A 114896-nucleotide genomic window follows, 5' to 3' on the forward strand; every position below is an offset into this window, starting at 1 on the left:
CAATATTATTGTCATCATCTGGCTAAAAAACGTCGCATGATAACGCACACTTGTGCCATCATAAGCGCGGCGCGTAACAATAGTGTGCTATCAATCTGTAAAAGTCGCAGTGATACGGTACGCCGCGCGCAAGCTATGCCTTAAACCTTGTGTACAGTGCTACCAACTGAGAAATAGCCAGTAATACAATTTACCTATGCCCAACTTATACCTACTTTCCTAAACTTAAGGTTGCGCCGTTTTTTGAAAGACCCGTTAGTTCGTGCCAGTAACAAACACGTAAAAAAATCCTGTGATACAAGTGGGGCAGCTGCAAGCCACTGGTTAGGCATTTTAGGTTTCGTCGGTGACGATACCATAACTGTGTAGAAACATACCGTCTGCAACTCGGATCTACATACTTTTTGCATAGACTAAAAACACCTTACTCAATTTATTGTCTAAACATTTATTAACTTCCAACTAAAGTACAATCTTTCAAACTACCATGTATTTGTGAAATGAAACCTATGTATCCCTTCAATGCAAATGTGTCTAAGCATACTTATGTTTCGTCAATATATAATATGTTATTGTTTACTTAGATTGTGGCACATAAGAAATCACAATGGCAGATTCTGGAGACAAAGGAACTTTTGTTGGATCGGTGGCTTTCCTACAATTATTATAATAAATAAAAATAGTAACACAAAATAAAGTACTTACTTTTTTACTACATTAGTTTCATTATAATTGTTGCTATAATACTGAACTGTAACATCATCGAATTTTAATGATGTTTCTGTAGGCAAATCAACCAGTACTCTCTCTGATGAAGGATTGAACATGACTATGTAACCCGGATTTCCTGGTGCGAATCTGGAAAAATTCTCATGAGCCCTTGTATTTTCGGATGCTATATTAATGTTAATGACTGTTTGACTTACCTAAGTCTATTCCACATACAGAAAGCATAAGTTAAGAACAATTATTCATAAATATTAAACAACACAAGATAATTAAATAACTTACCTTATGTATGCAAATACAGTATTATTTGCAACTAAATATCTATCAGTGTTGCCATGCATAACCGAATCTGATTTTCGTATAGTTAACAGATCCTTGGAAATGGTGGAATTTTTGCTTAACAAAGTTGCACCAGGGAGTAACATTGTTACAATGTTTAATACATTTTCTGGTACGGCAGAAGAAGTGTGCTACAAATTCGTATGTATGAACTGCCATGACAAACAAAGCGCCGGAGACTTACCTGCCAAAGTGGCCAATATTTGTTTTCTAAAATTAAGAATACGCTATTGAGATCATTATTAATTTGTGGAGCTAATAACTGCTTATTGGAACTAAACACCCTCGCCTGTAGGGGAAGATCAATAACCAGAGAATTATTAACTTTAAATGCATCCAAATCCTTCAGACTTTCAGACAGCATAAATGGGCCTCCCTCTGCTTTGTCTTTAACGATCTCCCTCCATTGATTTAGAAGACGCCCCAAGTCCGGTAAATATTCGGTATTGGTATGTGTATAAAAACCATAATCAGTGAGGCCAAAACCAATCAACTGAGAAATTCCATCGTCTTTGAAACCAGGGTCTACTAACAAATACGGAGCTCCAGTTAATCGAATCCCTTTCACACCGGCTTCAATAAAACTGTGCAGCACATTTGAAAACTCGTTCACCACCTTTGGATTAGTGAAATTCAGCTGCGGCGAGTCATCGGGCGATAAGTAATATTTTCCGAGTTTCTGAGAGAACTTCCACGATGACGTATTCTGCCTGGATTTCTGCACGGAGCGTGTTATTAGAAATAAATGGCGAATAATACCTACCCAGTTGTTTGGTGCCATGTCTTCTCCTGAAGTAGATTTCTTCGGCTGAGCCCAAATGTAATAGTCTGTAAACTCGCCGTCATTTTCTTTGTCTTCCGCTTTAGAAAACCATTTGGAAGATGTTCCCGGCTTCAAATCGACAATTACGTTTATTTTTGTTTCATTGGATCGTTTTAGGAATGAGATAAACTTATGCGAAATGTTGATCGGTATGTATACATCATCCGGCCATGTAACAATAACACCTTGAATTCCGCTATCCTTTAACTGTTTCAATTCGTCCTCGGTGACGTCTGCATCTACTTCTGTTAAGGGTCCTTCTTCCCACCTACAATAACAAATTCACAATATTACAATATACTACAAGGTTTTTAATGTATGTGTATGTGATTAAAGTGTTAAAATATAGTGTAGAGCAGCCTTGGCTGAAACTCCGCCCACTTAAAAATAAAGACCAAATATAAAAAATAAAATACATAGTTTTATACAAATCTGAGTGAAAAACTTAGTAAACAGAAGGAGTGTAGTAGCTCCTTTTCTTTAAAATCTTTAATAAAAATTGACCAAAACGTTCTTGAACAGTTGCAGTAGGATCAATAAGCTCATTTTAATCTTTCACATAGTAGTAGGTAATTTTTCAATGTAAAGCTATTTTCGAAAATGCGCCGGCGTTCATTTATTTTCAGCCTTCTGTTGATGTGATTTACTTGAAACCCACAAGTCATAAAAAAATTAGTTTAGTACTTACCAACCAGAAAGCTGAGAAAAAATCACTAACGGTTTGTTAAAAGTATTTTTTTGGTATCTTGGACAATTACCGAGATCCCTGTAGTGGAAATGAAAAAAAAAACACCCTGCATAATATCTATATGTCAATGATCAAAATTAATATTATGCCAAATGGCGCTTTCACCCTGGGGACGGTTGCCACCCTATCTCGCGAATGGAAATGATTTATTATAATTTGACCACAGCAATAGATTCTAACCAAAAACTGTTCTAGACATTTTTTTGTGAAAATTAATACTCAAGTTATCATAAAATATGTACTGCATTTATTCATCTCATCTATCATCCTTGCGTTTTATAGATCAACACGTCTCCAGTCACTGTTACACATCGATCATTCAGAGGGTTAGGTGGAAGAGCAGGATGCGGATATCCGCCAAATGAACCTTGCCCAATGCTGACGAATCGTGCTGTCTCTACTCTTAATAAGCACTATCAATAAAGGCTATTATTTACATCATTGTCATTGTCTCTTGTTAGAGCTCAGGTCTGGCCTTAGTATTTAAAAAACCTTTCTTAAAAAAAAAATGTATTTAGCATAGAAATTGAGCGAGTTATGATGAAAATAATATCGATCCCCACTTTCTTCAGCGAAAAAAGTAACGTAAACAACCCCCTAATTCAGTTTTCTTTATTTATGTATTATTAATACATTCTAGAAGTTTGACCAGTTTGGAATACTTAATTTTAAAACAATTGCTAAATTTTAAAAATGGATTATCGCAGTTTTGTCAAAAAGATCCTTCCCTTCAACATAACTTCAAAGGAGGTAAGTAAAATGGTAGCTTTTTTAATTGCAAACATTTTGCTCATCGGACGACACTGTACGACAAAAATTAAATGAGATATAGACGTTTAAAACGTGTATTTATATGCGAGCACTACTGTTTTAAGCCCTTGAAGCCACAAAAAACAAAGGAGTTATGATTATAAACCAATTCTCAAATTGTTTTTGAAAAATTCTAAAAGCACAAATCGCAGTATGATGATGGTCCATTGCATCCGGTTAAAATGAAAGAATTGCCTGCACCTGAAGGCCTTTTAAAAATAATTTTTTGCAATTGTAAAAAAGGTTGCAGTGCGTTATATAGATTTTGACATTGGAAAGAATGATACTCTAATATCCCGTGTAAAGTGAAATTGCAATAAAGAAAACTGTTAGCAAAGTCAGATAATACTTACGTTTATTTTTGTGCCGCCACAGTGAAGGGTAAATCAGGCCAAAGGTTTACTAAAGGGATTTCCCACGCATTAATAAAATTCAAAAACAAACCCTTAAAAGCGAGTTTATGCTAGTGCTCGTTTCACTTGGCAACTCAAAATTTGTACTGATCAGAAGGATCAACCACCGAAATCTACAATTCAATCGATCATCATCAAAGACGCTGTTGTTAGAGTTATTCAGATCGTCGGCTTTAAGAATGCATCCCAGAAATCACCTATTAACCATCCCAATGTGTTAACCCCGTTAGCCTAGAAACGCTTCATTATAAAAATGTATGACTTTTCTAAATTTGAATTGATCAATTAGAAAAGAACATTCTGACCTATTATTATTGTTTTTATATTTTTATATACAGAAACCCCTGAGTTTGTGACCAGCCTTCTCGGAATTTTTAATCTTGCAGAATCTAAATCGACTTCAATTTAAATTTTAGAATAAGGGAACCAAATTCAAAGGTATTTCACAATTGATTTTGTCAACATAAAACAAACTAGGGTGCAGTTAGAGTGTAAATTGGTACTTAACAATCCTAAGTCAAATTATTGAACGAATTAATATTATATTTTTTCTGCCCGCGAGCTCTTTCAGCTCCTGAGCGTTTTTTGTCGCTCACCGCCCTCAAGCGCTGAAGGATTAAGCGCCGTTTGCGAGAGTTTTTTCCGCTGACAGCACATTTCCCCGAGCGCTCGCGATACACCACTGGAGCACTTTTAGAAGTGATCGAAACTCGCAAGCGGTTTCACATCGCAAAACAGCTCGATGCTCGCGAGCATTTTTGAGACAATTGAGCGCTCGTCACTCAAGCGGTTTTTTAGAACACTCAACTATGCTCTGGTAGAGATAGCCACCTCTACCTAGCATTTAAATATTCAGATCTATGCCAGGTAGACATTTAATATTTAAACCATTTTACAAAAAGCAATGTAATCCAGGAGATGCATCCTTAAATGTCCTCAATATATGTGAATGACAATAGAGCTTTTTACTATCATTCACATTCTCTTTCACCACCACCAACAGAAAAAGTACACCTTCACCCTCATGTTTACCATCCATCAGGAAAAAAATCTTGAATACATCCTACAGTATTTTATTACCTGTCACTTCCACTGCCACTCTGCCACCAAACTTTACTAAACCATGACATCCACGTGGTTAATGTCTATCAAATAAATCTTTTCCAAGCTTTCTATGACATATACATTTTCGCTTGACTTTCTCCACCACAATAAAAAATAAGTACAGCAAGATCTTTCAAAAGCTTTATACAATATTTTAGTCCTTTTTATTTTATTTTGTTGATGAGGCAATTTATTAAAAAATATAAATACTGACTCACATATGAACTTTGATCTCTTTATTTAACAAAACAACAAAAACCGTGTATAAATGATTCATTATATAAACATACCTACCTCACTTAAAAAGACAAATTTTTAACTTACCAAGTACGTGGTTCAGGAGGTGAACACTTTGGAGCAGCGACGATGATCAATATTGCTCCAACCAGCATACCGGCCCAAAGCAACCAGAAAAAAATAAATAAGAACCATCGTAATCTCACCCAAAAGGGGTCGTTAGCGCATTTCAACAATTCCTCTTTGGTCAGACCAACAAATGCACTTTTGATTTCACCTAATAAAGGACAAGTTTCAGTCTTTTCCATTGCACAGTACATACATGCAACAATAAAGACAATTAGCCAAATTATGAATTATATTTCTAAGATTATTTACATTATCAGATCATCAATAAATAAAGCGTATAATTAATTATACATTTAATAATAATAATATGATAAGACCATTTTCCCATTTTTAAAACTTTCCAAGTATATGCAATGTAATCAAACATTTCATCACTGTATAAGGTATAACATACTGTTAGATTTCCAACTGAAATAACATTTGAAATGCTGCATACATGAACATAGTGCCTGACTCATCGGATAGTATAAGTATAAAAATCTATTATTTTTTTCGTTAATAGTGGCATATTACCCATTCTTCTTTGAAATAAATCAAATATTAACTTCGAAATGAAATATCAAACTTTGATACCATTCCATCAAGAATTGAAAACCCAATGCAATTGCAATTACTTTTGCTATACCAAAAATGCTAGTTATCAGGTAACCGATCTTTTTAAAATTATGTCGAAGTAGGCCATTATGAGCTTATGCTTTTTGACAATTGATGCATTGCTTGATTTGTGTAATCTTGCTGGGTTCACAATCTCAATTTTGCCAATTTCAACGTCTAATTATAAAAATGACCTGAGCTCTACTACCTTCACAAATGACAGTCAAGGATGGCTATGAATTGGATTGTTTTCATGTCTACATTTTGACATGCTGTACGCTGGGTCTCCGTCGAGATTTCTGTTATAACGGGCGATCAAAAATGAGTTGCTGTCGAGTTGCCTTTGGAAGTTCAAGTTAAATACGATTTTCCATGTAAACAAAAATTCCAAAGGTAACTCGACAGCAACTCATTTTTGATCGCATTGTATATCCGTCAATATCGAATGTACAAAGTCACATGGCAAAATCTAGTATTATTTTAAAATGCTATTTATTTTAGAAGACCATTACAGAAAATTTACAAAAAGAATCTGATTATTCCAATAATAAGAATATCGGCTTTACAGATTAAACCTTGGGTTAGTTAATCACTAGATTAACATTATCACTGTTCTCAAAATGTTCAACGTGTGCTAATAATAGTCTTATTTATACACCAGTGTCAATTGTTTTTGTAATGAACAACTGACAGTTTGTGCACAGCATTTAAATTTAAATTGTCTCCAATTTTTCTCATCTGCAGATCTTAGATCATGATCTAAGCTGCAGACAGTCTTTACCAAGGTCTTTACAAGGTTACATGTCATTTCTTACAACATCGCACTGCTGTACATTCCTTTTCTGTTGGCATTTTTATTATAGATGGAATTACTTATGGGACTTCTGCATAATAATGTACCATTAAATATACATGCTTCAATATTTGAGAATTGCAACGAAGCATTTAAATTAATTTTTTTTCTAAATCAAGATAGATTTATTTTTAACGAACGGATTAAGGAGGTGACTGCTAATAAGTACTGCTTCACTAAGAATAATAATTTATCTTCAAGCACCTATAACCACACCCATATTACTTATTGATTTTTTCTATTACATATAGATAAACATAATTTTTCCTACTATTAAGAGTCGGGATATAGGACACATTCTTACTCCCTGCGTGATCATACACTGCCACATAAATAACCATGCAGTTACGTCACGAATGCAGACATAAGTGACACAGTTATTTATGCACCAAATCAAATTAACAATAAATCAGTGACCGAATGGGATCTTTGATCAGACGGTCATTACCAAAAATACAAAAGTCTGAATATCTTAATTTAATACAGAATTGTAAAGCAATAAGCGTCGTCTTACCTATATCAACTTTTGCGTCACCATTCTGTTTCTCATTCGAAACGAATTTCACATCGGCCACATTAATTTTCGAATGGTCACCTACTTTAACATCATCTTCTGGCAGCATCTTCTCGTCTGCACCGTCTTTCTCCATTCCGTTACTTTTAGCTTTTAAAACCCGTTTGGATTGTTCGACGGCCGCCTCTGCAATTAAAATTCCTTCATGCACAAGCAAAAAGAAGCTGATGCAACCCTCTTTTTTTTTACCTTCCATATCAACTTCAGGAATCTGTTTGTAGACAGCGGACGGCGATTCTTTATCCGGCTTAGCGGATATGTCCAATTTAGTGCTGTCCATTTTACACTAATTAACAAGAAATTAGATAATTGTGTTTCTTTTATTGAAAGAAAACCTCAAGGATGAATCAATACGGATTTCGGACACGAAGTTAACCTGCTTATATGGCAACGATTATGGAAATTCGTAAAAAGTTTCGCCAACGTGATAAAAAAAAAAGACAATGTCATACAGGAGGTATCAAAGTTTATCAGAAGCGCAGGTTCGATGGCAAAAAAATGTATGTAATAGTTTTCGATAGTTTAACTTTCTGTCCGTCCGTCCGTTTCGTATGTGTACATAGAACTTGCGAACGGTTTCGAATTTTTATCATCACCCAAGGAAGAACTGACTAAATTTTTAGGGACCCAGTAGCTTGTTTGCTATATTTGTTACAAGTTTATTAATTATGTTATAAATATTTACCCAACGCTTCGTAAAAGATTTATTTGTAGAACATTGTAATCCTATTTATAAAACAAAGAACGATCCTGACATCTAACGATTAAAAGGGAAAATATTTGAAAGGTCAATAGCTGCAAAGATATAGCTGTTTATTGTACAAGTTGATAAAATTGCACTTTATCTAGGAGAGCGATTTTATCGTCGCCTCAACGCTAATAAGCATCGAGAAGATCATGAAAATTGATCGTCGTGTGGAGTACAACATTTTTTCTATAGATAACTAAAACTAAAACTGTACGTATGGCTTATTTATCAGAACAGTCCATGAAAGTCAAGCCATCAACAATTAGGTCTTATTATTCAATGCTAAAGAGTACGCTGCTGATAAATGAAAATTGTGAATTTGTGACATACAAGTAAGTAATTAATTGTATGTACCGCCGCAAATCAAAAGCATTGAACCATAGTCACGGTTGTGGTTACTTTTGGTTGTCGGTTAAGTATGAAATGTATTTCCATCAAATTTAATCTAAAAAAGTATAATGAAGGCCAACGGAGGGACTTAACATCTTTAAATGACGATTATAACATATTGATATAATTATTTTACCTACTTCTTATATTCATTATAACACGTAGGTACAAATTACAGTAATATTAATAATATAATAAATAATATTAATGTTAATACCAATTTTTAACTGGGCAAAACTCAGCTTTTATCATGGTTAATTTGATTGCAACCAGAAAGAATGAAATTGTTTCTTTTAAAATATGTATTTAAAGAATATGTGTTTCGATCTTTTTCTTGCATGAATAATAATTTGCGATCATTGCGATTTCTTATTTACGAAGTCATACAATCAGCCTATTTCCAAAATCCAAAATCAGAAATAAAAAATCTCGATTTGTTCTCAAGTTATAGTGTTAACAGCTCCGAATGGACAGGCAGATGGAAAATATAACTCGATTTTAGTTTTTTCTTAAAATTACGTTCAACTTATTCGACATTTTGAACTTTCTCGCATCTAAAACTGCAAAACATTGTCTACTTAACCAATGGGCCACTTTCACATTTTTTATTTATGTGATAAATCAATGCGGAACATAAAGAAATAGGTACCAGTATGCAAAATTTCACAATCCTAAACACACAAACTTTTAAATTATCTAAAGATAAGTTTTCCGCGCGCTTGGAAATCATTTTAAACGCTAGATTTTGCCGGCACATGGTTGTGACGTCACAACTGTGTAAAAGTTCAGTGGCGGTATACTTGCATGTATACTTCAATGCGATGATGTAGCGTATGCGTTTGTTGTTGCTTACGTTTTCTCCTGTGTACCGTGAAATATATCGATGTCTTTCTGACGGCACGTCTTGAGACGGCCCTTCCCGTACGCACTTCGCTTCGAGCTTTGCATGACAGCAATACTCGCGAGCATTGCACGTAGTTACGTTAAAAATCGCAGATTAATGATGGTAATACGAGGGTAATAAGTAAAAAACAAGCAGCAGCAATAGGTAGTTCTTTTAGATCATAATGAAAAAAGTAAAATAAGAAAAAAGGTATCGAGTAGAGTAAAGGAGTGGTAGGTATAAAAAAACGAGGTGCTGCCAATCATATTTATCTATTAATAGAAATCAATGTAAATCACTCTGAAGATTACCAAATTTACTTCCGGATGCATATGCTGACATTAAATATATATTTAATTGTTGAAATTAAATTCGTTAAAATGCCTACAATACATTTTTCTGAAAGTGGCATTGAAAGTTTTACTGTCTCATTCCATCCAATATAATGAATATATATTGTCTTATTTCGAACCTTGTATTCATGCTCGTAATCAAACTACACATTGCAACTTTAAGCGCGCACAGCTTCGCGCCGCGCCAAGTTTTCCGACAGATTCGAAAACGTCAACACGACCCAAGTTGCAACAAAACAAAGTGCTGCTCGTCTGGTCCCTTATTCACGTTCGAGCTTTGCATGAATTCATGTTGGGCAATGTTCGTACAGGCAAAGCTCGAAGCGAAGTCCGTACGTGAAGGGCTGCCTGAAGAGATTAAATGTGGAAAATTTTTAGTCCACCTAAAAATACACTATTCGTACTAATTTTTTTGAACTTTCTCTATCATGTCCCCACCCACACACACACATGCACCCTTTATCGTTTTTTGCGCACAAGACACAAAACAAACCTGGCCGGGCGGACCTTTACAAACCTGGATCTACGAACACAAGAATGTAAACAAATATGGCGACCACAGTTGTGACGTCGCACCAATGGCAGGGCGTTTGCAGCTGACGTCATATTTAAAGGGATTCCCAGTAATTGTTTTTACTACCTATTTGTTTAAAAACAAATGATCTTTTTCAAAAATTAGTATTCGCCTCATGTATGGCGTATATAGTACTTGCCACCTGTGCAAATTTTTTGCTAATAACGAAACCTTGCAAGTAGCCCATTCTCTATCTTTAATAATAACAATGAATGATAATTAAGAAAGTTACCAATGCAATCTTAGGCGATCTGGGACACGCTGTATACAATGATTTCACGGTAGGTAAAATGAATTTCGTAGTTCCAGAGGCTCGCCGAGTAGTCACAATGTAATACAACCACACTACAATTTTTCCGCCATGTTTGTATAACCGTATAACCAATACATACTTCCAAAAAATTTCAACAATTTTCCGTATAAGTAATGCTGTTTTTCTTAAATTAACGTGAATTTTATACATACACCATGGGAGTTCCAGCGTTTTTTAGATGGCTGACCAGAAAATATCCCTCAGTTATAGTCCATTGTGTCGAAGAGAAGGTTAGTCTCAGGAAGTCGTCTTCTTTATTTAACTTTGCTTTTAGCCCGTCAGTGTCAGTGGACAGCGCATTCCTATCGACTCTTCACAACCAAATCCCAATGGAGTCGAGTTTGACAATTTGTATCTTGATATGAACGGCATCATTCATCCGTGCACTCATCCCGAAGACAAACCAGCTCCACGTAATGAAGATGAAATGATGGTGGCGATATTTGAAGCGATTGATCGGTTATTTGCGATTGTAAGGCCTAGAAAATTGCTATATATGGCGATTGATGGTGTCGCTCCACGTGCAAAGATGAATCAGCAACGATCAAGGAGATTTCGCGCGTCGAAAGAAGTTGTCGAGAAAGTGAATGAAATTTCTCGTGTACGTGCTGAATTACTATTAAAGGGAATTCATTTACCTTCCGAAAAAGCAAAAGAAGATCATTTTGATTCCAACTGCATTACGCCAGGTACACCATTTATGGATCGTTTATCTACTTGCCTCCATTATTACGTTCATGACAGATTAAATAATGATCCCGGATGGAAGGGTATAAAAGTAATATTGTCAGATGCAAATGTACCTGGTGAAGGTGAACATAAAATTATGGACTTTATCAGAAAACAGCGAGGTATAACATTCAAATGCGGAAGATGCACTGCGTCAAAGCACATCTAATGTGTGAATAACACATTTAATTGCAGCACAACCTGACCACGACCCAAACACTCACCACTGCTTGTGTGGAGCTGATGCCGATTTAATAATGTTAGGGCTTGCAACTCACGAAGTTAATTTCACTATTATTCGTGAAGAATTTAAACCAAACAAACCGAGACCTTGTGAGATCTGCGGTCAGACAGGTAAGTACACTAGGAAAGTAAGTAATTGACGTTCATTTTTTCTTATTACAGGGCATACATTACAAGAATGTACAGGATCTTTAGCGAACGCAGATCCGGAATCGATCGCAATTGGTTCAGAAGTAGAATTCATATTCGTCAGGCTGAATGTGTTGCGTGAATATTTGGAACGAGAATTGGCAATGCAGAATTTGTCCTTTGACTACAATTTTGAGCGGGCTCTGGACGATTGGGTGTTTATGTGTTTCTTTGTGGGTAACGATTTTTTGCCTCACTTGCCCAGCCTTGAAATTCGTGAGGGCGCTATCGATCGATTGGTGGGGTTGTACAAGGACTGCATATATAAAACTGGGGTAAATAAATTTCTTTAGGGCCGATCTTTCATTCTACTGTTAATTTCCATGGAAACAAATATTCTAAGTGAAAAATGAAAGACCAGGTCATAGTCATGAATTGGTTAGTAATAAGTTAGTTTCAAAACTGCTTAAAGGTAGAGATGTTTATTTTTGGCTCTTTTTACCCAAGTGTAAATGGTTACTTTATAAAGGGTGCAGAGAACCATTTCCTTGTTTGCATTATGGGGCTTTCTCGAGGCCTTTCTGCCAAGCTTATAATGTTGCATGTGTTGCGTTCAGGTTACACTGCCCAGGCAAAACCTTGTTAGTCTCTCAGGTGTTCCTTTACAGTCTTAAGGTCAAGTTCTCTTAGTAGTCACAAATATGGCGCCCTTGGTTTTGTGGCTCTTAAGGTTTTAGTGTTGTTTGCGTGTTTCGATCTATCTGCGAAAATGGATAAATCGGGTTGAAGCATGTCTGCTGCATCAGAATGCGTCAGTGCCCTTCCTTTATGCCCGTGCTCACAAATCGTGAACCTACACATGCAAAGTGGAGGCAGACTTCGAAGGGCCAAGACGGATATTCAAAAGAGTTATTGTAGTGGAGAATTAGAGCCCAGTCTTAAAATTTGCTCCAAAATTGTTCTATAGCCGACTATGGGTCTAATTACAGTAGTGTACAGAGTGGTCCAAATTGGGCACGTTCTTATGGAAACGCCTTTTGTCTTCTACCAAAATCAATTATCTTTAATAATAAGAAAGTTATGGGGACTTAATCTAGAAATCAACTAAATTCTAGAAACGCCCCCTAGCGGCCTAACCATTAGAGATAGCTGAATTCTGTTTGCGCCAGTGATTTTTTCTCGTAAAGTAAATGGTGTTTCTGTGATTCAATAGCACTACAACCCACGCCCTCCACCCCATCCACCTTTTTATTTAAGGTTATTTTTCCAAACTCAATTAACTATGTTCATTAAAAAAAAGAAATAATAAAAACAATCATCAATGGGTGTTTTTGATATTGATCTGTCTGTGAATGTTGTGTTTTTATGCTAGTGCAGAAATTTCGTCTTTCAAATGGACTGACAGGTGGGCGAAATGCTAGTAATAACGGAATTTCGTTCTTGAAAAATCCAAAAAATACTGTAAAAAAGAATCATTTTGTTTATTTATTGCATGTATTAAACGAAATGAAGACATTTCTTTTACAGAGGTGATACAACATTGTTAATTGTCTCGCTAACTCCTTTTATTACTATATTCTTTTCCCTTACAAGTCGCTATTCAGAAAACTTATCAATCTTGTTTGTTGAATTTTGTTGTAAGACACAAACTTTATTCTTAAATGAAGAGTTTTCATTCAATAAATGCAATACATTAGATTTGTCATTGTTTATTTCCATGGAATATGGTTTTTAGCATTTCTTTTAATTGTCATATACACTTTGCCAAACAGCTGTTGCTTTAGTCAATGGTAAACTCTAGCCACTAGGAGGAAAACTGTGACAAGATTGCAGAATTTCGATCAGATTGTGGAAAATACGGTCAGGCTGGTCTTGTTGAGGGTATTAGTGCAGTAAGAATGTTTTTTTTTCAATTCATTTCGGAATTATGGCCAAATTTGAGCAAAATTTTCAATTATCTATCAGTTTTGTGTATAAATTTCTTCATTTTTGGTTGTCCCTGTATTTAAAAATTTAATGTGCTTGATCATGATTTTCATAGCGTGACATCATAATGGACCATGATAGACTGATTAGTGATTACATTGCATAGACTCTAAACTGGACTTTGTGTTTATTTATATGAATGATAGGTCCATACTCTCTTATTTTTACACTGTAATATGGAGTAATGACGGGCCCAGGGAAGTCGTCAACTTAGTGTCTTAGATGACACCTACAGGATATTCATATAGCTTTCATCTCCTTTTCCGAGTCGTGCTGAGTAATAGTACGGTCACTGTAGGTAATAGTAGATATTTACAGTATTTCTTTGTGGGCGCGATACACAGGGGGTGGTTGCAATTGATCCACAAAAATTATGTGAAATTTAAACAGTGTTTAAAATTAATCATAGTTTAATATCCATGGTAACCAAAGCTGTCCTTAGCAAATGCGAGGCCTGGAGCGAAACATTTTTTCTTAGCTATTTTTAACAGATTATCTTTTGTTTTAACTTTTTAATTGCACAAATGGCGCGAAATTTGAATTTTGCGTGCATTTTGGGATATCAGTTACCATTTATTACATAATTTGGTGTATTTTGTAAAGTGTATTGATAATTTTTAGAACTTAAAAACTAAACATTGCATCTATTTAACACAATCTCATGTTTACTATAAGCGATTTTTACAAATTTCTAAAAACTGTTTTACAACACCCTGTGTAGGTAGGCACAACATTGTACATAAAATATGTCTACAATGTTTTGATTAAAAAAATTGAATAATTTTGGTTATGGTGGAGTGTAATGGCCCATGACATTCTGTGTACAAGTTCTTGTTGAAAAAAGGGCACAAATAACTTTTTTATGGAATTCAAGTGGTATTTTAGTATTTTCAAAATTGAGTATCTAGTCCAGTCAAAATAGACGTAAAAATACTGACCAAATAACAAAAACTCCGACAGAGCTGAATTTTGGTAGAGACCTTGGATACACCAGTAGAAATAAGGTGCCAAAAGTCCCCATAGATCCCATGTGTGCTAAAAAAGTTATTCAAGGTCAAAGGTCAAAATTTTCGGTTTTTTGGATTTTTGTCGACAACTGTAAGTATTATGAAACGTATAGCTTATAAAAAAATTGTAGCTCATAAAATTATCTACAAAAATAGTTCTTATATTTTTTCTCCTAAGATATCGCCGTTTTAAGGGTTGAAGGATTTACATTCCACATGATATGCAAACAAATACACTGTATATACACAGTCAGGCACCTAATAAGTAAAAGTGCCTATTTGTGTCTCCTGTACTTGTATATGTACCTATAAAATTCAGAGAATATAAACTCCAAAGATACTCAGTCCCTTATCCAGTCCTTTCTACCGCATGGCCTTGATCAAAATCTGCTTACTCTATTGTCCACGCGGCAGACGCTCATAAAGTGCTGTTTTTCAAGTGACTTAAGTGAAATACTGATAGTGTTGAAAGTTCCTTTCGAGAGAACACACGTTTTATTGCTAGCGTCTACTAGTACCAATTAATATTATACAAAAATGTCAAAATTGTGCAATAAACTTTTGACTGAAAGTGAATCTGTTAAGACCAGGTTATGCAGAGCGCGGTCTCCCCATTTGGGCAGAACGCAGAACGCTGCATTTGCCGTTCTATATACTGGCCACACAGAAACCAGTCTAAAGTTGACGATCTAGTCTAAATTTGTCGTTTATCAAGTGTGGTTATCATTTTTTTTTACTTAAATTTTGTAACAGTGTTTTTTGTGAAGTACATTAAGAAATATGTCTATAAATTCTTCCTACAAAGAAGAGGTACAACCGCTCTCTGTTTGACAGGTACAATACATTTAAATAGAATACAAATATCGCAGACCGCACTCTCCCTGCCAGGGCTTTTACAGTTATTAGTTGTGAAATGAAAACTCCAATTGATGCAAGTATCGAAAGAGCTTATTTTGTGGCGATGAAGCGGATGAAGATCCTTCGTCTAGTAAGAAGAATGAGAAGAAGAAGAAGAAATCCAAGAAGACATAACTGTTGAAGTCGAATTTGAAGAGTACGAATCAGATTAACATATTAACAGGAATCAGAACTACAGTTTAAATCACCTATATATTAATTTCAAGGTCAATAATCATCATGCCGTAAAGACAGTATTTTCCCATAAAAATCCGTCATAACAGATCGTCGAGTAGGCTTACCGGGGAAACCACGTTAAAAAACGCGCCAAGTATACTACCTCACCGGCGCGGCGGTGTGGAAATGTGTAGAATGTAACTCATTCAAAGGGCAATATCTTAGGAATGATGATTCTTAAAGAAAAAAGGATCATTTTTGTAGGTCATATACAATTTTTGTCTGAACTACATGCTACATGTGTTTAGCACAAATGGTATCTATGGGGACTTTTGGTACTTTACTTCTACTGGTGTACCCAAGGCCTCTACCAAAACTCAGCTCTGTCGGAGTTTTTGTTATTTGAAATGTCTATTTTGACCGGACTAATCAGATTAAGTTGATGAAGATCATGCTTGTGTAAATACTCGTATATCTCCAAAATGTTATTTTGAGTATTTTCTATTTGATGATCTTGACAAGATGATTGCGTTACCCTATTTCAAGTCACCACGTTGTCATGTAGTCATCTGGTTTTTTTTTTTAAATGAGATCGGGACATCTTTTATAGCTCCCCCCCCCCTGGTGCTGTTTTTTATTTTTTAATAGAAAACAACTCATATCTAAAAATCCTTAAGACCAAAGTAAGCCACATACGCGATATTTATAATAGAAAACTTTGTTTTAGGGGTATGTAACAAATAACGGAGACGTAAATTTGGAAAGAGTACAAATCATAATGTTAGAGCTTGGAAAAGTCGAAGATCAAATTTTCAAAAAAAGACAGGAAAATGAATTGTCCTTTAAGGCTCGCGAGAAAGCAAAAAAGAGGCGCATGGAGGGGTTCAACAGATCTGCACCGGATTGGAGACTCGTCAAGGACACTCAATTTGCACCTTCGGTAAACTTGTGTAATTATTCCAATGTGTTTTTTAATTTCAAATTTCCAGTTGTTGGGACAAGTCCAACCCGTTCGAAATCCACGTCAGGAAGCTTACAACATTCGCAAAGCCGGTATGCACTTTGTACCCGCACAAGATCAAGGAAACTCAAGACAGTCTCAGTCCCAACAGTCAAACCAAGCTGACGAAAGAAGAGGCGTTAAGAGGGCAAGAGAAGAGGACGACGATGACGATCAGGCTCACGATGAGGTTAGACTGTGGGAAGACGGATTTAAAGATCGCTATTATGAGTCCAAATTTGATGTGGGTCCCGATGATTTAGAATTTCGGTATGTATTTACGCGGATCTGCAAGGCTAATTCTTTAACTTGCTCTTTTTTGCAGGTACAATGTCGCCCTGCAGTATGTAAAAGGGTTGTGTTGGGTTCTACGCTATTACTACCAGGGATGTGCTTCTTGGAAATGGTACTTCCCGTATCACTATGCCCCTTTCTCCTCCGATTTTATCAACATTTCCGGTCTTAGTACACAATTTGAGCTTGGCACTGAACCTGTAAGTGGAACAAAAGCTTTAATTTCTTCTAATAATAATCTTGTTACTGCTACAGCAACATTACATCATATGAACCTGTACCTAACCTTGATTATAGTAACTGTGTTATTTCCAGTTCAAACCATTTGAGCAACTTATGAGCGTTTTTCCTGCCGCTAGTCGTCAACATGTACCATCGCCATGGGCGGAGCTTATGACAGATCCGGTATGTGTATCCGTAGCAATGTAAGCAAATAACAAGAATGTTCCCCTTCTAGAATTCCATCATTATTGACTTTTATCCCGAAGATTTTAAGATAGATTTGAACGGTAAAAAGTTCGCGTGGATGGGTGTTGCACTTTTACCTTTCATTGACGAAGACAGGCTACTGCGTACAGTTGCTCCGAAATACAAACTGTTAACAGATGAAGAGAGAAGAAGGAATGTGAGAGGTGATGATAGATTGTACATTGGGCGATGCAATAAGAGTTATTCGTTTGTAAAGGATTTCGTTAAGAGCGGAAACGACACAATTGAGAGTGGTATTACTTTTGATGGTATGCAAGGAACGATACTTTTCTCAAATAATTGCGTACAACAGGATGGGTTATTTATTTCTCCTTTGTGTTTGCCAGTGTACTCATTAACCATTGTAGGTCTTTGGTGTCCCCCATCCCTGGCCTGGACACAATTGAAAATAACACAGTATGCTGTGTGAAGTATCGGGATCCAAAATATCCAGTAGGATACATTTTCCAAGCATGTCGGTTGAAGGGAGCCAAACCGCCTCAGAATGTATTGAAACCTCAAGACTTGGATGCGGAAGCGAGTAGGAATTGGCGACCGATGATAGGAATGGCACCATCAACCGTTAGGTTGGTAGATACATCTAAGTGTGTGACATGTTGTTGTTACACACCGTTAATTTTACAGAGCAACAATTGGCAACGTAGGACACAGGATGCTTAATCACCACGTTCCCAAACCTCCTGGTGCATATGGAAATGTCCCTCCACCAAATTATGACCGACAAGGTAAGTTAATGGGGTTTTGGATGTCTATATCATAAGGAATATCAGGAAGTATATGCTATCCATTTTCACGTTTTTTTAACATTATTATTTAATTCGTTTCCATAAACGTGCGTGTTGAGAAACACACATGCCCTTGGCAAACAGTTACTGTGGTTCTGGTCCTTTTGTCAAGACCTGATACAGTTACAGTGTATGTAACTACGTATCAGTAACATCACTTATATACCTTTGACTGTCAAGTTTTCTGTATTATGTTGTTAAAGCAAGGGTTGGGTAATATGGGGTATGTGTAAGGTCTGGAGCAAAACAGGTAGGTAGGTCATCAGGTCTAGGAAAGTGTTTGTACTCAAGAGGTGCACACAAATGTTAAAGTTGAGAATTAACAGACAGGCGGAAGTCAACATCAATTTGTGTAAAGTGAACCTTTTATTAAAACTATAAATAACATGTAATAACCCAAAAACGCGCAACTCAAAACCAAAAATCAAAACTAACTGAAATTCATGGCACATGAACACATCAAGTAACAAATCTGTCTAGTGATCAGACCTATGTTGTGTTGTAAAAGGAGTTGCTCGAGGATCGGTTAACATAAATAAAACGCAAAAAATGGGGAGAGGGAAATGTGATTAATTATGCTAATTAGAAAAACAAGGAAATTCATATTCAAATCAGGGTTGCCCTCTGTTAATCACACGGGAATAGTTCTAGGGGCTTCATTGATTACAAGGAAGGAAAAATAGAGCTATTGAAAGCCTTTACACTGATATTTAAAATATTGTGCCACCATTTTTCACTGACATGAAATTATTTACTAAGACTGTTATGTAACCTAGCCAGACTTTCACACAAAGGGTAGAGCTTATTTTTTAAAATTTAACTTTGGTAAGGAAATAACTTTGGTATGGCAAATTTGGCGTATAAATCTAAAACTAAAAAAATGAACATCAATTTTATTTAAACAAATGAAAAATTAAAAATTTCTAAAGATCAAACATTCATAATAAATAATAAATTTCTTCCATGGGGATCGCAGTCCCCATTACACTTGCCGCATTGCCACGTTGTATAGCAATACTTATTTTTTGTCTTAAGTAACTAGTAGCTCGGGGTTCTCCAGTAATACTGGCAATACGTTTTCCTAAACACTCCACAAAATTACGAGCCTCTGTGCACCAAGGTCCCAAAGTCTCTACTGCGAAAGGTATAAAAATATGGTTCTGTTCTATAATTGAACTATATTTCCTTATTTTTATACCTGCCGCAGATTCAGCTACTAAAATAACATTCTTTTCTCTAAACAAAAACTTTTAAAACAAAATAAAAATAAATAAATATGGAATATTCAAAATATGTTTAGAACATAGAACCAAATTGGGAACAAATTTTTAGTTGTTGTTGAAACATGCAAACATCGATGCTAAGTAAATAATAAAAACAATTGAAAATAATAATAGCAATAACAATAATAATTGCAATAATAATAAGAATAACAATAATCAATAAATAACCTAAAACAAATGCTGAAAAGGTCAATTTTTATGCAAAAAATATGCATCAAATATATTTATCTATGTTACCTCTACTGTCGAAGTAACCCCGTTTTACGTTACTGTCAATATGATGCAAAAATGCAGAACTTTTTGTAAAGAATACATTTTCTCGAAAAATGAAAGAAAAAATGGTCGATTATAGGTATAATCAACTCATACTGTATATGCACCGCATAGAACTGCAGAACCATTTCTTATGCTTTATGTTAAATGGATCAAGGTAAGTGCATTTTTAATTTTGTTTATTTAGTATTGCACAGTGTAATTGCGTACATTTGGATACAAGAGTCATGAGTTCGAGTCCCGAGTAAGGCATGGTTGTTAGATTTGTGCCACCATGCTCAGAAAAGCCCCGGAAAATATGCGCACTAATTTTGAAATAATTCAGGCTGACCAATAGAAAGTCTGCAAAACGACGCGGTACATTCCGCGCCATAATGATTAATTATTCCGTTTTGACAGTTGACGGTTCACGTTATTTTAGTTTAAACTTTGCTTCTTGTATGTGCTTTATTTTACGTTTTCAGTTTTATACACACTCGTCTTTTTCAAGACGCATATAGCTTGGATCTACGATCTGTAAGGTATGTAATTCCTTTAAAGTGGTTTTAAATTTTGCATCTGAATGTATACGGTCTAAATTTCTATCGGACACGCCCTGTCAGGGACTTTATGAGCGTGGTGCCACTATACTTATAGTCTTATGTGTTGGTACGTGAGACACAATGGGGAAGGGATTTAAATAAAACTTAGAGTTTAAGTGCGTAAGAAAAGACAAGAAAAATGAAATATATTTTTTATTATACTTCATTGAAATCACCTTATTCATAGAACAACAAACTTAGAATGGAAACTCTAATGTAATGTAAAAATGACGCGCCATCTCGTGTATGTTCTCAGCAGCTTTTGCGTGAATGGCGCCAAATTTAAATATTAAAATGTAAGCTACGTCCGCATTATACTGCATTTCTCCGGATCTGTAACAATAACATTGGATTTGACTAGCTGAAACCTAAAAGGTAAATGAATCCAGCCAGTGAAGTCCAATTTTGTTTGTTAGGGATCCAGATAAATTCAGTTTAATGCCGATGCACCTCAACAGTCAGGGGCTTCAAAGAGTACAGACCACTTTATAAGTAACAACTCCAATTAATCCAATCAAGGAGTTATATTTAATTTAATATGGATATACAAGATACAAGATCAACTTCATGGAACTCTACACTTTATGATGCTCTCAAGATCGTTCTAAAAATAAAATATGTAGCAATTTATTACAATTCAATTAGTGTTACCTGCTAAAGATAATGTGCGAACTGCCACACGCTTTAAACCTCTTCGTGTTCCAGGTTCTAAAGCGCAACCAGAAAAATGACGTTCACAAACCAAAAACTTTTGTGTAAATTTCTTCCACATTATGTTCTAAACCAATTCTATAAAAACTTCGGGCTCCATTTTTGGGAAACGTCTTCACAATTTGTCACACAACATTTACGTTTTCGATTTGTATATGCATAATTCATTGTAATAATGAATAGTAATTATACTTAAAGCACAATAAGCTGTCAATCAAAATTCAAAATTCAACTGTCATAATGGCGACACGTACTAAAGTCACTAGATTTAGTAACTTTAACAAGCACGCTAAATATGCGCCATCTATTGAATGTTCTCCAAACTAATTATATTTGTACTCAGTTGTTCCCGTTTACGTTTCCCTTCTAAGTTTTTTGTTCTGGGAGTTGGGACCTTATTTACACCTGTATTAGAAACAATGGTATCTGGCCTTTTCCAGGCTAGCGCACGGAAAAACTTTTCCCCTTTGATTCTTTCCGTGCGCTGAATATAAATACCCAAAATATTGCTTTAAAATACAAATTTACAGGGAAGTAAACTAATTTTCAGAAATTCTATATGCGTTGTAATGTTTCATATGTAAGTATTTTGCGTTTTAATTCGTAGATGTTTGAATATTTATACTCTGTTTTCTAACTAGGAAGACGGATTTAAAAGTTCCCGCAAAAAATCTTAGTTTCTATTGGCTCGCGCTGCGCCCGTTTTACACCCAGGTAAAATTGCTATTGACATGATTTAACTGTCAAATTTAATCGCGATTCTCGTCCGTAACTGTTGTACTTATTTTTGAGTTTTTCTGTGTTCTGAGTCCATTTGCATAAATTTTAACAAAAAAAAACAGTTCTTTTAAGAACATAAGTTGATATTTCGCGTCCTAAGTGTACTGGCATTGGTGATGGATTCAACTCCAAGTACCAGTAAAGCAAGCTTGTCTCCTTTGAAAAAACGTAGTCGCCTAAACTTAGGTCATTTTATCAGTCTCCGAGAAGCAGTTTATTATAAACAAATGTTGTCTGATTCCCGGATATGAATTTTGCTACGCTTGTGTTGAAGATTGCATCTACCAGAGGTAACGTAAATAATGATGTAGCTGGTATATATTTGGTTATTAAAGTGTGACACATATTAGGAATATTATTATTGCACGATCTACAATATACCGGATAATAAAAGAATATCGAAGTACTGGGATTGTTACCCCTTCGAAACGTTCCGGTGGTCATAACGCTGTTGCAAATGTGAGCTCTGACGATTGGCGGAATTGTGTGCAACACGTTACTAAGGAAGACAATAAGATGTGTAGATTGGATGGCCTAATGGACACACTTATAGAACCATTAATTATTTCACTCGGATCGGAGGACAGTGACAGTTTTAGTGAACTTTCGGAAGACGGTGACTAAATCGCTTATACATAAAGCAGTGAACTGTGCTGTTTAATAATATGACTATAATTCCATTGTTCTGAATTTGTTCAATAACTTAACATTTGTTGTAAATTGTAATGTGGATTGTGTAGTATTACAACTGATAAAAACATTTAAAATTATAATTCAAAATAATGTTTCAAAGACCAAAAAATGTATGCAGGATGATTACCTATTATCAATGTATTACCTATTTATTATAATTCGCTTTTAAAAGTATGATGTATGCATAATATAAAGGAGTTCCTACCAAATAATAACCCAAAAGCATAAATCATGAAATCTATCCAAATGTGAAAGAAAATCTCATCACGCAACCCACAATACATGTCTGTATAAAATGAGTCTATTATTTTTGTTACTAGATTCTAGTGACATTTCCAGTGTAAATCAGGTTTTTAAATCCGTCTTCCTAGTTAAAAAACAGAGTATAGATAAACTTCTTTGAGATTTTGTGACATTTTTTGACGTTTCGTCAACCTTATCTGAAATAAACTAATTAAACAAATCGCCTTTGAAATGGTTTGAGAGTAACCATGAAAACGCATTTTCTATAACTGTTACAAAATAAAAATGTTGGCGAGTTTGTTGTTTTTTGTTATCGATTTAAAAGAAGTATAATAAAAAATATCGTTCATTACATGTCCAGAAATGCTTTTTCCGTGCTTGCATGACTTCCCGTGTTCGGCTACGCCACACACGGGAATTTGTCACGCGCGCACGGAAAAAGCCTGCTTTCCGGACTCGTAACGAAATATACTATTACACGCAAAAGGCCAGGAAAAGAAACCATCCTTGGACAACAAAACCTGACGTAATACACAAATACAAGAAATAAGTGCAAGAGAAATACGCAAATCAAACATCTCAAATTGTACAATAAAAATCAGGTATCTACTCAAGTGCAATTAACCAAATTAATAAAAACGAAACACTAGACATCCGAAATTCACATTGAAAACATGAGGAATCATAAATTGCATCTATAATGCTCGTCAGGAGAGAATGCCAGTCATGTTCATTTTCATATTAAACCATACGATTGGAGACCGAGATGTTCTGTGACCGGCATTCTTTCCTGGCGAGACTAATAATTAATAAATGAATAAAAGGTTTTCGCCTTAAGGCGAGTAATTTTAGCGCACTTTCCATGAATTGATCAGGACTTCCTGAAAGGTCATGTAATGTAAGAGAGATGACATTACGCATGCGCACATCTGATTTATCATTATGCCCCATGCTTGTCACCTTTACCAGAAGAATCTTTGGTTAATTTTCAGAAAATATCTATAAAGAAGAAAGATGACATTGCGTAGTCTACGTATGCGCATATCTGATTTTTACAATATGCGATATGCTTACTATTACTAGAAGCGGTTAAAATTTCATAAAAATATCTTCACAAATAAGAATGTTGACATTGGGCAGTTTGCGCATGCGCACATTTTTTTACGATATGCGATATGCTTGTTTTTACTAAAAGTATCTGTGGTTAAAATTTTAATAAATATCTATAAATAAGAAAGTATATTGCGTAGTATGCGCATATTAATCAAGATTTTTCTTGGTAGGGGTGCCAGAGCTGTAAGCTACCGAATGCACAAAGAACGAACTAAATATCTTGAAAACTGTAGTAGTTAAGGCCTCGGACGGACGGAGAAAGTGGCCATAATAGCGCCTTCCAACATGAGTTGGAAAATGCGTTTAAAAAACATCAAAATTGGCATAAGTCTTCTCCAGTGTCGGTTACCATTAATTTAACACAAAAAAGTACAAAACGCAAGCAGTATTCGTGTTAAAGTTGATTACCACAAAAAGAGCCACATCTAAACAGAACAAAATCTCACAATAGCTACAGTCCGCACAATATGATGGATCAACATATAGAGCAAAGAATCGGTACTTCCTCTACGAAATAAATTGTTAGTCATAACATACAGAGGAACATTACAATGTTAATCTACTTCCACGTGAACACATTAATAAGTACTTAATAAAATAATATAAAGACGTAACCTCCTGTACAGTAAAACAAACATGATTCAATAACGGTACACATAAAACAAAGCTGGTAGCGTGCCATACTTCAATAAACAAGTAGCATTCAATGTAAAATGTAGATAATAATAAATTGTGACACGAAATTTAAAGATTGATGGTGAGTGCAAGAAAGATTAAAATTATTACTTGCTGTAATTACACGCTAATACCACCATCGGAATGCCGTTACCGACGCCAACTTTCTGCCAAGGTTCCTGTGAAAAAATCCCTGTTCAACATTTGCGCAAAAAAGATTGAAGTCGAAGACTTTTCACGATTGTGGTATACAGACAACTTTTTAAGGTTCGAAGTTATTAAACTTGCCCTTTAATTTTAAAACACCCTGTAGAAAGGTGATCAAAATTTAAATCATTCGCATGTAGCATCCATAGACATATGCGCATATGTCTATGGTAGCATCACGTCAGTATTGTTGATTTTGGAAAACTTTTTGAAATTCAAGTCAACGGAGCTATAGATACAGAGCGCTAAAAATACACAGTCAAACGTCAAAAATTTTGATAAATCTTGAATAACTTAAAAACCTTTGATGCTAGGTGTAGGGTATCAAACGACGTAGATTTTCATTTAGATTTCAAAAATGCAATGAAATATAGGATGTTCTATTTAAAATAAGAAAGTTGCGATCATGATAATCTTTTCTTTCGATATATCATGAAAAACTATGTTTGTAGGTATGCAAATTGGAAGTCTAAATAATTTTAGGTACCGGGTTGCGTGAAACAGCATGTATAATAATTCACGTGTGCGGTTTTATATTAAAACTAGTAGACCCCACTAACTTCATACCGCTTTTGGAAAATTTCTTTTTTGGATAAGGTAGACGATCGATTCTAGTGACCTAGATCCTAGGTGAATGTTTGTGTATAAACGGAACGGGTGCCGATATGTTGACTCATGTAGAATGCGATTCTGCCTTAAAGATGGTCAGGGCCGGCTCAATACAAAAGTTACGCGTAAGGAAGCACTAAAATTTGTGCCCCTAGTCGCCGCGCTAAAGCCTAAATAATGGGAACTTTTGGCAAGCTACAAGCAGGTTTTAAAAAAATATAGAGGTGATTTATTTATAACATCCAAATATTATTTATCACTCACATTAACACAGTTTATAACAGTGGGAACTATTTATTACTTCGGTGTTGAAATTTTCTTTCCTGAAACGCAATTCGATTTGCTTATATAGCCAACTCGAGTATTCTCAAGTGCTCCTGAATGGTCTTGAACATTCTAGAACAAAACATATCACATTTCCCGGAAAGATTGCATCACATCCGCCTTTGTTCTTTATCGCCGATTACTAATCTTTCATGGCGCCTTGATATCTATCGGGATTTCTGGAATATTCGCTACATAATTTCTTACTATATTAGGAATTTTTTCAATTTATGTTATATCGTGTTCGTTTGATTTTAAAAATAGAAAACGCCGTCGGTGTTTTAGATCCGTGATTTGGCAGTCATTAAATTTGAGTAATTTTGCGCCCCTTCTTGTCTGCATCGTAAGCGGACGGTTACACCGCTTACGCCTAAAGCCGGCCCTGAAGATGGTAGACCTTTCGTCTTTGCATACAGCGTGTACCTAACATTATGCATTGTTGCTTAAATGTTACATCCTGATGTACTTCTCAAGTTATTTTCATAAGCACAAAGTAAACTCAATTGCACTATTCGACGTGTCCTTTATGCAAACATTGGAACAACGATTACACGAAGCTGTATAATCAAAGCTATTAGCCCTAATGAATGATTTTATTGTTGTACATCCTATTGAAGCAAAGCTCTTTCATTGAGACCAAGAAAGTTTTAATAACGAACAAATAGACGTTTTGACAGCTTATATAAAGACTAGGGTCGGTGATGTGTAAGCCTACCCAATAATAATTTTAATGTATGCCACGTGAACATCAACGCACGTGACTCGTAGACGATTGACGTTAATGAATAATATTTAATAATTCTTATTTTGAATCGTGCTAAACAAACTATGGTAAATAGGTAGTTATTTTATTATAAGACATTATTTCTTATTCAATTTGTAAAAAGGGGACAATTACAACAAGCGTAAAGTAACTATATACCAATTTTACACCTAATTTAGTGGTATTTTGTTTACCAAAATCACATCTTGATATTACGTTTAAGCCCGTTTTGGATCATCAAATTTCTGCGTGTAGTTTTACATGTAGTCATTGACGCTTCGTGTAAAACAGGATCTTTGTTGTCAATTCCTACGTGTAAACTTGTACATTCAAAGTAAAATACAAAAAAAGAAAATTTCCTAAACGCATTTTAAACAATAGACAACAGTACATAAAACAGAAGTTTATCATTTACCATTATTTTGTGATTGTAATTAATAGCACAGACAACATAGTATATGTTGTCTGTGTTAATAGGTATAGATTCATCCGCAAAATCGCTCTTATTTTTCCCGTGCGATCCGCTGCCTCGCAGTTTAATTAATAACGGTACACTTATTTAAAGTGACTCATCCATTGCGCTTTTGCGAATGTTTTGTCTATTTTCTGTTTTGTGTCATGGTGCCGTTATGTTATTTTTAGAATTGACCCTTTTTAACATATCTGTATTATTTCTGTTTTATTTGAGGCGAGTTAATAATTTGTTTGTGTTGGTATTGACGTTTAATTAGGCATAAATTGTTCTTGTATGGATTCTTTACGGTTGTATACTTTGTACCAATATGAGTATCGCTGCAGCAAGGTGTAAGAGTAATGTTAAAAGGGGTAGATCTATCATTTATTTCGAGGCAAGTCTACAAATTTTGATGAACGTAAACACCGCGTAATTGGAAAGTAATTAAAACGTCACATATTAATTCCATTATCATTTCCACCAATAATCGTTCATATAATTTATAATGTAAACAGTGAATGCCCGCCTAGTAAAAACAACCAATTTATCCGGCATTGTATAGTTGTTTGCGGATGTGACGCAACAATGACAGCAGTGCCGGCGGCAGAGCGCGTAATTGCAGTCTTTGTATTCCCGTCACCGCCACTGACACGCCTAATTTCACAATCACATCTTCCCCTACGCGTCGCGACCCCCATTTACGTTATTATTATTCTATCGCTACCGATCTGCAGGTAAGATAAGGAATAAAAAGATGATTGTCAACGTTGCGCGTTCTTTTTAGCTTTATCGATTTTAGCAATCTCTACGTGTTTTGCCGCTAGTTTTGATGAGAGAAAAACGATTTCTTAGATTACATTTAACATTATAAGCTACCGGGTCTCTGTGTAAAAGTAAAAGGTAGTTGCGTTACCTAAACGTTCTTGTTAAAGCCAGCGAGGAAAAGTCTGAACTTCGTTTACCATATTTTCTCAAACAAACATTTTGTAAAGCAGATTCTGTTGCTTTGTAATGTTATTTGACGTGTATTTTTATTATTTCACCATTCTCGAATACTTTGCGATTCACTAGAATAAAATGGAGGAAAAAACAATTACGAAATGTTGTTCATAATGGAGATCCAATCTCTTTTTTCCGACCTAATGCACCGCGATGGCGCTGTTATTTTACCACTATTTTGCTTTTGGAGGATGAGGTCGAGATTGTAACGGGCTAGTTGCATAAAATAAACTTGAATGTCTACGACACTGGCAAAAATCCCAATATAACATGTAATTTTCTATTTACCCACGGCTAGCTCAGTAAAAAAAATGTGTTATATACCCCTCACTTTGCGGAATTTTGGCCCTTCTAAGATCTGAACGTCTAATGTTCTGATGCGATGGAACTTAAATAAACAAGTTAAAAGACGTCATATATGATTCGTAATCGTAATAATCTAATATGTAATTTTTGTTGCAGGTAATAATCGCGGTGGCTACAATAACCGAAACAGATACGAATCTGGTAATAATTACCAACAGCGCGGCAGCGGATACAGTGGCGGTAACCGAAACAGCGGTTTCGGTGGCAGCAATTATCAGAACTACAATAATTATAATCAAAGAGGTGGAAATCACAGGCAAAATAATTATAATAACAACAATCGAAATGACGATAGGCGTCAGGATAGACCGCCTGGACCGTATAGAGACCAATACGTGTCATCGAACAGATATAACTATTCCCGATAGTAAACAATTTTAAGTCAATACACGGTTTGCAAACAATATGATGCATACAAATTAAAATAAGATATTTTGTAATAAAAATATTACTACCTGGTAGTTTAGCGAGTTTCACTTTTATATGTTTGTAGTGTTCACACAGACTTTTGTGTGTGGAATCGTGTATAGAGCCATAGTTTTTACTATCTTTGAATTTTTCATTTAGTGTATTAAATTCGTTTTTATGGTTTATGAACCAATCAGAGGTGTGTAAATTATAAACATTTGAATATGTATTGTTTAGGTCAACAAAAATAAATATACTTGTTTGGTAATATTATGTTCTGTCTGGTCCCTGTCTGCCCAGTCTGCAAATACGAGTAATAGCATTTTTAATTATTTAGGCATATTTATTAGACTATAGGCATATTAGGATTCTCAGATGAAAGTTTAGCTATAGTTTTTATTTTTTTTACCCTTGATGCTTTTTGGGTCGCTACTCGCTAGACAAGGATTTTTAAGTTTGCAGGCAACAATTTGGTCAGGAAGTGTTTTTTCGCGCTCGCTTTTCCTCCTTCAGCGCCTTGGAAATGATATAGAAAAAGAAATGTCAGGTCTTAACACTACGTACAATTGTGGCAGCGTAGAGCGATTTTATTGAGTCCCAATAACGAGGGAAGGTGAATCTCAGTTCTACTTCCATGTTGAATGGTCCGCCCTGAAGCGTAGTTGCGAGATCTATCTCGATTGTGCCGTTGTTGCAGGATCCCTCACAGATTGGTGCAATCAAAGCCTACTTTTTTTTACAGTTAAATTTTTTCGCAGGTCTTAACGCATCTGCATAAGACCAGACGAAGCGGTTCGCGGTAGGAGCAGGGGATTGTAGAGAGATGATCGATTCCAGGCAATTTGTTGCTCGTTTCCAACTCCAATCGTCGATATTTTTCTTAACTCCCAGCGATTGTTGGACTTGCTGATACGCCCTAAAATTGTGCTGTGTGGCAGTGCAACTGTTTTTGAAGAGATCTTAAAAGCCGCCTTATAATTAGTGTACCCTAGCCCAGACGGTTTCATTCCTTTTGTAACCGTACCCGTTGACCAGCAAACTGTCTTTTAATTCTGCAATGCTTTCTGGGGTTGTCTCACACACTTACAACGTCGGCAAGATGAGAGTTTTTGGTAACAGTTTTTACAAACGTCAATTTGTGCATGTAGTTGACAGTTTGGCCGATTTTGAAAATTTATGTGTTTCTCTGTATCTCCGGATGGTTTAGAATAGATTCACAATTGGGCCGGATCGGATTATAGGATTTTTGATTTTTTTTAAACTTCTTTTTCCATTGATGTCGCACTCTGCTATTTCGATAGATAGGTACCTAAATGCGCCAAATCATTTGCGTCGTACCGTGTCGATGTGTTTCCACTTTTTTACATTTTGTACGCTGGGTTTCCGTTAAGATATCCGTCAATATCGAGCGTACGAAGGCGCGGAGGAAAATCTAGTCATACATTACTTTTCACTCAACGGTTATACATAAAAATTGTTCATTAAATCATTTACAGATACGCATAAACTTTGCCGTAATTCTTAGGCTGGACAGTACATACCAAATTTGGCCATTTATAATATTAATTTATGATTGATGGCAGAAACATAAACTTAGACCAATTATACTTAATGCACATTTTCTATCTGTATAAACCAAGCGGCGCGGCGGAAGCTATTTTTTCGCGCTTTTGAGGAAAACTTTTACGTTGTTTTTCCCAGATAACATCTATAAATGAAGTTTGAACAATTTCCAAAATTGAGATAAGTTCGTAAACTTATAAGGTAGTACCCGTAGTAGCATGCTATCGATGTTTACTTTTTTGATAGATGATTAATGGGCGGGAGGCTCTTTACACCAGGGACGTCACAAGTCATGTGCGGGCCCTGGTGCAACACCAAACATACCGCATACGGGCCCGCTCGGCAAAGGCGCCGACTTTTGAAAATTCCAGGGGGGCACAACAACCCCACTAAAAACTTGACACAAAGATAATTTATATTTCTGTATTTTTAAATTTTAAAAAATTTACTCGCTCTCCTACTTATATGATATGTAGATACATAATAAGTAAATATACCTAACTACGAGCAGTTCAAACATAAAATTTCTCAAGAAGGAAAGAAATGAAGTGTAAAAGTACTCTCAACTCAATTCATCCTCGATCGAATAAACCCGTACAAGACAACGAAAATCAGAGGCTGGTACTCTACCTTTTTGTTGTTTTTACTTATTAATGGCATTGCCCCCCCTAAATTGTTCAAGCAGGGGCACGTGTCCCTGTGCCCCGGGGTAGTCGGCGCCTATGCCCCTCGGCATCATTAAAAATTAAATAAAATAAATCGACTCGCGGATTAACCTAATTACGTCGTAATCCATTTAATTGATGACGTCATCAATTAAATAAAATGTCAATGCTCAAAATCGTATCAATTTTTAATTAATTTATCAAATCAATGTCCAAATTTCAAGAAAAAATTCCAAGAAATTCCCGGACATAATCAAATTATCCCCCGAAAACACCCCCGTTCACGTGGGCCAGTCCGCAAATTAATTTAATTGGTCTTGATAGACCCCGTGAATAAAGTCCAAGATGGACGGTAAAGTGAAGGTCTTCTACTGACGTGCCGCTGCCGTCGTGAAATACCTAATAAACCTGGAAAATAATTGACGGTGTGTTCCAATTTCTCGCAATTTAAACGAATTTGAAATCTTCAAAATATTCTAATTTTTAAAACATTTGACGTACCTACCGCCAACTAAACATTTTTTTCTGTTACTATATACTATATCGTTTCAACTGTTTTTTCCTATACCTTAAATTGTTTATTCATTATGGGATGTAGAGATATTTAAAACATAGTTAAGTATATACATAAACAGTTGAGGCTCTTCCGGGCCCATGCGGGGTCCGGGCCCTTCTTTTTTGAATTTAAAAAAAGTGCCTGTTGTCCATCTGTCCGTCCGTCCGGACCCATTCTGCCGTTTTGAACTACTAGGAGAATGGTCCTAGAGTCCTGGAATTTTTTGCAGTAGGTAGCAGAATGGAGTGTCGGAGGATTTTGAATGTATGCCAGGCGGTCTGTAAATGTTTGTGTGTAAAGAGCTTTCTCCCCTTATAACCCAACCATTTACTAAGATATTTAGGTTTAAAAAAATACGCTTTATCTGCACAAGAGGAAAAAAGAACAGTCAAAATGTTCATGTTAATTTTTGTTGCTAAACCACAGTTGGCCATGACTTTATTAAAAAAGCACTCATAATAATATACCTTTTCCTTTAGAAGTGTTGCCTAAAATGAATATCACCAAAATTGATCTTGAGAGATACCTATAGGTACGTAGTAGGTACATTTTTGTCTAGAAAAAAAACGCTAATTGAATACGGCTCGTAAATCTGCAATTCTTTTCTTATCTGATTCTCTATATCTCGATTACTTTTCGGGACTCCATAGGTAAATTGTTTGCTATATCATTTTCATAGGTATCTACATAGGTACGTAATTTTTCTACTCTTTAGCTAAAATGACAAAATACCTACCTACTCACAGAAAAGATGGGTAAATTCGTGACAAAATTAATAAGTAGATTGTTTCTTTCGAGTAAATTCGTTTCCTTCTTTCTACATCACCATTTAAAAACGAAATATGAACGAATGCATGTCTCCGTGGTCAATCAAATACCTAACATCTAAATTGCCCAATTCTTTAAAATAACATACAATGAAAGCAATGCATACGTGGAATCATGGATCATTACCCATACTCTTCACCATATGCTATAAGCATGGCCCACAGACAATACAAGGGAGCCCTTATATGCAGGGCTCAAGTGCTCGCTCGCCTTAGGTAGCGACTTTCAAGTGCCATTGTACTTGCTCTGCATTCTGCATTTCAATCCTTATGTTGCGCTCGTTGTAGTACCTCATTCTCAATTGTGTATGCTGACTCAATGGCATGCATTAAAATTTATGAAGAAAGAGTGCAAAGGTATCTTTTGTTGAACTTACTGTATACTATTTGTAAGTGTGCTTGATAGATATTTGTAATTTTCGAAAGTGTGTTCATTACATCTAGAATATCCTTTACAGGTCTCGCAGTGGGCATCTCTATATAGGTACGAGTATATATACCTAACGAATGTAACAGAAAATTTACACGTTATCAGTTGCTACCGGTAAAATAAATAAATAAATCTAGTGACTTTAGCTACCGGTACCTACATTGTTATACGCAGAAATTTTTTTAAGAGAAACACATAAGTAGGTAAGTAAGTAGATTTGTACAATGTGCCGATTTTGGTCGAATTCTGACCAACCACACCAGTTGTACAGTATTTCCTGCCAGACAGAAAATCATTTCTACTTGAATTAGCCTTATGTTACGTAATAAACGCTTTTCATATTTCATTAATTTGATAATTTGTATGCCATTAGTGAACACTTGTACTTTGGGAAAATTTGACAATATTCTAGAGGGTGTTCCAAATTACTTGTTTTCGATCTTTTTCGGGAATATTTTGAGAACTAAAAGAGGTAGAGTGATGCGGTTTGCACTTTTTTAAAGCTGTCTAGATTGACGATGTACAAAGCAACAATATTGAAATTAACTATTATGACAGCTATTTGTTTTAAGAGGTAATTTTGGTTGTATAACATTAGGCACCCTTCCGAAGACTTTTGTCGATAAATCCCTATATCTACTTTTAATAAATATCACTGTATATAGGTACAGGCTTTTCAATTAAAAAAATGAGTTTCTAGTTTTGTGTATGATGTTTCAAACACCCTGTACAATATTGCCAATCGAAAAACCAATAGACTTTTGAACTTATAGAATAAATTCTGTTTACTGAATTAGGTACACGATAAAATTCTGAACTATCAAAATCCTTAAAAGAATTAGCTACACTGGAAAGAAAAATTTTACCTTATTTATACATCACTAAAACTTACTCTTTGCTAAAACTACCCTTCGTTTTGTTCAATCTTGGAATCATGGATCGCCCTTAACGGACAAAAAAGAAAATGGTGCGTTCGGAATTCGGACTCGCAACAGTATAGGCCTTGTAGATTTCGCAGTTATACACAAAACTTGATATTAAGTAACCCAATAGATACATAGTCGCTTTTTATATTGTTTGCGAACAAATTTATACTATATGAACGTGAATGTAACTACCGTCTACCTGTGTAATGAATTCTTCTTTTCGCACTTACCGTCGCAGTGACGTAGTGCTTATTACCTAAAAAACGCGCAAACCTTTTTTACTTAGTCCAGGCTAAATAGCTCTAAAATAATTTATTTTCAAAAAAAATTAGTTACCGCGGCGAAACCGGGTTTTTCAGGCAGGTGAAATGAATAGAAATTGGGAAAAAATAATTAAAACAGCTGAATTTTTCCGCGGGTGAAATCCCGGGGGTAGAAAGGGGTGGAAAGTGGTGTTTTGGGGCAAAACTATTAATTTGAGACGAAAATGTTAAATGTAAAAGTTATAGAGATTAAAAAATGAGCAACTTTTGTATCTGCAGTATTTTCACATAACCTCCAATTTTCCTAGAAAAACCGGAAAAACTGTTTTTTTCGTTTTTTATTCCTATTTTTGCGAAAAAATGTCGTAGGGGTTTGAAATTTGGAGGAAACATAGCTTGTTTTATGATAAAAAGAATATAATTTTTGGGCCCATAAAGTTGATCCGTTTCCAAGATCTCACGATTTCTGAATAAAACCACCTCTTTTTCAAGGGGATGAAAAATCTATTTTTTTTTCATCGTACAGAGGTGCGCAGGGTAGCAAAATTATCGTAAGGACTTACATTTTAATAATCAAAAATAAAAAATATTATTCCAATAGGAAAATTTTAAGAAAAGCGGCAAAAACTGGGGCAACAGTTTTAAGATATACCGTTTTTGACCAGTAGGTAAATAGGTTTTTTGCAAATAAATTAACGTAGGTATTGGATCCGCGCTAATAAAAAGTTTTTGAAATCTGTCTTCTCTGTCCTCTTTAATGTTGCTAACATATTTTCTTTTGTTTCCCAACTGCCTTAATTAAAACATCTTTATTATATTTCTTTTTTCTGCATTTTTACCGCACTAAAAGCAATTCGAAGTAATATCGAATTCTTTTGTTTCCTGAACAATTTGTTTTTGTTCACTAACTCTTCTTCCTGCCTGTTTTACAGCTGATGGGATTAAGCTGGGCCTGTTGATCGTTAATTTACAGGATTATGAATAAAATTCTCATAAAATTTATTCCAAGTTTTACATCTCAAATCATTTGCTTTAGCCGGGAAAACTAACGTCCTTATTGCAGATTTTGCAAGTTTATCAACGTTGGGCCTCAACGCAATTGCATCAGCATAAAATAGGCAGGAAGAAGAGTCAGTGAACAAAAAGAAATTGAATCAGGAAGCCAGATAATCCGATTTTATTTCGAATTGCTTTTATTGCGGAAAAATGTAGAAAAAAAAATAATAAAGATGTTTTAACTAAAACAGTTCAACATAAGATAACAAAAGAGAATATTTAAGCAAACATTAAAGAGAAGCAAGAAGACAGATTTCGAAAAAATCTTTATTAACATCCAACATGTTGATTTATCATGTCAAAAATCGTGTACCTATATCTTTAAACTGTTTGTCCAGTTTTTGGCGATTTTCTCGAATTTTGATATGGGAATAATATTTTCTTATTTTTGTTTATTAAAATGTAAGCCTTCCCGAAAATTTTGCTACCCCGCGCACCTCTGTACGATGAAAAAAAATAGATTTTTCTTCCCCTTGAAAAAGAGGTGGTTTTTTCAGAAATCGTGAGATCTTGGAAACGGTTCAATTTTATGGGTCCCAATAATTATCTTCTTTTTTATCATAACACAAGCTATGTTTCCTCCAAATTTCAAACCCTTACGAAATTTTTTCGCAAAAATAGGGATAAAAAACGAAAAAAAGGTTTTGCGGTTTTTCTAGGAAAATTGGAGGTTATGTGAAAATAGTGCAGATACAAAAGTTGCTCATTTTTTTAATCTCTATAACTTTTACATTTAACATTTTTGTCTAAAATTAATAGTTTTGCCACAATTTGCAAAACACCACTTTCCATCCCTTTCAACCCCCGGGATTTCACCCGCGGAAAAATTCAGCTTTTTTAATTATTTTTTCCCAATTTCTATTCATTTCACCTGCCTGAAAAACCCGGTTTCATTTCATTTCATTTTTTCGCCCGGTAACTAATTTTTGTTGTAAAAAAATATTATATAGCCTGGACTATCCCGTTGTGCAAGTATATATCCCGCATCCGTCCCGATTCCGTTCCTTGATTCCCTCATTCCCGTGTCGGTTTGAGTAGGCCTTTACATTTGCCCGCGAAAACAGGTGTTCATCGAATTCTCTCAGCAGACTTGGCCATGCGTAAGATTTGCGCAAAACTTGTGCCAAAAGTCACTCAAAAACAACAGCGCATGGCAGTGTGCAACGAGCTGCTTGAACTCTGTGAGGACCAAAATTTCCTTGACAATGTCATCACAGGAAATGAGTCATTGATCTTTGAATACGATGCGGAGATGAATCCGTCACCGAATCAGAAGAATACAAGAATGAGCAAGTTCTGTGTTAAGTCCATTGTCTTGGTGTTTTTGATTTTTACAAAGAAGTTCACAAAAGACTCAATAATCGAGCCACTCACGTCCGACCAGAGATCCGGTCGTCATAGAGACTCACTATGGCAACGCGCCGAGTTACACCGCCTTTGTTGTCAACTCCTATCTGACTCGGATCAGTGTTTCAACGGTGCCACGGCCCCCCTATTGCCCCGATGCAGCCCCTGCAGATTTCTTCTTGGTTGCAGCACGGGTGAAAAGGGAGCTGAAAGGAAAGCATCTGGAGACCCTGGACAACATTCAAAAAACCACGACGAGGTGCCTTACCAGCATTTCGAAAAGCGATTTTTTTGAAAATGCTCATTACTTTTGGGCCAGCCCTGTATATATTGGGCAAAAAAAATCATTTTTTTACAATTTCGATTTCCAAAATGAACGCCCAACATTTTCTTAGAGCTCTAATCGCGGTCTCTCTTTCTCGTGTCGCCAATAGAAGCTCGAGCTATGAGAAGCACCCCAAATTGAGTACTATTTTGTGGCGGGTTTTTAGCGAAATCCACCAAAAATGGAATTGCGCGTGACCGGACCGTCGGAAAGAGAATGTGGTAGCCCCCGACGAGATCTTACGAACGTAACGGTGGAGTCAAAACTTCAAACGTCAATTGTGGGTGAACGGGACGTCGGAACTGGGTACCGATAAAGAGAATGTGGTAGCTCCAACAAGATCTTACTGATGGCGAACTCAAAACTTCAAACCCGAATTGCGAGTGAACTGGCCAATAGAAAATTGATCTGCCACACAAAAATGCGCTGAATTCCCTTCGATCTCACACGAGGACTTTGATGTATTTTTTTAAAAATATGTACACGTCAAACTTGAACTCATAAAGTTGCAAATTGTTACCCATTGTACCTACCCGTCTATGAATTAGAAACGGGCTCCGGTATTTCTCTCGAGAATTTCGAATAAGTACACGTTATAGGCATACTTAATGCATAATGCATATTTAGGACATTTGAACAAAGTCTGTCTTTTTTTGCAACTATATAGCTTACCTCTTCCACCCCCCAGCCACCGCAATTGTAATTGATTTTTAGTCAATAATGAGAAGATTTCTTGGTACCTTATGATTAAAACTGAGTCACATCCAACGCCAAGGAAGTTTCAGGTATAGGTACAGTATAGTGCTATAACCAGAGCTGGGCAGAATATTTTCAAAAAGTATTTGAATACTAAATAGTAAATGCTTTACACAAATCAACGGTATTTGAATACTAATTACTTTTACGTCCAGCACAAGCGAATACTAGATACAGATACATTGAAAAGTATTCAAATACTTAAAAAAATAAGTATTCAAATACTTTAGAATGTATTCGAATACTTTCAAAAGTATTCGAATACTTTCAAAGGTATATTCGAATACTTTCAAAAGTATTCTAATACTATCAAAGGTATTCGAATACTATAAAAAGTTTTCGAATACTTTGAAAAGTATTTCATTATCTTACTTTGAAAAGTATTCGAATACAGTAAAAAGTATTCAAATACTTGTCACTCAAATACATTAAAAATTTAAAATAGTATACTAGATAAAAGGCTTAATACTACTTAAAAAATCTATAACTTTTGATTGAGAAGTCTGATCGAAAAAGTACGAATTGTTTTGGATTCTAAGTACCAAGATTAATAAGAAAAAGTGTTTTCCCGAGAAATTTTGGAGTAGTCGATTTTTGTAAAAAAGGAAGGTTATACACTGCCTTTTTTTGAAGCTCGAAAAAAAATTGTCTCAGATCGACCCGGAAAAAAATTTTTCTTATAGAATGTGGCCTGTAGAATCCATAATTTCAAACAGTTCCAAGATTGGGGTACTAGTTCAAAAGTTACAGCCCTTTGAATTTTCTTCTTTTAACGATTGAATTTACTCAATTTTCAATCGTGCTGGGAAAATTAGAGAAATAGCATCTTTTTTACGGATATGAAAATGTGATTGATTTTATAATTAAAATTTTCATGCATACCGCGGAATTGATATAGGTAAATTCAAAAATGCTTAACTTACAAAAACAATCAGTGGCTATTAAGAGATTTGCATGTGCAATCTGTGTGGTTACAAGTCTTACATGAAAATAATAACGCGTAACGATCAAAATCGGTAATGAAAAGAGTGTGAACAATAAATTCATTTCCGTGCGGCTGCGTCCAATAGTGGAGCCTCCTAGTAGGGTACCAAGAGCACTCGTAGATACTTGAAGTCCTCACCAAGAGCGACCGCGTATTGTATTGCTATGGTAATGCGCTTTGAACGGTTCAAGATATTGCATTTGCTAGCAATTACTTTACTTTGACTTTTGACGCTTTTGTATACCATTTTATTGTAACCGATTTCTTTTCGTATATCCCTATAGAAATCCGAAAATTGACGTTACGATTACTCACATACGAATTTAAAGCTCCGTTCCCAGAGTGCTTTAATTAGCAATTCCTACGTATTGATTGATGCAAAAAAAGCGGGCAAAGATCGAAAACGTGGTGGGTTTTAACATGCCTATAAAGTGTAATTGTCCACTCGAATGATCCATGCGATATTAATAAGTCTCCCTTAGCAAACGTCACTTTTAGCCGAAGAACTCACATCGAGAAATATGGGACGGATGAGCAAGCACAATGGAGAATCGAGAGAGGTCCCGCTGTAAACGTCGAGGTCATGCAGCGCATTTCCACTGTGGTCCTCGCTCCCACACGAAGCAGCCAACTGCAATCGCATTACATAACGATATGAGTTTTACGTTACCCACCTCGCATTCCCATAAACTGCACCTACCAAGTTCAAATATGAGATTTTCTGCAATTATTCCAGCTTATTCTACTGTAAAGATACGACGATATAATTGACTGAATTTCTACAAGCAATTCCACTTTAAAAAGCACTGATTTGCGTTCCAGTTTTTTTTCCATTTTGTTTTCTTGTATACAGAAAATCTCTCGCATTAACGTTTTAACGGAAAGGGGCATACGGTTGTAGATTTACATTTCCTAGTAAACATTAAAATTATTCATTATACCTACTACCCTTGTGTTAGAGCAGTTTAGAACAAGGGAAAATGGAAAAAATTCTTGGTACTTTTATTATATATTATTTTACAAATAGGTACCCCTGTAGATTTAATACACGGGTTTTAAATGAGCTTATTATTCCCAACTTTGATACGACAGAAAATGCGCAAAAAACATGTCGATGCAGCAGCAGATAGCAACTAGGGGCGTTCAAAGGCGGGTATACCTTTGTTGTAGCATTATCTCCTAACCCCCGGTCATTTCCACATAAAAATTATAATATGCACCCCCTATCAAAAGTGACAGGCCATAAAACTGTCTGCACAGTATAGTTACTGCCTAAAAAGTAAAACTTCAGCGGCTTACATATTGGACAGGAAATGATTTAAAAATAAATTACCTAAATGACATATGAAAAAGAAAAAGAATTTAAGGCAACACAAAATTTATATTTCCACATACGCACCTTCAACATCTGATACACACTTAAGCCCGTTTGTAACGATCACTTATTTAGGCAAATTTTTAGTCCTTTTTTTCTTCAATAAAGGTAATGCTATCCTAAAAATCTCATAAATGATGAAACTGTATGTAACATTCCATAATATTGTCAATTTTTTAGTATCAGTAAAATTAACATTTGTACATAACTTATGTTATATTAAATCTGGAGACTAAATATTTATCTTCTGTAAACTAAGGTCTCTATCTACTGTCAACGTATTATTATAGTGAGCTTTAAAAATGAATATAATTTTAATTTTACACATTCCCTATATAGGTAATCTGTCAAAAGTTACTAAAAAATTGAGGGAAAATAGGACAGGTTCTAAACATTACAACAATAGGACAACTTTCAGTTCCTAAAATAACTACCAAAAAATTGATCAAAGTTGATGTATGAAATGTTCAATTTTTTTGTTCCTAAAATAGTTATTTGTTTCATTAGTACAAAAAATGTCAGTTTTCGGGACGGGACGAGGAAGATAGTTGCTGGACGACGCGTTAGCGGAGTCCAGCAACCTTCCGAGTCCCGAAAACGCATTTTTTGTACGAATAAAACATAAAATTTTTTCTCCAACCCCCTTTACTTCAAATTATATTCAAACTTAGATTCAGTCACAGTTTCACTACTAGTATAAGAACTTCTGCTTTCTTGTCCTCACGTGTCATGCCACTCTAGTTTTTAGGTTAACTTATAACCTATTCGTTTTTACCTCTTACTTCTCACCTCTCGCGACTTTGTAGGGAGCAAATCTTGAGGTAGCATGTTCTGCCGTTTCTATAATCTCTGGCGGAGTGCAATCCATGTCGCTATCAGTTTCAGTCATTTTATTGTATACACAATTAATATTGTTATATTTTGTATTGAAATAAAAAACTTACCGAACAGTTTTTTAATTAAAATTAATTGCAATTAACTTTTTCAAATTTTGAATTCAAAATGACAGATAATAGTGCAAGGGGTCTGAAGTAGATGGCGTTACGCGCGACGGCGGGTTGTATACGTATTAAAATTACGTTCATCGAATATGTAAATTACGTTACACATGGTTTAAATAAAAATAGCGAGCGTAAATCATTTTCAATACATGTACATACGTATAGGTGACATCATTATTTGCATTGAATATGCAAAAAGATTTGATTTGTATGTATAGAAATATCTTATAACCTGCAATGTAAAACGATGTCAATGTGACATATCTCCGTGATTGTAATTTTTTAATTGGCCAACTTTCAAGGTCAATTTCTTTTTGGTACTAGGACCAAAAGTATTAATTTTTTGTACAGTTGCCATGGTGAAAGCGATTAATCCGCAAAACGTCAATTTTACGTACCGAACACTGTCACAAAATAGCGTCTTATTCAGGTGGTTGGAGAAAAAAATTATTTAGTATAAGGGATCGTTACAAACGGGCTTTAGGCATTCCATCGTTTCTGCAATAAATAGATACCTACTTCCAAACCTCAGTTTGGTAGATCAGAGACCTATCAGATTTTCACTGCTTGATATAGCAGATAGAGCATTCTCACCATACGGCAGTCATTCCATCCTATCCTATGACACCTATTTTGCTATTATATAGGCTGTCAGTGAAATATTTTTGACCTTAGCTTTTGATCGCGTATGATCATGTTAACGCACTTAAAATAGAAGGTGCACACTCTCGATAATTACACTAAGTATGTACAAAATAGTGAAGATTTGAAAACTTAAAGCGGTTTCTCTTTCCTTACCACATGATTAAAGTAGCAAAGAATTATAGTTTTGCATAAACATCGGACCCCCTCGGTCCCTCCATAACCATATAGGATAGTATAAATATTATGCCAATAGGTATTTAAAAAACCTGTGCATGAGCGATTCTGCCCCTCTATGTGACTATGTCTAACAAATGTGTACGAAATTTGGTACCATTCTCCCCAAAAGCTTTTCAGCTCCCACGGTTATGGGAATCAGGGTTGGAAAATTGAGAGTTCAAAGTGCTGGTTCGGGTAGCTCAAGTCGCAGCAGGGTGTGGTGGTAAAATCAGTTGAAAGCGGACACCGCTTAATATATATTATATATTGTTCTTCAATACATAAGAATAATAAAATAATAAATTTAAATTAGCACGCCTATGTGGACTGGCTCCGCACGTCAATGGCAATTGTTGTTGACGATCAGTGTGACACCTCCAGTGGCTCCAGTTGACGGCTTGACGCTGAACCCTTATTGGAATCGGGTGTTTGTGTGTTTAAGGATAATTAACGCCTAAATAGATAAATTATAAGTAGATAATGAAATTAATGTTCGAACAATAGATGAGTGACCCTATTGTTTTCTATTTAATGTAATATACGTGGATTTTTCTGCCTTTGTAGAATTCCCGAAATAAGACAAACAAAAATGAAACGGTTCCAAAACAAAAGAAAAACAAATATCCGAAGGGTATTTAATTACTATGTAATTGAACCAATTAACAAGGTTTTAGTTAAGGGGAAAATAAAATTAGAATGGGTTTTTAATTAACTCAAAAGGTATAGGATGGTTCTCAGAACATAGGTACAAAGTACCACACTAAGATACCAACCTTTTGACAATTGGTAGAACAACAGGAGGCCCGGAAGTTTACCAGGTACGCAGTACCAGCTACCAGCTGTTAGCTTCTGGAGGTTAGTTATACTGGATTTTACAGGAACGGAAGTCAGGCTGTAGGTGAAAAGTACCGGCCTAAGCTTCTTGGAAGAGCAGGAGATCTGGAGGGTGAACTCGAAACGGCTGGTTATGTTTGGGAGAATATGTAGAAATGGTAATCGAGAAGGGACTAACGGGAAGTGATGATATTTGAGCAATCGGAAAGGTAGGTGGCGCCATCTCACGGAAGTTAATGAAAATAGTTTTCATCATTAGTACCTAAAATGATTATGCAAAACTATCATAATTGGATTCCTTACAGTTCTTCATTTTATGTCTAAGAATATGTGTACCCTATTTGGTTTAAATCAGTGCAGTCGTTTAACGGGAAATGAGCGTACAGACAGACCAACAGACCGACATCATCGAGATTTTGTTTGATTCGGATTTCTGGTGCTTTAAAACATATATTTCCCTCAAAGAAGCGAGGGGGGGGAGGGGTCATTTTTACCCCAATGCACTCTTACTAACGTGCGGATGACAATTGATTATTTTAAATTTTATAGAAATATGATTTGCACCGATTAACTCAACCGAACAAAAATATTTGAACTTACCTTATCGCAGGGATAAAATTGATTTTTTAATTGTCTTTGATGCAGTACACCTGATTCCAATCAATCTCTCTCATCACAAGAAGTTACTACTCAACCTGGTCGATAATAAAACCTCAAACTAAAAAGTTGAGTTTAACAAAAATTAATTGAAAAAATCCTTCCTTTGTTGTTTTACACATGCCAGAATTCCAAACCCGTAATTATGATTTGGGTTTAAATTAAATAAAATTTACTTGAAACGTCGGAAGATTTGGTAGCGTAATAAAAAGAGAAGGCAATACATATGGCTGGCTCTTTTACAACTAAACTGAGCTTCGTTTTATAATTATCTTGATCTAATTATGTTGAAATTTTAATAGTATTACTCCTAAAGTGCTTATACATTGGTAAACTTAAATGGGAATAGGTTCATCAACGGAAACTCTAATAATAAATAATTTAACCAATTCAAAAACTAAAGAACTTTCCCCAGTTAAGTCTCCTCAAAATAGATATAGAAAATAGGAAACTTAATAATTGCTCTTTAAAATTCTTGACATAACACTGTAATAAATAATTTACGGTTTTTTGAGTGATCGTCGAGATCCGGAGTTGGAAAAAAACATGGCAACCATTGTCTCAATAATCGTTGCCATGGATTTAAGCTACGCTTAAGCTAAGCTCCGCTTACATTTGTCGGTGCAAACAGCCATTCATGTTGTTTAATCATGCTTGGTCACACTTAATGCATGTACAAGGTGTCCCAGTAAAAATGTGTACTCCTCTACAATTTGGAAATTTGGGGGACAATGTAACCGAACTAACAACAACAACCAAATTGGTATTGGTATTGGTAAAATCAAATCTTCGGTAACGACAAAAACAAAGTACGTAGTGTCAGGTCGGAGGGATCGGAGCGATACACAATGATCTCCAAGGTTTCCTTGCGGTTAGGATTCCGGAACAAATATCAAAGTGTAGGTCAACAAACTTCGTGTAATTGGGTCACAGGTATTGGTAGAATTGAAGTAGAATTTTCCAGCCGGTAATGTAGAAATTCATCTATAGCGTTTTTCGTCACTCTTGCGAAAATGGCGAGTCCAAATAAAACTAAACTATCCACGTACCTACTCGTCGGTAATGCGTAAATATGCAAGTAGGTCAAACGTAAAAGGTAATCCAAAAGCAATAACGATAAGAACTTAAAGGAAATTTGTGAGAGAAAGGTGCGGAAATTAATGGTAAAACTTGAGCGAAGATTAAGCCCTAAAAATAACACGAAATGAGAAAAGAATGCTACGTCATAATGTAATATACCTCATATTGTTCAGATGCAAATCACTGGTACGTAAAAACGCTCGATGGAGCCTCCAAAACATCAAACAGAAAGAGAGAACCACTCCAAAGGTAAATATGGTAAAGGCAAAACATTAATCCCTTAAGCAGGTAGACACGTAGTCAGAAAGTAATGGTTACCAAAAGAAAATTTACATACCTATACTCAATTCGACCGCAGAAACTTCACTAAACTTAATACAGCACCAATAAATCGCAAAAAGGCTGAAGTAATCGAATCGCGTCTCTTTTACACAGAAGTGCGTGCGTCGAAAGGAATTAAAGAAAACTCTGCACGACCTCGAGCGTGACCTAAAGGAAACCGTTTGACGTTTACGTACAGCCCTCGAAATAGATGATAATCGTTATGTAAAAGTTTATTATTAAACTTGTTGGGTACAAACATAAATTAGAACAATAAAAATTATAGATAGAAATTTACAGTTATTTGGGTAATAAGCCCCACTTAGAAAAATACCTGCCGCCCCTACTCCTTCATCCTGGTTACGGGCATGTAGTAGATCTTCGTATCATTCAAGCATTAACGACGGGCGCCAATGAACGTCAACTAAATCAAATGATACCTAAAATTCGAGATAAAATTTTAATAATTTATAACGGTAGATATTCATTCACTTATATGACACTTTATAATTAGACTCACCTAAGGGTCATATTAAAGGCTTTTTTGAACATTAAGTTGAATATTTTCTTTATGGAAACTATTATCTCGAACATAAATCATAATGGAGCCATTTCTAGTTATTGGCAAATACCGCAACCGCAAACTGATTCGTTGGTCTTGATGGTAAGTGTCGCCATCTATACTCAAATTTTCTCTGTGCCCACTGAGGCTACCCTTAGGTATTCGTAAATTTATATTCGTTTATACCTACTACTCAAATTCCAGAACTGAATCTGGTATACTTTATACTATAGTATAGTACGTTAGTAGGTATAGGTACCTAATTACTGATTTTAGGGAGACCATTCAATTGATTATACTGAATCCTTTTTGTGAGAATCAGCAAAAAGCACTAGGTACAATAAAAGATTAAGGTGCAAATACTTTCATACAAATTTTTTAAGGCGAATAGAACCAGATGACAGCTCTACTTGTCCTAAACAAACACCAACGGAAACATTATGTTTCTGAACCCCAATACGATATTGATTTAGTAGTTCTTGTCAATCTAAAATCTCGACATAGGCATTCGCATTCTTCTTCGTGTCTGAGAAAGTTAAATTCCAACTAAACGCGACGCCGCCGATGATATTAAAATCGCTTTACACCTGTTCGTTGAGTTAAGATTAAGTTTGATAGAGTAACTCAATAACAGTCACATCGAACCATGTCATATCACGAAGAGAGAAAGTTATGTTAGGGGCGAAACGAGGGCGTTCGTGTTGATTGGGGTCGAAATACGGAGCCCTACGTGACCTAACAAAGGCCAACTCACAACCGCTGCTGATTTAATGATGTCTTGTTTTAATTGCTGACAAATTGCCAATTGCCACCCTAACCCTAGGTGAATTATTTTCCTCTTTTTCTCATACCACTTACATATTATATTTTTCACGTTTGAATTTTTTTATATTAATAAATTCGCGGGGTGGTACTCAGTCCGTAAGACAATTTTTTTAGAAATCCTTATATGGTCGAGTGCACGTCGATTTCGTTAGGTCAACTTGGATTTAATTGATTTCTTTAGATGTAAACTTGGGGCTTACTGTCAGAAGCAGGAAATAGACTGCCCGCGACAACTGTGAAATCTCCCATTTATATCGAATGTCCTTCCTTTGTGCATTTTCATTCAAATATGATGGATTTTATTATGATTGTATTCACACTCTATTCACACCGTATGGAGATGCTGCATATTGGTAGAATATTATATATTTGCATATACAGGGCGTTTGATATTGTACCGTTAACATTTTTAGATAGAGATTAGATATACATTTGTTACAAAACAGGAAAATGCCATATTACGGCGTTTAATATATTTTACTTGCAATATTTGGGATGCATAACTATCTGAAAGGTTAAAAATGTAGGTTCCTACTGTGCATATTCCCTTTGCTTATCTACATTAGCCAAGTTCGCAAATTCAAAAGGTTGTCATTATACTTGAACTTGAAAGGGATCATCTTTTCGCCAAAGTTACTAGTTAGGGTCAGACTTATACCGTTCCTCTTCAACAGAAGATGACGAGATTATTGGGGAGCAAGAATTGAGAAATTATTAGATATGGCTGATGGCTCTACATTTCTACAGCAAGCGAAGAAATGTTCAGTTCTTGCTTCCAATTCAATTCGCTGTGGAATTGCATTGCTACGATGAGTAATTACAATCACCTACCATTGACGTGGTATGAACGTTTCATGCGGACGTCATTCTGTGAAACATAAACTATGGAATTGACATAGAGATAGCTATGAGCTAAGAGAGTGATTACTAGCAATAGATGAAATAATTCTCTGATTTGTTCTTGTGCTTATCTGGCGAAGTTTCCAAAACGTTAATATGTGTTTTGCCCGGTAAAATTGACCCCCTGTTTAATTTAAATATTTGTCCTTAATGTCGTTTTAACGAGCAGGACCTTTTTACTTTTCCGCAACAAAAAGTATTGGTTTGATAATTTGATTATAATTTATTTATTTATTTATTTATTGAAATACTCAAAACAACAGATACAATGTATCAAATGACAGTTTTGAGGACTAAAATAACTCTTAAATTCTGTGATATGAATTATGAATAAATAATAATTGATGAGTATAAGGTAACGAAAAAACAAAAAACTAACTAAATAATCATTAACTGTGTCTTAAAATGCGATAATGTTACATCGAAAATTTCCAAAGAATGTAAGCTATTAAACGTTGTCATCATGCGTGTAATCGGTGCTGTGTGATTTAATAAAATGGATTTAGATTGAGGTATCTTAAATAATATGAATTCACATCTAGTTCTTGATGGAAATTCAAGGTGCCAAACCGAAATTGGAAGACGAAACCTTAAAATTTCAAATGAGAATTAGATTTTGACTATTCTTTATTGCAAGTTGTACAGATCCTGCCTTCGCTCGGAAAACGGGCTTCTAATCGCAAAACTGCGCGTAGCACAAAATCATTTGTGGCGGGGAAAATACAAAATTTTCACCAGTTCTGTGGTCCGGAACATTGAAATTAATTAGTGAGAGCAAATGTGATGAGCTCACTTGATGGTATTTATTTGCATAAGGTGCGTGCCCATATGATGGATGCATATTCAAGATGTGGCCTGACCAGCGTGTGATAAAGAATTTTTTACGTACTTCCGTTTTTAAGATCTTTGGAAGATCTGAAAATGAAGCCCAAACTTCAATACGCCGCTTTAATTTTGTTTTCAATGTGAATGTTAAAAGACAATTTCTTATCAAAAACGATACCAAGATCGTCGTTTCCAAAATTTGACCTGCCAACCTATAATGAAATACTGCATCCTCTCTTTTTCGCGAGAACCTCAACGATTTGCACTTTTTAATATTGAAATGCAAATCATTTTCCTTACACCACTCCATCACTGCATCTAGATCATATTGGAGCTTCAAACAGTCGGACAATGACCGTATTGGATGACTCAATTTGAAATCAGCAAAAAGTAAAGGATCACTAAACAATGTCAGGTAAGTCATTAATGAGTAACAGAAAAAGGAGAGGGCCAAGATTGGATCCTTGTGGTACTCCCGAAGAAACATTAAACGTATGAGATGTGCAGGAATGATATGTAACCCATTGTGTACGCTCGGCAAGATATGATATAAAGAACTTTAGCAGGCGGTCGGAAAAACCAAATTTATATAATTTATTTAATAGAATATCGTGGTTTACGCTGTCGAAAGCTTTCGAAAAGTCAGTGTATATGACATCATATTGAATTGCTTTTTCTAAGGCTTTCGATACGTTTTATGAGAATTCAACTAAATTTGTTACAGTGCTCCTACCCTTCATAAATCCATGCTGTTTATCGGATATATAGATATGTTTTGACATGATTGTATATGCGTTTTTGCAACACTTTTTCAAATATTTTGGCAGGTGCCGATAAGACAGCTATTGGTCTGTTTGCAATGTTTTTCTTGAACCCAGATTTATGAAGTGGGCATACTTTTGTTGATTTCCATTTAGAAGGAAATTTGTTAGCTTTAATTGAAATATTAAATAAAATTTTAAATACGGGAACAAATATATCTTTGCAACCTTTTAAAACATACGCAGGAATACCATCAGGTCCTGAGCATTTCTTGGGCTTTAATTCTTCAATTGCTTCACCGATTTCTATCTCATTTATCTCTGTTATACACAATGGTTCCGAAACAGTTACTTTGGTATGGTTTGGTTCAATTTTGTAAGTCGGAGGTATTTGTTTGTAAACTGATGAGAAATACGTCGCAAAAGCATTTGATATTTCTGAGGAATTGCTGTACGTGACATTGTTGAGATACATTTCCTGCTCCAATGACCGGTCCTTTCGCAAGTTTTTAATATGTGTCCAAAAGACATTCATGTTGGACTTCATCTCGACCTCTAGATTGGACAGATATTTTGAATATGCATTTTTTATATCGACTTTAATTTTTTTGCGCAGACATTCGTATTTCATTTGATGGAAATATTTATTGCTATTATTCCTTTTTAAACGTTTAAAATGGTGCTACCGAAGCAGTCATTATCAACCCATGACATATAGTTCGGAAATTCTTAAACATTACCCATGCGTAAACAAAAGTTCTGGTTCCCAACAAGACACACAACATACTGCAATATCTCCTCCTCTAACCCACACAATCACACATATACCTTAAAAACGGAGTGTTGGAAGTGGGTACTTTCAAGGGAAAAATGCGATAGATGTGGACGAAGCAAGCGCATCCGTCGGTGAGGTCCAAAGTCGACATAATAGCGAATATCTCGAAAAAGAGTGTCGGAAGAGGATACGCATAAATAATATGTGTTTGAAAAGTAATGTTTTAGGCGATAAAATGGTCGATTTATTTTTTACTGTACGTGCATCCAACTTTCTCGACCTCGCACACGGATTTCCCTGTTGGTGATAATTTAATTATATCTGGGACTTTTGGGGACGAAGGTCCGAAATAACTATGTCTCAAATGACCATGGAAAATTGACTTGATGATCCTGGGTGGAGGTGTCGACGCTGCAGGCGGTTGAGTGCGTGGACGTCCCGGTGCACAACAATGGACGTGAATGTGTACCTTTATCTTCTGCCCGTTGTCTTTCTGTATCCAATATACGTTTGCTGCTGTGCGGCTTGTGTGATGGCGGGGTGTCATTTCCGCCTGAAGTCTTCCGTGGGTCCGTAGTTAGCGTAGCGTGATCAGTAAAATGTGTTGATTCTGGTGAACCATTCGACAGTTCTTTCTGCGCTCCGCTCTGTTCCACTCTGGCAGGTGGGTTGGCCTTTGCGTGTCATTCGCCCGGTGGAAGGAGCTCGTACCATAGGAGGGCGTGACTTGGAGTTGTTCCTGCTGACCATGTTCGTATAGGAGGTCGTTGCGTACGGTGTGGTCTCGCATCAGTCTTCCGCTCGGATACTCTTCCAAGCGTCCAGCAGGTTGTGCGCATGTTGGTTGGTTCTTTGACTTTCCTTGGCCTACTCGGCCAGTTCTGCAACATAGATCTTTGCGATGCTAGAAGGTTCGTCGGCGTTTTTTGGTTCGGATAAGGGCGGAAGCATCATCGGTGGTATTTTCGTCGGCAGGTTGTGGGACACAGATATCGGGGTAGTTCATTGGTATGGCCCGGACAGTCGACAACGTCGAACGAGAACTCTTGTAGTTGGAGTGCCCATATTGTGTATTACTGCGTTTGTCCTTCGTGCGCTCCAACCATAATAAGGCTCGGCTGTCGGTTTTGGGGGGTAAGCCCTGGTACGGTCGGAATCGCTCGACTGCCCATACGACGGCACGTTCACGTGATGATGGCACTGCACTATGTTGAGTTGGGCATCGAAACGTCCTTGCCAGTAGCTTGATTACCCTGGTTGTCATATTACCTCGACTTGGTCGGCGATCATCTGTTTCTTCTCCGAGAAATACTTGCACCGGAGGAGGGGGGGGGGGACTCGGAAGGGTGTGTCTTGGCGTAGTCGAATGCGGTGAGTGGCGGAGGCGAGGCGTGTTCGTCTAGGTGAATGCGGCTCCATTCGCAATCCAGTACGGCCTTTTGTTTCTTTAGCCAAGCTGGGCCGAGGATGATGGGCGATACGCGGGTTAAAGCGAGAAGGAATTTGTTTCGCTCTACCTGTCCGCGGAGAGTGTATTGAAGGGTGATAACGCTTGCGATGTAGAGGTGTTGGTTCGGGTCTGCCCTATTGGCCGTTGTGTCGACGCAGCGTCGAATCTCTGAAGCAAGCACCTTACGAAGTTGTGGGTCGACTTGGAATCCAAGAGGGCCGTGTCGTCCAGCGTCGGATGTAGTTTCCAACCGCCGCACCGATCCGTTTCCATGATGCGGGGATGTATTAGCTCTTTCGGGAGGTTGATGTCGCTAATCGTGATGCAGAAGTGGACGGACTCCGTTTTCTGCTCTCTGGAATAGAATTCGGCGTTAAGCTTCCCACGGATTCTGTCGTTGGCGTACATCCTCTGTATGGACTCCTTGAGGTTGTCCCTTCGCCTTCGCGCCGTTTCTCCTTTTAACTGCGCCGTCGCTGTTTCAAGTCGGTTTTCATTGGTCATCCTTCCATTCCCGTTCTCTAGCTGAAGAGGGCCAGGAAACCCTGAGCAGCCCGCCTCCGGTATCCCTCGGGGTGTCGGAGGAATGAAACACGTTGATCTTTTCCTTCTTTCCGTTCCACATCGAAGAAATGGGAGGATTCTATAGTCGGTCTGTGCAAAGCTCAGCTCTTTAGAACAATTTTATTAGATCGAAAGCAGTAACAGAACGCATCTAGAATTCCTGGTGCACAAACATTAACGGACGATCTTTATGAACAATTGTTGTAGTATTGCCGGTTTCCGTCGTGATACCAGTTGGGTTCGCTTTCCGTTTTTTCATACACTTGCAACTCCGTGAATTTGACGGTTTCGTACTTTATGTTGTTGCAGTTCATGCAATAATTACGCGCTAACTTGTATGTATATGTTATTAACGTTGTTAAACAGTAAATCTCTCTTGCTACTGTTTTAAACGTAGGTACCGTTATTCTTATAGGCAATATGTCGAACTCGTCGATTGTTTTTGACTATAGTAGTAAAGTGGCGGTATGGAAATATTGTAGCGAATATTCTAGAATCCAGATAGACATGGAGGCGTCATAAAAGATTAGTCACCGGCCACAAGAAACAAAGGCGGATGTGGCGCATTTTTTTAGGGAAATACGATGTGTTTTGTTCGAGAATATTCGGTTAACCGCACAAAATTGCTTTTTTCCCAATATGTTTAAAATGTTGCGAGATCCCGCAGGATTAACACCTAACGGTGCCGCGATCGAAATTTTGCTGCGGGATTGCATTCCTTACGTCTGAGCTAGATAGCTTTGGATGTATGTCGTGTAACAAATGGGACACACATCGAACATTAGTAATTTGTTGAGTAAACTTGGAGAGTTTCTGCTTTTTGTAAGTGCAATACACTATAGCAAAGATAACAACCCGATAAATCATTTGTAGTAACCCTGTACCTTTGCTCTCTCATGATTGAAGAAATGTTCTGTCACAGTGCAGTGTATCTACGAAAGTAACCTACTATGCAAATGTCACATTTTTGACATTTCAATTGTTCAACTGACATTGTTACGGTAGTAAAAGCTGCCACACATCTTTCCACACATAACTACGTTCAGACGTATGTAATGGAGGCAGTCAACCGGTTAGAGCACTTGTGCTCACTAAGTGTCTATAAACCCGTCGCAAATGTGGCACTAACTGGAATTATTTGCACCATAGGTACTATTTTACACCTTTTTAGTGTTTTAATTAGTTCATGTGCAACAGGACCATCATCGCGTAGTGTTGATGTATTAGAAGGAATGATGGAAGCAGGAATGACAATCGCAAGGTTAAATTTGGCGTCCGATTCTCATGCATACCACGCCGAAACCATATCTAATATAAGAAAAGCAGTTGAAGGTTACAGTAAAAAAATTGGATCATATTATTCGCTTGCTATAGCTGTTGATATTAGGGGACCGGAAATTAGAATCGGCAGTGTTGATAGGGTAACACCACGTTTTTACAAACACAGTCAGTAGGATGGTAATTTCCACTTTCGCAAATTGACTTAGTTCGCACTAAAAGATCTATTAAAAATTTTAAAATTTTATTTTATAGCAGATGCTTACTTGACATTTTAATAGGTTTGAATGAGCAGGCTGTCGCGCTTTAACGCTAACAGTAAAAGTCGATCATTTTAATTGCAAGGGTAGTTAAAGTGAAACAAATGATCGTGAATTCTAATGACATGTGTCATTCTTATTAAAAATGGGACGCGGAGCACGACATAAAATAAAAACAGAAAACCATTTGTGTCCATGGAAACGACGGTAGAACCTAATCTTGCTTAACATTAAAATTAAATTCAAGTTTTATAATGATTTAAATGTCTTCTGCTATAAAGTAAAGTTTTGTATTATACCCGACGATACAGGGAAAGCAATCATCTCGCGACAGTTAATTCACTCAATGGTTAAAACTTCCCTTTATCGTCTTGTATAATAAATATACTATTCTAACCCAGAGTGAAAAACGATGTAACTTTTTATCCTTTAAAATTGTGAGGCTAGCCATCAATAGACGTCGTTGAGTTCTATTTTGAATGCTTTAGTTGCGTCCTATGACTGTAAATCAATAGGGTACAAAAGTCTAAATTTTTCCAAAAATACTAAAATGGCGAGGAAACCTTGAGCGCCATGTCGAATTTAGAATCAAGGTGCTAGTTCCAAAATTGTAGTGAACGGCTCCATTAATTTTGTAGCCCTGTATCCATTTTAGGCTGGATTAGGCGAGACCACATTGAAACGAGGCGAGATTTTAAAGCTAACCATCGATCAGGAGTACGCCGAAAAGGGAACCAACAAAATCATTTACGTCGACTACGAGAACATAATCAAATTTGTCAGTCGGGGCGCGCGCATTTATCTCCACGACGGCAACATTTCGCTTATATGCACTGGGGTGGCGAGCGACTATCTGAATTGTATTATCGAGGTCGGCGGGCTATTACCGCGTTGCGCGGACGTTAAAATACCGGGCGCGAATTTGGACCTACCGGATGTTTCCGAGCAGGACAAGAAGGATATCAATTTTGCTGTCGAGCAAGGTGTCGATATTATCTTTGCCTCTTTCGTAAGAAGCATTTATGGACCGATCGAGATTCGCAACGTTCTTGGCAAACGAGGAGAGGATGTGTTGATCGTATCGAAAATAGAAAACCACCAGGGCTTGCGGAACATAAAGGAAATCATTAGCGCCAGTGACGGTGTTATGATTATGCGTATTATTTTGGGACTGGAAGTACCTCCAGAAAAGATCTTTCTGGCACAAAAGTCGATTAGCGCTAACTGCACGGCTATCGGTAAACCCGTCGTATGTGTCACTGTAGTTATGGAATCGATGGTTAGAAGAAACAAACCGAGCCGTCCCGATATTGCGGACGTCGCAAATTTAATTGTTGATGGAATGGACTGCGTTGTGTTAACGGATGAGACGGCGAAGGGACCAGATCCCGTCAGTTACGTAAATCAAATGGTTCTGATTTGTAAAGAAGCTGAAACTGTGGCATACCAGAAAGAGATATCATTGATCATCCGGAGCAAAGTAAAGTTCCCTGTGGATATACCGCACAGTGTTGCACTTTCTGCAGTGGAAGCTGTTGAAAAGTGTCAAGCTTCGGCGCTGGTCGTTGTAGATTACAATGACATTTCGGCAAAATTAATATCTAAATACAGACCGGGATGCCCAATCATTGCCGTTACACGCAATAAAAAGTTAATTCCTCATTGGCTACTGTATAGATCAATATTGCCGCTATATATTAACGGTAATGATTGTCAGTGTTTCGATGAAGTTTAATTAAGAAAGTGCCCTTTTAGAACCCGAAGCGGAAGACTGGCTGGAGGATATTGATATGTGTATAGGGTTTGCAGTTAAATACGGCTTAAGGAAACGGTTCCTGAAACTGGGTGATATGGTTGTGGTAGTATCGGGGTGGAAAAAACGTTCTTCTACTGCCAGCGCAGTGCGTTATATGCCTGTAGGTGATATTGTAGAATTATAATAAAATAGAAGCTTTTATCTCCAGTTAGGGTCTCTTTCCACTTTATTTAAACTGTCACTTACTTTTAGATGCGATTTGGTGGAGAGGGTCACTAGGAGTACCTTTTACAGCCCAATTACAGAGTGACCCGCATAATGCTTTTTTTAGAGGTGCCCCTGCAGAAGATCTTAAGTTGTTCGATACTACTCCGGTATTTACCTTACGAATTAGGAAAACTGCAGGAAAACCTTATTCGGAGTAGCCGGCAGAATGCTAGAAACTGGTTTAAGGTAATTCCCATCTCTGCCACAGATGAAAAATTCACCTCAACCCAGGTTCAACACCCGACCTCCGGATTTATAACCCAACGCTCAACAAAATTGCATTACAATTACCATTTTACTGTCAATTTGCTCTAAAATGAATTAGTCATATAATTTGTTTCGGTAACTAAAGTATGAACGTGTTACTTGTCAAAGTTGGTTTTGATGGTGATCTTCCAATTTGTGTGTATGTCTTCTCTTCTCCACCAATTATTATTTAAGATGCCATTTTGGCAAGTGAAACATTTTATACATACATTTTATACTTTTATAGGATCTGACTCATACATTTCAAATTTTGTACACATTTGCTTTTTCTGAACCTTTTCTTTTGAAACCCACGTTGGTCGCCGTTTTGCAACCGACTTTTATCTTTTTAAACTCTACGTTTGAGCGGCATTTTGAAAGGAGGGTTACAAATAAAGGGGCTGACCATCCCTTACCTGTCTTAAATAATCTGATATTTCTACTGTGAAAATAAATCCTTCTACATAGAACTTCATTGATCCTCTAATGTTTTACGACCATTCTTTTAATGATAATCTTTTACTCTTTGCTTCTACCATGAAAATCAAATTTGAACCTCGTTTCCTTGATAGTAAACAATAAATACGCAATTGTGGTAAATAAAATAAATATACCTATTGGTAAAAACAAATTTAGATCTAACTTCCATTTCACTTTACATTTTTCCATTCATAACTTGGATTATTTCTACTCTGAATTCTGATCAAAGTAATTCTAAATCGTGGCCAGATTTTATCCTAGCTACCCCTATTTGAATAACTATGAAAAATTAAAAAATTAAAAATAGGTGCACATTACGACTAATACATTTGAATCTATTTACAAGGAAATTCTCAATAACTAAAACAAATTAAACCTTAAATTGAAATGAGATCAAATAAACTATAAGTCCTTGCTAATGAGTTCCTAGGTAATATTTTTTAATGAAATAACATCAGGCTCTAAATAGCCAATTCGCAGATTAATCAAACACCTGGTACAGATTCAATTCAAAATAAATTGACACGCCTCTGGATGCTAATATGAAATTTAACGCACACAAAAGAGTGGTATCACTAAACTTAAATTTCAACTTCACAATTAATGAAGAAAAAAAGTACCAATATCTTTGGTTTGGGTTCACTTATCATGTTATCATTCATAAAAAATACACAAGTTTGTTCACAGGAGAAATTCCAGTGGATCGACCTCTTCAGAAATGTTAGAATGACTTTAAATATAAATAATTTATATAAAATGCTCAAAAAAATTGACTCCTATGGTTACACACTGCAAAAAATTCGAACTAAATTACAAATTTATTGAAGAGTCAAAACTTTCTCCACTTGATTCTCTCCTTTCGAAGGGTAGCAGCAATTTGCAAAATTGGATGGTGGAACGCTTTATGCAATACAATTGAACCCTTTGCACCGCCAGGAAAAATTTGGTTACTCGTTGAAAGTGAATCTCGAAAGATGGTTGACCCATTTGAATCCAAAACAAACCGTGCTGCGGGTTTTACGCAGTTTATTAGTTAAACTTTGATTTATTTACTAGAATAGTTACCCAGGTTCCGCAGTCTGGAAATGTCCAAAAATACCCTTATAAGTAATTCAGGGAGCACGAATTAATTGTCTTGAACTTTTTCACCTGTTGCCGTTTAATGTAGATCTAATACCGTTACTAGCCACTTCAAATATAGTGCAATGAAATGTTTTGCACTTTGGACCCCAACGCTTTCGTTGTAAAAATGTATTTAAATGCAAGCACTTTAATCCGATCGTGACCGGCAAATATTCATGTACGTGTTGAAAAAGCATTTATTCGCACGATATTTTCAGTTGAACATAGTCCGCCGTCCATTAGTTTTAGCTACACAACAAAGTTCTCTTGATCCTTTTATTATTTGTTTTGTTCGAAAGGGCAGCTCCCATTGATTGTAGTACTCACAACAATAAATTCGTCGAAAATGGTGACACAATCTCGGTTGCTCTACAAACGATTTTTTTATATACTGCGGTTATACTGCTTTCGGTTTAAACTTTTAATTAACAATGAAATTTGACACCATCTCAGAAAAGGGCGACACCGCTCACAAGATTCACCTTGAAAGCTTGGCGAAGAATTTCGCGATCGAAAAATGCAGCGCTCCACACGCAGAAGTTCGCTTAAAAAGTTTGACTAATGTATCTTCCACCCAGAAATACCGTCCATCGTCACGACGGTTTTTAGAACCGGCAACACTGCAGCGTTACGACTCTTTCTGTTTGAATTCTCGTTTCTTATCTTAACGGGCTTGATTTTCTCGAATATTAGTTCTCTTTAAATTCTTCACAAGCCGCCACCCTGAATTTATATTGATTTATCGGAAACGTTCACTTTCATTTAAGGTGGATTGTCCCTAATTGTCACATTCATTAAACGATAATTTAAGGCACTCAATAACCTTATTAACGGAACGTCATTCTAGTTGAAATTAAAACTTACAGTAATCTTTCTATTCGTTGCCTGCGAACTTTACGTAATTCTCGCACGAGGAAACAAAAGACGCTGATATCTTGGCCAAATAAAAATGTGCCGATTTCGGTCGCCTCTCACCACTGATTCGCTATTCCCGCAGAAACTTCAAACAACAAACTACTTATTTTGCCAAATACTTTATGTTCTATGGGTAATAAAAATTTAATTAGACTTGAGTTCTACCACAGCCGAAACCTCAATGTTTAACGCTTGATTATTTGCACTGAGCGCTACACGGGTTCTTCCGAATGCCATCAAAAATCTCTTCCGGATTAATCCCTACCAATCTTTTTTCGGTGTTGTATTTTTATTAGATGACAGTTTTTCTCGCCTAATTGCTAGGCAACAGATTTTCATTACTTGAGCAACCCAAATTTACTCGGTAAAATCGAACTAAAGCTGCTCTCGAATCCTGAAAAACGTCAGCAATTCTTGTTATCCTTACAACAGTTACACAACATAATATACAAGCCATTGGTTAAGTGCGATTTTCAATTTATTATCATTATAAGGTTGCATATCGTCCCCAAAATTGTTTTCCTTTCTACCTCGTTTATTTGAAAGCGATACCAAAATTGCTTACGAAACGAACTGATACGAAAACAAAGAGAAATTTAATTTATTTTCCTCACGTTGATCTCTAAAGTTTTGTTAATATAATATTCATGGGCTCCACCCTCAGCATCTCAAGATGAAGCGAGCGACGTCAACTAAAGGGGTGCATTTGAATGCGCCCTCACAAACATTTGACGTCACTTCCCATGATAGACGTGCCATGTTATTTCCGGAAGGCTTATATTACCGGAACGCAATTATGTTTTCCTTTCGAACTAAAAGTACTTCAACAAGACCGAGAACTTGCATAAATCGATTACACTCGAAAAAATATTATTTGATTTTAGCACAATGCCGAAGGGATCGATTTCTATCGCTAAGAAAATACTTACTTCGATGAAAGCTTCCATTTAAAAGCTTCCGGTAATTAAAGATTGTAGTTGCAACAACCACTTATCGACTTATATCATTGTTAAATAAAACTGCCCGCTTTTGTGTGTAATAAATACAGGATCTATAAAGTCCAGGTAAGCGTTTTCTAAGGATTATGCGAGGGAGCTTTACGGATGATTACCCTAAAACCTGGGGTAGTTGCTACAGGTTAGATATTATTGCGAATTGTTTTAATAAAGCGACCCCGATAAGGTATAATCCTTGAATAGGGTTGTTGTACGTATAATAATAACGGATTACAATTTGGTACGTATTGTGGAAATTCTGCTTAGTTGCAAGCGGATAGCATTTTCAAGTTGTACCACTTTGTTTCGTAAAAAATGGGTCTCTTTCATTCGCTCTCATATAGCTCTTTAAATAAGACAAAACTTTCCCAATAATTCCCGAAATGTCCATCTTGTATTTTAACAATATGGTTGAAATGAATCTAAATTGGTCAATATGGTGTTATGTTAGATTTATCACAAAATATGGTTTTTTTGGGGCAGAGTAAAAAATAAAACCGAAAACCTTTAGTGAAAAGGTTTTTATGGTTTTCAGGTTACTTGTTAATTGAAATTGAACAGTAGTTTACGTTTATATTGCGACACGTCACATTTGACAACTGATGTTTACTACTGTTTTTATTACGTTATGGCGTTTTGCTAAAATTGCCGATAAAAGAACCGTTAGTTTCATAACGACCAATTATAGTAAGTCCCACTGCGATACGCTGCGTCAAAGCTTGTATAACCCAATAATGCCACCGGGTTTACCAAGAAAAAGTAAGCAACTTATTTTTAATCTTATTCATTATTGTGAACGAAAAAGAGATAATGGTGCCAAAATAAAGCACAATTACAGCACAAAAATGTTGAGTGTCCAAATGAAAAGTGGAATTGCTGGAGATTGTTGCGAGGTTTGTTTTTGTTTCAAGACTAAAATTTTGTTACTTCAGAAACAAACCTTCAAAACGGTATGCTGCTGATAAGATCGCATTACAAAATGGACACGTGGTAGATACTGCGGTTGCCTCCTTTCCATTGCGTTTTCGATCCCATTGAAAATATGTGGGGAATTTGCAAAAACATTATAACCGGCACAGTGAAAAAGGTTATGGTAGAGAAAATAGTTTAGATATGTGGCAACAAGCCATCAGTCCAGTTACACGTGATATGTGGAAACGAATTGTAAAGCATACCGACATTACTTCAGATTTGTGGCACATAGAAGTTTGATCGAGAAGATGTAGCCCCACTAATAATTAACTTGGAAGATGATTCAGATGATATTTTTGTAACTGAGGATTCAGAATAATGTTTTCCGGTTTATTCACATATCATCTCAAGATTTGAAGTCAATAAAATGACTTGAATAAAGTGAGTTGACCAAAATGGCCAGACAAACCAGTATTTACGATCTTACTTCTATAACTAGAGCATGAGAAATTAATAAAAATATTATCCAGCAAAGCTGTTTGCTTCCTGAAAATCGCAGAGCAATTGTGATTGGTAATCTTTACGAAAATTAACATTAAAAACACCTGGCAGAAAAATATTGAAATTAACTTATTTGTCGAGCATATTTGGAAGTAGACTCATAACCCCAATTATAGGAGACTTATAAATACATATTACTACAGATTTAGATTTAATGCGAGTGCCACTGATTTTAAAGTGAATATCAACGGACAAGTCATTAATAAATTTTAAGGGTTTATAAAAATTACACAATTTATTTAAAATAACCAATCCATCATGAGCCAACAAAGATCTGCAGTGGAAGGATGTCAATAAGCAGTCACCAACGTTAAAAGATGCCACATACTTAGTAATTAATATTCTCGCCAACAGGTACATACAGGTCCGTACTTGCAAGTAGGCAATGCTCGACTCCGCTTCTTGTCCTATTCACGCTAACCGCTAACTCGCAACACGGACAACCGCCATGATATTGCGACTGCCGCCTGCCTATGCCTATCCCCGTTTTACTTCTACTCCGCTATTTTCGTTGCCGCTTAGAAAAACCCGAAACAGATCCAACGCAAATCTTGGAAACAGCGTCTCCTTTCAGCAAATCCGCGAGCTCCGCTTTCGGCCTCGTCTAGACGGACCCAACGAAGTTGGAGTGTTCGCTACTATATCTCGATAAAAACCCACGCGTTCTAAATGCGCTCGTTTGCCATAAACTTCGAAAAATTTATTCTAGCGGGCTCCCGTTACAAGAACCTTAAACTAACGATACAGTTTTTAAATACAAATATGTACTTTCGATTAACTTCATATTTTATAATTGAATTTTTAGCGCATTTTTTAAGAATTAAAAAAAATGTGCTATTGTTTGCGTTTTGTCCGTCCGTCCGTCCGCAGCCCGTCCGTCCACTTCTGCGAACTACTTCTAGGGGAATGGACAATGGTCCTAGAGTCCTGGAATTTTTGCAGTAGGTAGGTAGGTAGAGGAGGGGGGGAAGTCGAACTAGTTTTATCCTTCATGGTACTCTAATGAAAGGTCTCAACGAAAAGAAGTAATTTCTACCACCCATAGCCCTCCTGTTCGATCTCTTATCGTGATCGGGTATATTGCCTTATACCTAAAGAACGGATTGTCGGAAGAGGGTACTCACAAAGGGCGATTGAGACGTCTGCAAGAAATATATCCATTGGTGATGTCAAAACAAAAGCTATTTCGGTTAAAAAAATGCACTTTATCTGCACAAGAGTTGTGCACAATTTATACTTGTTTCTTGATGTTGAGAAAAAATATTTGAATTTGCCGCTCAACTTGAGCCACCGCGCATTCTGCTAGCCTGTACATCTTGTTGGTACATACACTCTAAATATAGGGTTTCTGGTTCGTTTAACTATCTTGGGAACGCGTGTCGTTTATTTTGGATTTTTTATATTGTTTATAGTTTGGCCGGCAAAAAATTTAAAAGTGACTTCAACATTTTTTCCCAAAATCTTTCGCTAACTTCTTATTTTTGTAGTAAGTGTTATAAAACGTATATTGGTCTATTTAAAAAAAATTGTTTATTTCCAACACTTCGAAAAAAAGTAAAATTAACGCCCATTTCAACATTTGTAGGTATGTATTTGTATACACTCCACTATTTTTGATTAAACTGTATAGACTTCGACGATAAGCGGCTCATTTGAAAGAGAATCAGAATTATGCGGTAAAGATCTCGTGCCTACCGGTATTTTTCCTGGTCCTAGCCTTAATATTATTAGGAGGAAAATATGCTATCGTCATTTATAATGACTTTTTAGCGCATTTCCACAAAAATAAAATAAAAATGCGCTATTGTGGTCACTTTGTCCGTCCCTCCGTCCGTCCGCCCGGCTGTCCGTTTGTCCGTCCGCTCGTTCGTTGAGATGCTACTAGTTCTTTATCTTAAGAGCTATTTGGTTCGTTATGGTGTCGAGGCTTGCACCAAGGAAGGAATTTTTTCTGCGTTTATTGCTAAAATAGTATATTAAGATACAAGTGTATAATCAAGTCTTTAAAGCACACGCAACGAGTTTAAGGGCACGACGCAAAGCGGAGTGCCTTTAACGTTGCAAGTGCTTTAAAGACCAATTATGCACGTGTATCTTATAGTATTTTTTTATTATACCTGCAGTATAATTTAAAAATAGGAAATTCAATGAAATCATATTGACGTTATACTCGAATACAGTTAAATTAAGTGGGCTGGGTGTTCGTAATTTCACGATTGCCATGGAAATGTCACTTGACGTTTGCTTATAAAAATCGTCGTCTTTGTGAATAAAACGATTTCCGTTGAAAAAGATAATACACCGTCCATTAAATCGCTTGTTGTAAAATCTAAACAAACGTTGGTAGGTGTAAAATCTCAATCCAGTAAAGCCTATTATCAAGAATATGAAAAGTTGTTTCCATGGATGAATAGGAAGTTACTTACGAATAAAGTCTTAAATGCATCGATAATGCTGGCATATATGAAGGAAATGTCAAAGGTATTTAAATCTTCTATCTTTTGGTGCATTCATTCAAAACTTCACTTATTGCTGGGACTAAAAAGTGGAACAGATTTGGAAGCATACCCTAAATTACGCGCGTTTGTAAAAGCTTCAACCAAAGGATAGGTACAAGCCAAAGAAATGTTCTGCATTTACAGAAAGCGACTTAGGAAGATTTTTTATTTCACCCAGATGACAGTTTCAAAAGTCATACTTGAAGTATCGTTACTTAGCAACTTTAAAGCACGTGTGTTTTAAAGGCCTTTTTTCGCACGCATTTGAGTATTTAAAACGGAGATTGTGATTCAGGTATAATAAAAAATGATCAAAGTCCTCGTGTGAGATCGAAGGGACTTCAGCGCATTTTTGTGTGGCAGATCAGTGTTTTATTAGCCAATATTGACTCCACCATCAATAAGATCTTTCCGAAAGCTACCACGTTCACTTTGTCGGTACCATTTTCTCACTTACCGTGCACTCGCAATTCGCGTTTGAAGTTTTGACTCCACCATCAGTAAAATCCTTTGGGGGTTACCAAATTCCCTTTGTCGACACCCACTTCTGATCACCCGCAACAAATCGGATTTGAAGTTTCGACTCCACCATCAGTAAGATCTCGTCGGGGGTTACCACATTCCCTTTGTCGATACACAGTTCCGACGTCCCGTTCATTCGTAATTCCCATTTTGTAAGATTTCGCTAAAATCCCGGCATAAAATCGTATTCAACTTTTGGGTACTTCACATAGCTCGACCTTCTATTAGTGACACGAGAAAGAGAGACCGCGATTCGCGCTGTAAGAAACTTTTGGGTGCCCAAAGTCGACTACCCCTCGAAGCGCGCCGCGCAAAAGGTGGTTTATTTCGCCCCTAGGAAAAAAAAAACAAAATTCCGCCACGCAGGAGTTGTGCGCGTTGGCAAGATCTTCCCGACGACACCAATTTGAAAACAATCGGAGAAAAACTGTAGAAGAAGATAGATAAAAACTGAAATATCTCCAGGTTAGTATAATACGCTCGGGGATAGCGTCCAGATGTCGTCGACTCCAAATCTTGTAGCCCCATCCCTAACGTTCTTAATTACACGGCCCCGATAGTTACATGTACACTCCTTGTCTTTTTACAAGCGTTTTTCTACGGGCACGCATTTACTGCCAGCCAGCCAGCCAGCCAGCCAGCCAGCCGACCAGCCAGCCAGCCAGCCAGCCAGCCAAAGTGAGATTAAAAGCTACTTTTTACAAAAAAAATTTTTTGCAAAAATGCGCTAAAAAAAATTTTTTGCAAAAATGCGCTAAAAAGTAGCTTTTAATCTCACTTTGGCTGGCTGGCTGGACGGCTGGCTGGCTGGCTGGCTGGTCGGCTGGCTGGCAGCAAATGTGAGCGCGTAGAAGAACTCTTATAGAAAGGCAACTGGTGTACGTGTATCTACAAGGCCGTGTAATTTGTAAACCTTGGGGACAGGGCTACATGATGTGGGGTTGGCGACATCTGGGCGTCGTCCTCGAGCGTAGTATACTAACGTGAAGGTTTTTCAGTTTTTTCCTATCTTCTACTACAGTTTTGGTCCGATTCTTTTGAAATTGGTGTCGTCGGAAAGATGCTGTAAACGCGCACAACTCCTGCGTGGCGGAATTTTGTTTTTTGTCATAGGGGCGAAATTAACGACCTTTTGCGAGGCGCGCGCGCGCGTCTTCGAGAAGTAGTCAACTTCGGGCGCCTTTTACCTTCCGTGGCGAACTCACGCGGTTTAACGTTTCGTAAATCTCGAATCGCTGTCTCTCTTTTTCGTGTCGCCAATAGAAGTGAATTGCGAGTGAACGGGACGTCGGAAGTGGGTACCGCCAAAGGGAATGTGGTAGCCTCCGATACGATCTTCCTGATGGTGGAGTCAAATCTTCAAACGCGAATTGCGGGTGAACGGGACGTCGGAAGGGGGTACCGTCAAAGGAAATGTGGTAGCCCCCGACACGATCTTCCTGATGGTGGAGTCAAATCTTCAAACGCGAATTGCGGGTGAACGGGACGTCGGAAGTGGGTACCGTAAAAGGGAATGTGGTAGCCCGCGACACGATCTCACTGATGGTGGAGTCAAATCTTCAAACGCGAATTGCGGGTGAACGGGACGTCGGAAGGGGGTACCGTCAAAGGAAATGTGGTAGCCCCCGACACGATCTTCCTGATGGTGGAGTCAAATCTTCAAACGCGAATTGCGGGTGAACGGGACGTCGGAAGGGGGTACCGTCAAAGGGAATGTGGTAGCCCCCGACACGATCTTCCTGATGGTGGAGTCAAATCTTCAAACGCGAATTGCGGGTGAACGGGACGTCGGAAGGGGGTACCGTCAAAGGGAATGTGGTAGCCCCCGACACGATCTTCCTGATGGTGGAGTCAAATCTTCAAACGCGAATTGCGGGTGAACGGGACGTCGGAAGTGGGTACCGTAAAAGGGAATGTGGTAGCCCGCGACACGATCTCACTGATGGTGGTGTCAAATCTTCAATCGCGAATTGCGGGCGAACGGGACGTCGGAAGGGGGTACCGTCAAAGGAAATGTGGTAGCCCCCGACACGATCTTCCTGATGGTGGAGTCAAATCTTCAAACGCGAATTGCGGGTGAACGGGACGTCGGAAGTGGGTACCGTAAAAGGGAATGTGGTAGCCCGCGACACGATCTCACTGATGGTGGAGTCAAATCTTTAAAAGCGAATTGCGGGTGCACGAGGAAAGTGGGAAGCGGTTAGTGAATGTTGTAGCCTTCGACAAGATCTGTTATTGATGGTTGAATCGAAAGTGGCTAATAGAATACTGATCTGCCACACAAAAATGCGCTGAAGTCCCTTCGATCTCAAACGAGGACTTTGATAATTTTTTTATTTATGAAGGTATTTAGATAAAATTTGATACATAGGTAGGCACTTGGAATAACAGCAAATCTAACGCCAGTTGAGTTCAAAATTTTGTTGTGCGCATGCGCAGTGCAAACTTTCTTATTTATGAAAGCATTTAAATGAAATTCGATACTTAGGCACTTGAAATAAAAGCAAATGTAACACCAGTTTAAAAATTTGGTTTTGCGCATTCTATAGCCATACCCAGAAGCTCGTTTGCTACATTGTTTACAAGTTTATTTAACTGAAGACTAAATTTTCACTTCGTGAAACAGCGTATTACTCACATAACGATCAATTACTTACATTCAAATGCTCCCTCGAACCGACATCCAAACTCTCCAAACGGATAGTTTTGGAAAAAATCATGTCCCAAAAAAAACGACGGATGCACAGCTAGCAAAATGAAATCGGCCAGTGCCATATTTGCTATTAGAACATTTGTGGGCGATTGTAGGTAGGCGTTTTTAATGATGATATACATTAAAGAGACATTTCCAAAAATGCCCCAAGACACTACCGGTATCATGATTGACACTTTTATTATGATTTCTTCTGTTGGAGCTACCAGCCAAATATCGTTGATGAAAGCTACAGTTGACAAATCATCCTGAAATGCTCGATCTGAAAACATTTCTAATGGAAATTTTCACTCACAGATCGCCATGAGTTGCAGTTACTGTTGTTGCACTCTGGAATTTCGAACTCATAGCTAGTGGAATTGTAGTTCATTTTCTCTAGTGCCAAATTTGCTATATTGAAACACCGGTTAATTTTGTGTGAACTCACATCAGCTTCATTACTTGTTTGTGCAAATATGTACTTTTACATTTACCATATGGCATCTGATTTGTTATCTCGTTCAATTTTGGTGAGTAGGTACCTGACTGCTTGATTGTGTGGAGGTAAGTACGTTGGAAGATACGCATAATGGATTAATTGCATATTTTAGTGGCACTCTTATAATACTCATCTATACTTACCGCCTTTACTTATAGCCGATCTGATGCTGATATTATGAGTGTCGCTTCATACCTACTGGTAGTGTTTCAGTTCCGCACTTCAATGCAATAATTAACTTATTAGAGCAGCGGAGAGACCCGCGACATCGTTCAAAAATTTTTTTGGAGTAGAAAGAATTGGGACCCACACCATTTTGTTCAGAAATGTTTGAACCTTCAGAATCTCGCTTTACATTTTCCCGTGGTCCTGACAAAAGTTATAGGCCGCTAAAGTTGAAATTTACTCATTTTCGCGCGCGCGACTAGACCACCGAAAGTATTTATTTTCTCAGCAACTAAGCGATATACATCAATAATTCCTTTTGTAAGTGACAGTACATTTTTAGCAGAATCTGAAGCACTCATATTTACGTACCTTGTTATGCACAGTTTTTAGAAAAATGACCGTCAACTTCCAAAATTCGTGTGCGCACTTTGAACCAGAGTTGGACTGGGTCACCTGGGTCACTAAATTAAACTGGGTCGCTGGGTCACGTCATACTCTTTTCAGTTAGACCCAGTGACCCAGTTTGACCCAGTGACCCAGTTTGACCCAGTGACCCAACTTGACCCAGTGACCCAGTTTGACCCAGCGACCCAATTTCACCCGGGGACCCAATTCGACCCAGTCGCCTAGTTTGATCGAATAACGCAGTTAAGTCAGTGCCCTCGGTTCAAGTGTACAGATTATGAAATAAATGAAATGCTGGTTTGTTGAAAATAAATAATACTCGATTGCTTGACAACTGCCATTTCTGTGATGTTTGCTTTAATACTGCCGTAAAAAAGTTTCCATGTCCCGAATTGTATTAGAATAATGTTATTTCTAAACAGTTCCCTCCTTCATTTCTTTGCTTCAGGGCTTACCAGTTTGCTTACAGGTATTCATTCACATTTAATTTTTTTCTACTAGTTAGCTTAATCCAAATAAATCTTTTCTCTAAATACTTTCATTGATTACATGACTACAAACTATAAACAAATGCATTTGATTTTTTTAGGTATTAGTTCTCTTGAATGAAATTGGGCTACGTGCTTGTCGGCGAATATTATTGAGGAAGTTTTTTTTTAAATTGAAAGTTACTTGAAATTGTTTTGGATGATACCTAACAATAATTTAATTACTGGGCCACCGGGTCAAGACGGGTCACTGAGTAAAGCTGGGTCAAGATGGGTCACTGGGTCAAGCTGGGCTACAGGGTCAAACTGGGTCAAACTGGGTCACCGGGTCAAGCTGGGTCACCGGGTCAAGCTGGGTCACCAGGTCAAGCTGGGTCACCGGGTCAAGCTGGGTCACCGGGTCAAACTGGGTCAAGCTGGGTCACCGGGTCAAGCTGGGTCACCGGGTCAACTGGGTCACCGGGTCACTGGGTCAGTAAACTAACTGGGTCACTGGGTCACTCTATGCTTGACCCAGTCCAACGCTGCTTTGAACTATCATAACTTTTTATTTCGCGATATGGATTTCCAATATTTATAGCTCATTCGATGCTCCAAAGCATTGTGATTATTTTATTTTCTATAACATTCGGACTTTACTTTACGAACAATTTATCTTCGTAAGTATCCACACGAGAAATAAATAAGTCACTGAAACTATCTCTATTATTTTTTTTATTTAAATAAAATAAATAAAAAACAAGTATAAATTGTGCCCAACTTTTGTGCAGATAAAGCGCATTTTTGATACGTCTCAATCGCCCTTTGTGAGTACCCTCTTCCGACAATCCGTTCTTGAGGTATAAGGGAATACACCCGATCACGATAAGAGGTCGAGGAGGAGGGCTATGGTTAATAGAAATTATTTCGTTTCGTTGAGACCTTTCATTAGAGTACCATGAAGGATAAAACTAGTTCCCCCCCCCTCTCCCTTTCTCCCACCTACACGTACTTTGATAAGAGGACAGAAAAAAAGGAAGTAGTTGGTAGAAAACGGTTCCTTTCGTTGAGACCGTTAATTAGAATACAATGAGATATAACATTAACTTTTAACCCCCCCCCCTTCCCCCCACTCCGCAGGCCTCGTCGTACACTGATCTCGAAAAAGAGTCGCACGGGAAAGTTATAGTTTGTACAAACCAATTTATTTCGATGAGACCTTTCATTAGAATACCATGAAGGATAGAACATGTTTAATCCTTAAAAAATGCGCTAAAAATATGCTATTGTTTGCGTTGTGTCCGTCCGACCATAACATTTTGAGAAATAGAGAGGCGGAGTATGTTATGTACTAAGTGAAAAGAGTTATATTTTTAGTACCTATGTAAATTTAGAGCCCCACAAATGAGGCGTCTCTTTGAAATCTGGATATGGTTAATTTTGGTACTGCGGCGCATTATTTGTATTTTTTAGCGCATTTTTTAAGAATACGCCGTCTAAAAGGCCTCCCCCCCTCCACGAATTATTTCCTGAGATACTGTTTTTGAAAGTAAAACGTGCATAACTTTTACATACGACAACCAATTGCTCACAGATTTTGCACACGCATGCTTTTAGTGGTGCGAAGTTAAACTTTAGAAAATGGGGTGAGGGCAGGGCGTGGGGGGGGGGGATTAACACATGTTCTACTCTTCATGGTATTCTAATGAATGGTCTCATCGAAAATAAATTGGTTTGTACAAAGTATAAACTTTCCCGTGCGACTCTTTCGAGATCAGTGAGCGACGGGGCCTGAGGGGGGGGGGGAGGTTAAAAATTAATTTTATCTCTCATCGTATTCTAATTGAAGGTCACAACGATAGGAACCGATTTCTATCAACTACTGCCCTTCTTTCTGTCCTCTTATCAAAGTACGGGGTGGAGGGGAAGGGGGGAGGAGTGGAATTAGTTATATCCTTCATGGTACTCTAATGAAAGGTTTCAACAAAAGGAATTAATTGCTACCAACCATAGCCCTTCTCCTCGACCTCTTATCGTGATCGGGTATATTCCCTTATACCTCAAAAACGGATTGTTGGAAGAGGGTACTCACAAAAGGCGATTGAGACATCTGCTAGAAATATATCCATTGGTCAAAACAAAAGTTATTTCGTTTAAAAAAAATGCGCTTTATCTGCACAAGAGTTATGCACAATTTATACTTGTTTTCCCCTAGCTTCGTTATGAAAATCCGCTAGTCTTCGGCATCTGCGCAAAACGGTCGAGAGACCAATTGGTTGTCGTATGTAAAAGGTAAGCACGTTTTACTTTCAAAAACAGCATCTCAGGAAATAATTCGAGGGTCTGGCACACCTTCAAGGTATAGGCTACCTACTGCAAAAAAATTCCAGGACTCTAGGACCATCCTAGAAGTAGTTCATAACGGTAGAAGTGGGTCCGGACGGATGGACGGACAAAACGCAAACAATAGCACATTTTTTTTAATTCTTAAAAAGTGCGCTAAAAAGAGCGTGGCGGGATGAAGAAGATAGCGACGGCGGACGGGGTCGATGGAGAGCATCACGCTTTCCCGGCTTTTTGTTTTTGAATGATAAATAAAAGACAAGTCTATACCAGGGAAACCTTCTACGGGACAAAAACCATAGGCCACACAAATACATGAAATAAATCACCTACAACAATAAAATGCATGAGAAAATATACATAAATAAAACATCTCAAATTGTATGATAACAATCAGGTAATGGAATCAAATGCAATTAAAGAAATTCATAAAATAAATCCCACGAGACATCACAAATGCAGTGGAAAACATGATAAATCAATGTAGTACAAAAACACATTGAAGTACATGTACATGTACTTCAATGTGTTTTTGTACTACATTGATTTATCATGTTTTCCACTGCATTTGTGATGTCTCGTGGGTTTTATTTTATGAATTTCTTTAATTGCATTTGTACCTACGATCAATTTAAGTAAAACAACTCGTAAAATAATAAATTGCATGTACGTAGGAAACATCAAAATGGCGTGGGCTTTTAGGGCTCTGCTCGTAGTTTTGTTCCCAGAGTTGCCAACGGTAAGTACAGGGTGTGTCAACGTTTCCAGTGTCTGCTTGAGAGACCGTTAGAACCATTACACTACTATAGAGCCGGCCTTTATAAGGCCACACACAAACGTAAACAATAAAAATTCATTCCGATGCGAGCTCTCGTGGTGAGCAGAAGGTTCAACCGCGCTTGCATAGTACGGCCAAAAAACGACGACGGCAAGGGTTTATAGTGCGACAAATCTACGATCTTCGATAGTGCGGGAACCGACGAACGCCACGTTATTATAGTCCTGCACAATGGACGACTCTACGAACGCACATTCAAGCCGCTGTCCAGAAGAAGCTAGTACTAGGTGAATTCCATATCCGTTAACAAGTATCACCAATTCTTAAATCATTTTCGCCATCGCCTCAGAAGAACCTACATCCAAATTTCCAAGTTGTAAATAGTTACCTATGCCCTGCAAATGTCTTATTATAATTATACGACATTGAACACTATACTGTAATCTAAACCAATCACGTCATATCCCACGACTCACCGGCGCCTTAAATTTTCAAACGAATTTATCAGTCAAAACCGTATTTAAGGGCCACTCGCCGAAGAAACACAGCCGAACAATTTAAGAAACCCGCCATCTTTTTCATGGCCCAATTTCAAAAATCGCGCAACTTCAAATACATTCTACTTCATACGCTAAATTTGAATTACCAAACTAATAAAAAAAATACTCCCCAACGCCCATGTGCCCTTGTTACTATACTGTTACGATATATCAGACCGTGTGCTGTGGAAAGAACCCACCTCGGATCCTGCAAACTCAAATCTGTGCATAGGGACACTTTCATAGATACCTAGACAAGAAGTGCAAGACCTATTTACATTTGTATCTTTGGCTACATGGCCTACTGTGACAGGATCTTTACCATTCCTGGTGGGCTTTTAGACAAGAACACTTAAATATCGCTTGCGGCCGAATTCTGTCGCAGCAGAGTTCCAAAACTGGAAAGTAGTCCCCGTGCTCGCCCCCTGGGACTACTTACCATGTGTAACTACATACTATGATCTAAAATCGTCACAATCGATAAATAAATCCTAATTGGTAAAATAGGAGTTACAATGTTGTCATATCTCAAAATTGGTGCGCCGTAGCAGAAACTTTTTGACGCTGGAAACTGACCAGATTATTCTTTACGTATACACTTTGTGGGGCGGGAGCACCAGAAAGATTTTGAATAAATCCTCAGAGAGAAAGCTTTATTTTCGTTTAATTAGTCCAAAGGTCCTTATTATCGACTTTCTTTTAACTCCTTTACGGGCTCCTTTTTGATTTAGTGACATGCCCAAACAACACCTGACATTTCGTACAATAAAATTCATCGCCATTTTCAATTTGGATCTGTCCCAAGCTTCTAATGATGCGCTGAAGGTCAGTTTGAAATTCATCTTCGAGATCCTGCGGTATGGTTATACAATCCAACGAAAGAAATATCTCTGTAAAGAGAATTTGTAAATGAGATACCTACCTATTATTTGGATCTTAGTACCTACCTTTGATATCGTTTATGAGGTAATTATATTTCCTTGGTTCTTCGACAATAAAAGATATATCAAACCCAGCCGCCAGCAACATCTTCTCCAAGTCATCCTTTGGATTTTTGGATTGCTGATAAGGGGACATATATGATTTATAATCGACAATGTATGGCTTCCATTTTTCGGTACCGCTAATGGCGGCAAATGTTTCGAAAGCGTTGTACTGCACCACGCACGTAAAGAAAAAGTTTCCACCAGGTTTCAACATGTTGTATATGTTTCTTAGCGCTATCCTGAAATCGGAATCTGGTACATTGGGAGGAGAAACAGATCTCTTACTCTTGTTCGGCTACGAAGTGAAGGCAGTAGAGCGAAATAACATGGTCGAAAGTTTTGTATAACTGTGGATCCGGAAACACGATGTCCATTTGAACGAAATTAACGTGAGGGGATTTCTCGTAGTGCTCCTTCGCGTAGCATATCACTTCGGCCGCCTTGTCGATAGCGATTATCGTACCTGACTTTGGTAAAATGGGCAGAAGAAAATCGCTTGTCACATTTCCAGGGCCACATCCGACGTCTAAAATACGACACCCTTCTTCCCACGTTATCAATGTTCTAATTTTATCGATAAAGTATTTGCCGTCCTTATGGGAAAGTAAGACGTTCTTTATATATCTCTCGGACTTACTCATTTTAAGCTTTTCAGTAGGTAGGTATGTTAAATCTGACAAAAATCAAGTTCATGTGCGTAGAGTGTTATCATCAAACTGAAGTTTTCTTATCAATCCATGACTAAATGTAAAAAAACAGAGATGTAGCGCAATCTATAATTTATTTGTGAAATTTGACCTCAATAATTCGTTAATTGTAGCGAAATATCTAAAATCATTCTTGAACCCCCTCTCTCCAATTCTCCACGTCTCATATCGCCACCGTTCCCTTATTCCTTAATTCTTTTACCAGTGCATTTTCCCTATTGTTTCTTTGATGGGACAACTAGCCGCGGCCGATTCGACGCAGACATTTCGCCGCCGCCAGTTCGCCGCAAACCCATCTCGACGCGAGCCAGCTCGCCCCCAATCCAACTCGCCACGAAAATAACGAAATATCATATTCTGATAGAGGATCCTACAATTTCGACGGTTACGTTAGATAAAGTTCGGTGGCAGATATACAATATATTTATCGGTAAACCGCGTCCAACTTAAAAATTTAATTTATTTATTTAAGAAAATATTTAAATTAAACAATTCATTTTTATTGATTTACATAATATGAGCTATCAAGCACTACACTCTAAATACCATAATTATGTGCAATAGCTCTTAAAAATTCAATATTATTATAGGTATTGTAATTACGCACAATTCGCAAAATTCTGCTGTCTGCGTCCCGGTACTTGCGTAATTTTAGTGGTGGTGCATGGCCGGCAACAAGTTGTTCGTAATACAGATCACGACCTATAAATAATCATTAAAAAAATGGACTACTACTATGCAAATTATCCAAAAATACCTTTTTGTACTTTCCGCAGACTCTCAATCAATTTCCACAGCGTTGGATGCTCCACTCCTAATTCCACTTGAAGACGTCGATGAGCTGCCTCGGCGTGATTGTTTGTCCGATTTTGATCATGTAGCACTCGTTCGTACATGTTCCACATTTGAGGAGGAAACATGCCTGGAGGTCTACCATTTCCGCGACGATTTAAACGCCCAACATAGGTATCCTCAAACCATTCTAAAAGAGGCTGAAGTTCAGGTGGCAGTTCATTAGCCAACATATCAATTGCTTCGTCTAGGTGTTGGTGTGGAACAAACGGTAAAGCGGTAACCATTTTAGCGGCCAATGCAAAATCTGCTTCTATCCGATATCGTTGCATTAATCCAAGATGCGATAATTTTTTGTGCATGTTCTGCACTAGATGGAAAAAGCAACCGCGTATTTCAGCTCTCGGAAAGCAATGTTTCATTGCACTAATAGCGGCATTTTCAAAATCGCACGCAATTGATTCTGGATTAAGTTCCGGTTGCAGTTCTATAACAAGCTCAAACATACGTCTGTATGTAACCTCCTGTTTATTAGGCAAAAGCGCATAGAAAATCGGGTGTACTCCTTGATGAGCTGTTGCTAGCACGGTATATATCTGACTAAATAACAAAGGAGCAATCTTAAACGTACCATCCGCGAACCATTCCCTGGAATGGTGAAGAACATCGAGATTTTGTCTTCTTCCAAAGATCAATATTCTATTAAGGCCAGGTCCACTATCAGCAAGTAAAAAATTTTCAAAAAACCCTGGTCGAACTTCGTATGCCGAATAAACTTCTGGGATAACTAATTGCTCCAAATTTGTAGGATTTGGGGGAGCCGCACGGATTTCCAATCTTTTCCTTCTGTCTTTTTAAGCGCTTGGGATTGAGGAAGTGCACCTTGAGCTGCTTGAGATGCATCTAAAGTGCATTCGTTCATAACTTGTATTGTGGGTTCAATAGTGTCAGCTACACGACGTTTAATTCTGGTAATGATTTTTTGAACTTCTACCTTTGCAGCGGATGCTTCGTGTGAATGTTGATTGATAGTTTTCAAAACAACTCCATCTTCCCCACTATGCAATCTGGCTTTGCACCTTCCTCGTTCTTGGCATCTCCAAAACTTAACATTTCCATCACTTGACATCCTATCAAAAACGTACACAAAACCTTCACTACAAAACTTTGCTTGAGAACGCTGTGAGAGTATTTCATTTTCCATTGTCGATTAAGCACTGCCTAACTAAAGTTTCGAGTAGAGTGAAACCACACGCGTAAAGATTGTATTGGATTAATAATAAAATGCAGAGTATACTTAATGCCGTTTATTTAAGTTACGCTCAGTGCCAATGCCAACAATAAAGTGATGCATATTTACAAACACACCCTTACGTTTAAACATACGTCGGAATGTGGCAACCCAGATGTTACATAACTCAAGCGGTACTTTTAAGGGATTAAAGTCAGTTCAGGAAATGGGCAGCACCCCATTAACTAACAACTACTTGATTTTCTAAGAATGAATACAAAGAAGGTAGGTAGGATTTTGTATTATATCCAATAGATTGCAAAGTTGTATCAGTTTGCAACTAGTTGGTCAGGTTTAGAACAAATTAAATAATAAACAAAAGACATTTTCCAAATACCGCCCTTGCATTTTGTATAGAGTATAATAATGTGTAGGTAATTAGGATTAAAACTAGCATTCATAACAACAACAAAAGAATTTGTGTATAGACCACTTACCTGCATGTACCTAATTAATTATTCATTTAGATAAAGGAATGCAAATAACATCAAGCTAAGGAGAACAATGATGGACTAGAGAAAGCTTCCTATATAGGTACCTAATTTCTTTCAGCAGTGAGGACAAATAAAACCTTAAACAACAATTGAAATATGTAAATACTTTTTGTTTATTTGGTCAGATAATATCGTCTGCGGAGGGATGATCTGCGGCGAGAAGGTCCGCGGCAAGTCGGTTCCGCGGCCAATTGGGTTCGCGGCCGGATGGCCGCGGCGAATTGGCCGCGGCGAGACGGCGGCGGCGACTTGTACCCGACCCGCATTTGGTACCCTAAATATTTGCATTCCCCCTTTCATTTCCATCCCCTTCCCAAACCTCATCATCTTCGACTTTTCTACATTTAGCTCTATTCTTTTCCTTTCCATGTCTTTCTTGATCCTACCACTATCCCTCGACCTTGGCCCTGTCTTAAAACTTTTTCCGTGTCATTTAAGTGGAGATTAAATAAGGTTGGGCTAAGTGAGCATCCTTGTCTTAATATGTCCAAAACATTCCCTTCTTACCCTCAACCTTGTCTCTCCATAGGGTTCTTCCTTTGTAAATTTTCCCATCTTCCTTTTTCCCTTTCCACTCCGTCAAATGTTTATCATAACCAGAGGGGTGGTACCCTACCACGCGCGTCCCCAGGTGGCGGATAGGAGAACGGCCTGAGCGAATAAGCGTAAGTGACGCATAGGTTAATGCTTATGAAGCAACGACATCTATCCCGCCCGACTGTTATATCGTGGCCAAGGGCTTACACGGTGCCGCGACTTGTGTTCGATGTATCGGGTGACCCAATAAGAATGTTCCTCGGCCATATCTCGAGAACCGATCGTCATATGACTTAGGGGTAAAAAAATTATTGGGTAAAACGGTCGTGAAGAATCGCTGTTTAATACCAAAAGATATTAAACAGAGGAACAAGGAAGCTGCGGCAAATACATCGCTGTCGCAATAGTATAATTAGAACTAGGTTACAATTATTACATTATCATTAATTCATAAGGTAACAATTTATTAAGAGTTGTGAAACGCAAGCCAGCAATCTGGCCGCGAAATACTACCTACAAAGGCATCAAGTTTCAATGGAAAATTAGGTACTATAATTGCATACGGATTCTAAATAACGCGCTAAAAGATAACCTAGGCACATTAAGTGATCTGCATTTTGTTTTGAAAACTGAATCTAAAAACCTACACCAATTATAAGGCTTAATGACAGGAATTTATTGTTAGGTACAAATATCATTAGCTAATTTAGATTAAAGCTAGTGGTGTAACTAGCGGTAAAGGCACAATAACTCAGCGCTGAAATAAATGAGTAGCGATCTTGGAGAAACGGTAGATGCCAATTATAAAAGGAAAAGAAATAAAGCTTCGCCGGACCCATCCCAAAGGAGTAAGAAAACTTCGCGTAGCCCTTCAAGGGAAGAGCAAAGAAAACCTACAGAGAACGAGATGGAAGAAATAAAAGACCTCATTAACTCCATGAGGTGTGAAATAAAGGAGGATATGCAAAATAATAAAGATGAATTAATGGAAGGTATCAAAATTAATAATGAATTAGTTGCAAAACTAAGGGCAGAGTTCCAACAAAAAGAAATAGAATGGCAGAAAGAAAGAAAAGTATTAAGCGACCGTATAGCAAAACTGGAGCATATTGTAGAACACAGAGAGAAAAGAGACAGAAAGAACAATATAATAATAAAAGGACTAAAAACGAACGCAGGAAGAGCTAAAGAAGAAACGGAAACATTCTTGAGCACCAAACTGGATGCAACTCCCCACATCAGGCAAGTGAGAAAAATTCCAACAAAAGATGATTTTCCAATACTATGCGTAGAACTAGAAAATTGGGAGGATAAACTGGAAATCATGAAAAAAAAGAAAGTTTTAGGCCAAGCAAAAATCTACATAGAAAACGACCTTACCAAAGAGGAAGGGAGAATACAATCGGAAATCAGGAACAGAGCAAGAGAGGAAAGACAGAAAGGAAATCGTGTAAGGACCAGTTACCAAAGAATGACTATTAACGGTAAGAATTGGAGGTGGGATCTACAACTAGATCGGCTTGTCGAAGAGGACGCTCAGACAAAAAACGGGTAGGATCTCCAGGGAGCAGGAACATAACGACGGACAAGGCAATGGAATCGGCAAACGAATCAAAAGGCACGGACAATTATTACATTCTAAAAATTGGTACTTGGAACGTTAGAAGCATAATGGATAAGGAAAAAGAATTAGAGGAGGAATTTGAGAAAGCAGATTTAGACATTTTAGGAATAACTGAAACTAAGAAGAAAGGAACTGGAGAGATAGTACTAGATAGTGGACATCTCTTCATATACAGCGGAGTGCAACATAGTAACAGAGCTAGGGAAGGAGTGGGTTGCATAATAAAGAAGGACAAAGCAAAACACATATACAAATGGAAGGGCATTACAGCGAGGTTACTACATGTAGAATTGGATATCGGGGAGCAAAGCAAAACATCAATATTGGTAGTATATGGACCAGATGAAAATGAAGCAGTGAAAATAAAAGATGAATTCTGGGAAAAGTTAACAGAAGAAATTGAAGAGATTAAGGGAAGACTACTAATAATTGGTGACTTAAATGGAAGAGTAGGTAAAAGGAACCAAGAATCTGGAGAAACCATTGGTACATATGGCGAAACTACGTTAAATAATAATGGAAGAAGATTGGTTGATTTCTGCCTGCTAAACAATTTAATAATAACAAACACTTTTTATGCACACAAGGATATACACAAATACACGAGGGAAGTAAGGAGCAGAGGGGAGAGATCTATAATAGATTACATTATAATAGACAGATATCACAGGAAGGAAATAATGGACACACGAGTATATAGAGGATCCGAAATATATTCTGATCACTACTTAGTAATGTCAAAAATGAAGGTTCCTGCAGAACAGTACAAAGCGATAAGGGCAATAGGAAACGCTGGGAAAATATGCATACAAAAAGTCAAAACATATAAGCTGAAAGAAGAGGAGTTTGCAAGAGAATATACATCTAGAACGGAAACAGAAATGAGAAAAATTAAAGAAGTGTTAGGAGAAGCATCAATTGAAGAGATATGGGAACGTATGAAAGAGAGTATGATAAAGACGGCAAGAGAAGTGTGTGGGGAAGTAAAAATAAGAGGAAACAAAAAACAAACCAGATGGTGGAGCGAAGAACTGAAAAACGAAATAAAAAATAAAAAACTGAGATGGAAGGAATACTTGGGTAGTAGAGAGAAGGAAAAATTTAACACCTATAAACAACAAAGGAATAAAGTCAAACAAATGGTAAAAGAAGCCAAACAAAAAGCATGGGAAGAATTTGGTGAAACGATGGAACGGGACGCGGTAGGAAACCAAAAATTATTCTATAAAGTCTTAAAGACAATACGAAAAGGAAAGGCACAGAAAATTACTCACATTAAAACAAAAGAAGGAAGGATAGTGTCGGAAGAGGAGGATATTCTAAAGAGATGGAAGGAATACTTCGAGGAAATGCTAACGATAGACCAATCAATTATAAGTATAGAAGAGGACCAACACGTAGAAGACGAGGATAATAACGAGGAAAGTGGTATTAAATTAGAGGAAGTAATGGAGGCTGTGAAAAGACTAAAAAGAGGGAAAGCAGTAGGGCATGACGGTGTAAGTACTGAGATGGTTAAGAAGCTAGGAAGAGAGGGAATGGAAGTAGTAACCGCATTATACAACAAGGTGTGGCTAGAAGAACAAATACCAAAAGATTGGGAGATAGGGATATTGATGCCAATATATAAAAAAGGAGATAAAAGGGACTGTACGAACTACAGGGGAATTACGATGACATGCATCTTAGCAAAGGTGTATGAAAGGATACTAGGAAAAAGATTAGAGGAAAAAACGGAAACCCAATTGGAAGAATCCCAATGTGGGTTTAGGAAAGGAAGAGGAGTGCAAGACCACATATTTATGTTAAAACAACTAATAGAAAAATACACCAGAGAAACAATATTTGTGGCCTTCATAGACTTAGAAAAAGCTTTCGACAGTATACCCAGAAGATTAGTGTGGAGCAGCCTAAAAAGAAGAGGAATTGGAAACAAATTAGGAAAATGTATAAGGAGCATGTATACAAATACAAGAAACTACGTAAGAACTGGCAATTACCAATCAGAGGAGTTCACTACTAAAGAGGGCCTACGACAAGGAGGAGTACTTAGTCCAGCGCTGTTTAACGTGGTCATGGACGATATAATCAAAGAAGTGAAAGGAAAAACTAGGAAGTTAAATGTGGGATATAGAAATCTGGTAACAGTAGAACTAGCGGAAAGTGCATTTGCAGACGATCTGATGATATTCGCAAAAAACGAGCGGGATTTACAAAACAATTTAGATATATGGTCGAAAGCCTTGAAGGATAGAAATTTAAGAATAAATGTTAAAAAGACTAAAGTGATGGCGATAGGAAACGATAATATAAACATGACAATACTAATATATGGAAAAAGCATCGAGCAAGTGGACACATTTAAATATCTTGGTGTCAAAATTCAGAAAAATGGCAAAATCGATGCAGAATTGAGCGACAGGCTGACAGCAGCAACAAACCTCTATTACTCCTTAAACCGATCATTTATTAGAAATAAACTAATATCGAGGAAAACTAAAATTAGGGTCTATAAAACAATCTTTAAGCCAACTATAGTGTATGGGTGCGAAAGTTGGGTAGTAACAAATCAAGCTTCAAGTAAAATTCAGGCGATCGAAATGAAATATCTGAGGGGAGTAATGGGGATAACGAGATTAGACAGATGCAAGAACGACATAGTAAGAAGAGAATTAGAAGTAGAACCGATAATAGAATCAATCAAACGGCAACAGCTAAAATGGTTTGGGCACCTAATGAGGATGGGCGAAGGAAGAAAAACGAAGAATGTATGGCAAGCTAGACCATGGCAAAAAAGAAAAAGAGGAAGACCAAGGAAGACGTGGGACAATGAAATACTAGAAAACCTCCGAGAAAAGGGACTGTCGTGGAGTGAAGGAAAAACGCTAGCAAAAGATAAAAAAGAATGGGCCAAGATGATATATAACGAAAGCGACGATTAGGAAGAACAGCATAGCAGAGCACATGCCAACTACGGATTATACAACCATTAGGATAGATATTTAGTTTAATATGAAAGGAAATGTACAGAATTTAGTTTATTTAGTTTCATTACATGTATGTATTAACCTTAACACCTAACGGTACATGTAAGGTTTATTTGACAATATATATATATATAATTGCATACGTAAAATGCAACGTATGCCAACTAATGCAATAAGAAATAAGGACACTATGTCAAACAAACACAAATACGTAATAATTAATTGTATATATAAACTGTAAATAGTACTCAATAAATCACTATCGATTTGAATGTCGTTTAGTCGTTGGGGTTGCGAGGTCTCCAGTCTTTCAATTTGTACAAGTGACGGTGTACAGCCTCATCTAGCAACCCCCCGTCAAGCAGTCTTCTATTATCCAGAAGATTGTTCAATCGCTGAAAAATATTTTCAAGTTCTAAAAATGACCAACAGAGGGCGTAACTGCCATCTTAAATTTTAAAATTGCATTTTCTTTAAATTTCGCATAATAAACTTAAACAATTTTTTTCATATTTTTAAAGAGAACCAGTTTATCTATCATTTTCGTAAAAACAAAAACTCAGTTATTTCAAAAACAAAGATGGTGTGGGGCCTTCCATTGTTTTTGCAATAATCTGCTTTAACTTCTTAACCGTTTGACCGATTTTAACAAATTTGGCATGGTTGAAAAGAGCATTCCTTGGGCAATGAGTATCAACCAAAACATAGTTAATTTAGTTGAATCCTTCTTCGCCAGGGGGCTAGTCTTGACACTACGGCCCAAAATCCAAGGTTAGGAACGAGATTTTGAAAAACGGTTTTCCCCTGGCCTCTTTGGATGTTATTTGGCTACTTTTTCATAAAGAAAAAGTCATTCCATTTGATTTTTTTAGGACTTTGGGTCGTAGTGTCAAAACTAGCCCCCTTGCGGAGAAGGATTCAACTAAATTAACTATATTTGCTTCTTGTTGCCCAAGGAATGCTCTTTTCAACGATACCAAATTTGTTACAATCGGTCAAACAGTAAAGTTAAAGCAGGTTATTACAAAAACAGTTGAACGCCCCACGCCATCTTTGTTTTTAAAATAACTGAGTTTTTGTTTTTACGAAAATGATAGATAAACTAGTTCTCTTTAAAAATGTGAAAAAAGAATGTTTAGTTTATTACGCGAAATTTAAAGAAAATGCAATTTTAGAATTTAAGATCGCAGTTACGCCATCTGGTGGTCATTTTTAGAACTTGAAAATATTTTCCAGTGATTCTTCATGACCGATTTACCCAATAATTTTTTTCACCCTAAGTCATACAATGAACGGTTCCTGAGATATGGCCGAGGAACAGTCTTATTGGGTCAACCGGTACGTCAACCATTTCGATATACCGTGCACGAACCTGCTGAGCGCAGGATGGACCAGGAAAAAAAGCAAAAACCCAACAAACTACTCTAAGAGCATAAAAAACGGTGCAGCGCGCCGGAAGCTAAAAAAAATGAGGTAGGAACCAGGGGGCTCTAAGTAACCTGACCTCCCATCTACTGAATTGAGGCTTTGAATATAAAATATAGTTGAGGTACCTACCGAGCCTGCACGGAAGACTGAGACGCACAAGCGACACCGGTCTCATGGCAGCAGTCCCAAGGGAACTAGCTCGAAAAAGGTAAAAACTGGGGCCGTAAAGGATACCAGAACCTTTAGCGAAGCAGCTACAGGCTTCAGAATGGCTTTTATTCAAAGCCTCGATCCTTGACAGAGTCGACTCTTTGTCCATTGGAGCGGTTTCACCCAAAGTCACGAAGTTTCGTCACCGAGAGGGAGCGCTGTTGATCAAATGCGCAGACCCGGTATCGGTGCGGACTGGTTGAGCTCGGAGCTAGCGAGGGCAGCTCCGTGGGAGGGGGTGAAACTTCGATTCGTCTAAGCGAAGAACTTCCCAAAACCAGTGAGGGTACAAACCTGCATCCCGTAGGCTCAAGTAGAACCTGAAAAGGATCGAAAAAAACCCAGCCCCCCCCCCCTCTCTTTTGATAAGGAGTCAGAAAGAAGGGCGGTAATTGACAGAAAACAGTTCCCTTTGTTGAGACCTTTAATTAGAATACCATGAAATATAAAATTAATTTCACCTATAATTTCCCACACAATCTGTGTTCCCTTTTTTTAAGATCGGCACAATACACAATTATTTCTTCCTTCCTTTCTTCGGGTAAACCCCCTCCTTTCCCTACCTTGTTGACTAGATTTCTCATCCTTTACTTGACTCTTGTTAAGCCTTACCAGCAAGAATGGAGGTTCCATTGAACAATTGATTGCAATAAATCAGTGGCGAAAATTCAAGCCTCATTACCTATCTCGTCTCTCCCTGCCACTTTCCTTTTCTTCAGTCTTTTTAATTGCTGCTCATCTCTTCTTCTTTTACCCCCCCCCCATTCTATTTTTCTTTTTCCTGTGTGTATCACCAAAAAATCCTCGTTTCTGTCTTTAGGTTTGCTCTTCGGATACCTTCTGTTTCTCCATTTTTTTTACATTTCATTTGTACTTTTTTCTGTCTATGTTATCTCTCCATCATTTGTCTATCTATTTCTCTCTTCTGTACACTCTTTGTGCCACCACGCATTTCTTTTTGTTTTCCCCTTCCCTTCAGTAATTTGTTTCCACGTTATTGGTTTTTTAATATTCTTCTGTATATTATTGCACTCCTCTGTACTCTCTCCTTCCTTTCTTCTCCTTGTTCCACAGGTCTCCCTCTATACCTACAGCTCGACCGTGTTTCTTGTCCATAACTCTCCCTTCGCCGGTGCGTCTTTTCATTTCTTGTCTTTTAAATTCATCTACTTCTTCCAGTATTTTGGCGCATTTTCCAACTCATGTTGGAAGGCGCTATATAGCCACTTTCTCCGTCCGTCCGAGTATAAACTAAATCGATAGTTTTCAATATATGTATTTGGCTTGTTCTTTTTGCATTCAATGGCTAATAGCTCTGATAACTCAACCAAGAAAAATCTTGACGTTTAATGTACGCATGCGCAATGCCAACTTTTAACATTACGTGACCTTTCGCGAAGTACTGATCAATTCATGGAAAATGCGCTAAAGTTACTCGCTCTTCCTCCCATGTACGTGAATTGCCCGTCGCTATCCCCCTCCATATTTCCGTTTAAAATTCTCCAACTTCTCTTTACTGATCGTTCCAGTAACACTTCTCCCTTTTTGTTTCACTCTTTATCTCTTGATTTTCTATCTTGTGATTCTCTTCCCACCTCTACCCAGTTTCTTTTAATTCCTCTTCTGGCATTCAAATCTCCCCCCACTATGAACCCCTCTCCTACCCTTCATCTACCATATTTTCTGTCCAGCATTCTTTCTCTGTTGGTATATCGCTATCACTCTTCCTCTTTCGTTTCATCCCCCCACTCTCTTATCCCTCTTTATACCTGCTTTTGCTCGTCCCTCTTCGCAAATTGGTTCTTCCATCATTCATTCGGAATCATGTTCTATATTTTCTCCCAATATGCTTTTCTTCTATCCACGATTTCTACCATCATATCCTAAAAACTTCCAGAATTGAACGTCTTTACCCCCGCTACATTTCAGAATATCATTTTCATGTTGCCCTCCATTTTTATTTCGTTTTTCTCTTTTCTTCTGTTATTTGTGCGTGTACCCCCTCCCCCTGTCCCCCTTTATCTTCTCTCTTGCTGTTAGTTTCTCTCTCCCCCGCTCTTTCGTCGTCCGTTCTTCTTCTCTCTGTGTTCACTAATCCTTTGTATTTGGTACTTCATCTATATTCTTCACCTTCTGCCATTAATTTCCTTAATCCCCATCTTACTTTTACCTCTCTAATACCTCTTTGTACCCTGCTTTCTCCATATGTCAACTTGTCATCTATATATGTGCTAGGTGTGTTCAAAAAGTATCGAACCTTTGGTCGGCATATGAAGGTCCGAAACTTTAAAGTAGTCTCCTTGGTGGCGCACAGACTTCTCCTAGCGCTTCCGCCTTTTTTGCAAACACGCCTGAAACGCAGTTCTTGAATTCAGTCAATCAGCAATTCAGTCGCATTCCACACGATGTCGTGACTCAAATCGAGTCCCTTTCATCGGCATTTTCAGCTTGGGAAATAGCCGAAAGTCACACGGGCCATGTCGAGTGAGTAGACAGCATCACGAATCACAGGGGAATCTTGTGTTTGGCTAAGAAAGCCTGAATTTAATGCGCAGAATGGACGGGTGCGTTATCGTGATGGAGCTGCCATGCTTTTGCTGCCCACAGATCCGGTCGTTTGTGTTGCACACCATTACGAAGGCGGCGAAGGACCTCCTGACGGTACTCCTTTGTGATTGTTTGGCCTTGTGGTGAGCACTCATAATGCACCACACTACGGTAATCAAAGAAAACGGTCAACATTACCTTGACATTGCTGCGGACTTGTCCTTATTTGGTCTCGGGGATGTTTCCACTGTGACGTTTCTGGATGTGCTTTTTGAATCTTTCGAATGGTTTCCACTTGGGCAGCAAAATCGCTGCTGAAGTTTTTTTGTCATTTTACGATCGTCTTCACACGTAGACCGACTGCCGGCTACCGAAGCCATCTGAGAGCGTGAAAAAATTCACGACAGCGCACGAATGTCCCCTCCACTACTGCCCCTCTTCATTGGTTTGTGCGGGAAAATTTAACGTTCGATCATTGAGTAATTAATCCTTCACTCAACGGTTCGATTATTTTTGAACACAGTGGTATATCCAGCTCCCCTCTAACTTTCCCTTTCCCATCATAACATCCTCTTCTTTTCCCATGTTAGTTTCGCGATTACTACTTTATTTCTTTCTTCTTTTATTCGGAAAGGTAATTGCTGGTGATTGTCGGTATTGTTTTGGTTGATATTTATATGCTGCATCAAAATTAATATCTGCTATACTTATTATACATTGAAAATTAGGGTATTGAAGCATATAGCGCAACACTATCATTCAATGGCAAAATATGTGGGTTATGAAATGCCCCTTCCTTAGAAAACGCACAATCAGCAACATTTGGTAACCACGTGTATTCTGGTTAAAAATATGTACCTACCTATATTAAAGGCCACGTGTATTATGATCAAAACAGACAAAACATATCAAAATCGTTATTTATGCACCAAGATCATCTGGATATAAAACCACAGGAATTATCTCGGTGGACAAAACATGAATTTGATTAATTTTTTGCAAGCGCGCGTATTTTGACGAAGAAAGGTTTATGGTCGAAATGCTAAAATACTGAAATGTCCAGGAAAATACCGAGGATCCATCGATATTTCGTTACATCGGTTTATAAAGGCAGAATACGATATATTATTCAAAATCAGCCATGTTGGTTGTTGTTACTACCTTATTGACTTTTTGCGATAAAGAGGTCAAGTAAAAAACTCCTTGTTATCAACTGATATATATATCCAAATACTTTTAGTTTTTGTTGGGTTTAAGTCCAGCTTAAAATGAATACGTCCGAAAGGTATATAAAGAACATAGCACTGGCCCAGATGGACGGCAAATACTTTATCGATAAAATAACAAAATTGATAACGTGGAAGGAAGGCTGCCGTATTTTGGACGTCGGCTGTGGACCTGGAAATGTGACAAGCGATTTCCTTCTACCCACTTTACCAAAGTCAGCTAACATAATCGCGATCGACAAGGCGGCCCAGTTTATACGTTACGCGAAGGAGCACTACGCAAAATCACCTCAGGTTGACTTCGTTCAAATGGACATCGTGTTTCCGGATCCAAAGTTGTACCAAACCTTCGACCATGCCATTTCACTCTACTGTTTTCACTTCGTAACCGAACAGGAGTAAGTGACCATTTTATCCTCCCAATGTACCTACCACATTTCGATTTTAGGGTAGCACTAAGGAACATATACAACATGTTAAAACCTGGTGGAGACCTTTTCTTTAGCTGCTTAGTGCACTACAGTCTTTTCGATGTATTCGCCACAATTAGCGAAAGCGAAAAATGGAAGCCTTACGTTGCCGATTATAAATTATGCATGTCTCCTTATCAGCAATCCGAAAATCCAAAAGGTGATTTGGAGAAGATGTTGCTGGCTGCTGGGTTTGATATATCTTTTATTATCGAAGAGCCAAGGAAGTACAATTATCCCATAAACGATATCAAAGGTATGATTCGAATAAAAGGTATATCTCATTTACAACTTCTCTTTATAGAGATATTTCTTTCGATAGATGGTATAAACATATCGCAGGATCTCGAGAATGAATTTCAAATTGACCTTCGGCGTATCGTTAAAAACTTGGGACAGATCGAAATTGAAAATGGCAGTGAATTATATTGTACCAATGGCAAGGTGTTGTTTGGGCATGTTGTTAAACCAAAAAGCGTAATCTAAAAAACCCAAAATTTCACACTGTATAGGTAAATACGAATATGGTTAACTTTCACTAACAGAAGTGTTCTCCGGCGAAATATAAATCATCCACGGTACCAGTGTATTTTATCCATAAAGTATTCGCCACCATTCTGAATCAGTAAGACAGTAAACTAGAAAACTACACTAGTACCTATCTATTGTTTATAGTATAAGAAAAAGTAATAATAAACCCCTGAAAATAATTCAGTAAAAAATTTATTGACTTTTTGAACACCCTATGCAAATGTCAATTGGTCAACAATTTTTTGATAGAAGATAGTAGTTACTTTAGACCTCGAGATTCATATGATGGTACAAAAATCACACCCATCCTATATAATCCTAGCGACACTTTTTTTTGAAAAGCTCACAGTAGTGGTTTATACAGGGTGCCCATGCCCATTATGTATGGTATATATCTCGGTACATAACGACTGTATACAAAATTTTTCTATATGAAAGTTGTTTAACATTTTATTTCCCATAATAAGGCAGCATTCAGTTGTTTTTATTTCAGAAAACAAATGAGTTACGCAAAACAATTGAATTTTTTTTAAATAGCAATGCACACTTTCATTAGGCCCTTTTGCCTTACAAGGTCATGTAATTTTCCATCTTGCTCTTATAACAGAAGGCTTTTATTGCACTGAAGATGAGTCACATCCTGTGTATTTCACCCTTTCTCAGAATCTTGGTATCTTCTTAGTGCTTACCTGACCCATTGCTCCCGAAACCTGTTTTTAACCTATATGTCACCTATCGAAGCGTACGTATTTTGTGAATACTGTTATAATTTTATGTTATGCATTCACATCATTACAAACAATTAATTTTGCTACACAATTTAATATTAATTTGTCGACTGGTTTTTTTCTTGGTAAGTGTCTTTTTTTCCCCAGTTTATTTCTGTTTTTACCCGGTGAACTACTATTTTCAAGGTTTACGTTGCCGACTTGACTTTATTTCCGTTGTAGTGTGAAGTTATAGCGTAGAACCTGGGGGTTAAGTACAGGGTGGTCAACTAAGAAGGCGAGGTACTGTGTCTGAGAATCTATCCATCGCAGAGGCTTGCGGTCAAAACAGTTATTACTAAAACGGCCACGAGCAAAACCTGGAAAATATTTTTAAGTTTCTGAAATGACCCCTCGGGGGTGTACCTGTAATCTGGAATCTAAAGAAGTGATGTTTCTGTGAATTCCGCTATATTAACCTAACAAAAAAATGTCCGGTCTTTGAAGACCATTTTTGTTTGAGAATGTTTCCTGTATCTCTAAAAATGAAGTGGGGGAGGGGGGGGGGTATTCACAGGTTTCCGTAAAGAACACCCTGTATCTTCGAAACGGCTGAGCCGATTTAAACAGACTCCGATTAGTTCAAAAGAGCTATTCTTCAGCTACAAATATTATACTATTTGAAGTTTTGTTAGTTTCACATATCACCGCTTGAGGGCTTTTTTCGACATTCCGACAGAAATGGTTAATTTTCTCAAAAAATACTAATACGGTTGATTGGCTTAAAAAATTATGTCTACAGAAAACCTTACTACATTTTTGCTCTAAAATAATTTGGGGAGCCAATAATCGCATGCTATGAATTTTACATTGAAATCCCTATGATGCGTTACGCAAGTCACCACCCTGTATATATCTCAAGATATCGAGATGCGATTTTCGCAAGCTTGTTTAGGCATCATTTAGCTACTTTTTCATGAAAAAAAAAATCAAACCAACGCATTTAATTTTTTTGAGAAAATTAACCATTTCTGTCGGAATGTCGAAAAAAGATATGTGAAACTAACAAAACTTCAAATATTATAATATTTGTAGCCGAAGAATAACTCTTTTCAATTAACCCGAGTTTGTTAAAATCGGCTCAGCCGTTTCGAAGATACAGGGTGTTCTTTACGGAAACCTTTGAATACCCCCCACTACTCCATTTTTAGAGATACAGGAAAAATTGTTAAACTAAAAAGGTTCAGATTATCGTCGTCTTCAAAGACCAGATATTTTTTGTTAGGTTAATATACTGGAATTCACAGAAAAATCACTTTTTTAGATTCCAGATTGCAGTTACGGCCCCTAGCGGCCATTTCAGAAACTTAAAAATAATTTCCAGGTTTTTCTCGTGACCGTTTTAGTAATAACTTTTTTTACCGCAAGCCTCTACGATGGACAGGTTCCCAGATACAGTACCTCGCTTTCTTATTTGACCACCCTGTACACTACAACTGTATGAATGTCGTAATGCTTGCTATGCTTGTCATATAAGAGGAATGTTTAAAGAATATCGACACTATGATTAACGTGTTTAAGGATTAAACATACAAATAAATTGATTCTAAATCTTGATTTGGGGATCGATACGGCACATGCATTGTTGTTGTTTAGAAGTACGTTCAATAAACAAACGAAGGCGATAAATGATGGAGCATGGTGTTGCTGCTTTTTTGTGGGTAGCGACAACGAAGATTGTTGGTTGATTTAACGACAAACGAGATCATTCAGCTTTGGCGAAGGCGATGCTATTGTTATTAACGAAAGCTTTCACAGCGCTGTGTAAATAAATTCGCTGAAAATGGCATGCTGCTTTTTAACAGACACGCTCCATTATTGTACGAAAACTTCAATTGTTGTTCGGACTAATGAGCAGCTTAATTCTAACTTTGGCAGTCCATGCGCCGCACATAAGTGAGAACATATACAGGCGAAATAGTTATATACAGGGCGTGCTAAGGATAATTTCTTTGAAGGAACTTACAAAGTGTAGGATCCCACCCTGTATTGTATATATCGACAGTACCATGTATGTACCTACTTGTTCGACAAATATCAGAAGCGGTTCACGACGTGGCGATCCTCCACTTCAAACGAGATTAAAAGGAGGGTAGATGTATTCAGCGCATACGGAGAAAAAGAATGGCAGGAAATTCCCGTTTTAGCTGGAAAGAAAATAAGTTTTTATTTGTAAAGGAGGTCTCTTGATTTTGTCTTTCGCGGAAGCAAGTGTAATGTTTTCGATCAGTCTAAATTTTGTGTTTTGTGCAACTTCAGTAATGAAAACAAGCCTCCATTCTTTTGCTAGGAGTTTTTTACATTCTTTTACTTTGCGTGTTCTCGTGTTCGTACTTTTTATGCTTTTGTATTTCGCCTAATTGCTATTCCATAACATGCACATCATGTTTATTGGTGTTGATTACATGGTCTTGACCAGAAATATTCATATAAATTTTGGTCATTCTTTTTAACATGTTGAAATTGCCGATTTGTTTGTGTGTGTACTGAATTGAGTTACGACACCTAATTCCACATTCAACCTGAACTCTGAACGTGGGGCGAGTTACATACCTCGGGGGCGAGATTCTGCTTTCGTTTAGAAGCTATGTGCGATAGATGACTATTTTCCTGGAAGATCATACAGTTCCGATTCTTCGATGTATCATGTTGCTTCCTCATCTTGGGGGGGGGGGCTGCTCTTGTATCTTAACTCTACAGGAAGGGGGGGGGGGGGCTCAAATTAAACTTTCTTCTGTTTCGTATGGGGAATACTGCTTGCATTTTCATTAGTCAGAGAAGAAAACACAAAGTAAACCAAATAAATTTATTAGTAGTAAAAAAACTTTTATGGTACAATTAAACAAATACATATCTATCAAATAGATCACTTTTAAAATATAATTTTATCAATTAATGACTCACTCAAGAAACAACAAGATAAAATTATGTTTCATTTCACTTTAGTGTTGTTGAAATTGCATTTTACGGATGTGTTAACTAGTCTGCTCACGATAGAAGTGACGAAAGATTTTAAGTAATAATTGACTAGTACTTCGTACGTAGTGGTTAACAACACTATTCACTGTGTATGGCAAGACTTATTGTTTGTTATTTAATTTACATCACACAAAAACAATTTTAAAATGGCACCTAAATTGCTATAATAAACGTGAATTTAAAAATGACAACAGCTTTGCTTAAAATCTAAATTTGCACAATTAGTATAAAATCTATGAAATATATAAATTATGATTTGTCATGAAAACATCATGGGTTTTGAATGTCTCGAGGTAATGATCACGATTCGAAAATTTCCTATACTGTACACCTAAATAAATCGTATGTACATAGATCGAGTAAACAGTCTATTCTCTGACATTACAGGATCCGAGCTCTTTCTTAAATTAAAAAAAAAAAACGGCGCCTACAATACGACTAAAAATTAGCATCCCATCCGGAAAGATCATCGGGCGGATGCGAATCGTTGTCGGGGGGATATTGGTCAAAGTTCGATGTGTCCGTGACGTGTTTCACCTGAGGAATTATCGGAGGTATTAATGTTCTATTGCACAGCCCTTCCCAGTTGAAACCGTCGAACCATCTGAAAATATATGCGCTATAATTTTTTGCACAACGTAAGTCTCTCTATCTCCATCTTGTTTTAATTTAATGGCCGCAATACGTCCTCTTGCCGCTTCAAAAATTTAGTTTTGAATTTGTATTTTGTTAAACATAGGAAAATTTACACATACCGCTCATAGCGAACGTGAACAAAAGTATGTCTGGCGATAACAATGTGTACGTTTTCAATGAAAGGGTGCGGTTCGAGATAAGCAAAGAAAGACTGGATTGAAAGAGGGTTTTTCAGAGACTTTTGAAGAATCGACATGTACTATTTGGGTACGTTAAAAATTATATTCGAACTAATTAGTAAGTGATCACGTACACCGTTTGTGCGTTAATTTTTCTACCGTTGAAGATTTATTCTTGATTTTCGCGAACCATCGCATACCATTTTAAATGCGTTGAAATTGAATTCTCAGTGAAGTTATAAAAGCAGATCGGTACCATTTTATGTACAAGAATTTATTTCGCATATGTGTGAATATTTGCGGTAGAAATTCAAGACCTAGAACGTGCATTTATTGAGCAAATCTATCCGAATAGTAGTAAAGAATTAGCAGTTTAACTAACGGGTATAAAAATATATTAAGTAGCGCAAAAGTAGTGGAGAATAAATGAATTACAGTACATTCCGGGGTAAAGAAAAGCTTTTTAGTAATCTGATTCGTAGCAAGGTCGTTAATTTACGAGTGAGATTTACGCGAAGGAACATTTTCGAGTCGGTGAATTGCAAACCGCAAGTAAATAAACTGATATTAAAACTCATCGTGATAAACAGATAGATAACAGTAACGGCAGCTTCTCAAAGTTGAGTGCCAAGACCAAGGTGAAAACAAACGAAGAATTTTTTTAATTTGTATTTTGTTCAGCATAGGAAAGTTTACACATGTACCGCTTCATGGCGAACGTGAACGAAAGTATGTCTGGCGATAACAACGAGATTGTAAGGGGTTTTCGGCAGACGAGATTAGACTTTGTAAGAGTTAGCACGTACTATTTGTGTATGAGAATTTTATTTTCCCATAATTGCGATACTTGTTAAGCTAATCTTCGGAATCGGTCACGTACTATCTTCGCGTAAGTGTAAAGATTCGTGTGAGCTTTCAAGGACTAGAACGGGCATTTTATTGAGTGAAATCGATCTGAATAGTGGTGGAGAATTAGCAGTTTAACTTCGGGCAAAAACATATGACGTGCCGTGACCTCTTAAAATGCAGGTTTGCGGCAACTCTCGCCTACAGCAAAACCCAATTAATAAACGGGCAATTAACACGGCGGAATTATGGCATTTTATTCCATTGCTTAATCACAACTTCGAGTTTTACTGTCGCGAAATTGAAGCCAGTTGGCTTGACAAAACGTATGGACATTTTTGTTTGACATTCATAACGGAGTCAACTGTAACGTTGAAACGGCCAGTTTCCATATCTATGAAGGGATCAGCATTTTTTCCAAGAAGAGATACGATCATTTGTTACCAGAAGAGAATATTGCCTACGTCAATTAATGCAAGTTATTTCAAATTTTTTGGTTTTATAAAGTCGTGGTCGGTTATTTTTAGGAATTAAATTTCTTCGAAGTAATTTCGATATTCCTAAAGGAATCGACCTAAAAAACTTATTAGCATGGAATATTATCATATTAGTCATATTAGAATTTTTGCCAGTGCCACGGAGGAAGGGGGTCAATTTTATTTTATGCAAGTGGGGTCTTCAAACCTTGTAAATGTAACTAGCCCATTACAAGATGATACACAGGTGCAGACGTCATACGGGAAATCGCTTTTTCTGAGGGAACAGAAAAAATCTTATCCTTATCTCAAGCTCTATTTTGGGAAGAGAGAAAGACGGAAAAAAGGAACTATCATATACTCATTTCGATAAACGGGGAACCTAATATTACCATGTGCCAATAATCCTGAACCAACCCGGAGGAACGACGTAACCGCGATGTGCACATAAAATTTGAACTTGCAATATGCAAAATAGGAACTAGACTTTCAAGAAGGGGGTATACGTTACGTACTGCACATTTGCAACAAAATCTGCACGCCTTATATACACACAAAAAGTACTTACTTGTGTTTCTGTATTTCACTAATCCCGCCTTTTTGATAGCCCAACCGTTCGGCGGGATTGTCTCGACACAATTTTTTAATGAGAGCCTGAGCGTTCCTAGTAATGTTTCTAGGAAATTCGATAGCGTCGATGCCCTTCAGAATGATATTGTACGTTTTCATGGGATCAGTGCCGGCGAACGGCGGCGTTCCCGTTAGCAACTCAAACATGAGCACGCCCAGCGACCAATAGTCGGCGCTAATGTCGTGACCTTTGTTTAAGATCACCTCGGGCGCGACGTACTCGGGCGTCCCGCAGAACGTCCACGTTTTACGTCCGGTCTGCAGCTTTTTGGCGAAACCGAAATCTACCAACTTTACGTAACCATTGCCGTCCAACAGCAGGTTCTCAGGTTTTAAATCCCTGTAGATTATATTTCGAGAGTGTAGGTAGTCGAATGCTTCGACGACGCACGCCGTGTAAAATCGCGTTGTCGGATCGTCGAAATGTCCCCGATCGCGCAGGACCGTCCACAGTTCGCCACCGAGACAGCTTTCCAGCAACATGTAGAGGTACTTGCGATCTTTGAACGTTTTAAATAGTTTAACTATAAATGTGCAATTCGCTTCGCCCATTATTTCCTTTTCGGACATTATGTGCTGTTGCTGTCGAGTCTCGACTATTTGCGCTTTCTTCATTTGCTTCAACGCAAAAGCGCGACTAGCGTCACCGTTTATTTGAACCAGCTCTACTCTGCCAAAGCCACCGACGCCCAAAGTGGCAATGATGCGCAGATCGGCAAGGCGAACCTGGTCAAACTCTTCATTTTCCCTAGAAAACGAAATAGTTGTGAGAATGTGAAGTACACTATAAGGTATTAGAGTCACTTACAGCTATCAATCCATAGGTAGGCAAGAAAAAATACTATAAAGATATTGAAGGTTTTGAGTAAAAAGATCAAGAGCTTACCTCTTTCGTTCGACGCCTTCGTCTTTGTATTTCGTTTTGATTTCATCTAGGTTCGATATTAGCTGGTTAAACGTCTCCTGGTCGATAACGAGACAGGAGACACCTTCCGGATCATCACAGATAATATTAGCCGTACGAAGGTCGTCGCTAAAGCAGCACGTTAGTAACTTTCGAAGGGACAGGCGATGGTACACTTACCCTTGGAGGGCCTTCTCGCCGAAGAAATCTCCCTTTCCCAAAGTCCTAATGTACTTCTCCTCGGAAGAATTCGGCTGCTTTATAGTAACTTTTACCCTACCTTTACTGATTATGAAGAACGTATCACCGCGGGCTCCCTGGCGAATAATGTAATCGCCATAAGAGTAAAAGGTTTCCTCTAGGACATCTGATATCTTGATTAGGGTGTCGTCGGAAAGATTCTTGAAAATAGGAACGCTGTAACAAAGCATACAATTAGGAATCATAGAAAATAACAACCTCGTACTCTTTATGCCTTATTTACAAATTTCGTATGAGGATTTATAAACGATCCTCGAGATTTTGTATCGATGTCTGTCAATAGCAATCGGGACATCCTGTATGTAAAATCGTTGAAGTTATTTCATAGGATCTGGTGAATTTTATTTCCAATAGACTTAGAATTAGAAACGTTTGTTGAAATGCCATTTTAATGTTAGTTATTTATTGCAAATATAGTCAGTAATTGTTTAATTCTATTTCTTGTTTAAAATGCATAAATTAGGGAACATGTAATCGAAATTTGATCGTAATACCACAATACCACGTGCGAGATAAGCAACGCATTGGTTATCAATTCGGGCGACGGAGCGGAATTTCACGGGCAGTTGAAGACAGTACTACAGATGCAAAAAAAATGTTGTGAGTATGCACAACACAACTTTTTGATTTGCGCAATTTTATTGAATATAAGTGAAATTAATATAGATACAAAAAATCTGTTGGGCGCATGTGCAATCTAATCTAATAAGATCTCGAGGATCGTTCGGTATTCAGTTGTATCGGATTTTTTGTGTTCATGGTGTCTTCAAGTATGAGGCGCCGTTTGTGTCATAATTAAAACCGGAAATAATGTAGAGAGATTAACAAATATATTAGAGAAATTAACAAATATATAAACTTTTACTCAGAATAATATATATTTTCGAAAATAATATATAAGTATACCACATCAAAAGTGAATATTTTGAAAACTTTATATATTTTTGACCAAACTTTATATATTATTTCGTTCACTGTGGTATAAATTTATAGAAAGAGTGGTTCCACCGGTTCACAGTAGAGGGCGCCACAGTCGTTAGTTTTCCTCCAAATAAAATCTGCAATGAATACTTCGTTGTGGTGTGAACTTGTTTTTTTGGTGCACAGACCGGCGACCACTACACACCAAAAAAACAAGTTCACACCACAAAGAAGCATTCATTGTAGATTCTATTTGGAGGAAAACGACTGCTAGTGGCGCCCTCTACAGTGAACCGGTGGAACCACTCTTTCTATATATTTTTACCGCAGTGAACGAAAAATAGGTATATAGTTTGGGCAAAAATGTATAAAGTTTTCATATTACAAAATATTCACTTTTGATGTGATATACTTATATATTATTTAGGAAAATACATATTATTCTAAGTAAACGTTTATATATTTGTTAATTTGTTTACCTTATTTCCGGTTTTAATTGTGACACAAACTGTATATCATCCATAACGCTCTGACAAATAGAGAAGCGGAGTATGTTATGTACTAAGTGAAAAGAGTTATATTTTTAGTATGTAAATTTAGAGCCCCACAAATGAGGCGTCTCTTTGAAATCTGGATATTGTTAATTTTGGTACTGCGGCGCATTATTTGTATTTATTAGCGCATTTTTTAAGAATACGCTGTCTAAAAGCCCCCCGCCCCTCCCCCCTCCCACGAATTATTTCTTGAGATGCTGTTTTTGAAAGTAAAACGTACATAACTTTTACATACGACAACCAATTGGTTTCAGATTTTGTATACGCATGCCTTTAATGTCAAGTTAAACTTTAGAAAATGGGGAGGAGGGGGGGGGGGTAAACACCCTTATGATATTCTAATGAACGGTCTCATCGAAATAAATCTAATTCTAATTAAAGGTCTCAACGAAAGGAACCGTTTTCTACCAACTACTGTCCTTCTTTCTGTCTTCTTATCAAAGTACGTGGTGGAGGGGGGGGAGGGGAGTGGAACTAGTTTTATCCTTCATGGTACTCTAATGAAAGGAATTAATTTCTACCAACCATAGCCCTCCTCCTCGACCTCTTATCGTGCTCGGGTATATTACCTTATACCTCAAGAACGGATTGTCGGAATAGGGTACTCACAAAGGGCGATTGAGACGTCTGCAAGAAATATATCCATTGGTGAACAAAAGCTATTTTGGTTAAAAAATGCGCTTTATCTGCACAAGAGTTGTGCACAATTTATACCTACTGGTTTAGAATTTGCATGTTTATAGTCCAATCGGCATCGGAACGGATTTTTACCCCTGAATGCTCTTCTCATCAATACCTATCTGCCGTCCATTCCGGGCCGATTCCGTTCGGAATTTTTGGATCAAAGGTAAGGCCGTAATAGTAATTTAATATAATAGCGAGAAGGAAATTACGAAGTACCTTCCATTAGCGAAGTTGAATTGAGACAGAAACAGAAACTGAATTTAGTAGATGGAAAACCGTCGGCCAATCGCGGACAACGTCAAACCTTACGCATCCTAGAGAGAGACTCTGAGATGCTCGCAACCCAATATTATTCATACACTCGAATTTTATGTTGCCTTGAAAAGAATTAAATAATATCCAATAAATCTAATGAATATTAAAACCTTCTGTACGCGTCCGTTAGCGCCTAAATGGTCGAGATTAGAAAAAAATGTATTGAACAAAAGTTTTGTGGTAAACAACCTGTACATATTTTTGGGTATACAGGATGCTCCATAAAAGTCGTTAACATAGGTTTTTTTTAAAGAACTTCCTGTATATTTTTGCATATTTTCATCACTTTATAATAGTATTAGTTGTTTTATATTTTTTGCGCAATGCTAATCGTTTTCTGGATATTAAATTGTTTTATGTAAAGTGACGTTTGGTCCTCCAAAGACATTATTTCTAGGTTATTTTAAAAGGCTATTGTTCTTGCTATTGCATGTAGCCAAGTTAGTCTTGTACACAATGGCTGCAATATCATTAAGGGATTCACGAACCTGGCTAACTTTAAATACATAACACTATCCCTTGTTTTGTTGCCTTTAAGGGGGGGGGGGGGACGCTCCCCCAACACATTATTTACCGAAATGGTGTGTCGCTGAAAGTAAGCTTGCATAACTTTTACATGCGACAACCAATTTGTCTCAGATTATGCATATTTCAGCATGCATCTAGCGCAAAATAAAATTTTGAAAATTAAGGGGGGGGGTAAACATGTTACCTACCCTTCATGGTACTCTAATAAAAGGTCTGAACGGAAGGAATTCATTTCTACCGACCACCTGTTGTGTCCTCGATTCGTTATCGATTATAATTCCTCATATCTCAAGAGCGGAGTGTTGGAGGGTACTTACAAAAGGCGATTGCAACTTCTCGACGAAATATATTGATTGGCGATGTCAAAACTTTAAGAGCGAATATCTCGGCAACGGTTTGTTGGGGAAATAATCCACTGTTACGTAATAGCAATAATTTATTCTCATGATCTTTTGCACTTTGGCAATAGGTGCGTGTGCCGATCAACATTAAAGAATAATTCGAATCACTACCTTACCCAAATTAACTTTGTAATTTGAGATTTGTACTACGACTAAGAAAGTTATTTATGGTTGAAAGTTGGCATGGTGGGGTGGGAGAAGAGCCAGTTTCCTCAATACTCCCCAGGATACGTCAGTGCGTGTGAAAAACCGATGAATGGAAGGAATTAAATTGAATAAATGAAACAAATATAGCAAGGGAGGTCCGGGGATTAATTACGGATGCTTGTACTTGGTGCTTATGTCCCGTACTCGTGGTTGGTGCTCATGCCCGGTACTCGTGGTTGGTGCTCGTGTCTGGTGCTCATGTCGACTTTGTATCTCTTACGGTTTACGACAGCCTCATACTAAACATCGGAAAAAACGCACCCTGTATATAAGTAATTCAATTGGTCCCAACTGTCAAAAGAATCTTAAGAATCAGAAAAATCTCAACAATCCCGTAGATTTGAAGAAACGGAAGAATTCAAAAAGAAGAATTAAAGACAAGAAAACCTAAAAATACCTACTACGATTTTTATGAATATGACGAATTTGAGCAATTTGAAGAATTTTTGAAAAAGTTGAAGTGCAAAAACAAAAGAATCATAAGTCAGAGTAAAAAAAATTGGAAAAACGTATTATATTTATATTTAGAAGAAAAAAAGAAATATTTGCGAACCTGGGGAATTAGAAAAAGGTGCGAAAAATCTGAAATTGACAGGAGAAAAGAATCCTAAAAATTAAATATTTTGAAGAAGCCCGAGGCAAAATCTAAGAATTGGGAACAAAGTGGGGGGGATAACAATTTAAAAAAAAATTGAACAACACTGGAAAATCTAAAAAAAAGTGAAACATTTTGAATTGTAAATTCGAAGAATCGGACGAAAAAATTCAAGGAACCTTAAGAATCTGATGGATCTCTGAAAGAAGTCCAGGGTCCAAAAAACTCGAGGAGACTCCAAATAACCATAAGATGGTTCTTGAAAAAAAAAAGAAATGTAATTTTGGAAAGAGGAGCTTCTTCAAAACGAAACATTTGCCCCGATTCATTTGAAAAAAAAAAGATTGTCTTGGTCCCCTCTTATCACCTGATTTTTTTGGCACAACTAAAATGTAAAACTGTTTAATTCTCCTATATTTGACACCTGCTTCAAATGAGTGCAGTAATCGATCATACAAAATTGATGTACTTAATGATAGGATTGAGTAAACAATATACGACGAATCGCATACGATTTGCAGTAGGGAAATTTTTTAACAGTGAACTAGCATTCGGGCACACGACTTTTAATCCGGCTCATATCCAATAGCACTGATTTTTGAACTCGTAGAAATCGAAGGTTTGACATCGCCGCCTCTTGTTGTTTTGGAGTTATACGAAGAACAGACGGACGATCAAAACCATCACATAAGGAGAATTTCTTTCGAAAAATTCCCCTAAGTAAGAGCCATCAGAGTTTTGTTCTTTAATTAAAATCCGTTGACTTGTTGAATAAAAATTTGGGAGTTATCTATTTAATATTCATCAAACGAATTTGGGTTACAAATAAATTTAAATAAATAAGTCGGTCCAAGTTGAGACAATGACCTCAAAAAGGTCCTCCAGCGCGAAAGTTGAAACTAAATACCCAAATGCAATTTAATATCGAGAGGCATTTTGCAATTTTTTCTTTGATACAAATAATCCATTTGAATGTATGCAACTGTCCTACAAAGTAATACATGCGGGTTCAGTTACCTCACGAGCACTGTTAAGTGCAATGGCGTAAAAAATTCGCAAACCATAAGTAACCTGTGTTAACATAATCGACTTTCACTCGGTACGTGCTCGAGGTGTAAATAGGTAATACCATTGAATAAAAATAGTGTTTTTATTCAATGGTAATACATAATTTGTTATTAAAATGAGATGCGGCAGTCAAGTTTATGGTCAGAGAATTACATTTGGGATAGTCATTGCCAAAGTAAGGCACACGAATTGCAAAAATAGATAACAATAACTTTCAAAGGTGGGCGTAATGAGCGTTTGGCGTGAAGATGAACTCACTTTCAATTGTAGAAAGCTCGAAGTAGTTTCAAATATACCGAAGATCGATGGGTATAATTTATGGCTAAATTACATACAATTGCCAACTTTCGTTATTTTCCTCCGTGGCAACAAAGAGAATGTCATGGTTTGGACACATAATACGTGGGAAGTGTAAAATGAAACTGGCTGGAAGGCCCCCTGCTTTCGTCACTGAGTTACCGTTGCCGTCTGGTCCTTTGTCATCAACTTGACAATGGCGTTGTTGCCGGTGGACTGGATCGACTTGAATTTGCAATTAAATCGAAAAGGAAGTCGCTCGTTAAAATGGTAAGTTACAATTACGGATGGTGTAAATTTTCTTTTGTCGAACAAAAACTAGTTTACTGAATATTCAACAGTCTGTGGTCGGTTCTTATGTAAGCACGGCCCAAAAGGATGGATTACGCAATGTTCCTTTCGGAAACGAAGGCATTAGAAGTTGTGGAACAGGAGCATCTAACAAAGAGTTGGTTTATTGAATCGACAAAAAATTTCAACATAGCAAGTCATTTCAGGGAAGTTGGCAACACTTCAATTAAGTATTCTTGTCTGAATAGCTCAAACTCGGGATAGAGCTGCGTCGTGCACTCCTATGCCCAAAGCACATATTAAAAAGTACAATAGATTAATATTTACGAGACTCAGTGAGACTTATCACTTTCTCTTTGTGAGTACCAACTCCCGACATTGCGTTGTAGACATATACGCATTTGAAGTTTTGGCCCAACCAACAGATGCGTTTTATGAAAACCTCCACTTTTCTATTTGCGAGTACCTACTTTCGACACTCTATTCTCTAAAATGCATCATATCTCCGTTACTAGAGATCCGCCCTGGTTGAATCTATTATCGTTGGATACATCTCTAACGGGTGGTCGGCTTAGAATCTCAAAAGCAGTTGTATTTTGTTCAGCATGGGCAAATTTACGTATGTGCCGCTTCGTAGCGAACGTTAACGAAAATATGTCTGGTGATAAACAGCGTTAACCAGAAAAGATGCGCAAAGCGGTTATTACGATCTCTTGAGACCTAAGAGTTTCGTTCCGTTCTGTTTAAATCTGAGCACGTGACAAAAATGCAGGTTTACTATTCGTTTAAAAGGGGACACGAGGTTGTTCCATTCAGAAAGTGAAGCGCGTTTCGAGATTTTTACCGGGCGAGGAGATTGAAATCGCGATAGAAGTGGAGCGAGAGATTCTTGCTTGGTCTCTTGAGACGAAACGTGCTATTTGGGTGCGTTAAAAATTAGATTCGAAGCATTATTAGCGAGCGATCACGTCCACTCTCACGTCCACTATTTGTGTGTGAACTTTTTTACAGTTGAAGATGTAACGAAATACCCATTTTCCGCTGTGAGATCTACCAGCTTTGATGACTACCCGGTGTCGAACCGTGATATAAAGTCGGGGGCACTTCGTTATGAGAAACTGTAGCTTCTGGGCCTATTTACTTGTTTACCAGAAGATGGTAAAAGTAATTGTTTTGGTTTCTAGCGTCGTCTTTTAGCCGCCGATAAGGAAATACAGATGCTGTAACTAATTTGTCGTTTGTATCCGTTCCCGTAAGGATATTTTTGCAGCCTCCGAAAGCTCTGGTCCTTTGGAAGACGAGACAAAATTAATGTTTCCTCCATTTGTTCGTAACTAATTTTAGTTTCCCAATGTTAAGCCAAAACGAGCTTTAAAACTGCAAGATCGTGCAGTTTATTTCATTATCGCTTGACCCGAAACTCCAGGTAACAATGAGCATTATACTCGACTGACGAATTTTGAAATTTTAATCCGGCTAATGAGTATAAACACCGGTAGCTAACCGGATGTGTTGCAGTGAACCTCGTCTGATTAGATTGTGGCTAATGTCAAATGAAGAGCGCTTAATTAACATGAATTTCCAGATTAGTTCCTGATTAAAAAAACATTTTGTTGCTCAGCTAGTCGTGGATAAATCAGGTTCAATTTTATTTTATGCAAGTAAGTGAGTATGTAAATGAAACTAAGCCCATTTACAACTTATTAAGTTAAAAAAAACCGCAACCTTCTACGAGGTCCAAGTGATCTCAAACCTTCAGAGGGACGGACGGGCGGAATTCGCGCAGGTACAAGCTGCATTTTTGAAAAAAATATACTCAGTATAAGTGTTTGAGCATTTGAGAGCTACGTTCCAAAAGATTCAAAATTTGCGCGATTTTTTAAAATTATTTTTACCACCCGCACGTTAGTAAGGGAGGTATTGCAGTGAGGTAAAAAATGACCAATCATTTTTTTGACGGAAATACACGTTTTGAAGTACTAGGAATCCGAATCAAACAAGATCTCGATGATATCGGTCTGTCGGTCCGTGTGTACTCTCATTTTCTTGGACATAAAAGGAAGAGCTGAAAAGCTGTTAGGTAGAAAGCTAGCCACAGCAATTTTTTTTAGTAACGTTTACCTCAAAATGGCGCAACACAAAACAGGGAACAGAAAAAATGCATGAACAGTAAACACATACATCAATAGTGCCGTGCAAAAGGTATTAATGTTTAACTTCTTGATGATGTGGCAGGGGAACTCTGTATACATAAACAAAGGGTGCCTGGTACACGTTAAAAATGTGCGCTATACATTGCAAAAAAAGCAAACCTTTATTCAAATTCTCGGCAATATTGCATTTTCGTTCTGTAAGTACTGTAGCGAATTTTCCAGAGCGATATCAGGCGCCATCAGGTCGCTTTTTGTTTGCTATACAAGCAAATACAAGCACGTTTTCTTCCACAGGAATCTAAGAAATTTAAGAAATCGAAGAATGTAGAAAAACTAAGGTATCCCAAGAACCCTATGAAACTGAGAATTTTCATGAAGAATTTCAAGAATCTAAGAATTGTAAAGTTCGAAAAAACGAAACGGAAATTCCCGCGCGGTTACCTGTTCCAGGGGGGAACTCTGGACAAGGAAAGAATTCCATAGACCTGAAGGAGCGGTAAAATTCGAATAATCTGATGATACAAGACCTAATACTGGGACTGTTCTCGAATCTCAAGTATAGACTGGGAATTCCCGCACGAGCGCCCATCAGGGGTGGAAATCTGCTAATGCGATTCACTATAAATTCCAAATGTTCCTTTGAATTTTCCCTACAAGGCCATGTAATTTTCGATCTTGATTTTAACAGACAGAATGGAACGCGTTAAGATAAGAAACAAGTGTTCAAGCAGATAAAAGAGAAATGTTATAGTGTTGCCGGTTCTAAAAACCGTATAGACGGAGAATGAGAGGCTATACCCTTGCGAACGTGTATAAAAAACAGAGTGAACGCTTCGGTTGCGGTGGGTCCGCTTCAAGGTCCGCTTCGTATTTGGAATTCGGCGAGTAAGTAAAAATATGGTGGGAGAGCGGGATTCTTACTAACATTTTCAGAGAAGCTCTGCAGATCGAGCGCTGCACATTTGGATCACGTAAAACGAAATTGTTCGATTGACTTTCAAGGCGAATATATGTAGGTACTCCATTTTTGAGATCGCGTAAAAATTTCAATGTTAATTAAAAGTTCGAACGGAAAGCCGTATAACTGCCGTATATAAAAAAAATCGTTTTTAAAGAATTTATTCTCGTGTGTACTTTATACATTCAGTGGTAACTGCCCTTTCGATCAAAACCAATAATAAGAAGCGTTTTTATGCAACAACGGAACTTCGTCGTCGAAAACTGGGCGGCGGATATATTTTTCAACTGTGAACAGTGCGAACCAGTTACTTTCCTAATATGTAAGTGTACATTTGCGGGTCATTGTATAATCGTATTTAAATAAATTGTTACCTACCACGAAAGCGTTAGAGTCCTAGGTGCACACAATTCGTTGCGCTAGTTTTGGAGTGGCGAGTTATATTAAAAAAAACAATTTATTGGGTACAGTTGTGCACCTGATTTGTGTATACGAGGTGCTAATAAAATTATAAAAAAACAGCAACCGGTAAAAAGGTTAAAGACAATTAATGTGTGCTTTCTTTTGCTGCAAACCCTAAGTTATAAGGGCAATTCTGGACAATTTCAATACTGCGGAACATTTTTTCCCATAAATAAACTAAATTGGAACTAATAAGTGGCGAGGTGGTAATGGAATGCAAGAATATAAAAAAAACTAAAAATTCGGAATAACGTAAAATATCCGAAGAAACAAAAGAATCCGATGAACCTCAAGAATCACAAGATTTCGAATAATCTCATAAGAAAATTAATAATCTTCGGAGTATGAAAACTGAAGTATTTTACGGATTTGTCCAGAATCATAGCCGACTAAATATTCTGATGAAACAGAAGGGTGTAATGGAATGCAAAAATTGAAAAAAACCTGAAGAATCGTAGAAACCTGAAAGATTCGAGGAAACACAAGAATGTAGGTAAACAATCTGATCCAGAAGCATCCCAAAGTGAGAAAAATTAATTATCTATTAAAAAACCGAAGAATTTGATCAATTTCAAGAATTCAGAAACCGGAGAATTCCAACGTAAATAACTGACCGAAAATTCTGATGGCAATCCTACCTAACCTAATGTAAAGCAAACGTGGGAAAATGAAGAATCGTGAAACATCCAAAAAAACAAAAGATCCTATAAGCTTTAAAAATAAGAAGAATTCAATTAATCTGATAACCCGGAAGCATTCCAAGACTGTGCCAAAAAATTCCAGAAACCAAATGATTTTGTTTTTACATTATGTATTCTCATTCGTAGCCATGTTGTCAAATGTAAAATGTTTTAACAACACTATATTGTACTATCAAATTGTGCATTTATTGCTGTTGTGTACCGGGTGACCCAATAAAACTGTTCCTCGGCCATATCTCGGAGACCGTTCGTCGTAAAAAAAATTATTGGGTAAATCGGTTAGTTAGAATCGCTGGAAAATGTTTCTAAGTTCTAAAAATGACCACCAGAGGGCGTAACTGCCATCTTAAATTTTGAAATATCATTTTCTTTCAAATTCGCAGAATAAACTAAACATTCTTTTTTCACATTTTTAAAGAGAACAGTTTATCTATCATTTTCGTAAAAACAAAAACTCAGTTATTTCAAAAACAAAGATGGTGTGGAGCGTTCAATTGTTTTTGCAATAACCTGTATTAACTTCTTAACCGTTTGACCGATTGTAACAAATTTGTTATCGTTGAAAAGAGCATTCCTTGTGCAATAAGAATCAACCAAAATATATTAATTTAGTTGAATCCTTCTCCGCCAGGGGGCTAGTTTTGACACTATGATCCAAAATCCTAAAAAAATCAAATGGAATGATATGACTTTTTCTTTATGAAAAAGGAGCCAAATAACATCCAAAGGGGCCAGAGAAAACCGTTTTTCAAAATCTCGTTCCTAACCTCAAATATTGAGAAAATGAGATTAATTAATTAATTAATAAAAATGCTTAAATTGTATTTTAAATTTACTTTTGACGTATTTCCGGTATTTGTCGATGGCGCGAAAGATTGTTTGGAAAACACTTTTAGGTAGGCCTTGGAAAATTAAACAAATGAAACACGATGCATTATAAAAAAATAATAGCCGTAATTTGTAAATTATTCTGCTGTGTTTACATTCAGAAAGTGCAGTTTTTTGAATTTGTAATCTTTCTAAAATGCCGATTTCAAACCAAGAAGCATTTAATATGCTGGCGATATATTTTGAGTATTTTCAAAATGCGACCATCGCTGCCCGCATCTTCTATTTGCGTTATCCGAATCAACCACGAACCATCGCCGCCAACATATTAAATGCTTCTTGGTTAGAAATCGGCATTAATTAATCTCATTTTCTCAAGATTTGAGGTTAGGAACGAGATTTTGAAAAACGGTTTTCACTGGCCTCTTTGGATGTCATTTGGCTACTTTTTCATAAAGAAAAAGTCATATCTTTTCAATTAATTTTTTTTAGGATTTTGGATCTTAGTGTCAAAACTAGCCCCCCTGGCGGAGAAGGATTCAACTAAATTAATATATTTTGTTTGATTCTTATTGCACGAGATCTTTTCAACGATACCAAATTTGTTACAATCGGTCAAACGGTTAAGAAGTTAAAGCAGGTTATTGCAAAAACAATTGAACGCCCCACACCATCTTTTTTTTTTAAATAACTGAGTTTTTGTTTTTACGAAAATGATAGATAAACAGGTTCTCTTTAAAAATGTGAAAAAAGAATGTTTAGTTTATTATGCGAAATTGAAAGAAAATGCAATTTTAAAATTTAAGATGGCAGTTACGCGCTCTGGTGGCCATTTTTAGAACTTGAAAATATTTTCCAGCGATTCTTCATAACCGATTTCCCCAATAATTTTTTTACCCTTAAGTCACACGACGAACGGTTCCCGAGATATGGCCGAGGAACAGTCTTATTGGGTCACTCGGTACGTCGAACGTGTTTCCATACTGCACTTGGGACGGACTACAGTCGAGCCTATAGCAGTAGATTTGGCAATGTTGACTATGGAATTGACCAATTAACAAAGTAGTGCTTGCAGAGTTCCTCTCGAGGATGTTGTTCAGGGTCGTCGATACTCGATACAATCAAAAAAGCTAAGTGGCGCACTTACCTTTTTAAGAAATCGGTATACTCCGCTTGGCGGATTAGGCCCGTTCTCATCATAATTGTTTGGAAACATTGTCGTTCGATTGCCCATAGTTTACAGTCGGTTGCGGCCTTAATCGTCGCCGTTCTTTTACAATTGTAGAGAATCGCGAGCTCGCCCAGCACTTTTCCGGGCGTAAGGGTGCTGAGGTACTTGTCTTCGCGAGAAACCTCTACTCTTCCATCTGGAAAAAAAACACAAGGATTAACCTTTATTTCGTTCACATCATCAACTGACAAGAATTTTAATTGAAATGTTTACAAGCTGCTCTCATTGTCGTAACAATGCAATCACGATAGCGGTAAAATAATAGTCAAGTCAACGACTTAATTAGGAGTTATCCTTAATTTACGGCCATAAATTAATTTATCCACTTGAAAGTATCTCGATTTGTTACACGGGCGCGCGTGTCATGTCTCGGGATAACATTTTCAAGGCGTTCAAATTGTCATTAGGGAGATTATGTAGGTTAACGTTCCTTGTGCAAGAAGCGTAACAAATAAAAACTATAGCAAGTACCTACTAACAAAGTATCGACACGCCACCATTAATTTTGCCAACAACAATTACGTGGTAATTTAGTGCATCTCAGTTCGTGAAGTAAACTTTCTTTTAGTTTACAGACTAACGACATCATTACGAATTGTACTGATGCTGTATATGTTTGGCCTTGCACATAGGTAAATTTTATGTTAATTTTATGCGGTTTTTAAAAGGTTGTGTGCTAAAATAACCATGGATACTATTCAATGTGCATAAACTCAAAACTGATTCCAGCTCAGACTTAACAAAAAATTGGACGTGACTAATCCACCTATAACGTAACCTTTTCCTCCCCTTAAAGCAAAAAAATTGCCCAGCCTACTGAACAGTGTAAACCTTGGGTTTAAAACCGCACATTGTGAAATGTGAATAATGATTTAGCACGTAACTGCTACTAATTTAACTTAAAGTAGATCGGAAACTATTAATCATACAAGAAAACAATTGTACACACCTGTGGACCAAATTTGAGCTTTATAGATCAGAGCGTTTTTTTGATTTATCGTGCGAATGGCCTGACGGACGGACGTTCATACGTGATAAAGTAGCTGCTCTCAATATATGGGTAAGCCGTGTCCGTCATAATTCTTCAATATATGTAGGTATAGAGAACAGAATGCCCTATTTCTTTGGTGCTGTTTTTTATACATTTTTTAGAATTAGATTGATATTCCGTGAATTGTTCTTCCGACATTTACGTTGTCCCTATTCGCAACAAAATCCTCTATTTCACAATTCAATTTTATTTCAGGTCACACAAATTTAATTTTGTGCATTTATAATTTCCGCTATTGTTCGTATTTACCGTAATACGTTTTAAGTCGTAAATTATCCCTTGTGTATCTTATTTATCGATTGTGACGATCTTAGAAGGTTTCGTCAAATACGGTCCTGACTGTTTAAAATGCGTTTGAAAATTTAAGGCTCCGGTCAGTCTTGAGAAATTGCGCAATTAGTTCAGGTTTTAGTGCAGTCGTGGTTATTGGGGTTGCTGCGTCATGTGTGTGGGAAATTACTCCACATTAAGTTGATTTATGGTCGTCAAGCAATCTGGCCGGATGAGTAAAAGTAGTTCATTGGTGGAAACGGTTTGCATCACGGGATGGGTGTCAATAAAAAGTGAAGTAGTGGGAGGTAAATTGTTATGAAAGAACCGCCAGGTCATTCGCGTTGATACAAAACGAAAGTTAGGGCGAACACCTATAAATTGGTTCAGGGTGGTTTTATTTAATGAAAATAAAAATTCACGTCGAGCGAAGTTAAGTTAACCACCTGTAAATTACCATAGAGCGGATTTTATTTAGCGTTATTCGAATCCTCGTTGGCCCGCGAGCGATGCTCAGTCAACCACCTGTAAAATGTCATGGGGTGTTTTATTTGTAAGAAGAGAATTTGCGCGTAGAAGTGAGACATGGTAAGTTTAACTACCGATTTGATTTTTTAAACCGGTCATAGCAAATCACCAATTGTTCATTATTTTCTGATAAAAAAATCCAAATTTTCAACGCTCTTAAAGAAATCGGTTTATTACTTTTAAAATAAAAGAAAATGGTTACCTTAATAATTATACAGCAATATTAATGCCTACCCCTTGGTCCTTCAATCTAGAGGTACTGATTGATCCATTAGGTTGATTCAAATGGTTGAAAATGACGGTCGTTACAAAATCCAAAGTTTCGTATAATGAATGGCTCCTTTGATTTGAAGTTCAAACACGGTCAGTCAATCCGTCATATAAAAAATATTATTTGTGCACAATCAACTGCTTTAGACGTGCGACAAATTATTCAGTAACTCCATTTTTCTAGTTAGAGTCAGTCACAGAATTTAATTGATGGTCTTTAAAAACTTCCGCTTCGTATTTATCGTAATAGTTTTTAATTCGTAAATTATCCCTTGTAAATAAATAAGGTCGCCAAAAACTTTAATTTGCGCGTTTAAAATTTAACACAAAATAAGATCCACCCTACGGTAACTTACAGGTGTCTATTCCAAACTTTGGTCAACGCCAATTTTAATTTATATAAATAAAAATGACTCGCCGAAATGTATATATGCGCCGTATTAACTTCAGAACGACTGCACCAAATTAGATAATTCTGTTTGTTGTGTTTTTTCTCTTTTCCGCCATTTTTAATTCAAATATAAGTAATAGATGGCGCCATGAAAAACGTAAAAAATATTTTTTCTCTTTTTGGTCATTTTAAATCGCAATATAACTAACAGATGGCGCTAAGTGAGATCTACTACGGGTCTACAAGAGTCCATACCGTCGATTTCAGGCGAAAAAATAGATGGTCAAACGTATCAATTACGTATGGCCGCGAAGAAGCGCCACAACCGGCTAAACCGAACTTATGTTACATCCGGGAACGGAACCTTTTGGCGAGGTGTGGCGGCGCAGTCGCCGACACTGAGTGCATGCTCCTCGGTATGCTCTATCCGGGAGCGACCCCGCGGGCGAAATAAGGCGGCGAAGTCGCCGAAACTGAGCTTATGGCCCAACCGGGAGTGGGACTGATAGGCGGTACGAAATTCTGCTAGTACATAATAAAATTCATCCTACGATAACTCACAGGTGGTTCACCTCACTTTGTTCAGGGTTCAACACGCTAACATTTTCAACCAATAAACTACCTTTATCTATCCAATCACATTACTTGACAGCCATAAATCGACTCAATTGGAATACTGTGGAATGGAACACATTAACAGAATGGATGACCGGATAATTGTAAGGGATTCACGTGACCAATCACCATTGTACCATAGGGGCGTAAGACGTCCCCGAAAAAGCGACAAATTGACTGCACAAGAGGCAGAATGATGGGAAACAAACGGGCGTTTGTCGCCTATACAAAAGTAGAAAGAAGAAGAATTTACGACTTAGAAGCTATTACGATAAATACGAACAATAGCGGTCAATTAAAATTGGGTAACCTTTACAAAAATTGAATTGTGAAATAGAGGATATTGTTGCGAATACGGACAACGGCGTAAAATTAGACAAACAAGACCTTGACTACAAGCTCGATTCGCAAAATCGATTTGTGTTAATTCGTAACTAATCCCACGAAATTGATTAACAAGAATTATTTATAATGAAACATTTAATTAATAACTACACCACCCGGATTCATTCCAAATGATGCTCAACGCCCCAGCCTGACATAGTGACAGCAATACTGTAACGGTAGCTCGCTTTGCAGTTTTAAATTTTTCGAACTTGTATATTTCAGTATGGGAAAATTTACATATGTAGGTACCGCTTCATACGAAAGGGGAACGCGAGTTAAGTGTAGCGATAGGCGACCGATAAATTTCCGGCCTTGTGGCGTAAAAGCACGACTGCTGTACAAGGGTCTCTGGTTCGAATCCGAGGCATGGATATTTGTAAATGTATAATAGTGGGTTGGGTTGGTAGAGCAGCCCTTGGCGAAACCCCGCCCACTTCAATAAATAAATACATTAGAGAGCGTAGTTAGGAAAGTGTGGGCTGTTGCCGCGATTACGGCGACTCCGGGAATGAAATACGGGCACATTATTGCATCACAGCGGGCTTGCTCGCGATTATTGCTTTGGTTCTGTATCAGTTTTTTTTACTTGAGCAACTACATATTATATAAAATTATAGAGAGAAGAGCGAGTTCCAGCTTTAAGTCAATCGCGGAAACCATATAAAGCGTCTGTGAGTCTGAATTGTAGCAAGGCCTAGTTAAATTCCTGTTTAAAATTGTGCGAATAGTCAAGTAAAATACGTAGCGCAATTCGCGCGATATTAAATTTCCAAGAAAGAAGATTCGTTTGAGCGCAGCACGTACGCATACTCAACTGTTATGAATGCAATTAATATTAATTTCACCGTTACAAGTAAGGCGTTATTTTTAAATTGTGAACGTGAAAAAGCAAATTAAACGAACGTATAGTGGGCTCATTTCGAAGAAAACAAACTCTCCGACGTAAACATGTCTTAGTTGAAAATCAGAGGCGCTTAAATTGTAATTACAGTGGCATTTTGCTTACGAAAAAACTCAAATAAGCCGAAAAATGAATGTATGCAGGATACTTCGGAAAGTTTTTTTATTTTGTTGTGCACTAATACTCATAACTCGAGTGATTTCTTCGAAAATTTGACGAATGCGGTCGAAGTAAATACAAGCTTCGTCAATTTCCACCAGAGACCAGAGTGGGGCCTAACGCTTCAACCATAGCACCCTAAAAGCGATCCAGTTTTCAATTTTTCCTGGAGGAAACCTTTTTCAAGGGAGAGGGCTGTACCATTTGTATTCGAAACAAAAATACCGATTCCAGTAAGAATTTTCTTACTTGACGTAATCATACTATCCTTAAAGGTACCCATCTGTGGAAATTAACTGCATGAAACAGATTTGTATTGTATTTAATCATTTTAATTGGATCCATACAAAGGAATTTGGTTTAGTTGTTAATATCTTTTGCATGAATTCAAATTTTGTTTATTCTTTAACAATTGCCAGGGGTGTATTGTGCATAAAACTGCGCGCACCTTTCACCTTGTTTAAATGACATTTGCAAACCAAATTTTGTCTCCATTTTCCAAATCAAACCAGCCCATTTCGAATTCGAAAAAAGTACCGCATGTACTGTTAGCAATAACAAATTGGAACTGAAAACGGTGGTTGCGAGTTCAAATCACGGATTGTGCAAGAATTTACTTCGTGGCACGTATTTGTTTACACAATCCAGAGATACCGTTTCGTATAAATTTAATTTGCGCAAACGTTTTTAGTCGGTGTCATGAATTCATTTCCTATGAAAAATGCACGGGAGGAAATAGTTGTTTTTTTGTTGTTGTACCTGCTTAACACATGTGCTTCTTACAATGCACGTACTCGCTTAGTTACAAAATTACTTTTTAACTGTACACGAGCTTGGTTTATTACATAATACTGTTACAATAAGAAGAAGCAACTTTCTTTCACGTTTTTGTTTTTAATCAACTCAACTCTTGCAAAAAAATTAGATTCATCAACTTGTGTCATTTACGGTGTATGATGTAGAGCAAGTAAAGTGAAATTTCCAAAAGAAAATCCCATTCAGTTCTAACAAATTTTTCATCCAAGAATTTACTCTGTAATCCTAATCAGTCACGCTTGCGAATCGAAATCTATGTTATGTACTTCCTGCCAATAAGGAGGAATCGGTTCGGTTAAAACGGAAAGCGATGATATAACCACAGGCCGCACGCATATGGGCGTCCGCACATGTTTGGGAGTACAGAAAAAAATGAATTGTTTACTTATGATGTAATAAAGCACCGGTTTTGTGAAAATGTCTTCCCAAAACAGTCAGTCGTAAAGCTCGCTTCCCACGGACCGTGATATCGCAAGCAGGGCCGTGCCGCGTCAGCATGCGAAGAGTGCATCTCGAGGTAGTCCCTGAAGATCCGTTATGGCGCAACCCTCGGCGCGACCGATCCCCCGAGAGTCGGTAACTTCAAAGGTGGTAAGAAGCAAAATCAAAGGATGGATGAAGAGTGGCTCTGGTGCAGATGAAATCTTCAAACCCGATTGGCCGTTCTATATCGTCATGGCTACGCTTTTGGACTACAATCTTCAAAAACCTTCTTCGTGCAGTGACACCCCGTGGGAAGATAGCCGCCCATGCCTTTTGAGGCATATAAGATCAGTAAAGGCGCTATGCTGTTTGAAACCCTCAGAGCAACTTCAAAAGATAACCTTTAGAGGCGCTTAAAAAAAGTTTAGGAAATCTATAGTGTACTATGGTATGAGGAAATATGAAACTTGAGAAGTATTGAGACGAAATAGAAAGCAACTTTTGAGACTCGCTTGAGGGGAAAAGAAAAAAATGTGCAAGGAACTTAATAAGCAATTTGAAGAATTTCATAGGGGCGTGGTGGAAAATTTGCGGAACTTGAGATGGCCTTCGATTAAGGAGAAATTGAGGAAGAAACTATACAGGGTGTAGCACCTAAGATCCCTCGGATCATAATTCCTTTACCATAAAAGATACCGAAAAAAGTTTTATAGCAAAATTGTACACGATTACCGTCGCCATATTTGTAAAATATTTTTGATAACCAGGGGCGTGCTGTATTCCAGTGGCGTATCACACTTGCATTTTTTTAAATGAAATACTCAATTTTTTATTACTGATTTAGAATGTACTTGAAAAATACTTATTGTTTTATATAACATATTATACGAGTATCCCTAACTTTAACGATTTCACAGTTATAACCTTAACTTAACTTAACCTTAACGCGTCTAAAGTTTATAATTCAATACCTCCTGAAATTAAAGAACTTCCTATACAACATTTCAAAATTCAACTACATAAACTATATCTACTTAGTCAATACACCTCTTAAATAAAAATTAATCTTGATAAGCTTCTGTTTTTATTATAATTTATTTCCCGTTAAAAATATTATTTTTCACTCGTAATGCCATAATTAATGTTATTTAGTAATCAAACTGGGTTGAGTGGAAGACCAAGCTGCTACTTAGTAGTTGCTTGAACTCACTCCATTTGGGAACAACAAGTGAGGCAGTTCTTAAGTACTCTGTTCTCTTCGAACATCATGTATGATTTTATTTTTCTTTATTTTCATCTTGAACATTGAACATTATATTAAGTTGTTTTCAATAAATGCATTATTATTATTATTATTATGGTCGGTGTTTCTTGTGAGAACTCAGGTCTAGCCTGGTTAACTAATCGCACGGATTAAAATCAAGTAACGATTAGTGTCTGTGTCTGGTGAAGTTATGTAGGGTTCTAAAGAAAAATAAAAAATAAAATAAATATTCACACACTCACATTGGAAATCTAGGGATAGTATGTAATTCATACTTACCAACATAGCTATTAATGGCCACAATAGTCAACGCTATCAGGAAAGAAGAAAACAAAACAGTAATATCATCTTGTACTTTTATTAAATAGAGTTTATTGTGTAAGTGTTTCTTTGGCTTTGCGTTTGGGTTCTATACGAGTGGGTTGTGATAACGTGGTGTGTTTATGTGAAGAAGGAGTTTTGTGTTTTTTAACTGTGCTAGGACGTGTAACTTTATTGGGTGGACCTGTCTTTGTGGTACATGTTGCCTTACTTGTATTTATGGTGTTTCTTTGTTCTTGAGGTTGTATTTGTGTGGTTGCTTGGGTTTTTGGTGGAGATATTGCAGTATTTTGTGAGCCTGTGGTGCTGTTAAGGTTTTTGCGCTTCGGTTGTATACGAGTGGGTTGTGACAATGTGGTGTGTTTCTGAGAAGAAGGAGTATTGCGTTTTTTAACTGTGCTAGGACGTGTAACTTTATTGGGTGGACCTGTCTTTGTAGTGCATGTTGCGTTACTTGTATTTATGGTGTTTCTTTGTTCTAGAGGTTGTATTTGTGTTGTTGCTTGGATTATTGTTGGAGACATTACGGTATTTTGTGAGCCTCTAGTGCTGTTAAGGTTACTGCGTTTGGGTTGAGTACGAGTGGGTTGTGATAACGTGGTGTGTTTCTGAGAAGAAAGAGTATTGTGTTTTTTAGCTGTGCTAGGCCGTGTAACTTTATTGAGTAAGGGCGTCTTTGTAGTGCATGTTGCGTTACTTGTATTTATTGCGTTTGTTTGTTCAGGAAGTTGTGTTTGTGTGGTTGGTTGAGTTAAGGGTGGAGATATTACAGT

General features: G+C 37.3%; 6 protein-coding genes across 7 annotated transcripts; 3 read left to right on the top strand and 3 right to left on the bottom strand.

The window, feature by feature from the left end:
- Positions 1–428: 428 nt before the first annotated feature.
- LOC116181609 lies at positions 429–7779 on the bottom strand. 2 transcript variants are annotated; one of them, XM_031501981.1, is made up of 10 exons: positions 7689–7779; positions 7543–7639; positions 7294–7479; positions 5291–5480; positions 1832–2159; positions 1253–1786; positions 1012–1199; positions 927–932; positions 706–858; positions 429–655 (listed from the first exon to the last, which is right to left on the bottom strand). In XM_031501981.1, exons 2-10 carry the CDS (start codon positions 7631–7633, stop codon positions 577–579), a joined length of 1755 nt encoding a protein of 584 aa, XP_031357841.1. In that variant the 5' UTR covers positions 7634–7639; positions 7689–7779; the 3' UTR covers positions 429–576. The 2 variants fall into 2 exon arrangements, with proteins under 2 accessions (XP_031357841.1, XP_031357842.1); XM_031501982.1 differs by lacking the exon at positions 927–932 and having other exon boundaries at positions 7543–7754.
- A 2860-nt stretch (positions 7780–10639) lies between these two features.
- Positions 10640–28885, top strand: LOC116181606 (5'-3' exoribonuclease 2 homolog). Its single transcript, XM_031501979.1, has 12 exons — positions 10640–10844; positions 10889–11465; positions 11539–11697; positions 11749–12050; positions 16510–16722; positions 16772–17052; positions 17108–17276; positions 17392–17481; positions 17534–17862; positions 17913–18131; positions 18190–18290; positions 28521–28885. Exons 1-12 carry the CDS (start codon positions 10770–10772, stop codon positions 28790–28792), a joined length of 2787 nt encoding a protein of 928 aa, XP_031357839.1. The 5' UTR covers positions 10640–10769; the 3' UTR covers positions 28793–28885.
- A 23182-nt stretch (positions 28886–52067) lies between these two features.
- Positions 52068–54800, top strand: LOC116181605 (pyruvate kinase-like). The gene is made up of 5 exons (XM_031501978.1): positions 52068–52144; positions 52196–52471; positions 52520–52743; positions 53516–54563; positions 54616–54800. Exons 2-5 carry the CDS (start codon positions 52378–52380, stop codon positions 54798–54800), a joined length of 1551 nt encoding a protein of 516 aa, XP_031357838.1. The 5' UTR covers positions 52068–52144; positions 52196–52377.
- A 16864-nt stretch (positions 54801–71664) lies between these two features.
- LOC116181611 (juvenile hormone acid O-methyltransferase-like) lies at positions 71665–72731 on the bottom strand. The gene is made up of 3 exons (XM_031501985.1): positions 72297–72731; positions 71973–72250; positions 71665–71915 (listed from the first exon to the last, which is right to left on the bottom strand). The coding sequence occupies exons 1-3, from the start codon at positions 72650–72652 to the stop codon at positions 71734–71736; spliced, it is 816 nt and encodes a 271-aa protein (XP_031357845.1). The 5' UTR covers positions 72653–72731; the 3' UTR covers positions 71665–71733.
- A 13121-nt stretch (positions 72732–85852) lies between these two features.
- On the top strand, positions 85853–87048 carry LOC116181610 (juvenile hormone acid O-methyltransferase-like). Its single transcript, XM_031501983.1, has 3 exons — positions 85853–86252; positions 86303–86580; positions 86629–87048. Exons 1-3 carry the CDS (start codon positions 85897–85899, stop codon positions 86808–86810), a joined length of 816 nt encoding a protein of 271 aa, XP_031357843.1. The 5' UTR covers positions 85853–85896; the 3' UTR covers positions 86811–87048.
- Positions 87049–90700: 3652 nt separating this feature from the next.
- LOC116181607 (cGMP-dependent protein kinase, isozyme 2 forms cD4/T1/T3A/T3B) lies at positions 90701–106863 on the bottom strand (the record flags this gene model as incomplete). The annotated part of the gene is given in 5 exon segments (XM_031501980.1): positions 90701–91205; positions 93307–94116; positions 94255–94401; positions 94453–94689; positions 106644–106863. Coding segments are annotated over 5 exon segments (1580 nt in total), but the record flags the coding sequence as incomplete, so codon positions are not given.
- Positions 106864–114896: the final 8033 nt, after the last annotated feature.

The sequence above is a fragment of the Photinus pyralis genome, unplaced genomic scaffold (genome assembly GCF_008802855.1).
Source record: "Photinus pyralis isolate 1611_PpyrPB1 unplaced genomic scaffold, Ppyr1.3 Ppyr1.4_unclustered_Scaffold1279, whole genome shotgun sequence".
NCBI lineage: Eukaryota > Metazoa > Arthropoda > Insecta > Coleoptera > Lampyridae > Photinus > Photinus pyralis.

Coding starts and splice junctions, on each gene's coding strand:
- LOC116181611 (XM_031501985.1), bottom strand. CDS start 72,652: ATGAGTAAGTCCGAGAGATATATAAAGAACGTCTTACTTTCCCATAAG. Junction 72,251..72,296: donor CACTTCGTAGCCGAACAAGA/GTAAGAGATCTG, acceptor TTCCGATTTCAG/GATAGCGCTAAGAAACATAT. Junction 71,916..71,972: donor CCTCATAAACGATATCAAAG/GTAGGTACTAAG, acceptor TTCTCTTTACAG/AGATATTTCTTTCGTTGGAT.
- LOC116181609 (XM_031501981.1), bottom strand. CDS start 7,633: ATGGACAGCACTAAATTGGACATATCCGCTAAGCCGGATAAAGAATCG. Junction 5,481..7,293: donor TGACGCAAAAGTTGATATAG/GTAAGACGACGC, acceptor GTCCTTTATTAG/GTGAAATCAAAAGTGCATTT. Junction 1,787..1,831: donor ACATGGCACCAAACAACTGG/GTAGGTATTATT, acceptor CGCTCCGTGCAG/AAATCCAGGCAGAATACGTC.
- LOC116181605 (XM_031501978.1), top strand. CDS start 52,378: ATGGAGGCAGTCAACCGGTTAGAGCACTTGTGCTCACTAAGTGTCTAT. Junction 52,744..53,515: donor GAATCGGCAGTGTTGATAGG/GTAACACCACGT, acceptor TATCCATTTTAG/GCTGGATTAGGCGAGACCAC. Junction 54,564..54,615: donor ATTGCCGCTATATATTAACG/GTAATGATTGTC, acceptor GTGCCCTTTTAG/AACCCGAAGCGGAAGACTGG.
- LOC116181610 (XM_031501983.1), top strand. CDS start 85,897: ATGAATACGTCCGAAAGGTATATAAAGAACATAGCACTGGCCCAGATG. Junction 86,253..86,302: donor CACTTCGTAACCGAACAGGA/GTAAGTGACCAT, acceptor TTTCGATTTTAG/GGTAGCACTAAGGAACATAT. Junction 86,581..86,628: donor TCCCATAAACGATATCAAAG/GTATGATTCGAA, acceptor TTCTCTTTATAG/AGATATTTCTTTCGATAGAT.
- LOC116181606 (XM_031501979.1), top strand. CDS start 10,770: ATGGGAGTTCCAGCGTTTTTTAGATGGCTGACCAGAAAATATCCCTCA. Junction 17,053..17,107: donor CCCGATGATTTAGAATTTCG/GTATGTATTTAC, acceptor TCTTTTTTGCAG/GTACAATGTCGCCCTGCAGT. Junction 17,863..17,912: donor AATTGCGTACAACAGGATGG/GTTATTTATTTC, acceptor TAACCATTGTAG/GTCTTTGGTGTCCCCCATCC.